The sequence below is a fragment of the Cottoperca gobio genome, chromosome 2 (assembly GCF_900634415.1).
Source record: "Cottoperca gobio chromosome 2, fCotGob3.1, whole genome shotgun sequence".
NCBI lineage: Eukaryota > Metazoa > Chordata > Actinopteri > Perciformes > Bovichtidae > Cottoperca > Cottoperca gobio.
This window is the reverse complement of record NC_041356.1, coordinates 6,693,619-6,837,797: the sequence shown is the minus strand read 5'-3', so window position 1 is coordinate 6,837,797 and position 144,179 is coordinate 6,693,619. Positions and strand designations below refer to the sequence as shown.

At 40.7% G+C, this 144,179-nt stretch overlaps 3 protein-coding genes and 1 long non-coding RNA gene across 7 annotated transcripts in view; 1 reads left to right on the top strand and 3 right to left on the bottom strand.

Moving 5' to 3' along the window:
- atp11a (ATPase phospholipid transporting 11A) overlaps positions 1 to 16,599 on the top strand; it is a 33,786-nt gene extending 17,187 nt beyond the window's left edge. Inside the window, 26 exon segments of the mRNA XM_029450713.1 lie at positions 248 to 351; positions 449 to 496; positions 692 to 756; positions 1,039 to 1,067; positions 1,069 to 1,121; positions 1,531 to 1,681; positions 1,762 to 1,959; positions 2,044 to 2,157; positions 2,375 to 2,434; positions 2,526 to 2,692; positions 2,887 to 2,958; positions 3,041 to 3,114; positions 3,246 to 3,349; positions 4,140 to 4,321; positions 4,714 to 4,965; positions 5,042 to 5,219; positions 5,345 to 5,447; positions 5,597 to 5,742; positions 5,869 to 5,928; positions 6,009 to 6,136; positions 6,779 to 6,914; positions 9,304 to 9,369; positions 9,538 to 9,641; positions 10,412 to 10,577; positions 12,813 to 13,037; positions 13,039 to 16,599. Of these exon segments, the coding sequence (XP_029306573.1) occupies positions 248 to 351; positions 449 to 496; positions 692 to 756; positions 1,039 to 1,067; positions 1,069 to 1,121; positions 1,531 to 1,681; positions 1,762 to 1,959; positions 2,044 to 2,157; positions 2,375 to 2,434; positions 2,526 to 2,692; positions 2,887 to 2,958; positions 3,041 to 3,114; positions 3,246 to 3,349; positions 4,140 to 4,321; positions 4,714 to 4,965; positions 5,042 to 5,219; positions 5,345 to 5,447; positions 5,597 to 5,742; positions 5,869 to 5,928; positions 6,009 to 6,136; positions 6,779 to 6,914; positions 9,304 to 9,369; positions 9,538 to 9,641; positions 10,412 to 10,577; positions 12,813 to 13,037; positions 13,039 to 13,095 (3,042 nt within the window). The 3' untranslated portion in view covers positions 13,096 to 16,599.
- Positions 16,600 to 46,582: 29,983 nt separating this feature from the next.
- Positions 46,583 to 48,819, bottom strand: sox1b (SRY-box transcription factor 1b). Its single transcript, XM_029446259.1, has one exon. It carries the CDS (start codon positions 48,189 to 48,191, stop codon positions 47,130 to 47,132), a length of 1,062 nt encoding a protein of 353 aa, XP_029302119.1. The 5' UTR covers positions 48,192 to 48,819; the 3' UTR covers positions 46,583 to 47,129.
- Positions 48,820 to 49,606: 787 nt separating this feature from the next.
- Positions 49,607 to 120,722, bottom strand: LOC115017632 (uncharacterized). Its single transcript, XR_003833266.1, has 5 exons — positions 120,566 to 120,722; positions 71,527 to 71,571; positions 56,789 to 56,831; positions 56,537 to 56,708; positions 49,607 to 51,339 (listed from the first exon to the last, which is right to left on the bottom strand). It is a non-coding gene; the product is annotated as an uncharacterized LOC115017632 (long non-coding RNA).
- Positions 120,723 to 122,314: 1,592 nt separating this feature from the next.
- LOC115020393 (rho guanine nucleotide exchange factor 7-like) lies at positions 122,315 to 141,487 on the bottom strand. 4 transcript variants are annotated; one of them, XR_003833569.1, is made up of 23 exons: positions 141,111 to 141,275; positions 139,401 to 139,484; positions 136,018 to 136,102; positions 135,684 to 135,808; positions 135,296 to 135,500; positions 133,584 to 133,675; positions 131,933 to 132,027; positions 130,606 to 130,701; positions 129,076 to 129,198; positions 128,826 to 128,964; positions 128,557 to 128,616; positions 127,975 to 128,121; positions 127,785 to 127,871; positions 127,604 to 127,682; positions 127,009 to 127,145; positions 126,704 to 126,928; positions 126,482 to 126,575; positions 126,104 to 126,193; positions 125,527 to 125,685; positions 125,167 to 125,263; positions 124,740 to 124,794; positions 124,171 to 124,495; positions 122,315 to 122,854 (listed from the first exon to the last, which is right to left on the bottom strand). XR_003833569.1 is itself a non-coding variant. In XM_029450385.1 (22 exons), the coding sequence occupies exons 1-22, from the start codon at positions 141,273 to 141,275 to the stop codon at positions 124,373 to 124,375; spliced, it is 2,562 nt and encodes an 853-aa protein (XP_029306245.1). In that variant the 5' UTR covers positions 141,276 to 141,487; the 3' UTR covers positions 122,315 to 124,372. The 4 variants fall into 4 exon arrangements, 2 of the variants coding, with proteins under 2 accessions (XP_029306245.1, XP_029306257.1); XM_029450385.1 differs by having other exon boundaries at positions 122,315 to 124,495; positions 141,111 to 141,487; XR_003833571.1 differs by lacking the exon at positions 122,315 to 122,854 and having other exon boundaries at positions 124,427 to 124,495; positions 125,147 to 125,263.
- Between the last annotated feature and the right edge of the window lie 2,692 nt (positions 141,488 to 144,179).

The window sequence follows — 144,179 nt, the reverse complement described above, 5'->3', positions numbered from 1 at the left end:
GTGTGTGTGTGTGTGTGTGTGTGTGTGTGTGTGTGTGTGTGTGTGTGTGTGTGTGTGTGTGTGTGTGTGTGTGTGTGTGTGTGTGTGTGTGTGTGTGTGTGTGTGTGTGTGTGTGTGTGTGTGTCCCTTTAATACAGCTCACTTTATCCAACCTGAAAGAAATCTCATTTAAGTTGAGGCTGCCAGTTTTGCTTGCAAATGTCTTATTTGGTTTCTTTTCATCCACCATCCCTTCCCTAAACTCCAGACATACTATGCAGTTCAGGACACCAAAGCCTTCAACACGGAGGAGGAGGTGGACTCCATCCACGCGACTATAGAATGTGAACAACCACAGCCGGACCTGTACAAGTCAGTACAGCACACAAACATGCGCACAGTTGAAAAAACACTGTCAAATAAAACATGAAACATGTCTTTTCTTTCTGTTCCATCTGTCCCAGCACAGATTTGTGGGCCGTATCAACATCTACATGGACAACGAGCCCGTGGCCAGGTAACCCGAAGCCCTAATGTGTCACAGGAATATGATCAATTCTCACCAGTAAAGATCAATTAATCAGATCAAGCTTTCAGTTTTAAAATAAGTTGTTATTAGGTGGTTTACGTGTATGAGGATAAAAGAATACAGCAACAACACTTTGACAGTAAGAGCGATGAAAGTGAAAATGATGTGTTTGTCTGTTTGCAGGCCGCTAGGGTCCGAGAACCTGCTGCTACGAGGAGCCACACTCAAGAACACTGAGCACATCTACGGTAATATCACCCACGCTAATATGCCAGAAAGTATTCGCTTAATACTTATTAAGATTAAGATTTCTTTTGTCAAACAAAGTCTGGCTACTAGCTTTTCCCACAGCCTTCAATCGCATCTTGATTCAAGTATGGAACTAACTTCCATCCACTGATGAAGCACGCAAGATGCGATTGAAAGCTCTGGGACAAGCTATGAAATGGACCTTGAGTTAAGAAGCTGTTTTGTCAAACTATTGGTCAAGAATAAACTTAAGTTCATCTCCGCCTCCCTTTTTTTTTTAGCGGTTGCCATCTACACTGGCATGGAAACCTAAGATGGCTCTCAACTACCAGTCCAAGACTCAGAAGCGGTCCGCTGTGGAAAAGTAGGCTCTCTCTCTTTCATTGCCATATACATAACATAAATAGTTACACTGGCAGAGACGATCCTTTATATGTTTTACCCGTCCATCTATTCACTGACTGAGTCTCTCTGCTCTGATCACGTCCCTTCCTTCTGCCATTGACACGTCCTGTATCCAGATGGCGTGTTTATGACCGACTGTACGTGGATTACATTTATACTTGGTAACAGTTTGGGCCTGGTTAACTCGTTGGAAATTCATTTGTCTTTCTTTTGCCAAAATGGACTTGGCTCAGAGTAAACCCCTTGTGTCAGCTGTTCCCTTTGTATACAAGTATCTATTCTGACAAGTGCAGTGTGTTAGGCTGTGTCTGTGTGTTAACGTGGCCAAATGTCCAGATATAAAACGTTTCCCGTTGTCTCCCCTGCAGGTCAATGAACGCCTACCTGGTGGTCTACCTGTGCATTCTCATCAGCAAGGCCATCATCAACACGGCGCTGAAATACGTGTGGCAGGCTGACTCCAACAGAGACGAGCCCTGGTACAACGACAGGACAGACACGGAGAGACAGAGACACATCGTGAGTCTGTCGATCACATTCAGTCTGGAAGGAAAGCGTATTTCTTCATCCCCTCTTTACCTCCTCCTCTTCTTCCTCAGGTGATCCGGGCGTTCACGGACTTCTTGGCCTTCATGGTTCTTTTCAACTACATCATTCCTGTCTCCATGTACGTCACCGTGGAGATGCAGAAGTTCCTGGGCTCCTATTTCATCATGTGGGACGATGAGATGTTTGACGAGGAGCTGGGAGAGAGAGCCGTGGTCAACACGTCGGACCTGAACGAGGAGCTGGGACAGGTAGCGAAGAACACGAACGGAAAAGCAAAAGTTACTAAACTGTTCTGAGACGTCCTGCAGAGACTTGTACTGCTCTCTTCCCAGGTGGAGTACGTGTTTACAGACAAGACAGGGACTCTGACAGAAAACAACATGGAGTTCATCGAGTGCTGTGTGGACGGACACGTTTATGTACCTGATGTGATCTGTAACGGACAGGTAACACCCCCACAAATGACCACTGTCTAACCCTAACCCTAACCCTAACGGGCACCAACTACCATTCTGTCATAGAGGCTCATTTTGCATATAGTCTCAATTATCCCCATGATTTCTAATTTGAATGTTCTTAACTCTGGTGTTGTATATTGTAGACCTCCCCATGTCCTCTCTTTATGTTATATCCTCATATTTATTTCATTTGTGTTGTCGCCAGGTGATGCCTGGTGCAACAAGTATGGACATGATCGACACATCGCCAGGTCCCGGTGCCAGGGTGAGAACCACCTCCGTTTGAGTGTATTGGTGTACGTGTGTGTTGTCGTGTTTGTGTGTTAGGGTAACACAGTGTTGGCCGTCCACCACAGGAGCACGAGGAGCTGTTTTTCCGGGCGCTGTGTTTGTGCCACACGGTGCAGGTGAAGGAGGAGGAGACGGTGGACGGCATCAAGCACGGCATCCACCAGGGCAAGTCCACTTCCTTCTACATCTCCTCATCTCCAGACGAGGTGGCGCTGGTGGAGGGCATGAAGAGGTGAAGCGCACACACACACACACACACACACAATGCCAGTTCTAAACGGTCTGTTTGAATTGAAGATGAAACCGTCTGGACACACAGCATTTAGACACATTTAGTTTTTCCTGTCTTCTTCTTTTTTCACTCACTTACACACATTCAGTTCAGCCAATCTGTTTCCAGTAATGGTGCTTTGCTCTGCGCCGCAGGCTCGGTTTCACCTACCTGAGACTAAAGGACAGTCACATGGAGATCTTGAACAGGGAGGATGAGATTGAGAGGTGAGGTACATTTTGTATCGGCAGACACCCAATAATAAAGGGCTTAGATCAATGTTGTTTGTGTTTTGTTTTGTCTAATCAGGTTTGAGCTGTTGGAGGTTTTGACATTCGACTCAGTCAGACGGAGGATGAGCGTCATTGTCAGATCCACCACTGGTAATACACTTCACACTGTTACTATGCATGTTTATGTTTATGTGTTGGCTTCTTTCTTACACACTTTTTCCTCTTCTTTTGTTGTCGTGTGTGTGTGTGTGTGTGTGTGCGTGTGGTGTGTGTGTGAGCAGGTGAGCGTTATCTGTTCTGTAAAGGTGCAGACTCCTCCATCTTCCCCAGGGTTGTATCAGGCAAGGTGGAGCAGGTCAGAGCTCGAGTGGAGCACAACGCAGTGGTGAGAGCACACACACACACACACACACACACACACACACACACATCATGATTCACCTTGTGAGAGTTTCAAACATTGTGTGACTTCAGTGGTTTCCACAGCGTTATAGAGCATGACCACAGTTGTTTCCATGGTTACCACAGGAAGCATGGCCCACTTCCATCAAACAGTTGTTTTGTATTTATCCATCGAAGGCCCAGTGTGGCTTCTAATAAACAGCTTTTAGACGATGCAGTTGATTAACATGTACGTCATAATCTCATTGCTGAAGCATAAAACACACTGAACACAAAGCCATGCAGCCGAGATGTGTTTCATTATAACATATTATTCTCTTTATACTCCAACATGATGGTCCAAAATCCTCGGAAAGAAGGATATGACCGACTAACGTACAAGTGGGCATGTGGAGGGGAAGTGTACTTAATACTTCTGACATAATAACTCTCAAAACGCAGAACTAAATATCACAGTGTCAGAATATCTGAGTGTGAGGTTGAACCTGTAGTGGAAACCAGGTCAGTCAGTAAGACCTTCGCTCGTCGTGGTTGCAGCTGCAGATATAGGGTAGCTTTGAGTGCAAACAGAAAGATCTATGGTGGGCGTTGGACTGGTGAGGAGCCAATAGAAAGGCCAGTTGCTTCCCACACACTCACATCTAGAGCAACTCAAGCAGATATCGTTATTTTGCTGTCTGTTTAGAATCTTGTGCAAAAACGGAACATGTACAAAGGAAAATTAGAAACATATATTTCTCTCTATATGTCTCACCCTGTCTCCTCTCCTCCAGGAGGGTCTGAGGACACTTTGTGTTGCTTATCGGCCCCTGAGTCCCGAACAGTACCAGGAGGTTTGCCATCTGCTGAACGGGGCCAAGTTGGCACTACACGACCGAGACAAACGACTCGCCGAGGCTTACGACGTCATCGAGAAAGACCTGATATTGCTGGGAGCCACTGCTGTGGAGGACAGGTGGAGGATCTCTTTTAAAGTGAAATGTTGCTTCTAATTATATAGAAAACCAGTCTTTTGGTCTATTAGAAACATTTTGTTATGCTTGCACTTTTTGGACCCTGAAGCACTGACTCTTTATTCTGTGCGTGCTGCCACCATGACAAGTGCTGCTCCACTTCTGAGTGATTTAACTGAGTTCAACCCCCCGATCGCACACTCGCTACTAAAGCAATTATAGCGAAGGCTTAAAGGGGATTGTTAACCCAGAGGGCATTGCAAGTCAACTCATCCTGTGCAGAAAGCGGCAGAATGAAAATGAACCGAGTATTATTTTACTGTATGGCTCCGTTGTTGCTCGGCTACACACTTACTCTGTTTCTTTGTGTTTTTCCTACTTTCCTCCGCGACAGGCTCCAGGAAAAAGCGGCCGACACCATTGAGTCTCTCCACAAGGCGGGCATGAAGGTGTGGGTGCTGACCGGTGATAAGATGGAGACGGCGGCTGCAACCTGCTACGCAAGCAAACTGTTTCACCGCAACACCCAGATCCTGGAGCTGACCACCAAACGCACCGAGGAGCAGAGCCTGCACGACGTCCTGTTTGACCTGAGCAGGACCGTCCTGAGGCAGCATGGAGGCATGGCCAGGGACACCTTCTCTGGGTGTGTGTGTGTGTGTGTGTCTGTGTGTGTGTTAAGTTTATGCGGACTGGTATTTGACAGGTCTTGTGTTTGTCAGTCTGTCAGGTGACTGCACTGACTACGGTCTGATCATCGATGGAGCCACCCTCTCTGCGGTGATGAGACCCTCCCAGGAGGACTCGAACTCAGGCAACTACAAAGAGATCTTCCTCGAAATCTGCCGCAACTGCAGCGCCGTGCTCTGCTGCCGGATGGCGCCGCTCCAGAAAGCACAGGTAACGATGTGTTTCACATCATATCGTCATATCTCAGTCCGCACCCTGGAGTGGTGCTCTGTGTTGATCCGTTAAGCTGCTGTCGGGAGTTAAAGGTGTGATTTCACTTGTTCTGGTTTTTCTAGATTGTGAAGCTGATCAAAGCCTCCGAGGAGCATCCGATCACGCTGGCCATCGGAGACGGAGCTAACGATGTCAGCATGATCCTCGAGGCCCACGTTGGCATCGGTTAGCGGCAGCTTTGTACATCGTGCACTATGGTTTAGTTAAAGCATAAACCTCAGAGTCAGAACTTTAACTTTACTCAGTGATGTAAAACTTTCTGCCGTACATGTGTGAAAGGATCTCTTTTTAATGACCTTTACCTGCCTCTCCAGGTATCATGGGTAAGGAGGGTCGTCAGGCAGTGAGGAACAGTGACTACGCCATCCCAAAGTTCAAACACCTGAAGAAGATTCTGCTTGTCCATGGACACTACTACTACATACGCATCTCTGAACTTGTGCAATACTTCTTCTACAAGGTAGCCTGTCTGATCTTTTGGTTTGCTTAAGACTAGCAGTTCACGAATTTGCACTTTCAATCACTTGTACAACTACTAACCTGCTGCCTGCTTTTGTTTTCTCATTTGTTTCCTTTCTCTTCGCAGAACGTCTGTTTCATCTTCCCCCAGTTCCTCTACCAGTTCTTCTGTGGCTTCTCACAACAGGTATGTACACGAAATAAACAAACACTCATAAGAAATAAACATAACTTGAATGCTTAACTGCTCTCTGCCTGTCTCCCCAGCCGCTGTACGACACAGCCTACCTGACTCTGTACAACATCAGCTTCACCTCGCTGCCCATTCTGCTCTACAGCCTCATCGAGCAGCACATCAACATGGACATCCTGAAGAAGGACCCGTCCCTCTACAGGTCAGTACGGACAACACCTGCTGCCCTCTTCTTACACAACTGGAGCAAAATACAGAAACTCCTTCAAATCATTTCACTTTTACCTTTTGGACATTTTAGGAAATTTGATCTTAAATCTCCCAACTTCTACTTGTTGTTTTACATTTTTATCTCTTTGTCAAATTATCCATCCTTGTTGCAAAGATCAAGTACCTTCTAAAGCAAAATGGTACCCTAACTGAATTTGACTCTAATAGACTGCAAGCATAAACATTTTCTATTGATCTTACATCCGTGCAAAGGAGACGTTTGCTCAGGACAGATCAGGCCTCCGTGGGCAGAAGCCTCCCACTTTAATTCGGTTTGATTGGCTTCACTTTGGTCAGAGCTCAAAGATTTCCAGACTGAAAACTCGAGGTTCCACATGACTTTAGTTACAAGCGATGAAGCACATACATGATCTCAAGTCATTCAGTATTTTAGTCTCTATAAGGCTCCGTTGTCCGTAATGTATTTAATAATTGGTGCATATGAATGCAAAATCAAATTAGAATATCTCATTACAGTAATCCCTGGTTAAGGTCGTCCCAAAGGCAGCTCATGTAATATTGATCGTTAATATGAGAGGTCAACATGAGTCATTCCTGCTGTTTGTCTTCACAGAGATATTGCTAAGAACTCTTTGCTGCGGTGGCGCATCTTCATATATTGGACTATCCTGGGTGTGTATGACGCCATCGTGATGTTCTTCGGTGCTTACTTCCTGTTTGACAACACCACCTTCACCAGCAACGGACAGGTAACACCCACGTGTCACAGACAGCTCCTGTAATACAGACAAAGTGTATGGTACGTCTTTCAAAGTGAAACCATCCACTTAATGACGACATAATCTTTCCAAGTTTGTCTGTTTCTTTGTACAGTAAGATCAGACTTAGAAAACTGATCATCAGCGTTTTCTTATCTCACTTGCCCTTCAAGGCTTCCGTAAGAAGCCCATGAATGTTGGACGTTTTTCAAATTGTAGGCTGCACATTTCTTAGAATTTGTCTTTTTTGGATGTTTTAAGTCTATTAATGCGCATAAACCAAGGATATTTGTTTAAATCTCCATTTATTCTCACTCAGATCCAATGTGTTTTACCTGCAGCCTTTATTGAAAGACACGCTTTGATCGTGGATTTCTTAATATGAAGCGTCTGAGAGATTCAATTTTGACTTTTTATTTGAATTGTAGCTCAAAACTGAAAGTGGTCTTAAGATAAGGTACTCATAAGATAGTAAATCAAAATGAACAGTGAAAAAAACCAAACTTTAACTCCAGTTAATCAACATAAAAAGATCAAATCCTGTTGTACTTTTAAAAGCTGATAGACGTGACAGCATGGCGGGTTTCCACCATCTTCCTCTGTGTTTCTCTATTTGTTTCCTTTCATTTTCAAGCAGCTCCCAGAAACCTTTCGGACTGCTTTGAGTTGCTTGATTCCACTTTTTCTTTTATGCATTGAATTTTTATTCTTCTCCAGCCATAAAACAGTTGTTTATTTTCATTATGATTTCTCTTCTTCTGGCCTTCTCCTCTTCTTCTTCCTCTCCTCTTACCTTTGTGTTGCTTTTTCTTTTTGCTTCTCTTTCCTCCTCCCAGCTAATGACAACCAACACACAGATGGTAAGCCTGTCCCTGTCTCTCTGTCATCTCTCCCTAGTTTCAGTTTCCAATTTCCTGTTCGGTCCCGTCACACAGCCTGATACCGAAGCACTCATCATCCATTCATCTCATGTTCAGCCCTTACTGCTTGCTGTAGTCACATCTACTGTAGGCTTCTGTGTAATGACCCATGCTCATGTGTCCAGGTGTTAACGTAGCCATCGAGCACCTTAACTTTACGCTCTCTGTGTGTATGTGTGTGTGTGTGTGTGTGCAAGGGATAAATGAATATAAAAAAATAACTGCACTCCTACTTCCATTACACAACATTTAGCCGTTTTCCTAATCTAATCCTCCTCCAGCTGATGGAGCTCCTTTCAGAGCAGAAGAACATTGTCACATTTGCGGTTCCTCTCTGAGCCATCAGGACTATTTATAGGCTTATTTGTGAAGAAATAAAAGAGGTGGTGCGCCCTCTGAACTCAACTAGATGCAAAGAAGTCGATGATGATCTGAATCTGAAGCTTCTTCCGTGCTTACAGGAAGTGAACAATGAACTAACAGTCTTTCGACGGTTAAAGACCCAGAAACACAGACATGTGTCCGGGTGAATGTAGCTGTGCAATGTATATTATATGTTAGAGACACTGGGTACACATTGTCTTTGGAAGGGTCCTGTCGATCAACAAACTCTATTATCAGTGTCACTATTCATTCAGAGACGCTTTGGGAATTCATCCTCTAGTAGTTTCTTTGTTTTAAGCCTCTTTCCATTAGTCTTTATCATGTGATGAATCATTTATATATATATCTGAAGATATTACCAGAGTACCCAACATGTGTAAATAGACACAATCAACTGGTCCTGTCTTATTTCTTATTTTAACAAACACTCTATATCAGTTTCTCTGACTTTGACTGACTAGCTAATAATAAAAATAATGGTTAGTTGCATCCTTACTGTTATCACATCATAAACATTTTGAGGCTTTATCTTTGCACTTTGTGAAGCTCATTACTGTCATCATTTCATTTCAACATTACAACCTTGGAGAGGCTTAATTCTGTCGTTTCATGCGTGTCTTCATGTTCTTTTCCACTTAATTTATTCATATATCACATCTTTTAATTCTCTCTTGGATTCAACACATTTACGGAAACAATGAAAGTGTTATAAGCTAACATGCTAACATGTTAGCAGCCAAAGAGTGCAAAGTAAAATAAATGCCTAATGACACTCTCTTTACGTTCAGTTCACTTCTTCTGGTAATATTTAAGTCACCACATCCCCCCCGTTTCCCCCCATCAGTCATCTGATGATCTATTCTTCACCTGAATGCCGTCAGCTCCCTGCCATCTGTATGATTGATTGATTCCTTATTGCGTATGTGCACTTTACCTCTGTGTACCATATAGTATTAACACCAGGCCTCTGCAGTGATCTCAAAGGACCTGAGTGCATTCAAATATATTTTATTTGACAAAAGACTCTTTCCATCTGAAATGTGTCACTAACAGCATCTGTCACTTCTTCTCTGCAGATGTTTGGAAACTGGACATTTGGGACGCTGGTCTTCACTGTGCTGGTCTTCACTGTTACATTCAAGGTACACACACACACGCACACACACACTCACACACACTCACACACTGTCTGCACAGTGTCTGCACTCACAGAAGCACCCGAGCGAGGCCGGATTAAGCCTCGCTGGCATCATTAAAGTGAGCTATGACGTTTGACAGGTTTCCCCTCATCTCTCACCCCTCTCTTGTAGTTGGCTCTGGATACTCATTACTGGACTTGGATCAACCATTTTGTCATCTGGGGCTCTCTGATTTTCTTTGTGGTCTTCTCTCTGCTGTGGGGAGGAATCATCTGGTAAGCTTTGAAAAAACAACAACACTTTTTCAGTTGAACTCTTAAGATATTTTTTTGTGTTTCATTTATTTTAAGCCTGTCTATTCAGATCATTGTTTTGTGTCAAATGTTTACCTATTCCTCTGCATGGAAAATCTAAATAAAGTTTCCTCCCTCCCTTCCTTTTCCTTCCATTCCTCTCCTCCCCTCCCTTCCTCTCCTCTCCTCCCCTCCCTTCCCTTCCCTTCCTCTCCTCTCCTCCTCTCTCATCTCCTCACCTCTCCCTCTCCCTTCCTCTCCTCTCTCCTCCTCCTCCTCATCTCTCCCTCTCCTCTCCCTTCCTCTCCTCCTCTCCCTTCCTCTCCTCTTCTCCTCTCCTCCTCTCTTCTTCTCCCTTCCTCTCCTCCTCTCCTCTCTCCCTTCCTCTCCTCCTCTCCTCTCCCTTCCTCTCCTCTCTTCTCCCTTCCTCTCCTCCTCTCCTCTCCTCCTCTCCTCTCCCTTCCTCTCCTCCTCCTCTCCCTTCCTCTCCTCCTCTCTTCTCCCTTCCTCTCCTCCTCTCTCCTCTCTTCTCCCTTCCTCTCCTCCTCTCCTCTCCCTTCCTCTCCTCCTCCTCTCCTCTCCTTCCTCTCCTCCTCTCCTCTCCCTTCCTCTCCTCCTCTCTTCTCCCTTCCTCTCCTCCTCTCTTCTCCTCTCCTCTCTTCTCCCTTCCTCTCCTCCTCTCCTCCTCTCTTCTCCCTTCCTCTCCTCCTCTCCTCTCCCTTCCTATCCTCCTGTCCTCTCCTCTCCTCCAGGCCCTTCCTCAACTACCAGAGGATGTACTATGTCTTCATGCAGATGTTGTCCAGCGGTCCGGCCTGGTTCAGCATAATCCTTCTGATAACAGCCAGTCTGCTGCCAGATGTGTTGAAGAAGGTGATCTGTAGAGCGCTTTGGCCGACCACCACTGAACGCATACAGGTGGGTCCACACACCTACATACTGATTAGTATGTATTTAGCACTAACGCTGAGAAAGCATCCATGAGGTATAAAAGTGCTCCGTGTTACGACAGGTAGAACAGCGTCCTCTGCTTCTTGTGTTTCAAATCAATTTATCAGATTTGCCTCCAACTACTTTGTGAAGAGTCTAAATCATGTTCAATATATGTTCAAAGCTTTATAGCTATCATATAATAGGCCGACTGTTTATTGTGTGAAAAGTGATATTAAAAGTGTGTGAAATGTCTAACTGGTGACTGTGGGTCAGCAGATGTATGCTGGCTTTGGTTACATCCCCACCCTGTTGGATGTAAGTCAGTAAGCCTCTCTGTGTGCCGTGCGCCTTTATTTCTAAATCTGAACACCAATTTTTTGTTGTAGTGACATCAACCTTTTTATAGTACAATTATCTGTCTGTGTGTTTGTTTTCAAACTGTTTGCAGTGAGGTTTGAACTTTGACCTGAACAACCTTCTATATTCTTCCTACATGTTCTTTCCCTTAACCTACTTTATAACTGTTTTTTGTGGAGAGCTAAAATAACCAACCTCCTGAAATCTGTCGGGATATGTCAGATCCTCTGAGATAGGCTTTTTGTTCTCATGTCTGTAAATGTGAACTTTTGCATAATTTGATCATGTGGCATTTTGAAAGATGTGACTGATCTTCAGCTTTAACTCTCTCCCTTTGACCTCCTGGTTCCTCTTTTCCTCCTCCCTCCGGTTCTCCCCCGTGGCAGACTAAGCGTCGGTGCCTTGCCTCCGAGCCCTCCACCATCTTTATGCTGTCTCAGACTTCCAGCAGAATGAGTTTCTAACCTTAGGTGACCCTCTGCCTTTCCTGCTGTCTCTAACTTTGTAGAATCCTCTTTCTATCTTTCTCCCTGCCTCTGTTTTGCATGAAGTGACTCTTTTTATCAGTCTGTTTGCATGCCAGTGCATCTACATGTGGATTTACACAGGCAAAGTAAAAATACACACATCAAAAATCTAATTGTGTTCCTCTGCCTGTAGTGTAAATGCAGCGTGTATTTAATTTTTTTGTTGCACTGAGGTTAGACTGTGTATGTGGTAGACCCTTAACGTGTTTGTCTTTGAACTTATGAGTGTGTTTGCGTGTCCACAGCGTGTGAGGGATAATAAAGGGTCTGTGAAGACCCTGACCTACCGGAGTTCTGACTCCTTAATAGATGGAATAGCTGACACAGAACCCTAGGGGGCTTCACCATGGTAAAACTCACACCCTGCCACCGTGTGTGTGTGTGTAATGGTAGGACTGGGTAACGGTGGGTGATGTTAACATCCTGCAGTGATGGGGTTTACTTACCCGTGGTGTGGTTTCACAGATTTGAGAGCTGACTAACACATGGGTATAGTGCATGTGCGTGTGTGAGTGTGTGTGAGTGTGTGTGTGAGTGTGTGTGTGTGTGTGTGTGTGTGTGTGTGAGAGCTTCTCCAGGTATGTATAAAGCACTTACATCCTGTTGGGTGATTCTTCATGTGGCGCTCTGGCGCCCTCTAGTGACACACTTGAGCCTCGCCGCAGAGCCAAAGCACAGTTCATGCATGTTTATTATGAGTCATGTTTCCATTTGCATGTTTTTGGTTCTTTGTATGGTTATTTACATATTTGTGTATATGCACTTCACTTGCTTGTGTTGCATCTCTTGTGTCTGAACAGCATGGACAGGATATTATCATCTCAGCTGGACGATTAGATTAAAGGCAATGCAATACTTTATTAATTAAATTATATCTAAATAATTTAATTGTCTGGGGACACAGAATTGTGTCCAGGTTCAGGTTACTGACAGACGAAAGAGTCTTTTTGCTGTAGCTGATCTGGCCTTTGTCCCTTCAACTGTAATCTCCAGTAAAATTAAGATAATAATCTTAAGAAGAGTCTCCTGAAATAAATTATGTTTTGGCTTTGTTAGCTTGTAAAGCAGCCAGAAAAGTGACAGTTGTTATATCATAGTTATAGTATATCATACTATATCGCCTAAGATATCAAGATCATTGGTTCTAAGGCCTAGTTAAAAGCATGACAAACTATAAGACTAAAAGTCCACAATTATATCCACAGCTTTCATTGTGGCCAGCTGGGATGTCTTGTCTCCTCCATGCATCTCCTCAACAGTACACTAAACATGTTTCTGCTCTGTATCTCCTCTCTCCCCCTCTGTCTCCTTTTCCTATCTCTTTACACTCTTGCAGAATGCTGATAAACTCTACAAGGGCCATCTGTCCGAGTTCACCCCCCTGGCATCTCTCCACGCCCCGCCCAAGGCTGGCGGCCACCGGCGAGGCTCGGGCAACCAAAGGAACGCTCCGAACCCTCGAAGGTCTGAACCCTTTAGCAAGAAAATCATGTTCACACGCTGGCAAAGAACGCCAGACTACAGCACTTTCACCCCCCTCCTCCGATTCGCCGATGGCTCCCCGCTTCTCAAAGCAGGGACACGCCTACAGCGGGGCGGGGCCAGAGACCTCAGTCTAATTCATTTCTGTCTGTTTTTCCATTCTTATATCCTGATACAATAGCCAAGGAGTAATTTAATAAATTACTCCAGAAGCTGACCTGGAACGTAAAGTTACCCTCAAGTAACTGAAACTAATTTATTTATGTGACTGGAGTCAAATATCTGACTGTGATGCTAATAGCAGGTATCTGTAATCCATCTGTAAGAGATTACAATGAAAGTGACCGTCACAAATGTTCCCAAGTCAGCAGGCCAAGTATGGCGCAAAGCACTATGGGACGGCTCTAAAGGACTCCACGCACAGGGCCTCGCTCGCTGCCACACGTTGCAAAGGGCTCAGCGTATCGATGTCACAACAAACAGACTCATTGATTTGTTAAATCACTGGAAATATGTGCACTGGCCCTTTAAGTCTGCCTGCCTTTGATAGCTGGCAGCTGAAGTGTACTTTACTCCAATTTAAAGGATTTATATGACTTTTTTAAAAACAATTATGTGATTGTGCTGCTGCTGCTGCTGCTGCTGCTGCTGATGAAGCCAGCTCAAGCTGTCTCTGACCAAACATTTTATTTTCTTCACTCCTTCTATCTTTCTTTCTCTCTGTCTGTCTGTTCTGCCTCTTTTCAGGACTAACTGGTGTTGCCTGTGTGCAAACATATTGTCCCGAAATACTCCGTAGGACTCTCTGCGACATTGTAAGGACGAGTGTAGCGGAGCGGTAAAGCCGAAGTGTTGGAGCAGTGGATCTGAGTTGGTCTTTTTTTTCATCATTATTCAGAAAAGAAGACTTTAACTGCACATCCAACACTTCAGCTTTCACCTGTAGGTCGACTAGAGTAGAGTAGAGTATTTGTGGAACAGATGTGTGTCTGTGTGCTGGTAGCTAATAGTTAGTGTGTTAGTGTGTGTTGCATTCATCTCTGCAGGATCCTCTTTGGTCTTTAAAGCACTTTAACTCTAGACCTTCTTATATATATAGATATGTATCTATAATGCGATATACAGAGGCTAATCTACGTTTTTGTATGGCTTAGAAATAGAAATAGTAGAAATGGCTATATGACGGTTTCCCAGCTGGTTCTCAATGCCTTAATGTCACCTTGTAAATATCACATTATCTTCCACAGAGAGCTTTTACCAAAGAAACAGATATGTGGACTGTAGTGCGAGGTAAAAAAAAAGTACAGCTCCCTAAATTCGATGTTTAAAACATGGGGTGCATGTCAGTAGTCGAGCTTTGAGAGCTTTGCATACTATTTAACTTTACTTGCGCACCTTTAAAATGTTGCGATAATCAAAACGCAACAAAAGGATTCTATCGAGTGCCCCAAACTGCTTGATGCCTTAAACAAAAATGCAGTTTTTCTGAGATTTGCCATTTATTGATGAGAACACTGTATGAAGCTGGAGACGGCAGCCGCTTAGCTTAGCTTAGCATGAAGCTAGCTCCACCAGAAGACATCCGACCTATCCATTTAGTATTTTTGTTATGATGGTGTTACAAGGAGGTTATCTACCTTGAAAAGGGCCTTCGCAGTTCTGTCTCACACTTTCCTGCTTCAACATTTATCCTTTTTTTTTTTTCTAGCTGTCTCTCTCTTTCTGTCGTTCTCTCCTTCTCCCTGTGGTGAAGTGATGCTGATGTGGAAGTTTTCCTACCTCTGTGAGCGCCGCCTCCACCCATCTGATCATCATCCTCCTCTCCTGCATCTTCTGGGCCATCCATCCATGCATCTATCATTGTGAGACAGAATACAAATGATGTTTTCTACTTTTATTTTAATAGAATAATATGAACCAAAGCCTTGTTGCTGCTCGAGATACGTTTAGCTGCTTTACATTAGGTGCCTTGTGGTAGTTTCTCTGTCTTCGCTTGCATTATGGTACATTTCCGACTGATGATAGGCATTTGGATCGTACGAAAGCGCCGCAGATGATGGATGTGTGGATGCATGTCTGAGAGTATGGATACGCGAGTGAAAAGGTGAATGTAAAAACAGTTTTACGCAGGTCACACTGTCCAAGGAGACTTATTTGGAACAAACACGTCACTGAAATGTTAGTGATACACGATGAATGAACTTCCTTACTTCTTGCACCAAACTATTCAATGACTTACATCTAATATCTGTTTTTTATTGTTTTTATTCCAAATGTTTTATATATCCGGGAGAGCATCTGTCTCTGAAAGTTTTTTTTTTATTGTTTTCTATTATGTGTAAAATTCCCCTTTACCTCATTAAGAGTGAGTGAAGGTGTCACACTGGAAAGATATCAGTCTGATGTGATGTTATCTTTATTCTTTGTTTAATGAGATAGAAAACTTGAAGAGCGTTGTTCGATCAATCAACGTTAAAAACTGGGATTAAAAAAATATCTGTATTTTCCCTTTCAATTTAGCTTCTCTGACTACTCAAAATTCTGGTTTTCTATTTCAAAATGTATATAAAATTAACGGTAAAGGGGTTCTCATACTGTTAAATGATGTGGTAAACTTGTCTGTGAACTTAATTTGCATAATAAAGGGTCACTTCCACTAGATTACCAAAACATAAAAACCTGTTTTTACCTGTAGTGGTGTCTGGCCATGCAGATTGGAACTACTTTCTACGTAAGAAATAGTGTACAGGGAAGTCTGGGCAGAAAAGAAACAAAATACCTTGCATGGCTAGATACCTCAAATTGAAATATTGCCTTGCATGTAAATGACCCATTGCGACACACGTGGCCTCAGAGCTCTCGCCATGTGGTAGTAAATAGTCTTGCATTCAGAAGTCATGTATAAATCCCTCCATCACAATCGAAAATCAGATATTAGAAATGAAAGTTTCTCTTGCACAATCCACCAAATCCTTTATTATGGGGTACAACAAAATCAGTTCATTCTGATTTGAGTAAATAAATAACTTTATTCTTACTTCTCTGTGTGAGGTAATCTGCCCAAGAGATAGTCAGGTACTTCCTGTATCTGTCGTTGGAGAGTCGTTGGAAAACTGTGGAATCCACATAAAATATTGAATGAATTACAAAGAAATCCCCTCAGTTACTGTAGTGCTTTTTAACTGTGTTAAAGATGGTACCTTTTTTTTTTTTTTTTTTTTTTACGTTCTGGAGACAATATTTGATGTGTGTCTTATTTATGCAGAAGAGTATTTGAACAACCAAACTGAGTTGTGACAAAACAACACTGGACATGTATGTATGTATGTATGTATGTATGTATGTATGTATGTATGTATGTATAGCTTCATGCTTCAAAGCAAAAAGAAGAGATGTCTGTGGCAATGCACTGAACCGTCTTGTCTGATGATTGACACTTTGCTGTAGATGTTTCAAAGCCATTATTGGTGGATTTAAAGTCTTACTGTACCAATCGCTCTAGTCCTAACTCTTTCAACTACACCTAAACTGACAGCCTTCCAACAGAATGTTAACTTTCTCTTTTACAATGTATTATTAGTGTTATATTTCTCATAACCAACCGTATCTATAAATCACTGAACACTCAAATACAGTGTGTGTGTGTGTGTCTATATATATATATATATATATATATAGAGGAGAGAGGAGAGAGAGAGATATAGAGAGATAGAGAGGAGAGAGAGAGAGGGAGGAGAGAGAGAGAGAGAGAGAGAGAGAGAGGGAGAGAGAGAGAGAGAGAGAGAGAGAGAGGGAGGAGAGAGAGAGAGAGAGGAGAGAGAGAAGAGGAGAGAGAGAGAGAGAGAGGAGAGAGAGGAGAGAGAGAGAGAGAGAGAGAGAGAGAGAGAGAGAGAGAATAGGAGAGGGAGAGGAGAGAGAGAGAGATGAGAGATAGGAGAGAGAGGGAGAGAGAGAGGGAGAGAGAGAGAGAGGGAGGAGAGAGGGAGAGGAGATAGAGAGGTAGAGAGGGAGATAGATTATATATATATATATAGTTATATATAGATATAATATATATATATATATATATATATATATATATATAATAGTATAGATATATATTATATATATATATATATATATATAATATATATATATATATATATATATAGATATATATACTATATATACTATATATATATATATATATATATATATAGTTATATATATATATATATAGTATATATATATATATATAGTTATGTTAATTGATGTACAGTTTTGGGGTCTTTTTATATACAGTTTTTAACAAAGTCATATCAAGATTTACTTGGCTATTAATGGCAAACAACTGTACATTTGCTTGAAAATAAAAGCCACAAGTGGAAATATAAAAACCTGAAATAATGTGATTATTTTTCCTCCACTTCCTGCATCAGCCACAGGGATGCAGTAGAGTATTTCTAATGTGTTAAACCTTACTGAGGCCTTTTTAAATCTCTGTTGAAAAATCAAACACACCTAAAAATTTTATAAATATCCGAACTTGCTGAGATACAATCCAAATGATATTTCATGAGTAGAGTTTAAAACATCCAACCGACCTGTGCTGCCGCTCAAACTAGACTGCCAGTTGTGTTTTTTAAATGCCACTTAAGAAATGATTAAAAAACTGTTTTTTTTTTTTTAGTTTCAATGTGTTCCCCAAAGTTGCTCCAGGGCTGCTGTTTGCACCATCTGAGGACGTCAACAAGATTATGATGCAGGTTTTTGGATTGATTGGATTCTCTTCATCCTTTTCACTTCTCATCTGCGCTGATCTCCACGTCTTCTCCTCCATCGTTGGCAGCCGATGAGACCTGCAAGTGTGTCTGACAAGGATGGAGAAATATCTAGGGCAAGACTGTCAGAGGTGTAATCTGGGGAAGAAGAAGAAATATGAAAAGTAGATGGTGAAAAGTGGCTGTGTGCATTTTCATTGTGCGACCTCTTTTTTTTTTCTGTAGCTAAATTGCAATGACTCATTGAATCATTTTTAAACTGAGAGCAGAACGACCTAAGTCTTAATGTTTTACCACCTATTTCATCAAACATCATAAACAACTTAAACTATAAATATGCAATGTTTTTACCTTTTAATTTCATGTTTATGGTGTATTACTTAGTATAGAATCTAGAGAGGTGGGAGGTTTAATTCAAGGTGTAACCAAGTCCTTTACAACCTCTTCACCACCAATTTAGGCTTCCTTCATCCTAAACTGCTTGAAGTTAGATTGCTTGAAGCATAACACATGATAACACACTTTTTTTATTATTAAAGTAGGTGTTAATGTTTGTTTGTGAGTGCTGTAACAAAGTATGTTAAATTTAGATGAATTCACACCCCCAATCATATGAAAATACTCAACATGCAGAAGACATAATACAACGGTAGAGACAGAAATGGGACTGGCAGTGAAATCAAAGGCACCTTGTAGACATCGGTTTCATTTTCCATCATGTTCAGACTTATCTGTCTACAATAAGCAACAGGTGACTGTTAAAAATACAAGATTCAATAGTAATCCTGTAAAGTGCCATGCGCAAAATCCCCTTGCGTTGTGAGATGATTGTTAAAGGAAAAGTTCGACATTGTTGGAAATATGCAGTCGCTTTCTGGCCAAGAGTTAGATGAGAAGATTTATACCACTCACATGACTTTAGGCTTGATATGAAGCAACAGACAGTCCATCAGCTGGCTAACTCGAGTCTGAACCATGCTCCCTGGTAACAGGGGTTCCACAGGGCTCCATACTGGGCCCACTCCTCTTCTTCCTCTACTCTGCAGCTAGTGCAGAATACTGCGTCACTAATTCCCTCGACGTATCATATTCACTTAATGCCTGAAGACCCCCTTAAAAATAAGATAGTGCATCTCAAGGGGTTTATCCCTTGAAATGACATAAAATAAACATCAGAGACCAAGAGCAGGATGAAAAACACTCACAAAGACCGTGTGGAAGGTCTCCTTTGTCATCTTCCGCAGCAACTTTCAGATTCTACTGAAGTCTAAATCAAATCAAATAAAATGTAATTATATAGCCCGATATCACAAATTATATATTTGTCTCAGTGTGCTTTACAGACTGTACAGGTTACGACACCTTCTGTCCTTAGACCCTCGCATCGCACAAGGAAAAACTCCTAAAAGAAACCCCATAATTAAAGGGGAAAAATGGAAGAAACCTCAGGGAGAGCAACTGAGGAGGGATCCCTCTCCCAGGACGGACAGACGTGCAATAGATGTCGTATGTACAGGATAAACAACATAGTACAAATACAACATTTGACAGAAATTATGTTGTGTTGAAAAAGAGAAAGTTTGGATGAATCCAGGATAATGTCAAAAAGGCTTCCCGGTGTCCAGCAGGACCAGGTCAGCAGGCGCAGCCACGATTCATGATCCTGACGTAAACTTTATCAGTGGCAACCTGCCACATGAGACACAGACACTCCGGGGATGATACCCCGGATGATGAGTTAGTAACATACATTTACATCAATGCTTACAGATAGAGAGGGAGAATAAGAGAGGGAGGAGAGGAGAGAGGAAGAGAAGGAAGAGAGCAGGGAGGTGTTCCCCGGCAGTCTAAGCCTATAGCAACATAACTAGGGGCTGATCCAGGGCAAACCTGAGCCAGCCCTAACTATAAGCTTTATCAAAAAGGAAAGTCTTTAGCCTACTCTTAAATGTGGAGAGTGTGTCTGCCTCCCGAACACAAACTGGAAGCTGGTTCCACTGGAGAGGAGCTTGATAGCTGAAGGCTCTGGCTCCCATTGTACTCTTAGAGACTCTAGGAACCACAAGTAACCCTGCAGTCTGGGAACGCAATGCTCTAGTTGGTTTATAAGGTACTATGAGATCTTTAAGATATGCTGGAGCCTGACCATTAATTGCTAAATCTAATCTTGTTCACTGACCTGGAGTATCCACCTCTACTCAAAATGTTCTGTGTAGGAAATGGAAAAGCTGAAGTGTTGCTTCACATTATGAATGTTTATAGATTTTCAAGTTATTTGTGGTCTTACCAGACAGAAAAAAGGGGAACATTTATATTGTAAATTCAAATTTAAACCTTTTTATGTTCCTTCTATCGGTCTGTCTGGGATGAAAAATGAAGCCTCAAAAATGTTGTTTTCGGGGAATATAGAATTATTTCAAATGAGCTGTATTATATAATGATTCTAAAGAATCGAAGGGAACTGATTTAAGTGGATTTTATTTGATTACCAATTAACATTCAGCTCTCAACTACGGTCATTTTGACACGTGTAGTAACAACAGTGTGCGTGTGTTTCTGCACATGTCTGTGCCTAGCAGTAGGTCTGACACTCAAACTAGACTTAAATCATTAGACCTAAGACCTCCACACACACACACACGCACACACACACACACACACACACGCACACACACACACACACACACACACACACACACACACACTGTATCTGTCTTGTGGTTGTAATGTCAGCATGTGTCTCTATTCACAGCCTTAAATGGAGGGAGGTGATGGAGGCATCCACACGTGAAATCTTCGAATTAGCTGTGAAATTGCTGTTATTTACCACAAATTGTTTATGACTCAGTACACATTGTTGTTGTTTTTTTTTTTGGGCTCCTCTTTTGTCTGTACAAAGGGTTGTCTCATTATTATGGCCTGGCTTTTAAAGGGTAATGTTTTGAGGGTGGATGCGCAGGAAGGCTTATGTATGTATCTGATCGTGTTTATGACACAAACATGTAAAATTCTAAGGAACATTTTCAATATATTTTCTGTTATAAGAGCTCCTTCTATCTTCGTCTCATCTTCTTCTCTTCACCTCTATCTTCTCTAAACGAGGGAAATTGTGCAGAAACTTTACTCCATCTGTCCTCCAGCAGTCTTGTCACTTCTTTGTCACTCTCATCAATGTCTTGACACACAATAGAATCAAATACAACACAATACAAGACAATCTGAGCCCTAAAGATTTCTAGTTAACTGAAAACTTAAGGGGCTGTAGGCGTCTCCTGGAGTACACATGAACATTATACTCTGTGCACACACATTTTCTCTGTTCACTCAAGGCCATCGCTGAATTCTCCATTTCACATGGGTGATAAAAAGGATTTCATATTCTATACATTTTGAGAATAAGGAATATACGACAGTAAATACTGGAAAAATCTAATTTTAAGTAACACTGCAGAAAGGCATAGACATATTTGAATACTGTATGCTGTAATTTACCATTCCGTGTATTTCATTAATGGGAATAACACATATTTTTATGTGTGGCTATTACCAACACCAACTGTGTTAATGTTTCTTGATGTTAATAAAGAATGTTTGAATAGGACAGCAGAAGTAGTCGTTCAATTTCTCCCTAAATGCTATAAATCCTAAAAATGTTGTCTCAGGAACTAAGGCAAGCTAGGACTCTCTCATTCACTGTAATCTTAAATATATATAATGATTTTCTTAGTAAAACAACTATATTAGACACTTATTTCATTTTTGTGAAACAGCGCCCCCTGGGTAATAAGACTTACATGTGGTGAAAAAGGGTATTGCAGCATTACTGAGGTCTGCTGAGCCAAATCTGGCAGGTGGAAGTTGGCGTCCCTTGATTAAGAAGTTGAGTATCACAATCAAAAGCGGTTCTGTAAGGCCACTACGACACTGAACAGACACGTCGATGGTAAAGAAACTCTGAATTAAATTGTTAAGCCTGTCTCACTCTGACTACAAACAACAAAACGTTTACAACGTGGTTTAAATGAAACAACCGTTAGTTTCAGTTACAGTAACGCTAGCGAGTGTTGCTAATGACGTTAGCTAACGTGCTAAGCTAGCAGGGACGGAGAGGAAATGAAGACTGTCAACAAATAAACAAAAGGACTGTGAGAGGAAGAAGACTTCTGTCAACAAACAAACTAAATGACTGAGAGGAGGAAGACTTCTGTCAACAAACAAACTAAATGACTGTCAAAGAGGAAGACTTCTGTCAACAAACAAACTAAATGACTGTGAGAGGAGGAAGACTTCTGTCAACAAACACACTAAATGACTGTGAGAGGAGGAAGACTTCTGTCAACAAACACACTAAATGACTGTGAGAGGAGGAAGACTTCTGTCAACAAACAAACAAAATGACTGTGAGAGGAGGAAGACTTCTGTCAACAAACACACTAAATGACTGTGAGAGGAGGAAGACTTCTGTCAACAAACAAACAAAATGACTGTCAAAGAGGAAGACTTCTGTCAACAAACAAACAACATGACTGAAAACAGCAAGTGCAGTTGGACATCCCTGTGAATCAAAGGAGAATTGACTTCGACAACAAATGTAAGTTAAACACACTTTCTGTCTGTGTGTCTACATGTTGCTAGTATTACTGTATAATGAGTATTAAATAACTCTATATTCAGTACGGATCTGTACCTGTATTAAGGTATACGAGTTGGCCAGAGCTGCCACTGGACAGACAGAGGCGATAGCCTGTTTTATGTTGGTGGAGGCTAAATATGGGACGCAGACTGCATAACACTGCTGACTGTCTCCTCTTACAAGTGCAGAAACAAACTAATCTGATTAGCGTGTATCCCCCTTCTCAATGCTGAGTGGAGTCCAAGTGCCAGTGGCAGAAAGCTGACGTTTTTCTGCACTTCTTCCAAGCAGTGTGTTCGCTTTAAACTCATTACCATTTTCCTACAATTAGTCATTCAGACACTGAATTATTTTTTGTTTTTAGACTACCACAGAGAAACAGTCTCTCAATTTTCTGATCAATCTGATAAATATATTTACTCATACTTACAAATACTTGACAAAAATACTGAAAGTCAAGATTTGATAGATTTGTGTATCAGAACTTAGTTTTTCTTCATTCCTGCTAACTGTATACAAAGTATTGAAAAGTAGCTCCACCTCGAGCAGCTACAACAGTATTAATAATGTAATTTATTTTATCAGTTACAAGGGCAAAATGAGTACTTTAACTTTTAATCATTAAAGTAAATTTAGCTGATAATACTTCTGTACTTACATGCAGGACTTTTACTTTGTAATAGAGTATTTGTACATGGTGATATTGGTACTTTTACTTAAGCAGAGGATTTGAGTACTTCTTCCACTGTATTTCTTATATTTAGCTTTCTTTTTGTGCCTTCTCTGCAGCCCTCTGTACTCTCATCCTCCCTCCTTCTTGTCTACCAATCAGGTTGATTGATTTTATGTCTCTTCTTATCGAGCGGAGCAGCCCTTGTCAATAAATGTCGGCTGTCCCTGCCCAGACACACACAAACACACACACACACACGGCAGGGCGAGCAGTAGAATTCCGTCTTTTTGCTTTTCAAACTTTACATTAGGAGTCCACATGGGTTCCTTTTGATATCATTGCTTTTGTCACTTTACTAATCCTGATTTTTATCTGCTAAACACAAGAGACTTGGTATCTTTCAATCAGGAGATCAGTCACATATTTTGGTATTATATAATAACTTCTGAAGAACCATTAATCTCACCTTTTGTGTCGCTTGTCAAGTTTTCATGCTAGGAAAGGGCTCATTGTTGGCCCTTGTGGCCGTTGCGGGGAAAAACACCCACCAGGAATGACGGTTATCACTAGCCATCAAGTTGGGTTTTATCTCCCTCAGGGGGCAGTAATGAGCCTATTACGGCTGGGGCACCAGAATTAGGTGAAGAAGATGCTGTTACAGAAAGTAAACCATATGTGGTATATATATGGATATGCTATCCTTCATGTAATTGTAAGTTTCTGTGTTTCTCTGTTTTCCAGACGATTTAGAATGGCACTATATTTCTTGGAAATCAAGGCTAATTAGGAAGTGATTTGTTAAAGCTACTTACATCATGTTTCATATGATGTGCACATGTGTATATTGTTAGTTTAGGTGTACAGCCTTTGTTTAAATCAAGCAATACTCCCTCCTTCATCCGCTGCAGGCGCCTTTTATTGTCGCTACACTATTTGGCCAGCAGAGGGCACATGTGACCACAGAGCTAAGTATTCTTTAGCTGATAATATACCCTTTTTCTGTGTAACTGAAAGTTTGTATTTAAGTTAATATGTATATTGCCTATTGGAATATTTTGCATACAACTGAATGCTATTCTTATGTTTTGCAGAAGCACACACATACACACTGCTGGGTTTTCCGTGCCCACTAAGTAATCGTTAAAGATTTTGGCTATAACCCCTTTTGTCTAACATTACATCATCTCACAATCTGTATGTCGGACAGATATATGTGCCTATAAACATGGTGGCTTTATGTCATAAATGAGCAAATACTCATCATCCATGTTACACTGACTTTAATCAAGTCAGAAACTCGGAACGATTGACGTGACGCTCAGAAAGCCTACGCCTATTTGAGTATTTCCTTGTGTCTTCTGGTGAACATCGTCAATAGCCAGTGACTCCTGCTGGTTAAAACTGATACAGTTAAAACTATTGTGCTACTAAGTCTTATACAGCTAAGACCTTGTTGATTTGTCGGTAAAGGATATAAACATACTGAGATAATATTTTAAATCACCAAATAAATCCAGTTGCTGAATTTCACCTGAAGCTCTGCACATCTTTAGAAAAACCAGTTAAGGCCATTTTATTTGCTCTGTTTCCGCTTCACTGTCATTTAAATGAGTTCAGATGTTTTACCATTTGACAATGTGCCAGAATGATTCTCCTGTCACAGTGTCTTTCCCTCAATTTCACACAACTACAGACTGGAAAAAAGCATCGTTCAGTTTTTGTGAAATGTTTTCCTGGTGGTAGCTTTTCAAAAGGCAAAACAGCATTTTAAAAACATTTGACAAAGAAAAAGAATAGCGCGCTGAGAGTAACGGAAGGAGAAGACACTTGTTGTGATTTGACTTACTAAATTGCCCATTGTCTATATAAGGAAGCTGGTTATTTTCCTAAATGTAAGACATAATTTTACAAAAGTTTCAACCTGAAGCTGCTTAACAAACTGGATTTTCTAACCTGAGCTGCAGTGTCTCTACACAGCTACTGCACCAACACCAATGATAAATAGACACTAGAGCGAGACGCATGAGATACACTGTCTCTCTCCGTGAGCGTTCTGTCAGTCTCTCTCTGATTTCTCTATCTGTGTGTGTGTGTGTGTGTGTGTGTGTGTGTGTGTGTTTAAGTGTAGCCGCTATCGATCTCATGTAATTGCTCTGACCTGCCTCGCTGTTCAAATGCCTAAGCTGTCAAAGGCCTGCTGATGAATGTGTGTGTTCTGTAGTAAATAAAACTGTACTTGAGCTACTGTGCCAAATGTAACACAATGCACTTTTTATTCCTCTTTTTTCTGTCTTTTTAATGAATTGGTTCAAGATCCAAATGTGTGGCAACACTTCAACTCTTGCGCACAATCCAGATGTGAAAATCAGATCCATGAGTTTGAAGGCTTATGAAAAACACTATGCAGGGTTTTATAATATTGCGAGGAAGGTAGGGCTGCAACTAACTGACGATTATCTTCTATATTAATTATTTGGTTTAAGGTAGTCTTTAAATGTCTTGTTTTTTTCAGTCCAAAACCCAAATATATTTAGTTTAATATGATATTGAAAAGAGAAACAAAGCACATTTCCATATTTGAGAGGCTTAAAATCTTCAAATTTCTTGGTGATCTATGGGATTTAGACTATTGCTAAATGGTGACATGGTGACATATTTGCTCAGCACTAAAGATTTTAGCGGATATCAAAACCCCCTCTGCTAAAAAATCTTTCAATCCGTGCATCGAAGCAGCCAAAGTATTAAACGTTTGTGCATCGTATCTCACAAGGTTGTGATGCTGGCTTCAATGTACCCCCCCATTTATCCGTCTGTTCTGGATTTACTGGAGTAGAATCATGAGCTCCTTTTTTGGACAGACTGTTCTCATGGCCGGGTTGGTTCCACGCTGTGAATAAGAGGCAGGGTCGAGTCTAATTAGCGGGTGAAATTCGTTCCCTGCCGTCACTTCTTTCAGCAAGAGGCTTTTTGGTTTTCTATGGGAACGGGGAGGCCTAATATATTTGTGTGTGTGTGTGTGTGTGTGTGTGTGTGTGTGTGTGTGTGTGAGACAGAGGGAGATCTCCTTTCCCCCCAGGGTTATATCATTACATGGATAATTAGGCCAGGTCAACCAGAGAAAGAAGAAAGCAGGAAGGCAATTCCAATGAATTCAAGAGGACCTCTGTCTGAATCATACTGGTTTTGAAAAATGTATATTGTGCACACCCAAAAACACTTCAGAAAGAAAATGTCCTCTTTGGATAAAGTGCAGAATACAGTTAGAGTATTGAAGTCATTGTGACGAGCTCAGGCAGGCTCACCGAATATCCTTTACCACAAAAACCTGACAAATTATTTTTGTGAAAAATGCCCATCTTCAGTCTAGCAACACAAAAGACACACATTTTACAATAGTGTAAAACCTCCTATTTAAAAAGCTGGAACCAACAAATGTTTTTTATACTAAAAAAAGTTCAATCCTGCCTTGTTTACTTCCATCGTTGCTAGTTTTTGGGCCTTCTTCTTTCTTAACTTTGTTGTTTGCTACGCTTCTTGCCGTATCTCCGCCTCCTGCTGTTACGTTGCCTGGGTGCTTCTGCGCATGCATGAACTCTTAAAGTTATTGCTCCATTGTGTTACCAGTGGCTAAAAACTGAGAAACTGAACTCAATAACTTTAAGGAGCAACTTATTATTGATATTTCAATTGAAAGGTCACGAGTGTGGTTAAAGCCACTTAGCTTTTGGGAAAGTTCTGTGATTCTTGAGATAATGTGTTGTGATACTTCACTTCAACAAAAGGTTGGCAACCAGTACGCAGTGATTTATGTTGTCGATCTTCTCATTTAACTCTATGCAAGAAAACAAGTTCCTGTATTTCCCCAGTAAAAGTGCAGAAAGGCCTCTGGTTTTTGATCGACCTGAACATTTAGATATTGTAAAGGATTGGTCTCCTCCAATGTTGAAAAGAAGAACATTTTTCTTTGCCACATTTGAAAGATCTTGAGAATGAGCCTGTTATACCATAGTGTACGTGACCTTGACATGTGCTCTTTGAAGGAAAATAATCTTTAAATGGAACACATCAACTAAAGTCAGAAGTAGGCTGTTTTAGCCACGTCCTGAATGTAAAGATTAGTATTTAACTGTGCTTACAGAGGTAATTGTGTCTCTAGTGTTTTGGCGAAAGCCTCAGGGTCAAGTCAAGGTCTAAAAAGTCAAGTTTCTAAACTGTTCTATACCAAACAAAACACCTTATTGATTGAAAAATTAGGTTTTATGTATTATTTTACGAATGTGTGAATTCAATGGAATTTCTTGACTTCTTTACAATGATCCATGACCGCGAAATAAAAGAGAATACTGTGCAAAAGATAGAAAGGACGGAAAGGAGCAAGGACGCACGGCGAGAGAATAGAGGGTCTTGATATCATTGTTTGTCTTGCCCATCTGTCTGCCTATCTTCGGTAAGGTTTTACCGTTACAGTAGCTAACCTTGTATGTAAACAATGGATTTGGACCAAGGATTCATATTTCTCCTCGTCCTTCCATTTAACTGGGTTTACTTGGAGACAAATACCTCACTGACTGAATTCAAACTCCTACACTCTCACATAGAACTAAACTCCATCCACACACACACACACACACACACACACACACACACACACACACACACACACGCACACACGCATACACACACACCATCTAACATGTTTACCTCTCTTCACAGTCCTCAGTCACTGCTGAATTGATCCAATCTGAGCAGCCTTGTAAAACTGTATTCACTTTTGTTGGCATTCATTCTGGTCTTTCTTCCTCATCTCTCTCTTTTTCTCCGCTCACTGCCTCTTCAGCTCTGTTTTTTTCTTCTCCTCCAACCTTGGATGCTTCTGTGAGCTGCTATTCGCTTGACAATAGGCCACGTCTGGGATTGAAGCTGCAGTACTTGATGAAGTTTTCTAACCTCTGGGTGTTTTCAAGGATTGTGGCGATGAAAACAGTATGAATACAGGCTGGGTCGATACGTAGAGCCAATCGGTGTCATTCACTTTGTTATTGCTAAACATTTTTAACATAATGTACAGCAAAAGAATCTATGTGATGAAGTGTTTAGTGCAATAAGTTTCTTGTTAATGTTATCAAACCTCTTTCCCGCTACCAAAGTGGTTCCTTCCTGCTCCACTGCTGAACCATCTGTGTTGCTGCTGTTGTGAATAATATGCTACGGCACATGCAATTGCAACGTAGATGGGTTGCAATTAAAGTTTCAACCCATAGCAGAGCAGCGGCAGTTTTCTTGTTTGTGGCTTAGTATAAAGTCACTCTAGAGATGCTAACACATGTCAAAAAATGTATGGAGAATTTGTGTCCTCAAATGCCCAAAATAATGAGCCAGCTGAATAAAGTGCACTAATCAAACGAGATATTGTGTCAAGTGGCACCAAGATTTGTTATGTTTTTATTCCACTTCCAATCTGGAGAGAAAACTAAATGTACAAAGTAGAACACTAAATGATGTCCCTCCTCCCTCTTCCAGTCACCTGATAGAAGTTGAAAGTTGCCTCTTTGATTCGGCTTTAAGTCGGGTTCTCTGTCAAAGACACAAAAACACACACAGTCAGGTTCTGATTGATGGGCTTTTATCACAGGGACAATAAAGGTAAATAATTACAGCGTTAAACTCAGGACATTGATACGGTCCCACACCCTACACACACACACACACACACACACGCACAAAGAAGAGGAAAAAGTGTGTAAGAAAGAAGCCAACACATAAACATAAACATGCATAGTAACAGTGTGAAGTGCATTACCAGTGGTGGATCTGACAATGACGCTCATCCTCCGTCTGACTGAGTCGACACGCACACACGCACACGCCCACACTGTAAGATGAAGTTAAGACCCTCCCTTGAACCTTTCTTCTGGTTGACATTGTCTTGTTTTTGGCATCAATCCAATGATAATCACATTTGGTGTATAACAAATGCAATTGAAATGTTAAAGTTCCAGATAGGACTCATCATTATATCAATCGGCATTAAAGCTGAGGTAGACAACATATCTGTGGCTACATTGGGCAAATATAATAACACAATAACATCTCAGCATATTGTAATTCAAGTGTCTGACAGAAAACTCATGGCTCTGTGTTCAGGCTTCTTTAGAGCATTTAGCCCACGACAGAAGACTTTGTCATGTGTGAGATGGATGACTCCCGCAGCTTCATCGAGTAACATTACTAACTTCACAAAATGAAGAAAACTCAACAAAAACAGACGCTAAATGTAGACGGACAGACCTCTTGTGTATGTGTTTTATGTGTTCTTTCTCGATGGTAGTTAAAGGATTAGCGGTGTCCATGTGTTCCCATGGTCTGTCTTCAGACAACAATCCTATATCACACACACACACACACACACACACACACACACACACACACACACACACACACACACACACACACACACACACTTGAGGGTTTTATCAGCCCATCGACTTCTAGTTAACCTGAGCTGCTTGAAGTCAGAGCTTAGTAGTGTCGCTGGTTGATTCCACACACACACACACATTGACTCTCACACACACACACACACAGATCCCCAAGAGACTGAACTCGATCCCTGGCTCTCCTGGCTTGTCAATCGCTTGTGGGATTGGTTTACGGATAATTGACAGTTGTTGGAGCCGATCCCAGCGGCAGGTAAAGAACGCTGGAAGAGCGCGACAGGTGAGAGCTTGAGTGGATGTATTTGTGAGGCCTGGGTACAGTGCAGGGCTGCGTTATCTGATGACAATCCATCTTTGAGGTTAAGAGTGTTTTTATGAACAAGTAGGAAGTGCCCTTTAATCTATGGTACGGTAATTTTGCATCTGAAGTGTTTACTAAAAGCACCTTTTTCAAGAGCATCTTTTCAGAAACCACCCCGAGAGTTAGATGAGATAACTGATACCACTTTCATGTTTGTACGCTAAATATGAAACTAGAGCCTTATGTTGAGCAGCAGTATGGAGTGTGTGTGCAGAAACCATTTTTATAACAATTTGGAGGCTGAAGTAGAAAAGAGTGCATTTTTATAATTTTCTGATTACTGTGCGTGGAATTACACTTGAAGTGAATGAGGAGTAAACAAACTAAGTAGCAAAGAAATACTTTGAATGCACTGAATACAGCAAATTCAAGTCGAGACAAACATTTCTACATTACACTAAGCTGGGCTGGCATCTCAAAAATCGTCTCTACTCTCCAGGTTCAACTCATAACGTTGACAGATAAGCATTATCAATCGAACACATCTTCCGCACAGATCTTTTTATTAACAGTGTAAGTGTGGAGGCTCTCACGGTCATTTGAACATGAAGTTCTCTGACTTTTGAATAAGTTGCTGTATGTTTGGACAAATAAATCTAGCACTTTCAAAGCAGTGTGTTCCTTTTCAGAAATTATTATTATTTTCTTTTTCTAAAACCTACAAACGTTTGGAGATTTTCAAACCCTGTATTGCTTACCATTTGTGATGTAGGATCTTTTATGCTCAGTTTTGAAGGTCAGTACAAAATGTACAAATGCTATCTTTATCTCTTGAAAGCACAGCTTTTTATTTTCTGGTATTTTCTTCCTCTTTTTCTTTTTCAATTTATACTGACCAATTCCCCTGTCGTCACCTTTTCCTCACCTTTGACCTATTGCGATGTACTGTAGACGGAGTGCAGGCCTCAAAACGTTTGTGTTGGGCGGTATATTTGTCGTTCTTGGAAAAAAGTAGGAGAAGGCCTCGTTGAAACGGGTAGAGTTCAGAGAGGATTAGTTAGTCAGAAGAGTCACGTTGCATCAGAGCTCTGTGCTATATTCAGAATCATGTTTTTCCAGTGTGATAGGATGGGCGTTCAGCACAGGTCATAAACTGAACTCGGCCAGTACCTGCATCCTTAAGACCCCACTTGGCTGAACTTGACCGGTACTACCAAATTTGAGACTCAAACAATATCCGAGACGCAAAGCTTTATTGTTGCTTTATTTTATTCATTATAGACCTTCGGTTCACCAGGCTACTGCAGCGCCGTGACACACCATTGTTGCGTCACCATGTGTGCATTTAAAACAAGGTAAAGATTAACATCAGTTCAACACATTTTACAGAGTAAATACAAGATTCTTAAGTTATTTTTAACTGAGAAGCTAAACACAAATGTCAGAACACATGTCTCCTTCTTGTTATTGATTGCTAGAAAGCACAGTAAGACCCTCACCAAGTTCCTTTCTTTTCCTGTCTCTCCCTCCTCCTTCCAGCTTTATTGCTCAGCTATCTTCAAAGCAGCAGCATACATTAGTGTCAGTGTGTGAATGTTCCCAACAGCGTCGGGAAGACACACTCGAGGTGTGTGTGTGTGTGTGTGTGTGTGTGTGTGTGTGTGTGTGTGTGTGTGTGTGTGTGTGTGTGTGTGTGTGAGATGCAGCATAGAGACATTTTCTTTAAAACGTTGGTACACAAATTATCTAATTCCAGATACAGAACTGGAAATGTGCTCATCACCAAATCAGTAGTGTTGTTTTGTTTTTGCTTCTCTCTCTGCAGTCTTGAATGAAGAAGGCACAATATTTGATGTGTCACTTCATGGACAAATTCAGTAAGTAAGCAATTAACACGCAGACAATATGTGCGCTCATGTAACGCCAGTTTCTCACTAGTTACACGGCTGAACAATGGACGGTGTTGAGGAAACACCCCATGAAACACATCGTAAAGTGCTTTGCTTCCACCATGTCCATTATTTTTCTTAAATTGTTGCTGTGCATTATCTATTAGGTGCTTCATTTGAACTGGGTCTACTTCTACTTTTTCATTTCTTGTTTGATTTGTGGTTGGCGGATTGTTTTAGTACAAAGAAAGTCAGCTGGATTAGCAAAGAGGTGCAGTTAGGGTGAACCGGGTAAACCGGAAAACCTCAAAGCGATTAAAGTAAGCAAGGCTTTATGCAACTCCTATCAACACATCATGGCTTCTAGCAATGTCCGCTCACATGTGTGTCTCTCAATGAAATGGACATTTGACAGTAAATCTCACAGCAGTGGGTCTTTAAGTGAGGTTTACTGTAGCTATTGAATAGTCGGGTTAAATGGTTTTGATTTTGTTTGGTAATGGCTCTTTATAGAACCCTTAAAGAATCTGATATCCCTTTTTTAACAAGCCAGTTGCTCGTTCATGTTAAGTGCAAAGAACTTGTTAACCTGCTGATCTCAGCTGAAGAACCAGCGATGGGGAAGACAGGACAAGAGTCAGAGAGAGAAGTGGTGTGTTGCTAAAAAAATAGGGAAGCTCAAAAACAATAGACTTTAAAGGAAGTGGTCGTCTGGGCTACCTTGCCTGATGAGCAACTTTCACTGAAACAAATGAAGAGGCCTCTTGGAACATGGTATCCAGTCTTTTTAATCCATCTGTGGAACATCTTCCAATGTTAGCAAGTGTTAGCCTACACTTACACTGTTGAAACCTAAGGTAAGTAATATACCATAGAGGTGTCAACTCAAAGCTTGTTCAAAAACTCCTTTGTGTCTGATGTGGCGACGTTACATAAAGGTTTTGTGTTGCTGTACGGTGGATGCTACAGTATAGAAGGATTCTGTGAGCGTAAAGAATAAAGTCACTGTATAGAACCTGTGCAGTCCGTCTTTTCCCTAAACGTTGCCCTTTTTATTCTCCCTAATTTTCCCTCTTTCCCTCTCGTTGTCCAAATACCTCGGTCTCACCCCCCCCCCGCCACCCCCCTCGCTCTTTTTCTCCTTCAGTGACAGTAAACAGCCCTCCTGCTGCGTGTCTCCTGTTACAGCCTCCATCCTGATTCCCTTCTTTCTTCCGTCCTTTCTCCTCTTTTTATCCCCTTTTCTCTCTAACCATCAGCCGCTCGGCCTAAAAGCTAAAGGCCCTCTCCAGACACGGGCTAAAAAGAGACAAGAGGTCGAGAACAATCAAAGGCCCTGAAGAGGAAAGTGATGACGAGGTCAGGATGATGAAGGGGCAGACAACCACAGTGATGATGATGTGGATGACAATAAAGGTGCTGGTGATCACGACGAAGGCAGAGGTGATGACGGCAGAAAAGAACCTCTGATGACGAAGTTTAACATGACAAATACAGCAATAATGTGAAGATTAGTGACGAAGATGACGACAATTTAGGGATCCAGTTGTGACTGACTACGATCTTTGTTATATACTGAATAAAGCACTTACTGCATGTTCCTGAAAAACTAAACAAAAAGAAAAAACTGGAAAATAAATCACAAATCTGTTTTTTCCAAATTTTGAATCTGCTGCATCTGAAACAGATTTCGTGACTCTTTGAACGGTAACAGTTACTGTTCAGTTTTGCTTGATTTTGCAGAGAGAAAAGGTCAAATGGCGTTTCATCTCACCTCAACTAGCGAAAGAAAATGGCAAACGAGGCCACATACCAGTTTGCAAGACCCGGTAATGCATCCTCACAAAACAGTCCTTCTTGGATTAGCCCACAAAATGTAAAGAATTGGGAAGCGGCTACGTCTGCCACTCTGGCAAACATTTAAACGGATACCGTGCTCGTCCGTGCAGTTTGGTTCGGTAGCTGTATGCCAACATCACCTGGCTGTAACATTTAGATTAGGGGGCTGTTATTGGTACTCCCTCAAATTTTATTACGCCAAAGCCAGTCCTTTACAGAGTTACTACATCATTCTTCGTGACATCTGAATCAGTGCTCTGTGTAACTGCTCACCTCAGATTATGGCACCATGATTTCCATGTCAAATTCTGTGTATTAGAAAATGATTGATGGCTAACTCTCCCCGTTAATTTGCACCGACTGGGGTTTATACTGGTATTGAAACTGGAATTTTGGCAAAGGAAGTATACTTCTCCGTAGAGCTGCAGTCTGCACGAGCCAACACAAAGATAACCTGACCTGCATGAACCTCCCATGCTTTTTACTGCAGTACTGTACTACTCTTTTTCAATCACAGCTCTCTAATACAGCCTCCGCATACTATCTTTACCTTACTTTCAGCACTGTCATCATCACACAAGTGACATATGTTTGGCTCAGGATCAAGTGTCATGTGCACCCAGCAGTTAAAACATGAAGCTGGTTTTATAACGAACTGGACAAAAGTATAAAGTCAAAAAACGATGTCCTGAAAGTGGCTTCTAAGGTCGTGAGGCAGCCATTCATAGAAACCTGATGCATAACCCTTGCTAGACCAATAAATCCCTATCTCAGCTATTTAGGGAAAGCTTCAGAGCTATGAAGAGCTGGTAGCGAGACATGGAACAGAGCTACACATGGATCCCACATGGATGGAAGAACCAACGTATGTGTGTGTGCATATCAAAGTGTATCCAGTAGAAATGTAAAATGTGTGACATCGCTCCTCCGTGGGGAAAAAAAGTCAGGACTCTGTGAGGAGAAATTACTCTTAATTCTCCTCATCTCACACTCTGTGGGGCGGGAAGACATCCTGCAGGGCTTATGTATACAAACGCACGCACACACACACGGCCAGGTCAAAGCCCCAAAGCTTCTGTAGCAACTCGGAGGGCCAGAGAGAGAGAGAGAGAGAGCAACTCGGAGGGCCAGAGAGAGAGAGAGAGAGAGAGAGAGAGAGAGAGAGAGAGAGAGAGAAGAGAGAGAGAGAGAGAGAGAGATGAGAAGAGAATCCCTTTCCATGCGAGATGAGATCTCTCTCTGCTCGCTCTACGCGATGCTCCTCTCATCTCTCGTCTATCCGAGAGAGAGAGAGAGAGAGAGCTCTTTTCTTGGCTGGAGGAGTCCTAATGTTGCTCGCCCTGCGGGAGCTTTTAGTCCTCTGCTCCAACTTATTGGCTGTCCATCCATGTGGGGTGGGTCGCTGAGAGGGCACAGGAGCGGGGGGGGGCAATTGATACAGTAAAAGCCCTGACCGTGGAGGGCTCTGAGGCTTTTTTTTTTTTTTGGAGGGAGGGGGGCTTTGTGTGCGCTGAGAGGTCAAAGCTACAGTCGATCGGCCTCCCTCCCTCTTTCTCCCGTTCTTTTCATCGCTTTTTTTCTCCGTCTCCCATCGGCGCGATTGATCTATTTTTCAGTTCTCTAGCTGTCGTGTGTTTACTTCGGTTCAATATGTGATTTTTATTTTTATTTAATTTCCTTTTTTTGAAGCCTTGAATATAATGCAGAGTCATAAAAGATGTTTTCAAATGAGCCTTTCAATGCAAGGCCAACACACAGCTGAAATACATCTTCATTACTGTATGTGGTACCTGTGTTCATCACGTTGTGGGGACATTAATCTGCTCACACTGTCATATTGTGGAGAAGCTGTAAACAGTAAGACTGTTGGGGTCTATTTTCCGTGGCAAATGAATACACATTTGGTGCTGTAGTATTTAGCAGGACAGTGAGCGTGACAGTGGGCTGGCATGAAATGAATGAACAAATATTCTCTAATGCGCCTGAAATGTCTCGGTTGTACTTTGCTTCCCCCTCTCGTGTCCATTCTGCTTCCAAAAAAACAAGATGGCTACGGCCAAAATGCCGAACGAGAGGATTCAAAACTGTAGTCTGACCCGGAGTCAATGCAAAAGTTAAACAAATGTATGCGAGTTTGTATTAGCATCCTATTAAGCGTTTGGAAAAGCGCTATACAAATCTAATGTATTATTATTATTATTATTATTATTATTATTATCTGCATGCCTGGTTGTGCTCTGTGCGCGCACACACACACACACACACAGTTAAGATCCTCCACAGTAGTAATGTATATTAGTGTGTGTGCGTGCACGCCTGATTAGATGATTATTTCTAGACGAGATAAGTGGGTGAAATAGAGACTCTGTTGACTGTTGTTCAGGTAATCAACACACACACAAAGTCGTGCCACGCCATGCCAGATTGCATTACCTGTCCCTTTTCATAGACACATAATGAGATCATGGAAACCCTAAACGGATGGATGGAGGGAGAAAGAAAGAGAGAGAGAGACATAGTGAGAAAGAGAGAGCGAGAGGGAGAAGTGAGAAATTACAGAACTATTAGAAACGTTTATATTCCTGTATCAAAAAGAAAAAGTATAAACAACCACTATTCCTGTGAAGCCAAACCACCATTAAAAAACATGTTTCCATCATTTATTATGTCCTCATTTCTACGTAAGAATATTTCTATTTCAATGATATTTAAATGCATCATCAGATAGAGAGAAAGTGAGTGGTAGGTAAACAGAAAAAGAGAGAGATGGAGATAAACAGAGAGGGAAATCTGGCTGCCTGTCAGCTCGGTTCACTGTGTCAATTTGTCCAAACAGAGGAGGCTCAGGTTGCAGTGGAGGGCCAGGTAACAGGACATCTAACAGACCACACCTATGCAACAAGTATTAGCCTTATCCCCCTGCTTCACATGCACACACTAAGACACACTGGATGGACACTGGCTCTCTAAAAGTAAAGCAGAAAACTGTTGTGTGTTCATTTAAAAAGTCAAATGAATAAAAGTGAGTTTGATCGATCTATATTTGATCTAGTGCATCTATCATTTTGTACATTCCAGACACGGCAAGATGTATCAGACTCTCGTTTATGCAACTCTGGATGTATTGAAGCCGGATGACACACTTCCATCAGGTTTCTCTTTATCACACAGCAGATCCTGAAAAGGTTTTAATCGAGATAGAAAGGCATTTGCTTTCTAAACAATGATCTCAGTTTTATTCTCTCTCTTCGGACGGCAGGTGAAGTGTTTTTTCTCTTACTTCTCAGGCACTTGTTACAGTTGTACAGGTAGTTGGTTGGGATTAGGGACTGATTGTTAACGTTAGAAGACAGTGATTTGTAACGAAGGCACCGACAAATGATGTGATGGAGTTAGAACTAGCAGTGATAGCTATCACGGCCTCCACAAAAACGTCACAGCGCCGCCCACACCCTTATGATTGACAGGTGATCTCAAGGAAGTGCAGTGCAAAAACATCACACCAAAAATAAACCAGGATCGTGAAGATTAGCCGTCTTTAATCTCCAGTGTCGTGTGAACCAGGATGCCAAAACCTGCCAGACTGCTGCTCTGACGGATTTTCAAACATCACAGCAGAGGAGACAAGGTGGCTTCCTGGACACATTTCTACGGCTGCCTCCACGCTTCATTATGCAGCTTATTCTCATCATATTGCCCTCGGTTAACAGGCTGATGCAACAGTCAGCAAGCTCACTCCTTTACTCCACTCCTCTTCCTTCCTTCTTTCTTCCTCCTCCATTTCCTCCTTCTTTTTCCTCCCCCCTTCTTCCCCTGTATCCTTACCTCCTTCACCCCTCCCTCCTTCGTCTCTCTACCGTACTGTGAATCATTATTACTCTTTTCTCTACTTTCTTGTGTCATTTAACCCTTCGTCACTGTTCTCCTTCGTTCTCCCTTTTCTTTATCTCTCTTCATTTCTTTCCTACAAATCAATTCCTTGCTCTTCTTTCTATTATTCAGTCCTTTCTTTTTATGTAAGCCGTCTTTCCCTGTTGTCTTCTTTCCTTCCTCCACTTTGCCTCGTCTGTGCTTCTTTTTTCTTCTTTCCTTTCTTCATTTATTTCTCTCTTTTCCTGTTTTTCCTTATTTGTTTTTATCAGTCTGTCCCTCCTTCTTTCCTTTTTTCTTGCTTTCTTCCATTTTTTATTTTCTTCCTGTCTTTCACTTCATTTCTTTTTCATCACTCTTTCCTCCCTCCCTTCCTCTTTCTTGCTTTCTTCCTTTAATTCTCTCTCTCTCTCTCTCTCTCTCTCTCTCTCTCTCTCTCTCTCTCTCTCTCTCTCTCTCTCTCTTTCTCTCCGTACTTTTTCTTTCTGTTATGGAATGTGTGATGAGCCTCCAGCTAATCCCATCCCTAAAGCACCTTAGCAACGCTCGCTAAGGGAATTTGGAGGGAGCTAGAAAAAGAAAAAAATTCATACACGCACACACACATATGAGACATGCACAAAGCCCAGCAAACAGCCCCCTATTGGCAGCAAGTGGATTCAGGGATGCACTAATACATCTTCAAATGTGCTTTTTAAAGCGTTTGGAAAGGCTCTGTCGTCGGGCGATAACTCCCCACCGGTTAAAGGATGGATGCTCCCGTTGTGTTTCAGCGCCGCTCTACCCTCCCTCAGTTTTTTTCTCATCCTTCCACATCCCTCGCACATCGCTCCCTCCTTCCCTTTCTCCTCTCCACGGACCAAGTTGTCTACTTTAAAAAAAAACAAGAAAAAGTTTGTGTCAAAACAGCAGCTGCATTGTGTAATGTTTCCTCCTGAGGATGTTTGACATGAGTGCAGAGCCTGCAAGCTGGGTTTCATCTGCTGCTTCTGCTCTGTGGCTCAGAGGCTGTTTTTATTACTATATTTACTCTGGCATTTGATTAGTGCTCCTTTTTATAACACACAGCTGATCAAATCCTCAGAAGGTTACATCGATTCTGACTTAGAAAACTGATAAGTGTATGTATTTTATGCTGCTGTCTATCTTTCAGTTTAAACATTTACATGTTAAATATTATGTTATAATCAGTATTGACTAAAGACTCTTCTATGTTCATTTTACTGTAATTGCTGAGATTGAACGTGGTGGCATCGCTTAAAAGAAGTCAGATGGGGCGAGAAACACAAACACATTTTTGATCAAATTGAAGCTGTATTTAGCGGTAACATACTTAGCTGCATTCACTCCGGCTGAATCATCCCGTAAATATAATGAGCCACGTCGACACTGCAGCAAGTTACTTTATTGTTAATGCTGACGCATGATATAAATGAGGTTCATGGACAAGCTTTATTAGATTTTCCTCAAAACCGTCCTCCACTATTGTTGTGGTTGGTTAAGAGTCTGCTGCTGACCTGTCACAATGAAAGTGCCAATGGAAAAACACCGTATGCATTCCTTTTCATACTACGTCGTATACTACAGGTAGATGACGAATGTACGTCACTCAGACCCTCGCAGCTATGTGGACAGGGAAAATATAATTTGAGTTTAAGAGTGAAGTGAAAGAGGAAGGAAAATTAACTGTGATTGAAAGAAAATAATATGAATTTAAGTGCGTAATTCATCTTTTCTAATTGAATTACAATTATTACTCAAATAATTGTATTAAATTAGAAAAATGAAGGTGGACACATTTAGAAAGTTCAACATGTATGAGTTGAGGCCAGATGTCAAAGACATCACCTCGGACCTGGAGGAACTGGGATGGACATGTTCCACTACTTTCTCACATTTTATAGACCAAATGATAAATCGATGAATCTAGAAAACAATCGGCAGATTATTCGATAATGAAAATAATCATTAGTTGCAGCCCTACCCAGCATGCACTGCACCAACCCAGCTATTACCTTCATGATTATGTTTTTACCTTCTGCATTTAGTGTTATGTACATTCAACCTCCAGTGAAGAGACCAGGTTGAAAAAGTAAAAAATATATATATTTTACATTCAAATTTGGGCTAATCACAGTAAACAGATTAAGCTATATAGGTGATAAGATTAGTGTGTGTGTGTGTGTGTGTGTGCGCGCTCATATTCTGAGGCTATAATGAGAATCTGTAAATACCCTCAGACTGAATCCCTCTCCATGTTTAATCTGAGTCCACAACCACTGGCTGCCAACACAGATCATCCTCCTGTACACACACACACTACACACACACACACACACACACACACACACACACACACACACACACATATCTACACACACACACACACACACACACACACACACACATATCTACATGCACATGCACACACCTAACACATAGATATCATTATTTAATATGCATCCGCAAATGACACAGAAACAGGAAGTTTATAGATGAAACCATATCATGCTCAACACACACACACACACACACTCACACACACACACACACACACTCACACTCACACTCACACTCACACTCACACTCACTCACACTAGAAGGCCTGTGGAATTGGATCATGGAGGTGGGTGTGTGTAGGAATCTTCAGCCAGGCTATCGCTAACAAGCATGCTCCTCTCTCTCCTTTATACAGCAAATCCCTCTACTCCACGCCGGAGATTAGCATATTGTTTTATCCAAACACACACACACACACACACACACACACACACACACACACACACACACACACACACACACACTGCTTTATATGAACACTTAATGGTGCATTGCCCAATTGAAAAGGCGGAGTCACAATGGTCACTGGTGGGTTCTCAGAAAATTATGAATTTAAATTAAGGAGAAAAAAAGCCTCTTTATCAGCAGCGAGTGAGCTCTCACCTGCGTTCCATCTTCTCCTCTGTTGTCTTTTTGGTAAACTTCATGTCTTTCCTTTAAGTAAATTTAGAAATGTAAGTTTACTTCATTTAAAATAGCAGAAAATGGAAATACTACAGATTACAAACTATTGTAAAACAAATGCAACATAGCTGTATGTGAAGTTTCACCCCTGCAGGGATTTTCTAAACGTTGAGATGCCATTTGACAACAACATAACATTTTCAATCTTTAATTTTAAAAACATAATTCAAAGGCACTAAAGTTTCAGCCCAGAATATGTCTGTATTAGCTGTTAAAAACCCATATCTATAAAATATGAAAACATGCACACACAGGTCTCTCCATGTCAAACATCACTAAATAATTATGGCAGCATTCCTGGTGATTGGCACTAATTGACCAGTGTTTTTGGCGGCCAGACTGGTGGGAGGTTGTAGAGACGTGAACCAGATCTCACCTGCAATCTGCAAATGACAGAGTTGCCCTCCGCAGAGGTGAAAGGGAGAGAGTGGTTCATTAGCCTCTGCGCTGGCAGGAGACCTTTTAACTCCAGTGATTACCTGAGCCTGAGCTACAGTTGTAATCATGTTAGTGTTTCCTGTTCTCCTCCATTCCTTCCTCTTCTCTCTCCCCCTATTTTCTTTCTTTCTTCTCAGAAGTGCCTTAACCCTCCATGAAAAGTACCCGTTGTGTTTGAGGTAATTGGCTTGAGGAGACCTCACTTTTGCTCCTGCATTTATAATTGGTTTAAAAGTAGAAACACTAAAGCTCTAATGTTAGCTTTTGTTGCTGGAAGAACACTAGCTGCTACATTTATGATGTGAAAAGTAGGCTAAGCGTTGCCATTTTCTTTGGAAGAAGACATTAATAAGTTTTAAATGATATACAGGTAAATACTTAATAGTTCTTCACGTATCCAGCAGGGGATATTAAAGCTCTCTAATGTGCTGGATTTTGTATTGTAATGTGAAGGACCTCTTTATTACAGGAAATTCTAGAGCATTTTAAAGATGTGGGACAATGTAAAGGAAATTCTTGAAACATTATAGTTAATGGCGTTCTGTGAGGTCCATGAGAACATGAAGTAGTCCAATTATTACCTTTTGGCTTATTACTGCTTGTTCATTCAGCACCTGGACAGCTCCAGTGAACTACATACATTCATTTTAAACATGTAGGATTCTCAAAAATATGTAATTTCCAGCTTCACTAATGACAAACAACAAACAACAGCAGCAAAGCAGAGCTAAAAACTTATTTTTCCTGCACTAACGATTATTGGATTGATGACATTTATTATGCTGAATGTATAAGTGTTGTATTATATTATTGGATTATTATCTCTAATGCATTTACTTTATGTGTGAATATAGGCAGATTAGAAAAAGAATGATCAAAATGGAAGCAGCAGACGCCGAGATATCTAGACATTTAGTCCCGAGTACGGACGGATCTTTCCCATAATGCAACCATCATCTTTTCATTATACATTTGCAGTCCGCAAGCCCCACATCATCAGGGTTTGGTCAGACTTGACAAAGCTCTTCCAGTGTCACGGAAAACATTATGTCACAGTTTTACAGGCTGAGCAGTACGCTCCATCACAAGTGAACTGACCTTTATATGTTGAATGGTTGGAGGTCGGCTCTAATGTTGTAGATAAATAGCAGCAAATGAACATAATCAAGTATGTTTTTTCCACAGGTAGTACAAGTACCTCAAAATTGTTGATTGAGTATTCAGTTATTACCTGCCACTGAGGGACATAATGTATGTCTAATTTTGTATGAAACCTACAGTAAAGGGATTATTATACCTAAATATTCCAGTAAATACTCTACTGATCAGTGGTTTTAGTCAGCAACACTTTAGAAAATAAAGCTCTGGATGTGACTAACAACTATCACAAACCCAAAGCAAAGCAAAACCTTTTATATGCAGGAAAATGGTGCAGAGGAGCACAATTTAAAGGGGGGGAAAATCTACATTCAACACGCAGCCAATAGGGGAAGAAAAACATAATCTCAAGTCAAACGCCTTGAAATAAAGCACAAACTGTCTCCTCATGGCTCCCAGTGGCCCTGTTACGTTGCACTGAGGCGTCCTTGCGTCTGGTGGGCGGGGCTCCCCAGTGCCCGTCTGAGCAGACGGTGTGTGATGATTATAGGCCCCCGGGGAGATCCAGGGGGTACTCCCTAATTGATTGTCATGAAAGGCCCTAATTGAATTGAGCAGCATGGTAGAAAAACACACCATGCAGTTCGTTTGATGCCTGATGTTTAAAAAGCACAAGGCAGCCGCTGCGGAGTAAAGTTTACATCGAGATTTAAGAGGGGAAAGTTTTTACATCAGCTGCAAGTATGCAGAACGGATGTAGCTGCTGTAAGAGACGGAGGTGTTGCAAAGATACACGTCATAATGACAAATACTGCGTTATCATTTATTTAAGCAGTTAACAATGAGAGTAGGTGATCTATATGTATAGGTATCTATAACAGATGGAACATATTAGTAATCATTAACAAACACTATTCTAAGATCTTTAAGTAGAGTTCCAGTACATTTATTAATTTAGTTATCAATGTTCCTCAATGACATTGTAACTCTAAGCCGGAGTAAACTTTCAATATTATTGTCCTAATTCAGCTTTAAAGTTTTTGAAGTAGAGATAGACAGACACAAACTGTGAGCAACGCTTTGGTTATGTTTTCCCTTTTTAAATGTTTTGAAATATTAACAGTGGCTGATAAAGAGAGAAAATGACTTTTCAGACAGCAGCAGAGTGATGGAGAGGCAGAGCAGCGAGGCTCCCTCAGCACCAATAGGTCTGCTTTTGGAGAGAGAAGGGGGAGGGAAGGGGAGGAGGGGGCCCTCGGATTAAGAGACTGAAAAATGGTTAAAACGTGTCAACGTGTAATTGCACGATAAGGCCCCCTCGCGAGGAATCCGTTGGCCCCGTTGCTATTTTCTATGGCGTCCCGGCTAATCTCCTCGCGCCACATTCGGTCTTGTGCAATCGGTCCCCCGTAATCTCCCATGACAGAACCGGGTCCAACGTCGGAGGTGAGGGTTTTTATAGGAGGAGAGGGAGGGAAATATGCGAAGGCGTGATAAACTGATGCCGATTAGCCACGTTTAGGACACCGGGAGCACGCGGGACGGGGAGGGGGGGGGTACACAGGGTTATGGAGTGGGAAGTGCCAGAGCAGCGGTGTCCAAGCATGTGCCAATCTGAACATGAGGAGAGGATGAAAACTTCCAGAAACATGGCTGTGGATGAGCCCCAGCCTCAGTGATGGGCCTGTATGGGAGCATCCTGCGTAACAGTGGCCCAGACTGAGCTTTAGTTGTGACTAATATCTTATTACAAACACTGATTCGTGTCTTACAGTGCTGTAGATATTCCTCATCTGTATATTTCTTCCTACCTGAGCTCCAGTGAGGCCTGATGTGATGTGATAATTTGATTCATCACACTTCTCAGAAGATTATATTATTTGTCATGGATTTGTTATATTTGAAGGAAAATGTCTTGACATACCTCGAGGTTTAGTGATGCTCCTCATAATAGTTGTACAGTATACGACTTCCAGTGTTGTATCATCTTACTGAAGAAATGATGGATGAAGAAGTCTAACGAGAGCAGAACTCAGGCAATAATTGCAGCTTTATTACACTTGTAATGTTATAATTAAAGGGTCAAATACCTTTATTTTCCCTCTAATGTAAATCTTTTCTTTGCTCTCTTCTTTTAAAATGTCTTCATTTTCAAATTCCTTTTGATCCCTCAAAAAACAAGTTCTCCAAAAACCTTAAAAAATGAAGCGATGATCTCTTTGCCACACATTTTAGAATGCACAAGCATTTCCTCACATAGATAATTGACAACCGTTTTAATTGTATTTTCATCAATATTGCCTGAATCTCTTTAGTGTCAGTTTATGTATCATGAAGTCTTCACAACAAATCTTTTACAGCCTTTCAGTCTTGCCGTTCATTTCCTTCATATCAATCCACCACATAGCGATCACTGTAAATGTGGAATTGATCTACGGGCTTAATAAACAGCCATAATGTAAAGTTGCTCTTTAAATGATCCCCAACAAGTTAGCTGAGATATGTTAGGATGGAAAACGATGAGAAAATAATTCACATGTATTAATTGTCATCAGTCATGTAGTGGTACAGAGGTGGTTAAATGTGTCTTCCCCAAATGAGAAAAAAACATATTTATGCATTATTCTTTTACAATTAGCCTATGCTCATATTTGTTTGTTGGCTTTAATGTAAATATGTTATAATGTTTGTGTATTAAGGTAGTGAAACACATTTAATTTCTGAAGTTAAACCCCTCGCATATTAATAGCAAAGACAATCCCAATAAATTTAAAGCAATTTGAATTTAACTGAATTAAATGGATCATTCAGGGCTAATAAATACCTTCAGTTTAAGCAGCTGACATCCATGGAAACGGCTTTATTATATGTGATTTGCATCCACGTTGCCCTCTTGTTTTTAAGTCCAGACCCGAGTGGGAATTAGTCAGATAAAACCAGGGGTGTTGTTTGCCGGGCTTTTTGTTGGTGGTGACCCCCGAGCTGCCCCAGCTTACACCAGGACTAATCCCCATTCTCCTCCAACACAAAAACCTCCTCTGCTCGCCTTCTCCCCTCTCCTCCTCCTCTCCCTCATTCATTCCTCCCTCCCTACCCCATCCTACTCCATCCGTTCCCGGGCCCTCTAGTGATTCAGCCATCAAATGTAAAGAAGGAAATAATTTAACAACCAGGAGAATTGCACACACACGTTTGATGCTGGGGGTGAGGAATGGGGTAAGATTTGAGGACCTGTGAGGGACCCGGGGGGAGGCGGGGTTGAAGTGGGCCCAACTGAAGAATTAGTAGTTCACTGACCAGCGGATACTCATGTTGTCGGATTTAGATTACTGAGGTCACGACCCTGAGGCAGGTAAAACAATAACGTTGCCTATGAGTGTAATATTAAACTAACATGTCAGCATGTGGAAGTGGGCTGAAAGAAAAGTTAATTGGGAGAAGACGTCTTTAGATGCAGGTGATCCCATAATAGAGTACAGTAAGGCTCGCTCAGGGGAAAAGGGATTTATCTTCTGAAAGAAATCTGTCATGCATTTTCACAACTTGAAAACATTTTAGAAATAAAAAGAAAAAATAAGAAAACATATAAAACAACATAAATGATAAAAATAGACTATATCTCTATTTTGTTTCTATGTTGCATGTGCTATGTAAGTTCTGCCATTGATAAATAACATGAAAATGTACTTTAGTTTAGAGCGTGAAAGAAATTGTGGCCGCTTTTTGAAATGATAGACAAATGGAAAATTAGGACATTAATATTTCCTCTCTAAGGAGAGAAAATCCTCAACCAACAAGTGTTTAGTGAAACCTTTGAGTCACATGCTGTCAGATAAACTATCCACATACCAAAGATGTGAATCCTAAATGTTATCAGGTCTTGGAGATATATAGTGTAGGCATAAAAAACTATATTAAACATCATTTTATAATTACAGATATCATAATCTTAGGACAGAAAATTCCAATGTAAAAAACAAAAATGTAATTTCAGGAAGAAATGTAGGTCTATTATATGCCATATCTTCTTCTTTTTTTCATATCATATTTCCAAATTAAAATACCATATCTTCACATATCTCCCATCACCTAAATATGACACATTGCTCATAATGATGTCCAACATGAATTTATATTGATTAAATGCATATTCTGATGATTAATGCCAGCTAAATAATAGGGTAAAAAAAGGTTTAACATATATTTCCATTGTCTCAGGAAGAAAAAGCAAAATATGATAATGTTTTCATTAGTTTTAATCCTAGGAGAAATACTCAATTAAGGACCCGACTGATGAATACAAATCTTTTGCAGTGCATCACTGAGAAAACATGCCTGTAATGTTGGAATTATTCTTTTTGGTTGTCATTTGCATTTTAACCCAGATTTTTACTGTTTGCCGCGAATTCATTAAACTCGTGTTCAGTTCAACGATACAATAGGCTTGTCAGCATTTGTAAATATATTTTAGAAATGGATCAATGTAAGGAAACATTAAATATTGGAGGTACAGTTTACTTGAGCCTTTTTAAATCTCCTGCAAAAAGAAACACCCCACCAACAAATCTTTTGGAAAACGTGTTAAACTCAGCGCAGAATCCTTTCGTGTTCACTCGAAAATGATGCTTGGTATTTTGTAAATTATATACAATTGCATAAAAGTGTTTTTAGTAGGCCTATTTATTCACAATTTACAAGATTTTACAACAACAAAAACAAATTCAAATTACACCGACTGACTCACATGTTTACAAGCATTAAAACTGGAAATCAATTTAAATTGCAGCCTAGAAACTTTTTTAAAACACATCTTCCACACCGCCCTCCATTTATTACACGGTTCCCTCTTTAAACAGGTTTTTCGGGATCCCTCAAACACACAGCTGGTGCCTTTAATTCCACAGAAAATTAGGAAAGAAATAACCTTCAAAATGCACCAGCCTTCACGGATTATAATTTAAATCGTGTCAAAACTTGGCATGCTCTGTTCCAGAGAGCAAAAGTAAATCGGATGCGCTTTCCTTTAGCTCGGACAGACAAAAATCCATCACTGAAAGAAAATAAAAATAACAATAAAAAAGGTTTGTTCAAAGTGATTGCATTTTTATGGCTATAACCGCCTATAATTTACAATTCATCAGCAGCCTGCGCCCACATCTAAGTTTTTAAATATTTGGTTGTGGTTTGTAGTGCTTATACATTTAGAGATTTAAATATGAGTCAGAGGAACCGTCCCGTTTACCGGAGTGGAGCCGCTGCTCTGGTAGTGCTGCGGGTGGAGCACGTGCAGTCTGCTATGAACGGAGGAGTCCCCCGCCGCCTCGCCGGTCGGCAGATACATGCTGATCATGTCCCGCAGGTCTCCCGTAGGGCACGGCGGTGCACGCGCCGTGGAAACTGGAGGGCTCACACTAGGCTCAGATTTCACAAGGGACCCCAAAGGCCCCCCAATCGTCCCGGACACCGGGGAGACACCGGAGCTTTGGTGCTGGTGAGTGTAGCCGGTGATCCCGCCGTAGCCCGGCGGAGAGGCGCTCATGTAGCTCTGAGAGTTTGAGATGGGGCTGTAAGATAAGGCGCTCATGTCGTACCTGTGCACGGGCTGCGGGTTGTGCGGGTGGTGATGCGGGTGATGGTGCGGATGCGGGTGGTGCGGGTGAGCTCCGGTGCCCGGGTGTTGCGTGTATGCCAGCTGCGCCTCCTGCATCATTGCGTGAGCTGCCGCCGCTGCTGCCGCCACCTGGCCAGAGTATGTGCCGTTTGCCCAGCCGTTCACGTGCGTGGCGTAGCCCGCATTTGCACCTGCGTGCCCCCCTCCAGGGCTCTCCAGTCGCTGCCCGCCGCCCATCCCTATACCCACATGTGAGCCGAGGAGCCCGCCGGCCAGCGAGTATTTGTCCTTCTTTAGAAGCGTCTTGGTCTTCCTCCGCGGCCGGTACTTGTAGTCCGGGTGTTCCTTCATGTGCATGGCCCGGAGCCGCTTCGCCTCGTCGATGAACGGCCGCTTCTCCGCCTCGGTCATCACTTTCCACTCTGCACCCAGCCGCTTGCTGATCTCAGAGTTGTGCATCTTGGGGTTCTCCTGTGCCATTTTCCTCCGCTGGCCCCGGGACCACACCATGAAGGCATTCATGGGTCTCTTGATTCTGTCCTGCGGGACTTTGCCGCCGGGGCCCCCGCCTCCTCCTCCCGCGTGTCCCCCCGGGTTGGATGGGTTGGTCTGGGGGACCACGGGGGAATGTAAGTCCGTTTCCATCATGATGCTGTACATTCACCTGGTCTTGGTAGAACAACACTTCTCAGTCAAACACACAGAAACATTCAGGCTGGCCCGCGCAGCTAAACCTCCGAGGATGAGAGATAAAGAGTGAAAGAAACGGAGAGATGAAAAGCTGCTGTAGTCTCTGGATGAAATCCTCTCAGAGGTAAACTTGCTCCGCACTTCCCCTTTTCGCCTTTTTCCCTGTCATCCGCGAGCGCCGAGAAGTATAGAAACCGGTTGTTTGAGCTTACTTTGGTTGAAGCTGTACTGGGAAAAGTTACCAGAGCGTGCCCGGGCCGCGCGCTTTGACAGCAGCTAAATGAGCGAGAGACGGCCAATGGAGAGGCTCGAGTGGAGACGTGATTTGCATGCAGGGGCTCGAGGTTCTGGTGACGTCGGAGCGCGAGACCTAAAAAATTACTCCCTCTGTCATCTGTTTTGTGTGTGTAACTGGTGTGTGTAGCTAAACACATACACAACATGTAAACAGTTCATATGTAGAATGTATAATTCCTATAATGTTACGGAGGCACTTTGCGTTACACAGACTACAATAGAGTCTGTGCGCTCTAATATTTTCATCATTTTGTAAAATAGTAAAGAATATAAGCACATCAATGTTACAGAAACTGAAGCTTTACTGGTAACAAAGTTAGCTCTGCGCACCGGCAGAAAACAGGCAACTATGTAACAACAAGTAGCCTAAAAGTGAGATGAAAATCAAAATGAATAAATCTAAAATGGCACAATGATTTATCATATCCTTAGCGATCATCGTCACCAACACAGCAACTATAAGCACAAAAGTATCAAACTGGATAAACAATGTAAAAAAAAAAAAAAAGGGTTGCTGCCCATATTCACACTTTTAGAGCTGCTTTTGCAGCTTAATAACTTAATAACACTGAAGTAGCCTATTAAGCTCATTAGCATGTCTTATGCCAAATCAGAAATATGCTTTATGATTTTGAGATTTAATTATCGGGGCTAAATGACTCTTTTACATCATAACCAAAAGCGTATATATAAAAAAAGAAATCCTATATTTGTTAATTTCTCCGTGGCTTTTGTCCAACTAAGGGCTCCACCGCCTCCTATTCAGAGCCACAGGTGCTTTTCTGTTGTGCCTGTTGCTAGGAAACAGGTGACTGACGCCCGGAGCACGTGCCATTCAATGCGCCCCTTTTGTTTGTTTCACCAAAGCTGCAGGAGAGAACGAGAGAGGGACAGATTTAACCCCCAGAGAGAAACTACTGTAATCCTATAACAAATGTTGGAAATATAGATTTTAATGATAACATTTTAATAAACTAATGAACAATGAAGGTGCATTCATAAACCTGCAGCTGCAGGCCCGCTGCAAAAGGCCCGGGATTGCTGCTCCTGCCCTTATAATAAGGATCAAGGACAATTCTGACAAGAAATTCTTCCTGAAAGATATATTTTTATTAGGTCTGTAAAGGAGAGATTGCTGTTTTCAAACAAATAATACCTGGTCAAATTTAATGTTATTGAATTGTTAAAAAAAAAATAATCAAATAATACCATTTCTAATACTGCCAATACAAATAATGATAATAATACACTTAGACCTTATTATACTAGACATGCAACAAACAATCCTAACTTTTTGCTCAAAAAATGTTTCAGAAAATCAATCGATCATCAAAATAGTTCCCGATTTATTATTTTTGTCGACCCACTAATCAACTAATCTATATGTTACATCGTCAATTAAAAGACGCTTGTAGAAATGTGTCCCTCTCTATAGGACGCTTCTAAGCACAGTGAAAAAGGACGGAGTGGATATATATTTCATTTAACATTGCAATTTGTCGTTTGGTATTCCAGTCTCCTCCTGCTTCACTGGCTTCCCGTCATGTGGACGATCTTTTCAGCCCTCTGGGATTACGCTCCCAAGTGGCATCTGTCAGGTGCTGCCCGCCTCTTAGCGAGCTGCTAAACTACATTGGCACGTTGGCATGGCAGGATTTTCCTCTCGCTCCCTTGTACCAGTTGGCTATAGTGCTGTTAAGTGGCTTGTATGATCTGTTTTACGCACACTGTGACAATCTCCTCTCTTTCTGCCTTTTTGCATCCAGTACAGAAACACATGGACACACAGAGACGAGCACATTGTATGTTTGAAACGCAGAATACACAGCATCACGAAAGTCCAGAAGTGAGTCCTTAAGGCGTAAATAAAATCAGAGAATTGACAGAAAAATTCACATTGACCTTATAATAACGTGTCAGTGACCACACTTTGCTTTATTTTCTAATGCAGTGTCTATTCATCTATTGATTTCATGTGCAGGGACTTTGTCGCATTGTAAGGCTTATTGAATTAACTCTCCTTGAGGTATTTTATAGATTACTGAATTGACAGCTAATAAGAAAATGTTTTCAGGGACATTCGGATGGTTTCAATATACAATACTGTCTAGGACATGTTGACCTTTGAGAGTCGATGCCTGTGTGTTGGCTTTGTTTGATAAGTGAACAGAAAGAGGGCCACCACCATCATCATCCGCTCCGTCAGATCATAGCTCTTTGTATTAGATTGTTTCTTGGTTTGTGTGTGATGCACTCTTGAAGTAATGAGGGCCTCTCAAATGCCTCCAAATAGAATCTAGTGTACCTATTTGAGTTTTGACAACCAAGTGGTTTATTAGAAGTAGTATCAATTCAGTGACACATAAGAAAAAAAAAGTAGTTGCACATGTGCTCAGCTTTTTCAATGTTGTGGAGATAATAGGCTGTCTAGTGTTTGTGCAGGAAAAGACATGCGTACAAGTTTGTCAGTTGGATAATAAGGAGACTTAAGCAGCAAAGATAATGTTGTCATTACTGCTTTAACCAGACATGGCTTAAAATAAAGCAATTTGATTGGCTGTCAAAAGAGAAAACAGGACATGTGATTAAAATATATTTTTACAGTAGCAGACAAAAGTTAAGACATTGTTTGTGTTCACAGTTTCTGTGTGTGTGTAGATGGACGGTGAAACATCAGATGACGCTCCATGTGAGCTTCTGTTTCCACTTTGGATCAATGATTGTTCCCAAATATTCCCAAAAACGCTGTGCTGCTGGGGGGGGGGGGGGGGGCGGGGTTTCTTCTTTCCAAATGAAGCTTGTGAAGCAGAGATTTCCCTATCTGCAACAAACAATATTTAAATAGCTACAGGGATAGAAAACACAATAAAAATAACAATAATAGTTTAATTGATACCATTTATCCTGATTAATCAGACCATCATTACGCCCTCTATGTATTTAAAGACACACATCCCAACTAATACAGGTCAATAAATGGCATCATTAAAAACTCTAGTCTGATGATCTGATGATACAAACACTGTGATTGGGTGATGTTTGGGGCTGGTTGGGTTTAGTTGTTCCTACTCTTCACACATTATTTGCTTTTAGAGAGAAAACAACAGTTAAATACCAAATACTTCCACCTCTTCAAACCTCGACAACCCCTTAAAAAAGGTGAAACATGTTCACCTCTTAACTCCATGAGGTAAAATAAGATGACTTCTACTTCTTGTGAAACCCACATTTTGTCGATAGTCACCAGACAGCAGTGTTGAGCCAGCACGGCCTAACTGGAAATACCCAGAGAGCGAACTGTGACAGGTATTGTTTGTAACAGCAAGTGGACCAATGGGACAATGCTGGAAACACCGCCTGCACTTCTGCTGGGCTGGTTTACACTTGGTTTAAAAAGGTGATTCGGCTTTAATTTAACTTTGTGTACTCAAGCAACCTTGTGCTGCTTGAGCTACACTGAAGACCTTCTCAATATTAACTTAGTTATGACTTGCAGATAATAACTCTTTGTTTAAATTAAAGTGTTATCATTTCACTTCAATTAAAACAAAAAACACCACCAATACAGTACGCTTCAGTGGAGAGCTTTAGTGTGTATGATTGTCTGATTTTCATATTGGCTACTACCAAAATCTATCACAATATAAATTAATTCACTTTTTATGTTGCACATAAAGAGTTTTAGAACCTGGAAAATATCAGAACAATTGTGTGAGCTGCTCTATTTAAATGAATAAATGATACAAAAATAAAGAAATATTTATTGTTGTTAAACTAAGCTTCTGTCTTGGGTCAAGTTATTCAGCAATATCCAATCTGTTAGTTGCTTTAAAGTAAACATTTATGGACTTTTAATATATACTAAAAGTCATTTGATGATCATTAATTATGCATAAAATATCATCACTTTCCTTTTCTCAACACACACTCCTGGACAGAGCAGAGGAGCAAAGAGTGCTTAGAGATAAAACACAGCAGTAAGGATGTTCTTCTCATCTTCACGCTGCTATTAGGCCTGAAATCTCTAAGCCTGAAGGCCTGAAGGCCCCCCCCCCCCCCACACACACAGGCCTAATAGAATCAAAGGCATTTCTCCTGTGCAGCAGCCGACCCGGTGGGTTTGTTTAAGGCTCTCTGTCACAGCAAGCTGTCAGCTCTACTGGAGCTCAGCCTTACAGACAGAGCAGGGAGCACACTAACACACACACATGCATGCATACAGTACATATAGCAGGCGGTGACATGTCAAGTTAAGTGCCCTGGATAAGATTGCAGCACTAACATAGTTGATGATGAAAATAGTAATTAACAGTACTACAGTATTTTCTTGCTATTGAAAGTTCGTCTTACTGCAAAGGACAACTTTTCAGCATATCATGTGGGTTCACTTATAATATAAAATAAACTAAACTAACTAATCTCTTGGGAAATGACTGTATATTCTCATTTTTTCCGGCTGTGAAAGAAGAACTGTTTTCATTCTATATTATGATTTATTTTAATAGTATATTTCAATATGACTTTCTGATTACATAATAAATATCTTACCATGACTTTTTCTATGGTTTAATTAAATCTTTTTAACTGAATAATATTTTGACATTTAATAGACTAAAATATTCAGAATATTTAATTTAAATCATTTAAATTCAGTTGGATTTTTGTGATTTTGTTCCTGTTAATTGCACCCAGTTAATTCCATTCGCCTCTAACATGGCCCTCCTCCGCCTCTGTGTTCGCTGCAGGTGGGGAAAACACCGATGGATGAAGCGGCCCACTTTGTGTTCACCACACCCAGCACAGCTCTGACGAAAACACCTGACAGGCTGACATTTAAATGGTATACTGCTCTATGACTAGATGCTTGGTGAAAGTTTCTCGTGCATCACAGATCCAAAACTTGGTTCTGGTGCTTCATTCATCTTCACTGATGCTCTCTGAGCTTTGAAAGAGGAACAAAGTTTGCGAATTCCTGAATTGAGAGTAATTTAACGATGATTACTAGGAGCCAATGCGAATGAATTCCCTTTGCTCCAAACAGCACATGTGGGAATCATCAAGCTTTGGTTTCAAGGTTTTGAAATTCACTTTCTTTAATAACTCCCATGAATAAATTAACCAGTTGCAGCCATCTACATGGAGACTAACATCATCTTTCTTCCATCCATTTTCCCCCACTTTCAAGTGTCAGAGTAAAGTGGCCCGGTGTACCGAACACTGTTAAGCATTTGCACTCATCATTTAATCATCGCACCTCGTCCTTTGATTGATGCCTAATGAATGCCCGGGGTCTCGGTTTACAAGACGATCGCTAACAGAGCCTTGCTAATGGGTTTCGCCTGTCTGCCAGACAGCCCAGGCTTCAGGCAGAGGAGTCTGCGTTTACACCGGAGCTTCTAGAGCATTTATTCTAACATTTCTCACACAGATCTTACCATCTTACAGCAGTCTCAAGAGACACAACCAACCCTAAGCTGTTCTTTCCTTTTTGGACAGCACATATGTTCCATGCGTGCCAAAAAAAGGAAAGTTCAGCATTGAGTTCAGAATGTGAACAAGGCCTAATTTTCAACAGCATCTCTTTTTTCGAGTACTTTCACAATTAGCGGCAACATCTCTCATCACTAATAGGCCCTGCAGCAATGTTCTGAACTAGAGGGAGACAGACACAGTATGACTTCAATAACAGTGCAGAGACGCACCAAACCCGAGCGCTACATATCACACTTTATTCATTTTCCATAAGCTTAATTCTGTCACGCTCAGGAAAAGTGCACACATAAAAACAAAGTATGTTTTCCATCTCACTTCCACATTAAACTGCAGAGTTGTCCACCGAAATCGCTAACTTTAGCTAACTGATGACTGGTGCCACGTGTTGCCATGCAACCAGAGGCTTTCCACAAGTCGTTTCCTAAGCTGACAGACGCTTGTTAGGGGCTCCCAGTTTGATGTAGAAGTTGTGCATTAAATGTTTATATTTTTATGGCATACTATGACTTTTTATGACATAATATATTATGACATGTTGATGGTGTACTGAACGTTTACTATACGATGACGTGACTTTTATATTTCAATGACAGCAGCAGGAGAAGGCAGAGGGAGGCTCATCAGGAGACGAGGTCGAAGACGAGGATGATGGACTCAGAGTAAGTAAGGAAGAGTAAGTATTTATTTATTTTGTATTTTATTATTTGTTTTTTTTTGTCACCGACTGACAGACAGTGAAGGTTTCCATTTAATATTATAATTTTGCGATTTAAAGGGCGTTAAATGTTAATAAATGTAAGTCCATTTTAAGTCCTTGTCACCATGACACCAGGCACATTGTGATCACATGATCAGATGATGAATGTATGACCCAATATATATATATATATATATATATATATATATATATATATATATATATATATATATATATATATATACTTACCTGTGTTTTGGGTTGTGCAAACATATTAAAAATGTTGAAGAGACTTTATATGTTTTGTAAATGTCTTTGTCATAAAGAATGAAAAAATCGAGATTGCCATTAAATAATAAAGTACAATATAGTAGGCCATACAAATATCATGAAAAGCTCAGAAAACAGCTTCATAATATAGTATGCCATTCAAAAAGTCCCATAAAATGTCATTAAAGTCATAGTATAGTATGCCATTAATTACATAATAATATTGTCATAAAAATAATATATTAAAAAACAATATAGTGTCCTAAATGTCATAAAAATGTCATAGTATAGTATAAAAACTTCAAATAAAATGTCATAAACAAATACATATTTAAAAAGTCATAATATGGTACGCCTGCTTCCGTACCTCTACACTTCCTGTCTCATGTGGAACTTTGCTCTTTGCGTATTGACTTCTTCATTTTAGATGTCAGAGCAACCCCAGAGGCCTGTACTACGAAGCAGGATGTGGGGTCAGCGAGGTAACTTCAGGTTCAACCCCACGACGGTGGTTCACTTCTTACCGAGTTAGATCGCCATGGTAACTTATGCTGCACACCTCATCTGCTCCAGAGCGTGTTCGAGATAAGAGATCAACTTGTGTAAAAGCACCGTCTGCTGACCAATCACAGCTCGGTGAGCGGATCTTAAGGTAATATTACTCGTGCAAAGATGCAAGGTAATGAAATCTTTTTTTTGTCTAATCGCCAGCTGTCCTTCCTCCATTTATCACTTGTCACTGTCTTGCTTTTAGCATGGATTCTGTGTTTAACTTCTTTGCATTAATGTCTAATATTGTAGTTCTGCTCTTCATTTGTAAAATATGCCGCTCTGCTAACAGCACACTTGTCCCTGTTTGTGATTGGTCATACGCTACAAACCCCGGCCCATTAATATGTTGAACTTGCTTCCAAGCATTCAGCTGTCAGCTCGACTTCAGATTAGTGTTTCTTTGTGTATTTCATTTTAGATATCAGACAATAAAACTCACTGCACCACATGAGGATCAAATCCACAGACAACCATTCTTCTATCAGCCTGAGCTATAGCTTTGTTATGAGGTTGAGGTTCCAATCCCTACCAGCTGTAGTGAATCTAGAAATCCAAAACCCAAAGTGAAGAGTCAAAGTTCTACCAAACAGAGGTCAGGTGTGTTGGATCAGACAGCTCATGGTGATAACACGCTGGTCAGAAGTCTGGAGGGTGTGAGTTCAAATCTCATGTGGTGAGGTTCTAATCTGAGATAGATGTACTAAATTGATTCTTGTGAGGTGCAGAGATTTTAAGAAGTCCAACTCCCTTCTCTAAGTGTAGCTGAGAAGTTACGTGGTGGTAGAAGCTGTCAGACCCGGGTTCAACTCCTCGCTGTTGTGAGGACATCATGATGAATGAATGGACATGTTGAGCCTTGTGAGGTGCGGTGATTTTAAGAGGTCCGACTCCCACAATGAAGAAGTTAAATATGAGAAAAAAACATCTTAGAGTGCGCGTGACATTGGTGGCGTGGTTGTAAAGATCCCGGTTTAAGGAGGCGCCAGCCCCGGGTTCCAATCCTCACCGTTGTGAGGACATCAGAGCCCGGTGAGGGAGATGAGAGAGGGCTGTCCTCCCCCGCGTTTCCCAGAGATAAACATAAAGGGTTATGACGACATCAATGTCTGGTCTGGAAGAGAAAGAACTATCCTCCCCCGGTGGTAAACTTAACTCCTTCCGTCTCCCTCCGCACTCATCTGGGGGAGAAGAGAATCATTTTTGCATCACATTCAAAGTTTATTAGTACTACACTGCTGCAACTTGATTTGATAGCTACCATGTTTGGTCCATGTGCATCACAGTTCTTGTCTCCTTCAGCACTGTGTAAAGAAACAAAAGTTACATTTTGCATGATTTTGTAAAACATTTGCAAAGACCCGTTTTTAAATCCTGCAATGTTTACTACATCCATGTTAGCTCAATGTGTTAGTCGCCTAAATGTAACCATATATTAACTATAGTTGATTTGCATATATAGTTGACAAATCAGAATTTTTTTGGGGAAAGATTGTTTGAAAAAAAAGACTAATGATATGTTAATGTGCAGCAGAGCTGATCACAACCTGCTTTGACCTTTAATACTTTCAGCTGAGCTCTCCAAATCAAACCTTTGTTTCCCGCCCGTCACTCTCCCATCTGCTACAGGCTGGTCAAACACGCACACACATCAGCACATACATTATATTTAATTAGAGCATGTGCAGCCTCCCTCTCTCTGTCAGCATTGTCAAAGCGCTCGGGAGCAGCCAACACTATCACTGATTGCTTCTAGATAGGAAGAAATATGATTAGACGGCGAGTTTGTGTGTGTCAGGTGGGAAGAAATCTGATTGTGGTTTTGTTAGTGGTGAGAGCAGAGGTAAGCTGAAGGGTTGAAAAGGACAAGGAGATGATTGGACATCAGGATACAAGTGGAGAGGAAGAGATGGAGGAGTGAGCTGATCAATTCTAAAATATGGCTTCAACATATTGGGGAATTCACTTTTCTTTTCAAGAGTGAGATGAGAGGATGTCTTATGTTTGTTGTTAAGAGCTGCCGTCTCGACGTGGTTAGCCTAGCTTAGCGTTAAGACTCGACGGAGGGACACAGCTATTTTTCATTTTTGAAACCTCACCATTTGAACTGTAATTTGCATCTGTAAAATTGCATTGTGGGATTGTTAGCAGAAAATACTTTTTTCATTCCCTTGTAGGAATTTTAAGGGCACCAAAGAGTGCATACAGTTCACTCTCAAATGAAATGGTGGAGGGTAAATTATATATTAATATTATATAGTAAATACGGAATAATCTAATATCCGACAACACGTGCTGTAGCTGTAGGCGCTGCGCAGAAGCACTGGGCGGATGGATATGGGCGTGAAGAAATAGTTACAGCACATAACTTCTCTAAAACCACACACTGTTCCAGAATGGAGCGCTTTAGAGCCGTTGGGAGGCGTATTTTCTTTAACACTGAAGCCTGTAGATGGTACTTTGCCTTTTCGGGTATCTCCACATTGAGAGGAGCTCTAGAGGAAGTAAGTGAGATTTCACCTGGTTACATCCTGACTCCAGCCGACATACAATTGATATCTTCTCATATCACTCTCTGAAAAAAAGCAATAAGCATATTTCCCTAAAGAAGTTTGTATCAGCCTCCATAGCTTCACATTGTCAAATGATCACAAGTGACGTAGAGGAAGGGGTAGATGATGTGAGGAGGACAGAAGGGGAGGAGGAGGAGGAGAGAAGATCCCTAATCTCTCATTATTAGTTTGATTTTCAGATGGACGGGAGGTAAACAAGAAAGCTTTGATTCTCTGTGTAATAACATTAGTGTTATTAAAGGGAGAAGGGCAGCTAGAGAGGCCGGGGAAGGAAGGAAAGACGGAGGGAAACATGGGGAGAATGAAGAAGTGACCTTTGCAAGATGAGGTAAGGAGAAAGGGAGGAACCCCGCTGAGGAGCGGTGAAAAGAAAAAAGGAAGGATGGTGAGGTAGAGAGAGGAGGGAGGCAGGAGTGACCCCGGCAAAAACAGATTAGTCGAGCATGAAGAGGATTACCAGCAATGATAGTCCCCTGAGGGAGCAGCCAGTCCCAGCCAATGCAAACACACACACACACACACTGAACACACACACACACACACTGAACACATCAAAGTGATCAGCATCAGTCCAACCTGTCTGGCTAATGCAAACACACACATAACAAGTACATGTACTCCAGCACAGTACAGCTGTAATGACTTTATACAAGTTACATCAAAATCAACTGTTCGGTTAAAACAACAAAGCACAGCTAAATAAAATAGTTCCTACATGACACTGCTGACAACAAGGTCTGTGGATTATTGAGAGTAACCGCGTGTGTTTTGATACATGGTTAATTTGCCAACTAACTGCTGGGAGGGACAGAAAAGTAAAAGTTCAGAACGAACTGAGATGCAAGCGAAACAATGACTAAGATCCAATTCATTAGAAAACAAGCAACAATACAAAACTGAGTCAGACTCAAGGAAAGAAACACCAACTTCCTGTGCTCTGGTCCTGCTGCACTCTGACAGAACTGACATACAATGAGATGAAGTCATTAAAACTGATAATAATATTCAATCTACTGTTAAGATTCTATTACTTTAAGCAAAACATTCAACACCTTTCTTACGAAAACAACCTTTACGAAAAAGACCAACTGAGGCACAAAGACGACGGCCGCCACTGGAACAGGAAACATCGTGTCATCACGCAGCTGCAATTAAGTTTCATTTTTAATTATTTTGGAACTATTATTATTTTTTTATCTAGCTGGGAGCATTTTCATGTCTCTCAAACACACACACACACACACACACACACAATTCAGCCAATTTTGCACAACAGCAGAGAAAACAGCTGACTGTCAACTAGAGAGGTTCAACATGCCAGGCTACACCTCTGTGTGTGTGTGTGTGTGTGTGTGTGTGTGTGTGTGTGTGTGTGTGTGTGTGTGTGTGTGTGTGTGTGTGTGTGTGTGTGTGTGTGTGTGTGTGTGTGTGTGTGTGTGTGTGTGTGTGTGTGTGTGTGTGTGTGTGTGTGTGTGTGTGTGGGGAACTGCTATTGCCACTCAACCCCCACCAGCACCATCCTGGCTGATTTTAACTGACACCTCTGAAAAAGAGTCTGTCGAGGCAGAAAGTTCTTTGAGCTGAGGCAGAGACTAAACATGAAAACACGATCAGAAAGACTTTTACATGGAAGCCTGTTACCTGAATAATATCTACATTTCTCTTTTCTGATTTAAAAACAAAGATCTCCGTTAGCCTCTGAGCCCATATCCGGGTATTTTGCTGACCAGATCTAAATCTGAACCCAACTCAAGTCTAGTGTCGTCTCTGATTATAGGAAGGTAACACTTTAGAACCAGAGAAATGCACACCATGTGAAAAATACTAATTAAGTAAAAGTACAGACGCATTTTAAGCAAAATGTACAAGAAGTAAAGTACTTATTATGCAGCAAGATGGCCCCTGTCAGAAATATTAATATATATTAATATTGATGCATTAACATGTGTAATATGCAGCATTTTGATTGCACATTTTAGTTTAATCTGTCAACAAGAAATCATATTTTATAAGATGCTCATATGTTTTGGATACAACATCTAAATCTACAAAGTAACTAGTAACCACAGCTGTTTAATAAATACATAAAGTACACATGTTCCTCTGAAATGTGGTGCAGAAGTATAAAGTAGCAGAACATGTAAATACTCAAGCACACTTGAGTTACATTCCACCGCTGTCAAAATGAATCACATTGACTTGAAACTCAGTTTTTTCCCCGTGTCCTCCTTGAGATAAACAAAGAAGTGAATCTTGTCGATCAGTGGAAACAATAGATCGCTCGATTTTGAATTCAACATCGCAAAATGCAGAAAAGGTCAAACAGGTAGATTACAAGCTCTGTACACACAAATCCATCTCCAAATCAAATGATAAAAGACACTAAACCTTTCCTTCTTGCTGACATTTCTCTCCATCCCGCTGAGGGGAAGTTTTAATATCAGGACCCCCCCCCCCCCACCCCAGAGGAGGACGGGGGTCCTCTCTCTCTCCTCCACTCTTCCTAAATGAGGGCTTTTTCCTTAGTTTTCTCTGCTGTTGGTGGGGGGTGTCGGGCTCTGGGAAGAATGAGGACTTCCTGGGGAGGGCCTTTAAGTGCAGGGCTGAGGAGTCTCTCACTCTCTCTCCCTCTCTCACAGTTCTTCTCCTTGTCTCTCGCTCGTCCTAAATGGGGTCAAGCTCCCAGCCACTGGACCTGCTGCTTTCAAAGACCCCAAAGAGCAGCTCTCCTCCACCTGCCCTTTCCTCCCCTCCCTCAACAACCTTTTCTTCTTCCTTTCTTTCCATTCCTGTCCCTTACGTCACCGTCCTCTCTCTCGTTCTGCCTGTGCTGCAGCTGCACTGTTCTCCTCTACCCACCCTCTACCTACTGCGTCCGTCTTCCTGTTCATTTAAAGCTCAAATATTTAGCTTTCCTTCTCTTCACGGCACAATTAATACTTGAGCAACAGTGAGCAACAGTGAGCACTGAGAGCACTGAGAGCAAAAGACATCTAGGTAAAAACTTGGCCGGATAAGGTTGAAAGTTTAGGTATAGGTTACAAATGTTGAAACTGCAGTTCAGACACTATATGTACTATAATATGTACTATAATATGTACTATATTATATGTACTATATTATATGTACTATATCTACTATAATATGTACTATAATATGTACTAATATGTACTATAATATACTATAATATGTACTATAATATACTATAATATGTACTATAATGTACTATAATATGTACTATAATATGTACTATATCTACTATATGTACTATAATATGTACTAATATGTACTATAATATACTATAATATGTACTATAATATGAACTATAATATACTATAATATGTACTATATCTACTATAATATGTACTATATCTACTATAATATGTACTATAATATGTACTAATATGTACTATAATATACTATAATATGTACTATAATATGAACTATAATATACTATAATATGTACTATAATATGTACTATAATATGTACTATATGTACTATAATATGTACTATATGTACTATAATATGTACTATATTTACTATAATATGTACTATATGTACTATAATATGTACTATAATATGTACTATAATATGTACTATATGTACTATAATATGTACTATATGTACTATAATATGTACTATAATATGTACTATATGTACTATAATATGTATATCAAACTGCAGTCAGAAGCTGCTACATGTTGAAATGTCGTCTGAAATACAGTTGAACAACAGTTATATGAAACCTAGATGTATCTGAATTGTTTTAAATATTTATTTATCAGGTTGTCCAACCTGTGGGTCTGGTCCCCCCCAAAAGATCACATGATAAATAGGAGGGGACACAAGATGGGAAAGAAGAGGGAATAACATTTCTGCTACACACAACTGTGTTTACTTTTCTAAAATGCTGGGGAGTTTTATTTTTCAAAAAGAAGAGATCTGACAACTCTACCTGAACTGCTCACAGTTCATAGAAGGCTTCGCTGTAAAGCAACACAAGTCTAGACTGCAAACCACTGAAGCAACTTCTGGAGCATTTAGATCATCATGGGAAGTTAAAATCTCCACTGAAACCAGAATAAAGAGACCAATTGTGATATTAAAACTATTCATGCACTCATGTGAATCCAGTCATGTTGAGAGCTTCCTAAAAGCAACGCACAACTAAACCTGACACGTGATTTTCCAATTCCACCTCCAGCTAATACATCAAAAAACCACAGTCAGCCAGCGGGACTCACAAAAACATTTCTTTAGCTGCAGATTCGAGTTGTACAGTAGCTCTGTGCAGGGCGTTGCTGCTGCTGCATGCGGATTGTGTTATTATTTTCCCACCAATATGCAAATGACGTACAAGCCATTTTATAGTATCTGTGCACAGGTAGTGAAAGTCATTCTTCTGTGTCACAAGAAAAACAAATTGTCAACGCCGATTTTGAGTGACACTTTTCAGCTTCAGGTTAAACGTGAATCTCCCACATGGAGACCTAAAGGAACAGCAACATTTACTAAGAACGCAGCTGATCATTAGCCAATGAACCTCAACCACCTGTGCAACACACACCTTTGTGCCTCAAAGGGCCCTCCCCTCTTTGATAAGTAGCAACATACCTTCCCTCCTTTTACCAGGCATCCATCTATCCATGGGAGAAAGCAGGAGATATATCCATCCAGAGGGAGAAGAGCGCTGCTATTTCCACTCTTGTCTCTCTATTTCCTCAAGAGAAGGGACGAGTATGGAGGAGACAGAAATGGATGCCAAGCGTACAATCTCCAAGTGATGTTCCCCTGACTCTTAGACGTAGCGTCTTTAGTTACATTCCTGCAGAACTCAACGTGTCCATCAACAGCAGAAAGTGAAACCCTCCCTGATAACTTGCTGTAATAAGAACAACTGAACTGTGTCCCTACTCTCAGCAGCCATGTCTTTTACAATCCCTCCACCTGGGCCTGTCTGCCTCCCTTCCTGCCCTCGCCCTTCCCTCCATGGCGTTCCTCCCAGCCCTGACTCTTTCCAACACCACCGCTGACAGCCAGCGTGGCTCTCTGCTCCCCTCCGACCCATACTGGGTTTTTATTTAATTTGTCCCGTATAATAGACGTGAATGAACCCCGGGGTTTAGGGCTACACAGGCAGAGAACGCGACAGACGAGGGAGGGGCAGGCCGCTCAGCAATGTGTGTCAAAAGAGAAACAATAAGTGCCATTATTTTTGATTGGCTTCCCCTTTTTGAAAATTACTTCCAAAGTGTGATGTCCCATTGTGGGAGCAGAATAAGGCTGAACAATGCAGCAGGGGGGGGGGGGGGGGGTAGTCTTATATATCCAGGCTAATATTCAAGGGGGCTTTGGCCAATGCTGGCTGCCCTGCCCTGGATAACCCTGCAGCGCAGCGACTGGGCCCTGGGTTAGGCTCATAATGGGAGGCATTGGGAGGCCTTTAGTTCCCATTGTGGCGGCTGTGTCAACAGAGAGGCCACTGGGAGTTGCCTGGCATGTGGGACGGAGAAAAGGCCCTTTATCCTTTCTTTTTAGAGAGAGAGAGAGAGAGAGACGTTATCACAGCAGCTCGATGCATCATGTCTCTCTCTCGTGCCCCTGTTTACCCCGTTAGACTTTGATAGATTGTCTAAAGAGAACAAAATGTACCAAAAACAGATCATTCGTTTCCCTGCTACATGCTAACACGTTAGCATACCCTGTGAATAATGAGGGTCAACAATGAGTACGTATTCTTCTGAGGATTAGACTACTGTATATACGTTAACCATGGTGCACTGTTGACTCTTTCGATGTCAACTTTAAAAGGAGGATTCCAGTTTAATACAACTTTTTTCATAGTTTTGGCCATGATTTCTATCAGTAAGGAGAACATAGTACTCACCAAGTTAACTGCTAAACTTTGGGAACACAGTAATGTTATGTAATGACTTCCTGCTTCAACATTGAGCTCAGCTTAAAACTGCTAAATGGTTCAAGACAACATCATGTGTTTAGCTTTTCACTAGAGCCAAACACGCTGGTGTTAGTCAACTTATTTACTTTTTTTCATGATTCATTATCTGATTAATAGCTTTAAAATGAGCCAAGACGACCTTTTTTCTGAACAGCAGGCACTGTGGTGACAATTACAGAATAATAATGATAACCCTAAAACAAAGTGGAACAGCAGCATGAGCAGAGAAGTCATTAACTTAGTGGTTATTAATAATAAAAAGTAATTTATAGAAAGTAATCTCTTTCTGAGGCCTGCTAATATTACATAAGCCAATAAGCTACTGGTCACACCAGACCAAGTTAGCGTTTTATTAATTATGATTTTGACATTTAAATAGAAACAAATGAAATACTCTAGTTTCAGCATGGTTCAAAAGGAGAGAGCCATATTGTAAGTCAGGGATTCTCAAAGGGAGCTCCGTGGCCCTCTGTCAGGGGGTCCATGAAATCATTTGCTATAAATCAGGGGTGGGGAACCTTTTTCCTATCAAGGGCCATTCTATTTTTTACAACATCCTTCGAGAGCCATACTAATTATTGAACTCATAACCTTTGCAATTATTTTAAGACACAGCCCATTCATTTCACTTTTCTTTTATGCTGTGCAAAAAAGCAACTTTTTTTATCCTGTATCTTTCTGTTTTATGAGAAATCAGAAATCCTTTATTAGTCCCACAACGGAGAAATGTATCTGGTCACAGCAAAAGAACATATTGTTGGGCTTGTTGGGCCAAACTCCGCCGAAGAGCGTTAACTTTATCCAAACGCACTCGTCCTTTCAGCTCGTGCAGTAATGACGCTCGAGATTATTTGTTGTTATTGTGCGCGTCCGTGCAAACTAGACACACTGAACTTTTACTTCCTCAGAGAAATAATCTGCATCCACCTTTCTCTGTATTACACTCGCCACGCTGCATTCACTGACGTCAACGACAGTCTCGTTTAATATTGAAGTTTTTTACATGACGTGACCACGTGATGACACGTTCCGCTCGTGTTGTGTTCAAGGACCCTGACCTTGGCCAGGAAAAACAGTCAGGCAACCGTTTCATTCTATTGCTATCTAGATTTGTATTTTTTCTTTTTCTAGTGGATTTTTTTGCGTGTGTTTATGAATTACCTCGAGGGACGGATCAAATGGTCCCCCACCGCTGCTATAAATGATAAAGTTTTGCTGCAGCATTAAAAAAGTGCGTATATAAGTGATATTAACCTGATTCAAACTGAACTGTGTTTCTGTTTATCACAATGAAACAGGTCTGAAGTAGGTTTAAGATTGAAAAGTTTTAGTTTCAAAGGCATCTAAGAGCACAAATGGTAGTAAGCATAATGCTTAATCAGTGTTATGATAATCCTGTTCTAAGTGGCAGTATAATAATACAGTATAATAACTGGATAGAATATTTCTCTGTACTTAGTTTAACTGACAACTGCAACTGGGGATGTAATGAACTGTGGGCACAAGCTACTACTCAAACCTCTCACACGCACACACACACACACACACACACACACACACACACACACACACACACACACACACACGAGCAGTGGGTTAGCTTGTCAATATAACTCAGACCATTCATTCATCCAACTCCACCTGGGAAAGAGACGGACATGTGTGTTTACTCTAGATTCTATTCCCCGAGGCAAACACACACACGCACACGCACACGCACACGCACACACACACACACACACACACACACACACACACACCACTATTATGTCTCCTGGCTGTGATGAGGTAACCTTGAGAAAGCAGGCGAAGCTGAACAAATAGTGGCATCCAAACACACATGTGTACACATGTATGTAAATACACACATGCAGAACACCAGCACCTAAACAAACAAGCCCAGCAATGGTAGCAGCACACGCCAAGCAGCTCTCATTACCATCCAGCACAATGAGCTGTAGTCTCTCTCACACACACACACACACACACACACACACACACACACACACACACACACACACACACACACACACACACACACACACACACACACTTCCAGTGCATTTTAACATAAGTTATGTCAATATAGATTTATGTGTTTGGTTAAAATTCATATATATTAACAAGTTTTTATGTCTAACATTGTACACGCTACTGAAGATGAAAGATTTGCAACATTTACGCTGAGAATGATAACATGGGAGGTTGGTGGACAGCTCTGGATGCTGTTTGTTTACTACATCAGCAGTTTCCTATTGTTGGGCTGAATTAGATAAAGCATGAGAGAGAGAGAGGGTGGGAGAGAGACAGAGAGGGGGGAGAGGGGGGAGAGAGACAGAGAGGGGGGAGAGGGGGGAGAGAGACAGAGAGGGGGGAGAGAGGGGAGAGAGAGAGAGAGAGAGAGAGAGAGAGAGGGGGGAGAGAGACAGAGAGGGGAGAGAGAGGGGGGAGAGAGAGACAGAGAGGGGGGAGAGAGAATGAGAGAGACAGAGAGACAGAGAGAGAGAAGAGAGAGAGGGGGGGGAGAGAGAGAGAGAGGGGGGGAGAGAGACAGAGAGGGGGGAGAGTGGGGAGAGAGAGTGAGAGAGAGGGGAGAGAGAGAGAGAGAGGGGGGAGAGGGGAGAGGGGAGAGAGAGACAGAGAGGGGGGGAGAGAGAATGAGAGAGACAGAGAGAGGGGGAGAGAGAGAGGGGGGGGGAGAGAGAGAGAGAGAGGAAGCAACTGGTCAGCATAGAAAGCAACAGAGTGAAAAGCCTCGCTGTGTTACTTCATGTGTCAGGAAAACACACAAACTATAACCGTCTCTATTTACATGACATTTTAAATTGTGTGTATTTTCTTTACTGTTTCTTTTCACTTTTGTTGCTAAATGCTTTCTGCTGTGTTGTTTAATCCGCTGCTATTAAAATGACTTTTTCCTGTCATGTCTTCTACATTGATTTTCTGTGGGTGAAGTTTGATTGTCCTGAAGTTAATTACTTAATTATTAATGTTCAATACTAGATGTAATCTGGATCATGTTTTTGTGGTTATTTTTAAGCAACGTCAAGCACTTAGTTAAGGCCCTGTCACACATATCCGTATGACAGAAACGTATGCGCATACGAAATATCAGCAATAGGTTGATATAAATTAAGGGTAAGTTGTGATCGTTTGAAGGACGCAGACGATACGCCGAACACGGCAGACATACACAGCTCCGTATGGCAGAAACATGCCGGCGTATATGAAAATTAGCTCAAAATGTGTCAGAGTCCAAATACGTCCAACTTTTCCACAGTGGTGTTATAGCTGACGTATACATAACGAATACATAACGAATTATTATACGTATGTCAAACATTGATAGCGTATCACTTACCTATTTAAAACGTATCAGAGCGTCTGGACAACGCAGCTGGAAAAGTGCCATCTGCTTCACGTCATGCTGATGCAGGAGAACGGCTAACATGCTGAACGCTAGCTGTACTGTAGAAACACGTTTAATAAGTTACTCCATCGTCAGGCATCATCTTAACATCGGGTAGGAACAGGTTATCCACTCGTTATCGATACATTGGCTGTAGGATTCACCGTCAGCCGACGTAGCCGATATCTAACGTACCTCTAACGTAGTCACGCAGGTATACACGTACTATATTTACGTAAGTAGGTATTTACGTACTATATTTATGTAGGTAAGTATTCACGTACATATTCCGTATTCACGTATGTCTAACGTCACGTAACGTCTGCATATCTTATGAAGCACACGTCGGGTACGTCCGGTAATTTTGAACATGCTCAAAACATCAGCGTTCAACAACGCGCCCCAGCATAACACCGCCTGCTCTTAACGAATACTGCCTTACCTTATATCAACGTAAAACAGCGTGTTGCCGATATTTTGTATACGCTATATTTTTGTATATCGTATGCATTCGTCTGATACATTTTGTATTAGGAAGTGATGCGCTAGACATGCGTATCTGTATATGTTCACTTTTCCGATCCGATGAAAAGTTGGACGTATTTTCGTTTGCGCCGGCATAAGTTTCTGTCATACGGATACGTGTGACAGGGCCGTTAAGAGTTAGATATAGACTGTAGTCTTGGTTAATAGTGGAAAACAAAGGTCTGCTGTCTCACTTCTATACACTAATGTTTCTACTCTAGATGTAGTTTGACTGCACTTTCACATTGTGGCTTTTGGAGAAAGAGGCTCAACAGGTATAGTCAGTCAGACACACAGACAGATAAAAGTAAGTACAAAGTACAGCAGCCTGAAGTAACTAAATACTCTGAAATTAGCCATCCCAGTTTCAAAGAAGCCAAGGTGATGTCTCTATATGTCTTGTTTTATCAGCTTAATTGGGTATAAAACAGATTAAAGCAGACAATCTCCATATTTGATAGACTGAAAACTCTTACAATTAATTGCATATTTACATTTACTGTAAACATACATACATTTGCCACAGTCTCAAGTCTCACACACATTTGTACATCATTTAATTCCTTTACGTTTTTCTCCTTATACATTCATGTATTTCTACCTGAAATGCTTTGTTCTACTACTTTCCCTCTCTGCTACAATTTCCTCTCAGTGGTCATTAAAGGACCTTATTATCTTGTGTACACACTTCACATGTGTGCACATGTACGTGCACGCTCCCCGCTAATGACAAGCCCTCGCTGACCTGCTGACCCTCATCAGAGCCACAAAGACGCAGATAGCAGCCGCGCGACAATAAGATGGAGAGGTTGCTTAGGGTGACGAGACAGCGATGGAGGGATCAGGAGCATGACAGGAGGACAACGGGAGGAGTAAGGGGGTTCGGGGGGGGGGGGGGGGGGGGTGATGACACTAACCTCAGTTTGGTTTGACTCTATCCAGGTTGAAAGTGAAACGCTAAGAAGACAAGCTAAGGTTAGTTTTTGAAATTAACGGTACTGACTTAAATAACAGTTATTTAGCGTTTATCTTCAGTTTAAAGAATGCTCAAAATCAGGGGAGCAGAGGGTCAAACTTTCATGGCAATCAACCTCTAGTTCATATTTCAGTCCGACACAAAGTGGTGGACCGGCTTCCTGTGTAGTCGTCACAAGATGTGACAAAGATACGCAGCAAATCATCACAAATAAGAAGCTAGTATTTGGCATTATTGCTATAAAAAGTGACTTAAATGATTCATCAATTATCTAAATAGTTGCTGGAAAATGTTCTGGCGATCGACATATTGTATAAGCACGAGATGAATACTTGAAAACTTACTTTTGCTTACAAGCATGTTTTTGAAATCTGAATCTGACATTTGATTTTCAGTGTGTTGCCACAGGGACTCTCTCATCCATCACCCACACACACTTTCCTCCACGTGTGTGTGTGTCAGGTAAGTATTTAGTTCGACTGTGTGAAGCCTACAGAGCGTCCGACTGGACAGATGATCAGGATAAGAGAAAGAAACAGCCGTGTCCATCATTCTGTCTTCAGCCTGAAGAACATACATTATCATCTCATCACTGTGCTGTCAGCAGTCTATTCCTTCTGACACACACACACACACACACACACACACACACACACACACACACACACACACACACACACACACACACACACACACACACACACACACACACACACACGTTCTATGTCGTAGCACATACTGTCACTCCGCACTGATAAGATGTCCATTACGCTTCTTTCAGTCTGACAGACAACATGAGCGTATTTTTATGAACATAAATCCCGAACACACACACACACTGCTAGCACCGCCTGTTGATAACATCTGAAATGGACCTTGGCCCCGACAAATAGCCAACGAGCCGCCGCAGGATGAGGGCAACAATTATAATTCTATTTTATTTGATGGTTGGGTCCTTTAACCCACGTTCAGGAGCAGGACCACGCCTCAAACACTTCCTGTCATACGTCTATTACCACCAACTGCCCTGCCAGTTTGTTCTGGTTCTCTGTGCAGGTTAACACTTCTCTCTTTATATAGCACATTATATATAATATAATAAATATTATGTAATATTTTGCATTATATCATATCCACAACCACACACAAGGCCCCTCACCTCAACTGAAATTGAGGAAGAACTCTCCCTCTTTCATTTTTATGAATATCTAAATTAGTGATTTACAGAGAAAAACTATTTTCCTTATGGATTATTAACAAATGTAAGATTCGAGGTATCTGCCTGTAACACATTCAAACATGAAATGGCTTCGTTAATTAAGAGAAGAAGCGAGCGATTCAACCACCAGCTGTCACATGGATTATAAGATAGGAAGAAAAAAGAGTTCCTGTTGTGTTGTTGAGCTGGAACAATTAGCCGAGTAACTGGCAAAGGTTCTTTAAAATGACAACTACTACAAAAATACCAAATATCTGATTCAATTAAATGTAAGGATGTGATACTGTCCTATGTTATATACGATTGAATATCTATATCTACGACAGCATTTCCATTCATAACATAAACCTGATCAAGTTTCTCAAGTTCAATGTTTAGATCAGAACAACAAAATGTCAACATTTATTGTCAATAAGTCCCATAAAGACCAGAACCCGGTGTGTGTCGTCCGTCTGTGACACTGAGCACGAAACTCACGGGTCACAATTTATACTTTTTTTTTGAAAAGGTCATTTCTTGGTTTCTGAGACAAGTTACTCAAACGGGAGTAAATGCTGCATATGTTGGGGACTATTTGCAGCTGCGGATTTAGCGCTCCAGGGATAATTAAATGCAGCAGGACGGTGATTGTGTGATTCATAATAACCTAAAGTGACATTTTAATAAGGGAACTTTTTAATAGTTTTTAGACAAAGGTATAAAATGGGATTTTTTGACAATAAGAGAAATAGAAAAAAATCACCAGCTTTGTCTTTCAGAGTTTACTTGTCAGTGTTTTCAAAATGATTTAGTTAAAGTGACTTCAGCTGAAGTCCTGTATATTGTTAATCAAAGAAAACAAATGTCATCCGAATCTAAGAGAAGCCCTTTTTCACAGATCTCTAATTATTAGCTGCTGATTTAAGGTGCAGGTGGAGCTGTTGACACTTCACCTCATCCATGCTGCGTGCACACATCCAGCTGCGGGGTTTGATTGGAAACTTTTCTTCACCGAGGGGAGAAAAATACACCTATTGTGTCGGAGCGCACAGGCAGAGAGAGAAACAATCACTCTGACCTTGGTTTTAAACATTATAGATTTCCTTCTGCACATAATCTGTAGCACAAGTGTTTATCTAATTGAAAGCTCCTTAGAGACACACACACACACTCACACTATCAGCCTTGGGATATTTGAAAGAGATGAAAAAAACGTTTGGTAGCGGGAAGGTCGAAGCAACGCATGACCACAGATAGATACTAACTAAACTTGTAAATACAAAAGGCGTCGTATATTAACATTTTAAAGTCAAAGCAGATTTATCATTGACCAGATTACGGGTTTATGTATTTCTTACCTTCGGGTCCGGATGGTCAGCGTCAGCCCTCGTGTGACGTTTGTCCTGGAAGACAGAAAGATGAAAGCATAAGGACGGTTTCTCACTGTGTGATTTCTACAGAAGCAACAAAGCTTTAGAGGAACACCTCGACTGTTTGGGCTCACGGCTTCTTATTAACAGGAAGATGAAAAGGACACATTTAGTTTTGATGAACTTCTTGCAGAGTTTCATGTTATCAATGAAACATGTTTAAAGCGGCAAACAGAGATAGTGCTGTCTGCTTTCCACCTGTTACCATCTCACAGCTGTACAAAGAGGAAGAATGATGTTCTTTATTCGGCCTTTGTCAGAGCAAATCTAAGAATTTTAAAAGAGACATTGATTTTTGCAAAGAAGGTTTTAATTAAGTCTCTTTTCCTTTTATACAAAAAAGTTTATGAAAATTTAAGAAAAAATTAATTCCTTATACTTCTGCTAAGTGTTGCTTATATATGAGTTTTTCTTTACGTCCATGTTTTGAAACACAGAATCACATATAGAGCCAATGTTCCTCTAATTATTAGTCATTATTAGTCAGTGCATTATGAAATGAACTATTTTAATATATTACATGTGTAATTATGACTGAATTAACTTTACTGTAGCTTTTTGTGACTTGGATAAGTTACGGAAAAGATTGTGGTTTGGGTTAAAATAACTGTGTGTGTAAAGTGAAAGTGAAACTTAACATTGTGAACTCAGGGCCTTGTTCAAGGACACCTCAGTTTGTGCCACTCAAAGGATTGAACCGTCAAACTAGTGATCATAAACCAGATATAACCTCTGACTAACCTAAACAGCCTCTAATTTGCACTACATCTACTACCAATACACACACACACACACACACACACACACACACACACACACACACACACACACACACACACAAAGGCTACATTCATAACCTCCCTATCTGCTTCTTCTCCTTCTCCCGCACTAACTAAACGCCGCCGCCGCCGCCCCCCCCCCCCCCGTCTCTACCTACAGCCTCTCGTCTCACCCAAGGTCTGTCAGAATAATAGCAAATAATAGATTAGCATTTGCCTCCTCACGATGTGGTGGGACTCGGTACACACACACACACACACACACACACACACACACATAAGTAAACACACAGGCTGCTGCAAGGCCACTTGCCTAGACCTCAGAGATAATTAAGATGAGCCAATTATTACTGTGGAGCTGTCGAACACGACTTGTGTGACCGTATATAGCATACAACACAAACACCTACGCAAACATTATGTCCCATGCAACACACTCTTTATCTTCTCCGTGCCGTACGATCACTAAAATGTACAGATGAATGTGTCGTAGAGCTGAAACGATTAGTTGATCAACAGGAAAATAATCGGCAACTATTTTGATAATTGATTAATTGTCACGACATTACATTTTGATAACTCTTGTGCAAAACTGGAAGTGTTCATCCGTCAAGATATCCTGATTCTGGGAAGTGTTTGATTGACATATTTACATTGTCATGGCAATATTTATCACATGATGAGAATGGATCAATACCACACTGGCATCTAAAGAGAAGAACAAGAACTGGTCCGATGAATGTTATTAACCTGCGTCTCAGTGGAGAGTTTCAGTGTCTGCACACTATCTCAGAAGTCATTGAACGCCTCCCACAGCTTGTTTGACCTCCTGCCTCCTCCTCTCTGCTCCCTACATCATTCCTTTTTAATATCGCACACATCATTTCACTTATTAAGCAGAAAAGAAAATCAATAGGATGTCAATGCCTGTCCAACAGTTTGTGTGTGTGTGTGTGTTGGGCAACAGAAAGAACTGATGGTATTAGTATTAGTCAGCACACACACACAAATACACACTCATATGAAATCTCCGAGCGCTGTGTGGGAGCGACTAAGAGGCGGATAGAAGACGATGTTTATCAGCTGCTGTAGGAAATTAAAGGAATGGTCCAGCGCTAATATGCAGATACGCAGATAGGTAATAGAGCCCCCCCCCTCACACACACACACACACACACACACACACACACACACACACACACACACACACACACACACACACACCCTAGATGCAGGTACAACATATGGTGTGTATCAGTGTGTAACAGCAGGGGGTGAGCAGGTTGATTAATCTCTGTGACATGAATACCAAATCAGGCTAAAAGATGTGTGTGTGTGAAGGCAGACAGCAATGATTGAGGTGGTGATGATGATGATGGTAGTGTGTGTGTGTGTGTGTGTTTGTGTGTGTATAGTTTGAAACACGCCTCTTTAGCCGTTCGATTAGATCAGACTGAATACATCATCTACTTTCAGAATTTAAAAGACAAACATGAGCTCTACTGGTTCCTGGTGTAACGACCCAACTCCTCTCTTTATTAGATAACCTTTATTGTGTGTATTGTGTCTTGTTAATCCCTGGTGTTTACGTACACAATTTGAATCCTGAACGCCCCCCCTGGACAGAGATTTAGAGAAGCGAAGGCCTTTAACACAGAAATGATTTGTATCTCTGGTCCCATCAAACCGTTAAATGCTCCCGGTGACTCATGTGATGACATAACCATCGGTGGGTGGTTATGATGACTGGGTTGGATGATGGATGTGCTTTCAATTTTACCTCATGCTCACACTTCATATACATAGACTTTCTCATGTGTTGCATTTCAGCATCATTTACATATAATGTGTTTCCCCTGCTGCCACATGAGACAATGAAGTTAATAAAGCAAAACTTCATTGAGTGAACTACACTTGTGTATAATAATGACTCAGTGTTTGGTCAGTGAGATATTTGATCTACAGTTGATCTCCAAACTAATAAACTCTCCATAACACCGAGTGCACCTCTGTGTATGTTTAGATACTTTCCAGTGATTCTTTTCTTGATCTTTACTGCCATTTGTGTGTATGTGGCCCAACGCAAACAGAAAATACCATGAGCGCCATCATGTGCACCATTTCTCCTCACTAAGCCTCACATTATACACACTCTGTGTGCAGCAGCAAAACACACAAGTGCTGACAGAAAGAAAGAATCTCAGCCGTGAGGTTTGATGAATATTTGGCAAAAGAAGTTCCCTGCTAAATATTTTTAGAGTCGTCCGGCAACAAACTGCATTTTGTGTTTCCTGTTCATTTGAAAAGTGAAAATCAAGATGTTTCAAAATTCTAGAAATCTTTTCGTACGCCTCACCACGGATACATTTTGCATATTTATCAGCTGCTTATAGGCAAAGATAATTAGTTCCCCCACTATACATAGATGATCTGGGTGGTCAGTCGCCTCCACCCCCCCGAAAAGGATGGCGAAAAAATAAGACAAGAAAGATGCTGCACAGAATCTGAAGGTTTCTTTCTTGTGAAATATTCGTTTTAGCTCCTCAGGCTTTTAAAAACTATTCAAAGTCAGTCTGGGAAATGAAAATCACTCAGCTGAACTTACAACTGACAGATATGCATTTATTGACCACCTGTAATGTGTTCGTATGAAGGGGTCTCGAGTAGAAAAGGTAGCATTACACCGTTTGTCCCTTCTGGGTATCCATAGCTCTTGACAACTTCTGGAGTGACCTCAACATTGTTGCTGTATTAACATGGTGTTTGAACCTGTACCGACAGCAGAGAATATAAAAATGACAGGTAGTATGGAAACTGTACCTGAGAAAGGCATTTAAACTGTCAAATATAAGGAAGCAACGACAAACTTACTCACACAGGCACAAAAAGAAAATGAAAACCCCTACTTGACACGACTTTTCTTTACCATACGAGACTCCATATGTTTCTTAAAGGCTGAAAGCGTGAAGCAACATGAGCGACACATTTAGACAGAGAGACAAAGAGAGTGAGAGAAGAGGAGCGGCGATAAGGAGAGTTGAAAAGAAAGCGAGTCCGGGCCACGATGTTGTTATTACAGATTGATATACTCTTCAGGTCCCTTTTATTCAAACAGCTCACCTCTCAAAATCAGATGCTCAGAGCTCTTTTGATGACTACTTTGAGCTAAATGCGTGTTATTACAGGTATTACATGAAATTGCCCGTGTTAGGTGAAGGGGATTACGGCGCTTTTGGGTCAATACTTCCTCTGAGCTGTTTGGCTACTGGAGCTGAGGAGCGATTAGGCTTTTGTCTGTCAATCCGACTTCATAGAGGCGGTTATCACACACACGCATGAGCACATACACCTAACCACCACCTACTGTCACACACACTCGTACAGAAACCGCTGTGATTATGGCCTCAGGTATATCGGGCCCTTTCAGCATGAGAGGTGTCAGATGTGGTGCTGTGCTGAGCTGAAATGATTACTATAGGCCAAAATGTCAAAAGGACTATAAGTATTCATCAGTTTACTGGTATTACTTCAGTAGGTTGGATTTTCACAACCTCTCTGACTTTTGCTTTTTTAGATAAAGTGATATATCATGAGCATTAAATTATTTTATAGCACGGTCAACATTTTGGGTGCGAAAGGAAACGCGGGAAGACAGAGCGCACGGGATGTCGACAGAGATCACTGGCCGATTCCGCTGTTACAGGTGGTGTTGTGCATTAGTGTACTCTAATAACGCACAGCTTTAGCACGCTCGTCTTTCTTCCCTCTTAACAAATAATTTTGAGATAACAGCACTTAAGGCGCTGCACTCCTCAGAGGTGCTTTTAATTGGTAAGCCATTAGGCCATTCATTTTGAGATGTTTGTATAATTATTGTAAAAAAAAGACAAGATCACTGTTAAAGACTGAGAGTTTCACTGATGCATTTACCAATTTACATTGTACGTCTGTGGGTTGAATTGGCTGTGAAATCCACTTTATGGCACAACATACATCGGTGCATCGTACGTGTGCTGCTCCATTAGTAGCCGAACCTCTCCAATAACTGTTAGAGCTGCCTTAAACGCCAGGGTGATGGTACAAAGTGAAAGGCCAGTGGGGAAATTATCATGTTTATCTATATCTATCAACAGATTTAGAGTATTGTCCTAGTTATTCCAGCAAATATTTCATATATTTGTATCACTTATTTCTTTAAAGTATCCTTGTGGTTTTTTTTCATGTTTTTTCGTGTGATTTGGCTGCGGTTAAAGTACTCTTATCTATCTACAGGAACATATTAATAATTAATTACCAGTATCACTGACATGATATAGAGGCTATCAGCTTTTCTACCATCTGTTCACAATGATCTTTTTACAAAGGTTTCAGGATTAATGTGATAACGTAAGTATTGCTCTTTTAAAATACGACCAAAGCTTTTTATTTTTCATTTTGGTTTGATTCTATTAATGTACTTTTTTGCAAATATCTCTTGTATTAATCCAGCACGAGCTAGAGCAGAGTGATGTTATTAGGGGGCCTAGTCAGGCTCACAGTAGGGGCTGAGCTGACTGGGTATGGTGATTTCCACTTTACTTTTGTGTGGGTTAATGAAAAAAAAAACCCTGAGCCTAATGGGATTTGGTGATAAGAAATTACCAGCGCTGGGTCCTTCTCTTTTGTCTCTCGCTGGGAGTTCAATGGCTGAGCCAATAAGAGAGCTCAGGGCCTCGGTTACCGTAGAGACAAGAGAACACAAGCCACGGCGCTGTTTGTCAAAGTTCTTTTGACACACACGCACGCACACGCAGGCACACACACACGCACATACACAAGTGTAGTCTGTGTCCAACGCTGCTTTTTCTCAGAAAACAATTACAATTCAAACTGAATAGTTTCATTCAGAGACTAATGCGAGTACATAAAGAGGGAAAAACTGTACGCCATGACAGGAGGGGACTTCCCACAATGCTCCAGGGCAACAGAGAGGAAAATGATACACTGTGCAGAACATGGGAAATGTACCATTCATTAGACGATATCGATGATTGAGCTTGAACCAAACTCAGTTCACTTTTTGGTTGATTAAACGCATGTTCTCTACTTTGGGTGTTCTACATTTTATTTTTTATAAATGAACCTCTGCGTGTGAGGAAGCTGCATCATATGATATGTACAACACTTTAATGATGTGGTCAAAAGGATATTATCATTTTAAAATAGTGTTACACTAGTGGTGCATCCATATTTAGACACTTTATTAAATCATATTTTAATCAATCAGAGAGGCAGTTTCAGGATTTGGTAAATGTTCCAATACACATGTATTAATTATAAGTACTTAGCATTTATATTTAACACTTTAGAAAACCCTGTTCATATATCCCAGGCTAACTGAGAGGCAAATACATGTATTATTAGCAGAAGAAGAGGAAGCAGTTTATACCAAACTCTGTTCATTTCTTTGTAATTCTTCACATGTGGAACATTTGAGCTGGTTATTTGAGCATTTTTAGGAAAATGACAATAAACAAAAAGTGACAGAACATTTAATCACCAGCTGCACTGATACAACATCTTAAGTTGTATTTTAAAATACAGATATTTACATAGTATTTATATGTTACACTCTAAACTTGGCCTGTTCTAAAAAATCCCTGCGTGTGTTTTCTCTCCGAGTGGATTTCATCGCTGTGAGAGATTAGGCTCTGATTTCTGTGGTGGTTGCAGCCTGTGTTTTTCTTTTTAACTCGGAGGCCACAGAGCTGAGCTGAATAACACAATGACAACAATAGGAGAGCATACCAGGAGCAGATGGGCGAGTGAGCAAGAGAAAGAGATAGGGAGAGAGAAAGTGAGAGCGAGAGAGAAATGCTTCTTGGCGTGCCTGCTCCTGCGGTGCGTCAGCTCTATGGCGGAGTGGAAAACAAGCAAATTACAGACTACTGCCACAAACACAGTGGCCTTGTCATCTCAACCTGCCAGTAAGGATTTCCTAAATTACCAGTAGTGCACTGGGAGGACTGCCCTATAGCTTATCTGCCACTCCAGCAAAGAGACAGAGACAGCGCTCTCTCCGTGAAGGTTAGCCGGGACATGGAGCCAACATCAGCTTTTCTTTAAAAAGCCGATATCATCCAGTGTGCTGCTCGTTACTTCCTGAGCTCATCTGGAACAGCGGTTCAAAGCCGATTAAACAGACACTGGACATTTACTCACGTACTGTACCTAAGTACAGTTTCAAGCTATTTGTACATTGTACATTTTATATTGATTTATACTTATTCCACTACATTTTCAGAGGGAAATATTGTACTTTTTATCGAATCTTCACTTTTTACAGTCAATTTAAAATATCCACTCCCAGTTTATAAATGAGTCAGAATTGGCTTCATGCTAATTCTGATTTCACTTGAATGCATAATAATCCAAACACTGTTTTTAGCATGGAAACTTTATGCAAGTTTGATCTTCAAAAAGTGAAAGTGACTTTCCAAACCTCATATCATGCTCGACTATAAAAACAAACAACATGAATGTCACGTCTCAGCGTATCAGAGAATAATGACTCTAATTTCCTGAGTCATTATGCTATGGCCTGTTGCTTAAACAGTAAACAACTGAGGACAGCGAAATGGACAAAAGCTTGAATTTATGTCACTGAACAATAACTATTAAAAACTGAATATTGTCACCGCTGCAGCATCAGAGAGTGAATGCTGGTAATTTCTCATTGTAGGAAAAATGACGAGACATGAATGGGTCTTGTAAATGTAACAATCGCACACACAAACACGCGCACACACACACACACACACACACACACACATCCCTACAGTAATGACATTTAAATGGCTCATTTGAAGATAAAAAGCCTGCTGACATCAAATGGATTCCTGTTATCATAATAGCAAACAACTAACAAGAAATGAAGCAGCATAAAAAGACATGCTTCATATTCGTCTCCGTGAACACAATAAGCAACCAAACAAATGTTGTTAACAAGCAGCGATCTAAACTGTCTATTCACGTGAACATATTATGCGAATGTTTGCCAATTTACGCTTCACCAATAGCTGAAGGAAATTAGCGTGCATTACGACTGACGCTGCAGACATTTTCAATTAATTTCCTTAAACAAGCATGACAAAACACGGTGTTGATATTATAAAGCCTGGATTTTGTCAGCAAACAAAATCCAGATTTGAAAAGGAGATTTACGAAGCTTCATATTTTGTTTAGAATGTAATTCAAATGAACCAAAACATCATGAATGGCCCTTTGCAAGTGTTTAATTAACACTGATGAAGCCTTTATGGGAAATTACATTCATAAAAAAAAAATGTTTTTACCCAACACTTTCAATCAATGGAGCCTCTTTAAGTTGTGTTTATTTAACATTATGGGGACATTAACGCTCATGCGGCTACAAAAATGTCCAAAAAAGTCTAAATATGATTTCCATTGTGGTCCAGGGTTGAATACTTATATCAACATCAATCAAAACATCCAAAAAGTAAATGATAAAATAAAGCTGCATACAAATAACCCCTTGGATGACAGGCTTGGCCCTACAGAACTTAAAGGAACAGATGCTGATAAAATAAACCTCTGAACTCCAGAGTTCACCAGTACTACACTCCTCACTGTATGGCCCTGCAACTCTACAAGGATAGACAGTATGGATAGTGAATGGACGGTAACGTAAAACTCTATGCCAACTGTTCATTTCTATCTAATTGAGTCAAGATCTGTACATTGCTATTGTACAATGGCAACAGCCCAATGAAATAACATCAACCTTAACCTTCAGCCTCTTTTATTTGCCCGGCAACAAGTATTACATTAAAACTCTAAAAGAACAAATGTCTGTTCCAAAATATATATATTTTTTAAACCACTACAGATACGCCAGTAAGATGACAAAACGATAGTTAGATAAATTAACAAACGTTGTGTTTCGCAGTATTGTTGGCTAAACGCTGACCTTGCATTGGGACAGTTCTTGAGTGATCCTCGATGAAGTTGCAGAAGAAAACTCAATGTCTTTCAAAGGCTTTCAAAACAACGTGCGTGAAGGATGATAAAGAGAAAACAGACATGCCCTTGTGTATTATGCAATATTTTGTGCATGGGTATTCCATTCATCCGTATTTCAAGACCATTAAATTGCCTCCATTAGAATTTGCACAAAAGTTGCCCCGCACACAAAAGAAACTTTTCTTTTTCTGCTGCTTCCCAGCTTTCCTTTCATCTTCCTCATCAATCTCATCATCCTCCCTTTTTTTCATTCACGTCTCCCACTCCCTTTTTCCTCCTCCTCCTCCTCCTCCTCCTCTCGGAGGGTCTTACCTGTAATAGGCAAGTCATTTCCCCCCCTATTACAAGACAGTACATTAGTCTCTGCCTGCACTATTTACACAAGTTAGCAGTCCAACCAAGCCATTTACAGAGGATCATTATAGCATGTGATGTCCCAATACGCTTGGGAATTCTGAGATGAAGTGATGGCTTGAATGCATTATCCCCCGTGTGTGTGTGTGTGTGTGTGTGTGAGTGTGTGTGTGGGAGAGAGAGATCAAGGGAAGATCTCACAATAGATCCTTTTAAAAGCCCAGCTCAAGATATATGATACTATTAAGATTTTTTGAGTACCAATTACAGCACCACTACCTTAAGTGGCATTCCAGCCATTCAATTTTGATGCATTATGAAGATGGCTTCATATATTATACCGGGATCTTCTTTAAGATGTTCGGCATGACGGCGAGACCTCAAAGTGCTACAGGCAATTTGACAAAATTATCAATCCTCCTGCATTTGGCTGCTGCCCCTTTTTCTGGGAGTGATATCATCTTAAATGAGAGCATTCCCCCTTCCCACCTGACACTATCTTAACACCGTTTACTGGTAACTGTAATATCCAGCTATCTAATATGATATGGGGCGACATCTGCCTGACATGGTGTCCCCAGCATGTGAAGTGCACATCGAGCCTGACCTGTCAATACTCCTGTTTATAGTATATGCTATATACATTTTTTTTTTAAACCACATCTCACGGATGATAAAGTCAGTGAGACTTAACTCAAGAATTATCTTTATTTCTGTAGATTTGATTATTTGTATCACGCTTGTGTGATTGTCTGGACAACTCTGTTTCCTGTAAATCCAGACAAAACAAGTATTTTCGACAAAGGTCTTAAACAATGCAAAGAAGTTGTGAAGAAATACATCTTTTAGGACATAGTAGTGAAGCTACCACACTAATTAAAGCTCCCGACGAATTTTATAAATCAAAACTGAAAAACAAAAGAAAGTGAAACGATCAAATCAAAAGTTAGTTCATTTGTTTTAGAGGATTACAGATGTTTCGCTTGATAGTTTGCAGCTGTTCAGAATGAAAAAAGGGCAGTGTAAATAATATATCCATCAATTGTGATGGCAAAGATGTTAATACACAGAGACAGGATTTAAGTAATATACCAGCAATTAACAGTCGTTATGAAATCATTAAAAATGATTTTATAAAAGGTTAGTGATGATTGGACACAATTCTATCCTTCTTACAAATGCTGCAGGTTGTGGATTATCGGGACAAAGTGGTTGTAAGACAAATCTTTTATCTTGTTACAATGTCTGGAGGCTCTGTGATCATGTGTGTGTGCATTAGTTTAGTGTGCATGGTATGGTGGGATGGTAAATGTCCTCCTGTAATAATGACTTCTCTGAGGGCTTCCCTGTCTTAAAGGGGTGGGATAGACCCAACAAACACACACACATGCACACACACACTGTCTCACACAGTGAATGGTCTACCATGGCAGTATCAGTGGGACATTGTCAGGCCAAACAAAAGGTCTTATCTTCCTTTCCCTTTTCAGTCTGGGTGATTGGCCAAGAGAAATGAGGAGAAAAGGCCATGTCCTCACCCGAGGCACCACAAATGTCAGCCACCTTCCTATCTGCATAGAGCCAGTCTCTGTGTGTGTGTGTGTGTGTGTGTGTGTGTGTGTGTGTGTGTGTGTGTGTGTGTGTGCATGATGGGAGATCTACAACATTTATCTGTCTGACAAGGCTGCAGAGGCCAGGGAAATCTTCCTGTCACTGTGGGACCTACACACACATGCACACACCATCTTATACACACGTACATGGATGCACTGAAACTGCATGTAAGTACAATGTCTCTGTTAGCTGAAACATGTCAAGAGTGCTTTTGGGGTGTAGTGAAGTTGTAGAATAAGCTGTAGGTGTTTTTCCCAATTTAGCAATAAATTCATGCTAAATCTCTCGTGCACAAACTCTGGTGTTCTGCCGTTTAATGTCCACAATGTTCCTGGGAGACGTTGAAAATACAGAGCACCTACCAGAACCCAGTAAAACGTCTGAGCAACAAGTGGTTTCACATCGCTGTGGGGTATATGTAGAGTAATAAAAACATGTCTTGCACAAATAGAGTAAAATCCATAATTCTGAATAGAGGCCAAATTGAAAATGACGCAACCGTTCTCTGCTTCAGTCCCGCAATTTCGAACAAAATGAAAAAAATAAGATTTATTTTCCTGAACAGATCTCCAAATGGGTCCGTATTTTCTTGGGCATGAATAGAAAATACACATATATATTGCATTTTGTTAGTGAAACTAACTATATGCCTTGATTTAACTCACTTTTAAAATTGTATTCCTCTATTCAGTGGGAGAGGAAACTTTGACATGCATGAACATTGGAGAATAGCTCACATAACACTGTGGTTCAGTGGCCCAGATAAATATTAGACGTTCCTTCCCAATCCATCGCTGGGTCCAGACCAATTGAATCGGTTTGATGAGCTCTGCTCTTGTTGTAGCTCATCAGAAACCACATAGAATCCCTTTAAGGGTGCCTAACAAATCCAAACCAGCAACCCTCTGGCCCAATGTTCACTAAATTAAAGTATCTCTCAGAACTTTCTTTTCTTTTCTCTAATTAAGTCCTGTCTGCTGTCCATCATGTGACCTCTCAACCACCAACGCTCTCTCTTCATGAGCTTTCCATCTCTAATTGAAGGATCATTTTAGCCACAGGATATGGCTGAAGACACTAATCATGGCCTCATTGAGGATCGTTAAGGGAAAATTGTCCATAATTCCTCTAATCCACTAGATATTTAATTCATTAACCAGCAATTACAGACCAGCAACTGTACAGCTGGCATGTTCAAACCAGACACCCCATTTCAGATTGGTTCTGCTGTGCCATTAATTAGTATTTAAAGTAATTTTCAATTATAAATCTGTCAGAGTGATGAATCCTGCTGTGGCCAGTCGGACGCTTATTTAAGTTCCACTATATTCAAAGTTTAACCCAGTTCACTGCTGACGGTTCTAAGCATGTCCTATCTGAATGTGCAGGTGTCTCATCGACAACTGTTGCATACGCACACAAACAGGTCTGCTTTTAGTTTCAGTCTTGTTGAACACAAAAAACAACATTTGTGTTTCAAGGACAAATCACCAATATCAGCCCTACTTATAAAACTATGTGACACTAATGAAATATGATGAAATAGGAATAATAAAAGTTAGGAGTGACACCTCGGTTGTATTTTTAATATGCAGCCTGGCTGAGAACCAGAGGGGGGGGATCAGTACACCTGGGTCTCTGGCTGAAAGGACCGGCGGTGAACAATGAACAGACGACAGCATGGAGAGAGCGAGAGGCAAACAAGTCATTTGAGTGTGTTACTAATGTGTCTCTGCAGCAGGTGGGAAATCTATTACTTCTGTTTTTTAGACGCCTCTCAGCACAAACAATTAGAAGCAGAGAGGGGAAGAAAAAACAGAGAGTGTGTGAGGGGAAGACGGGGAAGGATAAAGAAAGGCTACAGAATCAATTAGTCTTGTTAGGAGTAAGTTCAGCTCTCTCACAAACACACACACACACACACACACACACACACACACACACACACACACACACACACACACACACACACACACACACACACACACACACACACACACACACACACACACACACACCACACACACACACACACACACACACCTGCCCTCTACAACGTCCCTCCCATGCAGAGAGGGCCACCCACAAACCGTACGCCATCACAAAAGAGCGAGGAGGGGTGCCGGTTTATCTCCCCTCTTTCTCTCTGCCCCACTCTCCCTCTACCTCTCTCGCCCACTCGCTCTCTCTCGCTCTGTCTGCTTCTTGAAAGTATGGGCTTCATCAGCCCCCCTGTAGAGATCATTCATACACACACACACGCACGCACACGCACGCACAGTGGGCTTCTTTTTTTTTCCCCGCTAATTAGTGCTCAAGACCGCCTGCCCAATTATTACCAGCCGTGCTCTAATTAGGACTTATTTAAAGTGCTCGTCAATTAGTCTTTAACATCATTGTCTGCCGGAGGGAGCTGGACCGGTTAACTGAACCAGAGGCAGAGCAGAGAGGTTCAGACGCATCAACAGTTGGTGTCAGGGTGCTTTTAATGGCATATACTTTATCTATTGCAAAACATCATGAGAAGCAGACACACTGAAAGTGTAACTCAACTGGAAGACTTCATTCATTCCCTACATGTTTTATCATTTGACTAAACAACCTCCCCTCAAAGTACATTTATTAAATAATAGATGTTCAGATTTCCATTTTTTCTGAATCTTCTGGTCCATGTCGGCTTACAAGTTGAGATGGAAAGATGGGGGCTCCGAACTCTTTCAGAAAACATATTACATTAGTTATCAAAAGAAGATCACATGGAATAGCCTAAATGTGGTGTCAAACAACAATATTAGCTGATCTTAGCTCAATTAATGAGTGTTTATGGAATCAGATAACAGAATCATGATCCAAAGGCATCCAGGAATTGAGGGGAAACTAAGCAAGTTAACTACGTGGAGTGAGCAGGCACCTTTTCCAAAGCTTTGTCTGAGGGGAGGCTCACAGTCTCTCACTTTGAAAGCCCCTGATCTCGAACAAGGGATGCATCATATGAGGTAGAAGTGGGATTGATTCCCATGTTTACGACCAGCAAGCAAAGAAAAGTCTTTTCAGAAAAGTCGTGGTCTCCAGCGAGTCCCCTAACTTTATTGTATAAGTTTTGTTTTCAGCATTGACAACATTTGTTTCCTGAAAACAAAACCTTTTAAAGTCCGTAGTGAATATAATCCAAACTTCTCCTGTTTGTCCTTAACACGCTTTTGGTTTTTCACAGGACAACAATGATACAGAAGAGACAGAAAGACTGCTGCATTTGAGTGGAGGTAGGAAATCACTCACAGACGCTGACATGTGGTCGCTCTTGATGAAGTCTTTCACTACCATAACTTGTCATTATTGATGTGTCTGTTGTTTGTCTATAATAATATACAGTCTGTCTTTTTCCTCTATGCCTTTTTTTGTTTGACACATCCCTGAGAGGCTGGGGGGGGGAATCGTACACTGACATCTGTTCAGTTTCCAGCTGTCTCACAGATTAATCAACTGTATTAACACCCTCCCATATTGTCAACTTCCAAAACAACTACCTCAACTAACTCATACCACTGTTTGTTACTTCTGTGTGTGGAGGACAACAAGCAAACCTGAAGGAACTAAATGCACGTACTTCTGTTTCACCCAGAGTCCTCCTTGAGGATTGATAACAGGGTGGGAAAACTCCCAATATATAGCTGCTCATACGAGCTAGTTCAACATTAAACTATAAAGCCAAAAGGAAAAGTTGTGACAGCATGTGTACTGTGTGAATCATATAAGGTTCATTTTAGTGTGGAAATCAAACAAATGTATTGATATATTCAACTTCTTTGTGTTCTTTTATCAAGAAAAACTGGGAAATGTAAATAAATGTCTTTCATTAAATGTGTTGTTTGAGGTTTATATTATAGCAACGTATAATTGCACGCTAAGCAGTTTAATACCCAGAGTCTGGCCGAGGGACGCAGGCGAAATATCAAAAGATGTGATGTCACCTAAACATATTTAAAAAAATTAATAAAAACACAACTGTATAATCATCCATTTATGCAAATGTTCTTTCTGCCTTGTTTAGTTAAATCAGGACCTGGATATATTTCTGGAATCATTAAAAACATGTCTGTCAAAGCTCACTGAGGAGAAGGCCACTCGCACACCTGCCTATGATGGAGGCTGCTGCTGTTTAACTGAGACTGCAGAAAACTACAACAATAACAAGGCTACGGTTGCTATAATCCATGACATGTAGGGTCGCAGGGAGTGCATCAGATAGTTGTAAACTCCCCCCCCCCTCCCCCCCCCCTCCCTTCACAGAGCAGTAATCTGTCTGTCAGTGTGTTGCCCGTGGCTCCCTGTGGGCGGCTGTCTGTTTGAGGCTGTTTTAATTAATTTCCAATCAGAGCAAAGTAAATTCATTAAGCACTCACAGCTCTGTTTGAAGACACACACACACACATTCACACACGCATGTTCTGTACGCAGCAGTGAGCATTCACGTGAACCTATGAATGTGATATGCACTAACACTGTGGCACTTTTTTTTATAGATGTGTGTGTACTCGGTGGCATGGCTGCACTATTAGTAAATAAAATAAAGCGTGTGAAGAAGCACAACAAATGTCCTTGTATAGAAAAGCACACCATAAAAATGTGACACCACTGGCGCCCAACTTTGAACAGGATGCAAAGAGGAATAGCAGAAGAGAGAATCCAAATAGAAAAAAGATATATTGGCAATGACATACTTCATATAGAAAGTACTGTAAAATATTATGTGAAACAAGAGCAATTATATAGAGACGGGGAGAATTACCATTTATGTAGAAGACGTTATTATTCAAGTCCTGCTGCTGTACAATGTCTAAATTCTACCAGAGGAAGGTATTTTTGTTTGCTTCATATCATATTTGTTTCTAAATTTGGCATATATTTATATATATTTTTAATTCTGGTCTGAGTTCGTTCCAGAAATTGAGCAAACTGTTTGGAAATGTGTCGTTGAGGCTTAATTTAGTATCGTACAAAATTAAATTGCAATTAAAAAGGGTATCCCTGATGGCCAAGGGGTTTAAGGCGGTGACCATTAAACACAACGCTCGCTGGCCGCACACAAACAGGGGATGTTGTGGTTAACGGTCAGCTCTCCTCTCCTCGAATCCTGTCATCTACCAACTGTTGGCTATTAAAATAAACATACGCAAATTCAATTGCATGTAAAAACGCTTTGAAACGGCCTCAGCGTCTGAATTGTGCCACACAAACAAAAGGGTCAGGAGGTCAACACATATCCATGTAGAAATATCTTACGCTCGGTCTCAAATATTTGGACAGACATCCTAATATTTCAACAACAACAAAAACAAGCCGATCAGCTATGAGATGTTTTGGTCTAAAAATTGGTTTCACCCTTCAGAACTGGAAAAGCTTGAGCTGAAACGTTAACGTGTGATGGGAATCATTGTGCAAACCTGAAGGAATGTGCACACACAGATGGAGTGTAGGTGGGAGGAGGCTGAGGAGGGAGGTTGGTTTGGTTGAAAAGGAGGATTTATCAGGTCTTATCTCTCAGCAAACCAAGCAGATCAATCTACTCCTGACACACACACACACACACACACACACACACACACACACACACACACACACACACACACACACACACACACAGTATGTATATATAGCTCAGACACACTCTCTCTTTAGCCTTGTCCTTGTCAGTAAAAGTAGGAGAAGGAGAGAGCGGAAAACAATGTTGTCAAGTGAAAGAGAAGAATAAAGAGAAAGGCAGAGTCAAAGAAGAAGAATGATTGAGGAAGCGAGCCTGGAAGAGAAAGAGAGAAGAGGAGGAGGAGAGTCTTCTTAGAAGGCTAAAAGGATTAGTCCTCTCATCTCTCCTGGATCACAATGTTTCCTGGGCTATGTTTGATCAGCGATTGTGTGTGTGTTTCTGTGTTTCTGTGTGTGTGTGTGTGTGTGTGTGTGTGTGTGTGTGTGTGTGTGTGTGTGTGTGTGTGTGTGTGTGTGTGAGATGTTTGCTCTGATATTGACGCTGAATCATCCTGATCCTATTACACGGCAATAAACATCAGCTACCAACATGGGGATTACTGAGTGTGTGAGTGTGTGAGTGTGTGTGGAGATGTGTGCAACACTCATGGTTTTTGGCTGGACCTTTTATCCTCCTTTACAGAACGACGGTCTCCCTCTGTCGCTCTCTCTTTCGCGCACACGCGCACACACACACACACACACGCACACACACACACACACACACACACACACACACACACACACACACACAGTATATATATTTATATACAAATCCTTTGGTTCGTATTACTATCCATGTGAGGACTGGAGATGCTGTACCACAAAAACATCTTAAGGAAAAGCGAATGTTGAAAAACTAAAACACACACAAAAATCATAAGTGAGATATTCTTTTCATCATTGATATTAATTAATAGATATCAGCTGATATACATAATGTACAACCTGAGCTTAAGTATGGCCTGGTACCAATATTTTTCAATTGCTTTTTTTATGCCAAATCATTATAACATTTTATATTTCACTTTTCATGCTAAAGTATTACAGGTTAATCAGATTATGTCGATTAAAGAGACATGACATTTACTACGAGCAGCGACGCTGGTGTTGTTTTCTTCTGTGTGTGTGTGTGTGTGTGTGTGTGTGTGTGTGTGTGTGTGTGTGTGTGTCAAGGCAAAATGTGCTCCTGTAGACACCGACTGTAGCGAGGACTACCAGAGAAGCAGTTGACTGTGATAGTGTGATAGTGTCTCACTGTCATGTATGTCAAGTTAGAATTAGAACATTTGTTACATTTTGTTCAATGCAGATACAAAAAAGACGGCCCCTTCCCCACTTCCTACCCCCCCTACTTCCTGCGCTCTTGCTAGGGCCACTCGGACATTTGTGAAGTAAAGTTTGGTTAGGTTTAGCATTAAAACTATTTTGTTCACGAGGTCACTAGTCATTAAAACGTATGTGGTTTGAAGCATTTCAAACTAAATGACTGTTGCTGCTGCTGTGAGTACAGTCTTTTATTTCAATCACCAAAACTGAGCAGAAAGAAGCTCTATAAAGTGGCTGAAATTGAAAATGACAGTTCCAGTGTGGATGAGAACAATACGCTCTTCCAACATGATGACATTTGATAGTCATGTAATACCAGATAGCTCATTGTCCAGTGATCAAGGATGGAGGATCTTCTTCACATTTGCTCTAAACAACAAACAAAATCCAAACAAAAAGCACAAAAGCCACTTAGTGGAAGTGACGTGAAGCTGTCGGCTGCAGCTGAACATACATTTACCACCAACATCTAACGTTTGTCAGGGAGGAGAGAGAAACAGCATTTAGACCATAAAACACACTGAAAGCCAGAATAACGAACAATTATCAATCTCCACTGGAATGAGTTCTCTGGTCACACGTGATAAAAAAAATAAAAAGACATGGCTGAAATGGCATGAGATCATATTTTTAAGAAAAGACCAATATTGGCTCCAGCATATTTTTTAAGCAGTTGGTATAATGCTTTTCTACTTTTATTAAAAGAGAAATGGGTCCTTAAATCAATCCATCCATCGTCACGCTCGCTCCTATGCCTCCCTCCTTCCTTTCTTTCTCTCCTCCTTTCTATTCCTTCACACCATCCCTCCCTCCCTCACTCTCCCTGTCCACCCCCCATCCCTCCTATCGCCTTTCTTTCTTACAGAAAATCTAAAAGGCTGACATACAAATGGGGCTTATTAAATCCTATTAGGCCGTCTGTCACAAGCCAGCAGAGAGAGGGAGAGAGAAAAGGGGGGAGGGAGGGAGGGAGAGACATTATGATTTGAGGAATGGAGAAACAGAGGGAGATAAACTGAAAAAAGGATGTTTGGAGGAATGAAAGTGGTGCAAAAGATGTTCTTTTTACTTAACCATTAAATATAATGGAGGAAGTGCTAATTAGTAATGAAACACAAAGCGGGTGCACCTGATACACGGGAAAGCACAGGTAGAAGGCCGCTGTGAGGTCATTACGCAGTTGTGCCTTGAAAGTTTGAATAATTCCAATTCCAACAATATTCTCTGTTAATATATAAAACGTACTCTTGAAACTTGCTTGAGTTGCGTACTTAACATTTTCGTTTAAATGTGGGGGGGGGAATACAAATTGAAACTATTATGACCTGTTCAAATTGTAAAACAAATCCACGAGCGCAACACATTGTTTTGAAGCAGTTTTCCTTGTGGTCCAGCAGAGGGCGCTCTTAAAATATCACTATCAGCTTGACCTATTGACCGATCAGTAAACTAAGCAAAACAAATAAAAATGGAGGGGGGACACGAACAAGCTAAGCAGTGTTGATCGGATAATCATAGCGCCGAAGCATCTCATATTTCATATATATATATAGATATTTCAGTCTGGTACCAAAGTCATGGACTGAGCAACAATGTGTCACGCGTAAAGTATGTTAATCATTTGTGGTTCAGAGCTACAACTTGCCAACACACTGATATATGGCCGTAAGGAGAAGGAAAAGAAGATAATAAGTGGCTCATTTGCTACATTTAGAAGCTCAGACCACATCATTACAAGGAGGCAGATTTCTGATTTCATAATAATGTGCTGTAGATCATTTTTCAGAAAGGCAGTAGGAAGTATGTAACAATTTAGGTTGCATTAGTCTTAATTAGATACATTTTCAAGTAATTACCACGAGTAGACCTGTGCAAAGGTTAATGATGGAGGATGAAGATACTGGAACGACCGCTTGGCCTACTTTTCACAAACATTAAATCAACCAATATTAGGCGACATCAGGGCTTTGCTCTTAATCATGGCTCTCATTGTCTTTTCTTGGCCCTGTTGGTGCTGGTGGGCCAAAGTCGTGTGCGTGAGCTAAACGCGTCATGTAATCTGAGTTAGCTCTGGGCAACATATTACAGGCCATTACTGCTCTCCTCCTTGTTCTCCCTCTCATCCCTCACTTCTCCTCCTCTCTTCTGCCTTTTCCCTTTGATTTTCGTTTTCAATGATGAGGCAGAGAGGAAGAAGGCTGCCTTTCTCCTGCCTGTCAATTATCCCCCTGTCCGTCTCTCCGTCCGGCTTAATTGGCGTTTGGGAGACGCTAGCGTCGTCCCAGCGGGCTCAGCCAGAACAATGGAGGCCCATATAGCTGACCGGCCCTCGGCTCAGCCCAAATTGAATTGGAAATCTTCCATCTTCTCTTTAGCATAACAAAAGGGGGGCAGCGTTTTTAGACAAAGGGCCCGTTTTAATGGAGAAAATCAATCTCGGGAAGGAAGCGGCGGCATTGTCTCCCATCAGCTGTACAGGTGTGTCTCGCCCACGGCGGCCTTAATCAGAGGTGGCAGGGGAGAGATCTGGAAGCTACATCTCTGTCACTGAGAGGAAGACGAGCAGTCAAGACTGAGGAAGAAGCGCATGAGCATATGTATTGTATATCCTGTGGTTCTGGCATGGACACTGCTAAGGTTAAAGGTTTATGTCCCCTAAGGACTGGACTGAACCTCAGTACAAAGAACTCTTCTTCATGGTGTCAGGAAGTCCAGAGGGCTCCTAAACTGTTGTACATGATGACAATGCAGGTTGTAAATGAGATTATTAGATTAATACAATATAAGATTACTCCCAACAGTACCTTCCCTCCCTAGTCTTGAGGAAAGTACATTTTATGCTTGAATCCAGGAACTTGTAGGTTGTGTATGCAGCCATGTTGTTAACAAAGCTGAGGACAAAAAGACTTGAAAAGACTGGCGCTGAAAGTCTTTGATGACTTGAGACTGGACGTAAACTTGTTTGAAAGTTGTGAACCAAAGGACTTTACTCACTTGCAAGGAAAGACCTGACTTGAACTTGTCCTAAAAGACTTGTGACTTGACCTGACGAAATGAATGAAAATGAAGACAAGCACTGAATGACTTGAAACTGGATAAAATGCCTGCGACTTTAAATAGAACTGAACCGATGGACTTGGGACTTGGACGGGCAAACTTGAGAAGAACTGTGACTTGAAAGACTTGAGACGTGACTTGGAGTCGGCCCTTAAAAACAGCTCAAGTTGTAAATACAATCGCTGATGACAATAGACTCTTTCAGGGCATTTTTGTGACAGTAAAATACAGAAATACTGCTTGCTATAATCATCAGTGTCAAATTCTACATGTACGGGCTTTACTGCGCCTTTATCAGAATATGATGGCTGAAAGAATCTTGGAGTCTTGCTCTCTCTGTGATATGCTGTTACACTGTGATGTTCAAAGAGGAAGAGTCTATTGAAAAGAGGGATATAAAAATCCTCAGAGCTCAGCTAATTCCCCGTCTTCTCTTGAAGGAGCCAAAAAACGAACCTGACGCCAAGAGAGAAGATTTGGAGAGACGTGGATTTGGTGGCTGAGATTGTTGTCTGACTACAATGTTGAGAAGGTACAAGTGAACACAGTGGATCGCCTGGAGCAGAGAGGATACTGCGGATTACTGTGGCAGAGAGCTTACGGTCCTGCGTCTTTCACATTGCAGGATTATCACTTGAGATGAGAAATCAATCAGTCAATCAAAAAAAGCTTTCGTCAGATTGTTAAATTAAAAACATACTGACAAAAAAAATGCCATGAAAAGTAATAAATGAGCACATTTTGCATGAGGCAGCGCGGTGGATCAGCAGGTCAGGTTAATTGGAAATCATACATTTCACATAGGTGTGTGAATGGTTAACCCAAACTCAAATATATTCAGCCGACTATCTTAGTACGACTAAGGAAAGCTTCAAATCTTCACATTTGAGATGTTGAAACTGAGAAAGTTTCAGCTCCAATTGAGTCCAAACATGTAACATCAATCATCTTGTGCGTCAGTGGTCTCAATTTATATGTTCATATAAATTAGGATTTAATGTATATGATAGATATTATATTAAGTTTAATAGCTCAGGATGCAGTATCCACTTGTAGGTCATCCTGTGAAATAATGTTTCATTCATCGGTCAAGGCAACAGGAAACAAATCTCATCCAGTTACTTAAAGATGGAAAAAGTGCCAAAAATGTCAAACTCCCCTTTCAATTTCCTATTAAAGTCATTGAGCTACAGCAGGTCGTCTGATGTTCAAATTTTCCGAATTCAATCTCATGCACAAGAGGGATTATTAATGTTCTATATGGATTACTAAAATAACAAAAATGAGCACTTCTTTAAATGTCCAGTTTTGTCTTTCCCAACCGAGGTCCATGTGAGTTGTTGTTTTGTTTTTTTTGCATTAACCTGGACAATGGCGTCACACCTTTGGTGCACCCTTGAATGATTTCATTGTCCAAACATTATTTGCCATAATCTGCCACAGCTAACTGACATCTTTCTCCCTCTCCGTCTGTTTCCTGTGGTCTGTCAGTGTCTCTCAGCCAGTCTGTCGTTGCTGTTAAGGAGTAGTCTTTTCAGGTCTGGGTGTTTTGATAAGGTGAGTGTTTGTGTTTATCTGCGCGCTCCCAGCTCCGTGCATTACCATGAGAATGGTTTAAGCCCTCTGCTAATCCTCTGTGTCTCTGTTGTAATAAATGTCTTCATTCACACACACTCTGCGGCAGAGAGGGGACAGGAATACACGGCAAAGGCAAACATATCGCCTTCCCAAGGATGATGCAGTCGAACATGTCACCTTGTACTGACCTGAAAATTCGAACCAATGGACACCTTCTCTACGAAATACTCACGTTTTTCATCTGATGAAAAAATGATGACAAGTTTTCACTTTGTCTCAATATAAATTAAATTGTTGTCACATCTGTTTAGTTAAGTTTTGATAAAGTGAAATATTTTTGATTAACATCTGTCTGGATAAAACTTGTTTTGTATAATAACAATCAGCAATCAACAATCAGCGATGGAGAATTAGACACAGATGGCCACCGGTGACATATTTTTAAACACATTTTTATGATCAATCTGTATATGAAGGATCATTCAAAGGTTTCTGTGGACATGCATGTCCAAAATCGTCACAGCGTATATTAATGATATCCGTACTTAAAGTTACCACAAGGTGTTTTTAATTGGTTATAAACAGTCTTAATGTAATACTGATCCTTCTATATGACCTACATAAGCAAACGACACCATCATTATTCATAAAAGACGCGGTTTTACATCAATATATGAGTTTACGTTGGTGGCTTAAACAAAGTTGACTTCATATTCCATTTATTGATCTTACACAGCTACAAATAAATACATTTCCTTGTCGCTATGCATCCTGCAAACCGCAGTGTTTTAAAGGAAAAAGGTATTAAAAGAAGTTGCGTCTTTCTTTTACTCGCTTCCAAAACAAAAGCACGCGCTCGCCAGATCAAAATCTTTACTACTTTTGTCCACAGGGGCCACCAACATCAACACACAATGAAAGTTACTTGTAGTTTCTTAAACGCTGTAGATACAATTGATAAGCAGAGTATGTTATCAGTACATTACATTATAAATGCAATACATTGCTTCTCATTTAATTTAACATGATCCAACACACGCCTTCCAAAAAGGGCATTCCTTGTGTGTGTGTGTGTGTGTGTGTGTGTGTGTGTGGGTGCATTTCCGAGCAGCTATTTCAAATCTCTCTAAAGCTTAAATGATGTATAATCTCTGACGAGTGAAAACAGAATTGAAACAAAATGAAGATTTGGTGTAAATAGTTTTTCAGTGACAGTCAAAGACATACGGGACACCAGATAAGCAGCAAATGGCGACGCTTTTATGGCTATTAGTGTGTGAGGGGTCATTTGTTTTTTATCTATACTTTAAAATGTATATCTGTGTACATTGTTGTAGGATCTTTCATGCACACGGTTATTAAATGTGTGTGCTATGTCAGTCATAACAGAATGCAGGACAGCTAAGGCATTTATTCTAATGAAATATCACAGACGTAATTGTGATTTATTGGATTCAAATAAGGTGTTTAAGGATCAGTAGTTCAGCAAACATTTTTTTTCCTTTGCTCTGTTAGTTTTTCAATGAGCCATTCTCATTCTGCCCCCACCCCCCCATGTCTCCCTTGGGCTTTACCCTGGTCACCCAGAGTTTTCCCCACACAAAGCAGTCTATTAAAAAGCCTTTAGCGAGGCCATTCACTCAGAGTCCGCTTTCGCAGAGATGAGGAATGGGTTTAGGGTAAAGGTTGGAGAGTGTGTGTGTGTGTGTGTGTGTGTGTGTGTGTGTGTGTGTGTGTGTGTGTGTGTGTGTGTGTGTGTGTGTGTGTGTGTGTATGTGTGTGTGTGTGTAGGGGGGGTTTTGTTGAGGTTTAGCATGTAAGGTCTAGGCCTCTGGGCCCTCTGGAACATCATACCCAAGGGGTTCAGCATGGCCAAATGTCCTATAATTCCATATAATCCTATACAAATACATATATAAACGTACTAATGAGGCTTATACTACAAACTGTATCGATTCAATTCCTCATGATTACAATTGTAATTCATATCTGACATATAATAAAGAGGTAGCAGAAAGACGAGGTATCGATCACAAATTAAAAGTAAAAACCGACACTGTACCACCCACACTGTTTGATTGACAGCTGACCAGATGGAGATTAAATAGAAAAAACTGAGGATCTAAAGGATTTCCACTTTACCTTTCAGCACAATGATAAAAGTGTTTGTCCGCGTCTGTGCAGGCAGGTGCTCATACTGTACAGTCAGCAAACACACAGGACCGCTCTGTCCATTGTGTGTGTGTGTGTGTGTGTGTGTGTGTGTGTGTGTGTGTGTGTGTGTGTGTGTGTGTGTGTTTAAACAGTGGAGAGCAGCTGCTAGGATCACTGGCTTGTCACCCACTCACACACACTTACAGATGGAAAATTATTAATTTCAGTACAGCGAACTGCATCCCAAAGCAAAGACGGACGAAAACCGGACAATATGTGAAATGTCAGGAATTTGTGTTCTAAAAATGTTCGTATGTACTTTGTATACTAAAGAAATGTAATAACAACATGGAGTATTATTATGCTTATGCTTTGGGAAATAGTTGTTATTATGCACCTTTTTTTTTTAAATCAGTTTTGCCAAATTGGGTAGTTTTCTGTCCACTTTTCATTCGACTGAAAATGTTTCTGTGCTAAATCAGACTCATTGAGAGTTTTCCTTAATTGAAAACGTATAGTACTTAAGAAGAAGACGAAGATCCACATCGAAAGAGTCAACTTATTTCGCACTTCTCACTCTCGCAAAACACAAATTGAGCCTCTGTAGACCTGAGCGCCAAGGTCATGTAAATCTCAATCTGAAGGTCAACCAGTTCTACACCCAGAGAGCATTTCTGTCGTGGTACTTTACTAATAGCAAAGGCCAGGGCAGAGGAGCGAGAGCGATAGAATAGAAGATGTCTGAAACCCACAGTTAGCCTTTGCACTTCCCTGTTTGAAGAAGATGAAGGGGTCTGTGGGGAGGAAGGTGAGATCGCAAACCTCTTCAAAAACCTTTGATGCTCAAACAGCAGCAGGAGATCAGAGACGGGTAGACCCAGAAAGGGAATGGAGGGAAGTCAAACAACATATTGCAAAGAGACGGAGAGAAAGGAAACGTAGGTGGAACAATGAGAGTACGTTTTGCAGCAATAGAAAGACAGCGATGGAGATCCATGACAGCAATAACATCTATGTCAAAGATATCTCTCCGTTCCTGAGTTAAGTGTACTGCTAGTGGGGGATGTCAAAGCAGTGCATTTAGTCTGGTGTGCGATGTGCTCAGACAAACACATGAAAGCTGCATCATAGGCGTGTGTGTGTGTGTGTGTTTATCCCAATAAGTAGATTGTCTAACAGCAGCCAAATGGAGACTGTGGCACTGTGGCATTTGCTCTGCGCTGCACACACACACATACACACACATCCTTGTATTGCTATGAGGACCCCTCAGTGAAGAAATTAATTACTTAAACCCTGACCCAAAAAGAGCTTTTGATCATAACTCTTAAATGTACCGCGCGTTCAGACATTGGCTCTAATTGTCAACAAATATAATGAAAAACCAAAACTATCACTTTCCAAGCTTCCCTTCCTCGTCTGTGGAACCAGAACTAGAAATACCACCTCGAATGAATCCACCAACCAGTGAAGTTGCAGTTCTTTCCATGTCAGTAAATAATTGTCATTACTTTTACATTACTCATTTTATCCTATTAGAAATTGTTGAGTTATGGCCAAAAACATGTTTCATGAGGCCATAGTGACCTTGACCTTTGACCTTTGACCAACACATTCTAATCAATTCATTCTTAAATCCAAGTGGACTTTTGTGACACATTTTAAGTAATTCCCTCGAGGCGTTCCTGAGATATCTTGTTCACGAGAATGGGACGGACAGACGGACGGACAACCCCCAACATTTATTTAAAACATTTTAAAGTCTTAATTTGCTTAATTTGATCTTTGCTTTTGCACAAGAAACTGGCAAATATTAAATGTGTTCAAATTATACTCAACAAAATACAAAACAACCCCACACACACACACACACACACACACACACACACACACACACATACAGTTTACCACAAGCACACACACTCATGGTTTGCAGTGGGATGAGAGATGGATGGGCAAATATTAAGTTGTGACAGAGTAAACAATGCTCTGGTAACCAGATGGCTGGACTGACACACACACACACACACACACACACACACACACACACACACACACACACACACACACACACACACACGTCTATCAAATCTCAATAGCTTGTGGCTCAAAAGAAAAATATTGTACAGAGAGACAGAATGAGAGGCTTGTTATAAAGCTGCGATATCCTCAACAGATTTATCATCGTCTCTTTCCAGATCTGGACATCCGTCTCTACCTCCACCTATTCAACACTGTCTTCTTCCTTCCCTCCATCTCTTTTTCTGTTTATCTCTCCCTACCCGCCTCCTGCTCTTCCTGACAGTCACGGAGGTGACACAGAGCCTCGCGCCTCGAGATGAATCCTGTTTCAGAACTGTGGACAGCTCCTTCACTGCTGACTGTCTGAGCTTCAGCACCAAGGTCAGCAACACTTCTGCTTTCTGCCCAGATTCAGGGAGCCTCTGAAGATGCACTGGTGCAAGTATCACAGCTTTTGATATTGTGACATGTACATGAATTTGGCAGAGAAGACCCTGACTCACTTTGCTTTGTAGCATCCCGAATAAATCAGTATCCCTCTGGCACCACTGTAAGGTAACATTTGTGAGATAAATGCAAGCTTTATCCGGCTTGATGCACTTTCCTCAGACGCTACTTGCATCCACAGATGGGGGAAAGAAAAACGACATAACGTGTCTTCGTGAGGTGTTAAGCCACCACAAACCTCGAGAACAGCTTCAATGCTAAAAGTAATCAGGGTTTTCCACAGAAACTGTAAAGACCTCCTAATATACACCTTGATATGTTTCTATTTAAACACAGACTAATGATAATAAAATAACATTTATGCTTGAATGTGCAGAACCAAATCCAAGTGTCAAATTGTATTTAAGAGTAGCACTGTTCAATTCAATTCAAATAAATATGTGAATCATATCCAACACCTCCGAGGTGGATTAAACTAACTGAACCAGACCTGATTTTTTATTAAAAGTGCAATGTCGGCCTGTTTATTGATCCAAAAGTACATTTACAACAGTTTCAAAAAGTAGTAGGTTTCAAAACAATATGGCTTGTGGTTCCTGTAACGCTCTGCCACACACAGACACTCCACACATCAACAACCCCAGCAACAAACACACACACACTCACACACACACACCTGTCAGCTGTTAAATATGCCGAGCATCTGTCTTCCATAGAGCTGTGCTCCAGCCCCGTCACAGCCATATAGGGAGCAGGCTAATAGAGCCATGATTACAGAGCACATCACCCCTCGCTCTTTATCAGTCTTAAACCTCTTTACCTCTCCTCTAAGAATCACATGCTGCGTTACTGTTCAGTACTGTATGGTTCAGACTGAAGCTATAGATGTTGAAACCATCAAGTTCTCACAGTTGTGTCCTTTATTTCCCTTAGTAGCACAGTTTGTTTCAATCAGAGATCCAAGATGAAATGATCTCGTTGAGAGAGAGTTGGACTGACAAGGAGACATCTTAAAAGGAATAGTTTGACATTTTTGGAAATGCGCTTAATCGCTTTCCTGTAGAGAGTCAGATGAGAAGACTGATGCCGGTCTCATGTCTGTGAACGGAATATGGGACTGGAGGCAGCAGCTGGTTAGCTTAGCATACAGACTGGAAACAGGGGACACAGCTAGCCTGGCCAAAAGTAACAATTTGCCTACCAGCACCTGTAAAGCCCACTTATTAAAACAATATATCTTGTTTGCTTAATTCATACAAAAACGGAAGTAAAATAAACATATATCAATTCATGGTTTTACGATTTTCTTTAATTTAATTACATTTTTCAATATTATCATGACACTAAAGTCATGATATGCTATTGCGTTTTTAAGCATTTTGTGATATGAGTACAACGATAACATATATTGGAATTTATTGCCTGTTTTCAAATGCAAATTATGCAGTTTGACAACATTACTTTTATCTAATAAGATAAAGTTCTGATTTCTTTCTTTGTTTTGACCAACTTCTTGCAAAAAAGGTCATGATACAATGCTGTATCGATTTTTTCCTCTACCCATAATGTTAAAATATTGACACAAAGCTCACATGTTGTATGTTGATACTTTCAAACCTGCATAACCAGTCCTATTCAGGTACAGCATGATACTTTATGGCGACCATATAAGACTCTATGAGTAATAGGTTACCAAAATGAAACACAGCAAGCTGTGGTTAACGAAGTACAAAAGCTACTCAGTCAAAGTAGATCCTTTGATGCCAATGTATTTACCACACACACTTGCCCATGCACGTGCACACTTACAATTACCATATGCTGTTGTGGCGTCTTTCTATTTGAGGCCTAACCTGTATAATAGGTGTCACATTAGCGAGACAACAAAATCAAACCATCCTTCATTTCCCGGGCCTCTCCTCTGCTCCACAGCTGTAGGCCTCTCTTTGTTGTCAGGGGACTTTCTAATTAATATGATAAATAAGACGGCGGGTTCAACTCCCTGATGCTTTTTAATTGGAGGAAGCCTTGAATGGCACGCGGGCTGAGGCAGAGATTAGCGGGTTATTTGTGAGTGTTTTGTATGAGGAGAGGAGAGAGAGAATTTTTATCCTCGCAGAGATTTCCTGTCTCATTGTGATACTCGACTCAAGGCTCGTAACACACACACACACACACACACACACACACACACACACACACACACACACACACACACACACACACACACACACACACACACACACACACAGCGGGGTTTGAGAGACAGCTGACAGTCTGGTTTCATGAGCCGCCATGTTAGCGCTTCCTGACGATCAAAACCGCATTCACGTAGTTCCGTTCCCCGATCTGCTTCAATAACCCGCATGCCATTTACTCTTTTACAGTTTTAGACCATCTGCAAGCTCGCTGACGCCACCAAATGTGCATATTTACAAGAATATCATGCAGAGTAAAGCCATAAATTCTCACTTTGACTGATTTGTCTTGTTTTTGAAGAAGTTGAACTAGAAATTTCAGTCGATTTTGATGTTTGCAACTTTATATTTTGCCGTGTTTTGCAGTTCTCGATGTAGTGTGTGTGTGTGTGTGTGTGTGTGTGTGTGTGTGTGTGTGTGTGTGTGTGTGTGTGTGTGTGTGTGTGTGTACAACCTTCATGGTGTACTATGCACCACCTACGGAACACAACAAGAAAATCGGTCGAATATCTGACAGCTTTGCCTCAAGCGTCTACGTTATCACCAGCCCACTTCTCTTCAACACACACACTATACTGACACACACACACTACTCTGATCTCCTCATCCTCAGCTAATCCTGCTCCATCTAAATCAGAGCAAACAGCCTGGGGGGGGACAAACCGCCGTTGTTTTGGGCCCCATCTAATCCTTCTCTCCATCATTCTCCTCTCATTCTTATGTCTGACAAGGCTCCTCAACATCAGTGGAGATCAACAAAACCACAAATGTGTGTGTGTGTGTGAGGAGAGAGAGGATGGTGAAACAACCACAGCCATCTAAAGGGGATTTAACTCCAGCTTCTCCAGGCCTATTTTAGTGTCGTGTGTCAAGACTCAACAACTAAGAAAATCCTGTCTGGCTGGACAGTCAAAACCTCTCTCTGTCTCTTCCTGAGAAATTAGAGCGTGGATCTGCAGAATAAATTCCCTTTGCTGGCACTGCTGATGGTGTCAGAAAAGGAGGAAGGAGGAGAAGGGAAAGAGACAAAGAGCGGGAAGGAGGAGATAGGAGATGAAGAGAGATTAGTGGATGAGAGAGGAGATGTACGAGACGAGAGGCAAAGAAACAGAAGAGTGGAGAGAGCAGGTCAGGGGAACGGGAGATTATTTGTTGAAGGAGCAGACGTGAGAGAGGAGGTGAAGGGAAGACTGGATCAGAGGGAAGGAGAGATGAGGAGAAGAAGAAAAAAGAATTACGATTATTGGTTGAAGGAGAAAGAGAGGAGGTGAAGGAAAGAATACATCAAGGAGACACGATGAGATATAAAGGAAGGAGAAGAGGGAGAGTGAAGTCAAAGAAAAGGAAACTAAAAGAGAAACTAAAAGACGAAAGGAGAAGATTGGAAGAACAAGGAAGACTGAAGAGGAGACCTTTAACCAATCCTTTAATTGCAATATTTATTAATTAAATGATCTTAAGAAGTGATTCTTAAACTTTGCTCCACAGTTTATAATCTAATTCCCTCATCTGACGGTGTCATTGTGTTCCTTCTCGTGAGCCGGAAGCTCAGTTCTGCCATTATATAATAAATAGATACCAAAAATAAAAAACCCTGTCATCTAATACTTCACCTAAACAAGTGAGACGATGCTGCAACAGAGAGTCTCCTCAAACACACAGTGTACAGAGCTTTGACACTTTAGAAAAGTCTTTTAAGTTTTTATGTACGAAAGGAAATATAAGAGAAGACGAGAGAAGAGGAACAAACTAGGATAGACAGCTGAGAAGACAAGAGATTATTGGGGGATAATAAAGGAGGTGATTGGAAGAGAAGATGCAATGCAAGAATGAGAGGACGGGAGAGACAATAGCGTTGAGGAAAAAGAAGAGATGAAGAGATTATTGGAGCAAGGAGAAAATTAAGCTAATGAAAATAGGCTAGGTAAGGAGGAGAGGAGACAAGACAGGAGGAGATATAAAGGGAGAAGAGGAAAGGAAAGAAGAAAGGAGTTAATGAAAAGAGATATAAAGAGGAGAGGAGATACTGTATATAGAGGAGAGGAGATATAAAAGAGGAAAGAGGATGAAAAGACGAGAGGAAAAACAAGAGAAGAAAATGTATAAATGTACTGTATAAAGAGGAGAAATAAGAAGATATAGAAAGTGGAAGAGAGGAGATAAAAAGAGGAGAGGAGAGGAAAACACACACACACACACACAGAGAGAGACACACACACAGTTGCCACTTTGCTACAGCAGCATTTAAAGCTGTAATGACAGGCCAGAGAGTGATAAGAGACTCTGAGTGGAGAGGCCACTATAGCTGCTCTCCTCTCCCTGCTAACAACTGTAATTATCCAAACTCCACACTCACTACTATTGATCTCTCCCTCTCCCTCCCCCGGCCCTGTGTCTATATGTCTCTCTCTCTCTCTCTCTCTCGCTCTCTGACAGGGTGGCAGTAGAGTGCGTCCCTCTCAGCACAAGAGTTGTTCACACCTGCTGCCGGTAGATGTGGAGAGCAGAAACAAGGACTTGGACAAATACGTGACAGCCGCAAAACACAAATATTGGTGCAGTTTCGATGTTCCCCTCTCGGTGTGTGTTAAGTGTGTGTGTGTGTGTGTGTGTGTGTGTGTGTGTGTGTGTGTGCGTGTGTGTGTGTGTGTGTGTGTGTGCTCTCATGTCTCTCACACCTGGTTTGAAGAACACAGCTACAGCTTAGCAACACCAGTGTTATGTGCGTTAATGTGTGTAGTTTTTTTTTATATCTTTAATGTCCCCACAAGGATAGAAGGATGAAGAAAATGTAATCCAAAGTAGCTTGTTCTTGCTTCTTAATTAAAATGTAATAATTAAGTGAAAGTAGTAAGTAGTATATAAAGGTTATAGAGATGAAAAACGCTACACTTTGACACGGAAGACATTCAAGTGTCATTTCTTGTTGGTTTCTTTTAACCATGTTGTTTCCTAACACGCCCGAGAAGTTATTACTTAAATAATGACAATAAACCTCAACAAAGTCGTCATTTTACAATGTTTTCCTTCATAGTGTTATCACATGAAACAAACAACAAGTGTGTCATGATCAGTGAGGTAAAAAAAAACTGTTTCTGTGAATGGAGTCAGGTGGCTTTGAGGAGAGCATATTAATTATATGTTTTGTATTTTGATCAATTATAATAATTGTCCAAATCCCTAGTTGATTTCATGAACAATTGCCAATATAGCCTTGCTGCTTTGAATCTGTTTGAATTTGAATATTCCTACTACAAATTACAATGGACTGAATTGTTCTAAATAAAGTGCAAAGGTCACACAGTTCGATCGACAGTTAGAGTATGAGAGCACACACACACACACACACACACACACACACACACACACACACACACACACACAGTATCAGCCTTGGGATATTTGAAAGAGATGAAGAAAACGTTTGGTAGCAGGAAGGTCGAAGCAACGAATGACCACAGATAGATACCCTCCCAAGGTAAAGACGTCTGGTATATATGAAAAGCAGCCTTCATCTTAACTTAACTTTGTTTGAGGGTCTTTCAAAGGGTTTCCTGAGTCCAAATCTCTCAGCCAATAGAAAACGTGAACACATTTCACCTGACAGAGGCAATAACCTTGTGCAGGTGTAATAAGAGACATTGAATGTGTCCTTTCAGAAATCCCAGTTTCTTGATGTTATTCAATCATTAAAATAACAAGATCCCTCCCTGTCACTGACCAAAGACAGACACTTCTTCTTATTAGCACTCAAGGGATAACATTAAGGGAAACTAACCTTGTCAAATTCTTCACACAAGCTAAAATATAATCTGTGTCCCAGATTTGTTACATTTGACCACCTACTGTGTCTCTTTGTGTTTTCTCATTAAAAAGACTCTTTACAATTTAATTAAACATACATTTCACCTTTTGATACATTTTCTAAGTTCAGGATTACTCATTAAAGTTTACATATGGAAACTTTGCTACTCCTCACTTGACCAAAACAAAAGGTAAAAACAACACAGCTTTAATGTCGGTTTTTAATGAGGCGCGCCTAACAACACTAATAAGTCATTATTAGAGAAGATAAAGGGGTACAGAATGTATTTCATACTGTGAACAGGACCAGAAGAAGAAAAACACCAGAGTAAAATTGAAAATGTCAGGGCTTTAAGTGTTGAAACTAATCAGGCGAGCTGTCATTATAAAGGCAAGGTTAATAGCTGCTGACAGAATCACCTTCAGCAGACACCAAGATAAGAAAAGCTCTTTTTATTAGCACTGCCGGGGCAGAGACACTCACACACACTCACACACACACACACACACACACACACACACACATTTGTGGTTGTGTATCTGCGCACGTATAAATACTCCACACATTCACAGAGGATCGATGTACGAGATCCAGTTGCCGTGCATCTCCTGTTGTAGCCATATGTGGACCATCAGATAGCGCCATTCAGCGGGGGGAAGGATTTACAAGTCGCGCCGTGGCCTCGACACCCACACAAAACACCTCTTTTGTTCCCCCATCACCTGTTCCAGATTTATGACGCCCAATTACAAACGCGGATGCTAACAGTATTCCCCATTAGCCTATCAAATGCTTTAGTGGTTGTCCCCTCAAAGGGTTATCTGGCCTTTCAGCAGGGGCGTAACCAATTTATGGCCCCCCCAAGAAGATGTGAACAAAGACCTCCCTGGCTCTGCTTTTTGTTTTCCTGCACCGCTCCCCAAGACAGGTAATTAACAGGGAAGGAGTTTGTGGTTAATTTGCGAGATAATTATCTAAATTAAACTGCCTTTCGTCACATGGGGGCTCTCTCTCTCTCTCTCTCTCTCTCTCTCTCTCTCTCTCTCTCTCTCTCTCTCTCTCTCTCTCTCTCTCTCTCTCTCTCTCTCTCTCTCTCTCTCTCTCTCTCTCCTGCATGCACACAATCTCTCTCTATCATTTGATGAGGGTGGTCAGGGTATTGTGCCGCTGTAGAAACAAAACCAGTAATGACATGTTCTTCTTGCTTTCCTTTTGTTTTCTTCTGCTTTGTTTTGCTTTCTCTTTGTTTTTTAGTCAGGGAAGAAGTAAATGAAGAGGGTAAAGGAGCAGAGAGGGAGAGAGATTGAGGAACACAGAAAGAGAGGGAGATAAAGATGAGAATCAGTTTACTTAGACTTTATCAGATGACAAAAGAGAACAGTGCCATTAACACACACTATAATCTGATCTGCAGCGGCTGTTATTTATCAGGTAGCTCTGAATAGCAGCGCTGATCTGCGAGGCGCTGTTTGCTTCTCAGGAGGAGCTGGCTCAGCAGATCGGATTACTGAGGCAGGATCTGGAGTGGAAATCCAAATGTAGTCTGCAGGAGTAACTTTGATTCAAGTCCAGTTCTTGAAGTCCTACAGATTCCTAGCAACTGATTACAGGTCCTTAAAAAGCCTTAAGACCATCATTTGCACGTACATATAACATATCGACCTCTTTGTCCCATATATCATATCCCTGAATATAATCGTATGTGATGGGTAAACAGATGCTTCACAAAACATGGAGTTTGGTGGCATCATGAAGTAGCGAGGGGTCATGGGAGTTGTTGTCTTCAGGAGCTGTCTTTGCAATCAGCTTCTCCTGGTTAAGATTCCTTAATTGTTCATTGTTCAGGAGGTTTCTACCACGTAATTAAAACCAGTAAAAACACTGAATAACGTTACAAATCAGGGTTTCTCCGACACGGCTCGGGAGATAACGGACGTCTCGGACGGGGTTTTACATTTACTTTATGATTTAGAACTTAAATAACTAATAGTACTGTGTTTCATAACTTGTATCTAACGACTGGACAGTCTCCAAGTTTACATGGAGAAAAAGCTTCCCCTATCAATAACCCCGCACCAGCATCAGAAACCGCTTCAACCACAACCATAACACACACACACACACACACACACACACACACACACACACACACACACACTCTCTCTCTCTCTAAAGGTCAAACCAAGCCTTCAGTAGAAGAGTAAGTAAGAAGCTACTTCCAAAAAGGGAAAACATTTGTTTTAGCAAAGCGGTGGGCTTAATAATGTATCGGTTGTGGTGGGGAATTTGCAGTAAGCATGTTAATAAACAAGTTTTGGCTTGGAGATGTGGCATTTGAAGTATCATATGCCCACTACAAACACTTCTCACACACACACTACACACCAGCAATAATAATTGCAGTTAAAAAAAAATAAAAGCACTCTGATAGGACTGGTAGGTTGTGAGTGCAGACTCAGAACAACCAAATAACAAGAACCTGTAGAGCTTGTAGGATATTCCTACAAGAAGAGGAAACATCTTTAGTGACAACCCCTCTCTGGCTGCAGAGTGACTAACACTCGGGGAGATGAACGACATCTCACATGATTTCTGAACATAAGTTGCTGCTGAGTTCTTCAAATATAACTCATATTATCAAATCAAGCTCCCAGCCTTTAGTGTAAAAACTTTGTGGGAAATTTCACCAGAATTAGCCATCTCCGTGATGCTTTTCAAATTCGATACATCGTAATTTGCATAAAGAAATGCCTGAATGGAAACCCAGCCAGTGTCTGTCTTACTCTCTCCGTCCTCCCCGTCCCTCCTCGCTTCCTCTCTCTCCCTCTCTCTGTACAGTATGAAGGAGGGATGATCGCTCCCTGTCACATCTGTTGGCACGTTGCCATCAAGCCTTGACAGGAAAATAACACTCTTCAGGGAAAATAATACACTCGTTCTGCCGTCGGCGCACCCAGACACATGCCTCAGTGTATGTGTGTGTGAGTGTGAGTGTGCGTCTAAAAGCCCTCGTCGCTGCTGTCAACCTGAGCACAAAGGATCACTTTATATGATTAGTATGCATCTCTGAAAAACATATTGAACAAAAAGCCCTGCCCCGAATGCTGCTCCACGGCAATTAATGGATTAAGAAATTATTTTGAGGCGAGGCTTGTTGTGAGACAGCTATGATACGTGGCTGGAGAGGCATTTCTGTTGTGGTTATTGCCAGCTATAAGGCCCAAATGCATTTTGATCATACAACAGCAATGTATACACAACCAGATATTTGTCGTTACTGAGTGACAAGGTCTATAAAACCTCCACTGCTCCTTTAAAAGCAATGAAAAATAACTTTGTTCCTCTGAAATGTTGATGTAAAACACCCTCCGGCAGCCACGTCGCAGGCTCTTGAGCATACTCGGTCCAATTACAGGGTAGATTCGAACCAGCAACCGTCTGTCTGCCACGCACCGTCATCCCTGCGCTTTTCAGAGGACAAAAAGCCACTTTGACACGGCAGTTAACCCAAGCCCTGCAGGCCCCCTTTAACCCTCTGCTCACCCAGCTCGCAGGCCTGTGTTAAGAGCTGCGTTTATAGATTTTGGAAAAAGCTGAAAATAGAGATTGAAATCGACTTGGCCTCAAGAATGACATTTGATTTCTTACTTAAAGGCTCTTCGCTTTAGGTGTGCATGTGAGTGTGTGTGCCTGTGTGTAGGGTGTTGCCTCAGAGAGAGATCTAACCGTGTAAGTGGTGGCTGGCTGTACAATGAGATGTATTGTCTATTATTTTACAGAAGCTAACTGTTCAAAGGAAGACCTATAAACCAAAAGAAGTCCCTGTTTTGCACCAGGGTTGTCAAAAAATATTTTCATTAACCATAAAAAGCCAGAAAATAGTGGAAAACGCCGCTCACGATTTCCCAGATCTCAAGGTGACGTCTACTAATTATTTCTTTTGTCCAGACAACAGACCCAAATAAAAAAATATTCAATTTACAATTATATAAAACACCACGAATGAGCAAAGAAAAGCTGGAACAAGACAATATTTGGTCATTTTGCTCCGAGAAACAGTTAAAACCAGATTTTAAGTTCTTGAAATTGCTGGTTGAATTGTTATTGATGTTGCCAAGAATACGATAAATGATAATCAACGAGTGTTTAGAGCAGATACAAGTCCATGACCGTGCCGTCATCTGGGGACTTTGGTGCGGCGAGAACAGACGAGCTGTGTTTCTACGGCAAATATCAGATCAGACTAGAAAATACATTTCTATTCAGAAAGAACCTGTAAGACGATAAAAGCCACAAGACTTCTTACACTACCTCAAAGAAAGCCTGTATAATGATGTGTCTCAATATAAGAACAATAGGTATATCTATAAACTTACACTCTATATGCAGTTTGTACAGATTTTTAATGCTGGAATATTACATAAAACTAAAAACTGACTCTGAAATCTACATTTTGAAACGGGGGATTCTCTTCAAGAAAGAGCAGGGTGATAAAGCTCCATTGTGTCAGTTGATCGTGTGCTTTAGTGCTGCATATTACCAAACAAATGTTTAATTAAATCAGCACAATTAGTCTGTCCGCCCTGAAAGACGGATCTCTCCTCTTAGCTCTTTACGCTTTCTCCCATTGTTGTTCTGATGAAGAGTTCATTTCTTATTTGAATCAAGTGTGAGCACTCTGTACAGAATTTTGGTTTAACTGTCAACAAGTTTAACGTTATTAATACTGGTGGAGGCTAAACTGTGGAACCAGATCCAACACTTCCCTGCAGCCCAGTACACTTTATTTATTTTCTCATATAATTAGAAATGCATTGAGAAGACTTTCTAATGGAGTAAGTGCATGATGTGATACGTGGTCGGAGAGAGTGTAGCGTGTAGATTGGTATTCTATCCATTATACATCCTGAAAAGAGCTCAATTCTCAATTTCCACCCAACAACATGAAAATGGCAGTCCATTTTCCTGCGCTAATGCAAACAACATAGCTCCTCTAAAATCAATGTAATTGGCCGGACCATTTAGTCTGACTGAATATCTTGTGTAATGCTTGTAGTGGTGCGATGATGGCAGCGTAGTTCCTTCATAGTGAGGGGGTCTGGGTAATGGGAGGAGCACTGACATGTGAATGGTGGGGGAATCTATTTAAATATATACTGAGGCAGATTTGCATTCATGATGCTCGTCAACCAGGCAGCCGAGAGGTGACGTGTCAGTTAGCGGATCGCCCTGAAGCAAGCGCTGCCATTTCATTCTAAGTTGGGTGTTTTATAGTAACTTTCTTTTAATGGCCACAGTTTACGCACAATACTGACATCATTTGCTCTGTATTGGGACGGTGTTACAAAATATTCAAAATAGATATAAAGAATACACATTTTCACAAACAAACTCCAGTTCCATTTCTTTAAATTAGGAGTTTTTAAAAGTTTTTAAATTCACCAGCTGAGGAAATAAGCCTTTCTAACAGAAAACATGGAGTTTGCAAGATGTGGACATTAACTGGGCAGGGGAAGCCTCATGAAAGACGCTATCGAGTTGTATTATGGGAAATGTAGGATCAAGTACAAGTTTATAATCTACAATTACACACAGTTTTTATCCCACTTTATATTCTGCCATTGCAAACAAGCATACCTTAAACATCCAATAAAACACAACAAATGCATCTTAAAGTTATATATGAATTCACAGCCTTGGATTTCAAAGAAACGACTGTACAGTACTACAAAACAAATCCTGTATTTCTCCAATAAACGGTGTAATTGTGAGTCATGTGGCTTCATTACGAGCTCAGATTGGCTTGTGATGAGACGCTGTGACCAAAAACAAATGTGACCTTTTCCACAAACAACACAAGCATGGTCACACTGATTGTCGTCCGCACACAGAATACCAGAAAGAGCTGCTTACACTTAGGGAAATGCAAAAATTGGGTTAAGGAAAAGTGAGTCTATTTGTGTGAGTTTTACATAAAATGTACTTGAACCCAGGCTATATTTGTCGATGCATTAGAGGCAGAGAGCGCCTGAGCGGCGGCTCTGTGCTGGAGGCCCTTTCACCAGGATCTGTTTGTCAGCTCCCACATTTACTGCGTGGAGAATGAATACAGAATGCCGGATATCCATCACATTAATGCGGTTTGATGGCAGCCTGGCACTTTGAGGCAATTCAGTTCACAGGAAGGCTCTCGTATCCCACTGGTCTCTGCTTTTTCAGAAAATGGTTCGGAACGCTGCACGCCACTTAAAAACAATTCCAGTGTAGTCGTGCTGGTGCTAGATTTTGCTGTTTTATTGAATTTTACAGTAAAGTTTGTTTGGCTTTTAGTGAAATATCTACTTGGGCTGAGAGAGCGGCGTTGACCAATGTTTAAAAAGTCTAAAATAAAATGGATGCTGGTAAGGCTCATTAATAATATTTCTTTCCGCTGCAAATCCCTAAAGGTAATTCAAGATGCACAAAATGATGATATTCTGCAGTATGGACATCATTGGGATCATGAACAGATTGACATGGTCTTCAGTGTGTCTAATGCTGTATCAAAAACCACTACAGTAATAAAAAGAATAACCTTATTTCTATTGTGTTCTCCACAATGTAACAAAGTGTTTTACAAGAAAAGAAAACAAGTTAAAAAAGCAAATGCAAAGAAAAAAAAAAAAAAAAGAAGTATTGACGTATTGAATTTTCATCAAGACTTTCTTATAAAACGATGTCTTAAGAGAAGATGTCAAAGAAGTTAAAATCTCGGGGCTTTAACTGCAAATGCACCATTTGTCACCTGCCGAGACTTAAAATGAGCAGCAGAGCCCCATCAACCAGGAACATTAAGGGTCAACAAACAGGTGATTTATGTTGGTGAACGGCCATTTAAAGCCTTGAAAGTCAGCAGTAAGGATACACCGAGGGAAGCACAGCACACACTGGGGAGCAGCGTTAATAACCTCCCACCTGTAGAGGAACATAGACTTAAGAGTGCAGAATCTTAGCAGTGTTCAGTGGATGTTAGTTGACACATTTTGACTATTATTTGGGGAGGATTATGGTGCAAAACTACACACATTTGTTGGCTGGCTGCAGAAAGATCCCACATTATTCCACATATTTGGACAGAAAGTGAAAACTCATAGTCATTGGCTATTAAAGGTGCACTATAAGTATATAAATAAATAAGTAAACCTTAAGGCTCAACACGTCTGCAACAGTTACTAAAGGACTAAACGTCTTTATGTTTGTTTACGACGACATAAGAGTGTGTCATTAAGAATGTACTGCTTTAAATTTCTAAACGGGGGTGTTAAAGTAAGGACTTAAGATTTTGCATCATCTTTCAATTGATTTCAAATACCTATAATAATAATACTAACATAAATAATAATTTGCTAATAATTACCTTCATGTTTGGATGTTTTTGTTGCTAATCTGCTATAAATTAATGGAGAAATACATGAAAATAAATAATAATAATTGATTGATGCATTGCTTCTATAAGGTATAAGTCTTTTTCTTTTCTTGTCAGCTAATCTAACATGTTCTAAAAGCAAAATCTTACTAATTCAAAAAGTATTGAGTTACTTCCACGTAAAAGGAGCCACAGCTCAGACACTCAAATCTACAATCTTACTTTTCTCCTCCTGTCTTTACACCCAGTTAACCTTAGTCTGTGCAAGGAGTGAAAACCGCAGAGACGTGAAGCTAATATCACATCAACAGGTCGAGACTCTGAGCTCACATAATGGCTCTTTATTCCACTCAAGCTTGTTTGGCCATTATGGAACAGTTAGTCTAAATAACAGCTGAAGAAACGGCATAATGCTCGCATAGTGTGATGAAGTGATATCTGCCTACTCATATTGAAATCTCTCCACCTGGAAAACTATACAGTCTGTTTTGGAGGATATTTCTGCATTTGCAGTGCAGTGTAGTTTAGTTACTGCAAACTGCAGAATTAAAAACTTAGCACTACCCTGAGGTGTCCCATTGAGTGTAATAAGAGCAGGAACGTATCGTGTCTGCAGGCCCTGCAAAAAAGGTTTGTGGACATGTTGAAATTCAGGCTACACTAATGGCAAAATGAGTAATATTAATCATCCTAGCGTTGTGAATTTGGTGTGGATATTTTATTTCCTGCATGTTCATTTAGAAAATGTAAATATCGTGTACTTTCTAATTCTCTGCAAACATTTAATTATGAAATAAAATCAGCTGTCTCTCCCGCAATATGAATTTTCTTTATGCATTTTAACAAACTTGAACTACAGCAAGTAAAAGTAGGACAGACAACAACATGAGCTAAATCAATAGGATTAGATTTTTCTGCACATGGTCAGTGTCTGGAAAACAGCTGTTTGCAGGCGTTACACACACTAGAGTTTCTACTCACAGGGGACTAATAGTTGTCAAGCCTTCAGTGGCCTCTGAGCTTTAAATTGAGCAGTTTTAAGGTGGATATCAAGCTCCCTCTGGTGGACAAACTATTCGCAGCCGTTGGAAAGAAAAGATGAGTCCAAAGACTTTTACAGGACGAAGTCCTGCCCTTCATGTCGTGTACGTCACTTTCTCAAGGTTTTTGCTTCTCAATTATCAATAAGTAGAACATGGTTAACAAGAAGATATATTTGGACTTCTAAGAAACTGCAGCCTGACTTGTTTTAGTGGCTACTCAACCTTTTCTTTGGGAAGGATTATTGACCATAGTATAAAACTTTTTTTGTTAATCTAAATGTATCAGATTAATTGAAACAAATAATATCTTAAAGTTAGGGCCCAAATCTGCATTCACTGAAGATGAAATGTGGCGTCAATATTGCTGAGTTTCTGTTTGTAAGACTGTGCTGCCCTCTAGTGGTCAAATCAGGACTTACAGTATTTATTTTTTATTCATCTTTACTTTACTGCTTCCAACAGTAATATGTAAATCCGGAATATATCTGTTTGTTTTCATCTAGGATTGTATTTACCATTATTACTAAACTTTAAATCAGTGGTCCCCAAACTAAGGCCCGCGGGCCGGATACGGCCCGCCTCCACATTTGGCCCGGCCCCCTGAACAATACCAGAGACGCATTATGATTTTTTTTTCAGTCTGGCCACGCGAATCCTAGACTAGCCCCTGTCAAATAGAACGGAATAATGGCGAAAAGGTTAGGTAAGAGAAACATTGATTCAGAATGCAAGGGTATTTAACCTGCAGTGGTCAAACGATTCTTTGTTTGTTCAATGCAAAGAAAAGGCTGTTTGTCTCATCTGTTATTTCCTGACTCTTTTTTCTGTGAAGATCCCGGAAAGGGTTATTAATATTTGGTTATGTGTGGCTTTTTGGAAAACAATAAATGTTTACGTTTAGGCACCCCTGCGATCGTCACACTTTTTCTGTTACAAACTGACCCCGGCCCCCATCAGAGAAGGGAACAATTATGTGGCCCTCACAGGAAAAAGTTTGAGGACCCCTGCTTTAAATGATCTGATGAGTCTATATGCATCAGCAGAATGTTTGGAAGGCTTCAACCAGACAGCCCTTTTAGTCTTCTTGTAATTTCTGTCTCACATTTTAGTAACAGATGATGTCCAATCACTCAAAAGCATTCAAGACTCAAAACTGTCTGACACTGAGGACCTACGTTAAGTTGTTTGATGAATGAGTTGAGCTTTAAAATCATCAGACACCGGTTTATCCTTGAGAATTTGTGAAGCATGTCTGTCATCAACATCTGTCCCGGACTAAAGGAAGTATTAGTCGACTAACACTCTTAGGATTTTATCGGCTAACTGATCGGTAATCAAAAAAGAATCATGCAAAATCTCCACTTTAAATCTTCTGTTTACCAGAGATGTGCTCATAAATTACTTGGAATTAAGTCATTCGCCGTGAAAGAAGCGGACAATCGACTAATCGATGGATTACTGAAACCAAAACAACTAATTAGTCGACTAATCGACTGAGAGGGGGCAGCTAGAGTCACAACACTCAATTGAACTTCAGAAAATCTGTGACAATATTTGTTTAATATTTGTGTAAGAGTCTGGTGTGTCTGAAATAAAAAGAAGAAGAACATGGCTAAACAAAGAAGACCTCCAGCAACAGAACTCAAAGTTGGTCCTCAAGGAAATGAATTACACATCCGATCTCTACTTGTATTATTAAAACAAGTCTAAAACAGAATTACTTAATTGCAGCATCATAAATAAGAAGGCGATTTAGGAGCGAAGACGAAGCCTGTGTGTTGCACAGACTAACATCAGACTGGCACTTTAAAGATGATTGCAGACTGATCGCACTGGACATCAAGAAAAGAGGCAGTGATCAGAAGATTTAAGGTTTCACATAAGAGGTTGCTGTCGTGCCATTTCCTAGAAATACATTTCCTTCTCTTGTCTCTCTCAAATGAATGTGTCATGTTCCTAAATGGGGCTAGAATAAGAAATGGGTGATTGTTGGATCAAAACTCACTACAATAATAATAGAATAACCTTATTATTACTTTTTCAAAGTGTTTTACAAGAAAAGAAAAGAAACGAAATGTTGTAGAGCAGCTGAACAAGCCATTAAACATGTTTGAATAAACAGTTAATTTAATAATAAACACCAAACTACAGCCATTTAAACACTGAGCCAGTTCTCAGCTGACTTTCTTTTATCATGACGCAGATGAATGTAACTCATGCAAATGTTAGAGCAGTCAAACAAACAGTTTTATTCTCACAACGCAGCAGCGAAACATAAAGAAAGTTCACGTCCACCTCACTCCGCCTCGGATCATCAGTCTTCTCAAGTCACAAGGTTCAGAAAGAGCAACTGACGGCAACAGAAAGCTTTTTTTAATTTGTCAGGCACAAAACAAACACAAAACCTGTTGTTGTACGTAAAGATGACGAGGAGTGCACACCTTGTCGCATCGTTACAGTAAAAACAGCAGCCATATTTATAATTAAGCTCAAAGTCATATGCTTTTGTTATATTAGTGATGGTAATTAAGTTGTTTTTATATTGGCTTAGTTTAGTTTCTACCCTTCATAAATTAAACTGTCTAAATCATATACTTTATTCCTTATTTATTGACTCAGAGTTTAATTAAATATTCTCTTAAATAATTGTCTGTGTGGACTAAGGTTATAAATAAATCATATAGCCAGCTGAAACTGAAGAAGTGGGAAATACGGAAAAGGATCCAACTGCCCCAACTGCATCATTTAAAGACACGCCCACATAGCACCATATGTCACATGACTGAAGAGTGGCTGGTGAGGAAGCAAATAGCTGCACATAGATCTGCTGGAACTCATTTGCAACTGTTAATTTTAAAAGTATCTGCAAAACAGTGTTTTACAACAATAACAATAAAACATGTGGCATGATTAACATTTGTATGGTTATGTTTAGGCAACTCACCACACTTCTAACTCTAACAACACTTCTTGTTTTGGCACGGAAATGGTTGAAATAAAATAAATGAATGCAACGCAACCCTATTATTAGTGACCACCTCATCGTACGGTGAACGTAAAGACATCTCAGTTTCAATAGTGGACAACTGGAGAAATAAGAGTTTCTGTTTCGCTCTCTCTGGTGACTAAAGACTGAAAGCAAAGGGAAGAATTGCTCTAATGAAATCCTGTTTAAAGTATCCAGTGTGAAATATGCAAAATGCTGCACTTACATCATATTGGCTCAATCCAAATCCATATTTATGTAAATATCCATATCCCTTTGCATGTAAATGTGCACAGTTCTCACCGCAAAGTTCATTTGGTCCAGAGGGTGCAAAGTATGACAAGACAAGTGATGTGTTCAATGTCTTCTTCCACTGAATGGAGCCTGAGGAAGGTTGTGTCCTCACATTCACCAAGATGATTCTCAGACAGCACGGGAAGATGTTGTTGTGTGGAGTAATATTCCATTTTTTAAAGTGGTAAATGTACTGCAAATTGCCCCTTTGGATGACACAGACCTCCGTAAGGTCGAGTAATATCAGCAAATGTCCTTTTATCCTGTGCAAAACATCCACGTTGTTGTCCTCTCTCTGGGTTAAAGGAAGTGTTGCTTCACTGAAGTTAGAAGAGGACAATTTGGTGTCGTCCCATCATGCTGCTAATGTTGCAGGTTTGCTGTCACCTCAGGACAGCAACACTTGTCTTCTTATTCTTTGATCCTTTCACATAATCCATCGAATGAAAGAGGAATCCTTTCCTTGGAAAAAATAAAACAAAGTGATCCATACACACCTGTTGGTAAAGTTTGACTTCTGCAGGGGAAATAAGACTAAGAGGTGTGAGAGGAACGAGGGTGTCAGTCACACCAGAGAGGTAGAGGTTGATGGAGAGAACAGAGAAAGAGAGGTGAAGGATGGAGAGTTGAGGAGTCGAGCATCCTGCCGTCTCTCAGCCAAGAGGATGAATGGAAAGCCTGCCTCTCTGCCTCCTTTTATATTCTCTCTTCCCCTGCTGCCTCGCTTTGGCTTTTACCCTGGCTTCAATGTGTGTGTGTGTGTGCGTGTGTGTATGTGTGTGTGAGTGCGGAGACAGACCTCTTTCAGAGCAGCAGGAATATATTATAACCCAAACAAAAGGAGTCGGCTTATTGTTTATGAATTACTAGCCTTCCAAAGCCAACAAAGGGCCCTATTTTCATAGAAAACTCCATTTTCATTTCAGCTCCATTTGATTACCAGAGCAAAGACAATAAAAAGGCCTCTTTGGGCGCAGCGTCCCAAAGGGATTCATTCCTCCTTCGCTCGCTCATTCAACGCCACTGAAAAGGTTTCTTTATTGCTTTCTTTTCAGGGCCGACGTCAAATGGGCTTTTAGGAGTAAACCAATGACAAAAAAACTATTGCTTGGCTATTTTGTACAATAACAGGGCCGGGGAAGAGAGGAGTCCTGTGTTGTCTTTGTCATCTTTTCTTTCTCTTTTCTTTTGCTCCTTTCTGCTACTGGAGAAGAAAATTGCAGAGGCTGAAAATTCATGGCAAGGCTTTGAAGGGAAAAGAGAGAGAGCTTTCTCTCTCTCTTTTCCCTTCAAAGCCTTGCCATGAGGGAGCCACAATGCAACAATACAAGTCAAATATAAATTATCACTAGCTATTGAGCACAGTGAAGAGACTGTACGGCTCCTGAGGAGTTTGGATGTGTGTGTTGCGGGAGTACCTTTCACAAAACAGACACCTGTTGGTTTCATGGCCAAAAAACAATACAAGCCCAGTCATTTCATCTACAATGGGGCTGTCAATAGTGTTTGCAGTCCATTTCACCGTGTTGCAGACATCTCGGTGTGTAGAGATGCTGGCAGAATTAATGATTGCTCCTCAGATTCTGATCTTCACGTAGCATTTTATAGGTGTCATTTAAAAATATGTGCTGAAATGAATCTGTGGATGATGGGACCAGTGACTCAGCTGTTGATCAACTGCAGAGATTTCAGTTTTTGTACTTTCCTTTAGGTCAAACATTCTGCACCTTTGGCTTCAACTTTACTCGCGTTTCCCACACGCACAAGTTTATCTTTCAAGATTTACTTGGTTTTGGGGGGTTGAAGAGGTAACCTCCATTCCTGCAGGCCAGGTGATAAATTCCACAACGCTTTCCCACTCTTTAGTCTGAGCACACATGTATTGAAAAAAGAAATGCATCCTTACAAATGAAATGTTTAATTTTCAGGCAATACAACAGACCCTTACTCAATTCAATACACTCTTTGTGCTTTGGTGCTATAGTAGCTTAAAACACACTCTACCTTCACCCAATTATAATGTGCAGGTCAATTCATACGTGGTATTAACATGCGATCCAAATCTTGATATTGTGCTTAAAAGAGAAAAGATGAATACCGTCAGAACACACTGACTGTAGAAGATGCTCTTTCATCTTTTTGCTTTGCCTCCTGTTTTTGTCCTGCTGGATGAATATTTGGCTCGAGACAAAAGGTGAACCAATCAATTATTCCTCTTGCAGGGCCCTGGTACTGTTGTGAAAAGCGTTGACATTTGAGCTTTCCAGACGACATCTGCAAATTTATATGCCTTCCATTGTGTGAGGCAGCCAGCCCTGTATCAAAGGCTGTAAAAGGCCTTGTCAATTTAGTAATGACAACTCTACAAAGACTCTTTTCTCCTCTGTTGTTATGGGAATAATGCTTTTCATTGGTGCCCTGCCAAAACCTGTTGGCAATTTAGCCATGTGATGTTATTGATTGCATTGATAACAGACGTCTAACATGAAAGCCATCAAACTGTCAGTGACGCATTGTGAAACATCACAAATGTCTTCATAGAGACTTTTACAATGAATGTGTGTACAAAAGGTGCGTCACCTCCAACATCATGTAGCTGAAAGCTCTGTGATGTCAGATGTAAATATATAAAATGGTAACTTGTCTCTAATCCTGTCCCTAAATGTCGCATAAATCCTTGGCTCGCCAGTTTTATAGATTCCTGTGTATATTTTCTTCTCAAAACAGACAGAAGCCTCACTTCGGTAAACGGTATGAAGAAGAATTATTATAGATGCATCAAAATGTACTTCACTTTACTTAACACATACAATGATAACTTAGGATACTGCACATACTACTATAGTCAGTGGCGGGCCGTCAGGGCCAGCAAGGCCTTCTCTGCTGGCCTAAACATCATCATCACAAATATGTATTAAATTATTCCCCATAGTCTATTCTCTTCATTTCATAGCTTTCCTCTTGGTTGAGCTGCTTCCAGCCTCAGATGGAGATTTGGAGGTCTGGCCTTTATGTTAGAGCTTTTATCCAATCCTATTTCAGCCATCATGTGTTGCCAGGGTGCAAGAGATCTGCCCTTAGGCCTTCAGAATCAACAGTGCGGGCGCCTGTCGCTTAAAGTAAACGGAGACAAAACTGTGGCGTTAACCAATCAGATTTCGAGTTGGGAACACCGGGGCCAGCTAGCAGGCGTACGAGAACGTCAGAACGTACACGTCTTTTGATTGGATACGCACTATTGAGAGGCAGGTACCCCGGCTCACAGCATCCGAGAGGCACTGCACATTGTACTGCTGGGAATGCCTGCTATTTACAACTGATCGATTTGGTGTTTGAAGCCACACAGGGTTTGGAAACTTGAGTTGTCTAACCAAGGCAGCAACGAGACACCAAAGCCCGACTGGGCACTTACAAGCAACGGTGCTTTTGAAAACCTTTGGGACACCCGAGTGGATCTACAGCTCAACGAACAAGTGCGCAGGGAAACGGAGCTCCACAACGAAAGGGTGAACAAAAATAGGGAAATGCGGATTTATTGATTATAAATGCTTCGGAAATATTAATATAACTCTGTTGTACTTGACTATGTTAAGGTGATTGCAACGCCCGGTTATACTGCGTTTCTGTCTAAATGTATAGTTTCTAGAGCCATGGCGTCATAATGATGGTATTAAGAGGTGGAATAATTCAGGTAGGACTGTGTAGGACATCACTGAAGGCCTAGGTGGGAAATGCACGGCCCGCCACTGATTATAGCAAACTATGAGTCCTTACTACAGTTAATTGTTCAGGTGTGTATAGGTTGTCATAATGTATTATATGCCCCATTAGTCAACCTCCAGTTTATAAGTTGTCAAGAGCATCCATAAGACACAATGAATGCCCTCATAATGCACTATAGATGGGTTTTTCACACAGTGTTACCAAACTCTCATACAACAGGTGGTATAAAATAATGCACATATCATAGATATATGACTTACTCACGTTTCTTTCTCAGCAGACACAACATATACACAGTACTACAAAGCTTGTACTCTGATACAGGAACAAATCAGTACTGAATACTGAGAAACATTCACAGATCTAAAACTTTTTGTTCACTTCAGAAAGTATCAATGCATGTATCAGATACATGACTTACACACGCTCTGCACATAATATAACCTTTAAAACATCAACAAGTAGGCGACACTGCAAAGAGTTCAATACACACAGGCAGTCACAGAGGGACAGTTAAACATCAAGCAAAGAATTACCAGACAGACAGACAGCTACACAGACAGACAGACAGACAGACAACACAGACAGACAGCTACACAAACAGACAGACAGACAGAAAGTGTGTTTAACTTACATTTGTTGTCAAAGTCAATTCTCCTTTCTTTCACAGGGATGTCCAACTGCACTTGCTGTTTTCAGTCATTTAGTTTGTTTGTTGACAGAAGTCTTCCTCTCAGTCATTTAGTTTGTTTGTTGACAGAAGTCTTCCTCTCAGTCATTTAGTTTGTTTGTTGACAGAAGTCTTCCTCTTTGACAGTCATTTAGTTTGTTTGTTGACAGAAGTCTTCCTCTCAGTCATTTAGTTTGTTTGTTGACAGAAGTCTTCCTCTCAGTCATTTAGTTTGTTTGTTGACAGAAGTCTTCCTCTTTGACAGTCATTTAGTTTGTTTGTTGACAGAAGTCTTCCTCTTTGACAGTCATTTAGTTTGTTTGTTGACAGAAGTCTTCCTCTTTGACAGTCATTTAGTTTGTTTGTTGACAGAAGTCTTCCTCTCAGTCATTTAGTTTGTTTGTTGACAGAAGTCTTCCTCTCAGTCATTTAGTTTGTTTGTTGACAGAAGTCTTCCTCCTCTCACAGTCATTTAGTTTGTTTGTTGACAGAAGTCTTCTTCCTCTCACAGTCATTTAGTTTGTTTGTTGACAGAAGTCTTCCTCTCAGTCATTTAGTTTGTTTGTTGACAGAAGTCTTCCTCTTTGACAGTCATTTAGTTTGTTTGTTGACAGAAGTCTTCCTCTCAGTCATTTAGTTTGTTTGTTGACAGAAGTCTTCCTCTTTGACAGTCATTTAGTTTGTTTGTTGACAGAAGTCTTCCTCTCAGTCATTTAGTTTGTTTGTTGACAGAAGTCTTCCTCTCAGTCATTTAGTTTGTTTGTTGACAGAAGTCTTCCTCCTCTCACAGTCATTTAGTTTGTTTGTTGACAGAAGTCTTCCTCCTCTCACAGTCATTTAGTTTGTTTGTTGACAGAAGTCTTCCTCTTTGACAGTCATTTAGTTTGTTTGTTGACAGAAGTCTTCCTCTTTGACAGTCATTTAGTTTGTTTGTTGACAGAAGTCTTCCTCTTTGACAGTCATTTAGTTTGTTGACAGAAGTCTTCCTCTTTGACAGTCATTTAGTTTGTTTGTTGACAGAAGTCTTCCTCCTCTCACAGTCATTTAGTTTGTTTATTGACAGAAGTCTTCCTCTCACAGTCATTTAGTTTGTTTGTTGACAGAAGTCTTCTTCCTCTCACAGTCCTTTTGTTTATTTGTTGACAGTCTTCATTTCCTCTCCGTCCCTGCTAGCTTAGCACGTTAGCTAACGTCATTAGCAACACTCGCTAGCGTTACTGTAACTGAAACTAACGGTTGTTTCATTTAAACCACGTTGTAAACGTTTTGTTGTTTGTAGTCAGAGTGAGACAGGCTTAACAATTTAATTCAGAGTTTCTTTACCATCGACGTGTCTGTTCAGTGTCGTAGTGGCCTTACAGAACCGCTTTTGATTGTGATACTTAACTTCTTAATCAAGGGACGCCAACTTCCACCTGGCGTGAATTTCGGCAAGGGTGCAGTGTATCATCCTGACCACAGGGGGCGCTGTTTCGCTCATTCAAGGGAAGAGAACGGTGTAAAAGACAGATTTCCATAAAGGTTAATTATGTTATTTAAATAACGTAAAGCAATATTTTCGACACATTTGTCACCATGGTGACATCCCATACACACAGCTGGATGTTGTGCTAGAGTAAATAGTATAACTACAAGCCATATGTGTCACTGATGTTTGGTGTAACTATATTGCTGCAAGCTGGGAGATATATAGAACTTCTAGAGAAGCATTCAATCATTTTATTCAACATTTTATTCACAGACAAACGGGCAAAATAAATAGAGGGAAGATGATTCTTGTAATCACCATGACATTTGAACACACAATACATTTACATCAGTCATTTTCAGTTAAATACATAAGTTAAGAGTCAATAATTGACACACTGTATTACATAGCTTGCATTAGTGTGGTTTCTATTTCAGTAGCATTTTCAGTTGTAGGTGAAGTTTTAAGTCCTAATAACTTTAGCAAAGGAAAAGTTCTTCTCCCCAAGGCACGTCTCCTGACGTTCATGAGAAATATGCTGCTTTTCTGCATAAATCATCTTTAGTGTGATCAACAAGGTCCAGTAGAAAATAAGTAGTGTTACAAATCAAAACCAGTTGATAAGAGTAAAAACACAATCACAAATATAAAAATAAGAAATCATTGTACAGTAAGTTGCATATCGTAAAAAAAAAAAAACATTTTCCAGTGTTGTATTGCTTGGACTTTGGTCTTGAAACAGAACGAGCAGCGAGCTGACTCCCCGTGGATATTTAGCTTCGCTCCTGGAGTTAAGACGAAACAAAAAATGAACTTTGATGGTATCTGTGTGACATAAATAAATGCCTCAGTATCACTTCAGTGCAGTATTTGATTGTACCTCATGAAACTCTTTTAGTTTATCCTTCAGACCATCACAATATTAACAGCTGGAGCAAAGAAAAGTGACAGTAGGTCCACAAGTTTAGAAAAAGTGAAACATATAAAACTCAACGCGGGGCGTGACGTGTTGAACAATGCAAAAGAAGGATATTTGTGAAATTTCAACATTTTCAAACGTAAAGTTTAGGCCTCTGAACGTCCATACTACCCTGGTGAAATGCTTTGCACGGTACATCACATGTATAACTAAACGTTTGAAAATCACACAATTCTGAATCAAGTTTCCTAAACCTTTAAATATGGCTTAGAGTCTATCTGCAATATTGAAATGGAAATTAATCTGGAGCTCAAAACTGAAACTCCCCGTTGGACGAGTTAATTCCTGAGAAAGTCTCCCTACAGCTTCTCTTTGACAATAACAAGATGATTCTCTACACATCTTTGAGATGTGTTGCTTTTGATCTGATGAGCTTCAGTTAATTAAAGCTGATCATTTATCTTTAGGCTTTAAACTCCTAACAATCATGTGTACGCAGAAGTGGAAGAACAGTCACAGCAGAACCAAGAACGATTCATTGTTTGTGTCCATTTCTCTGGTGAAACTCACTTGTAATTAGTTAAATACAAAAAAATATTTTATTCTTAAAAATAATCACACCACAAGTTTGCATAACCAATGAAGCGATGCAGTGGATCCATAAAATAATAAGGTGGTCTGTTGATGTTTTCATCATAACTGCAATAATCTTTACGTCACACACCTTTAGTCTCTTCCTGTCACTCATAAGTGCTGGTAAATGTACGTTTATTTTAAAATGTAGTGATTGAATACTCTTTTTATTTGATGTAACAAATAAACCAGATGTATAGTTTGTTAGAATCAATAGCATACATTATATCTTAAAATAGAAATGTCTTCTATACGATGATTTAACATTGACATTGAAATAAAATTGCTGCCAATGAAATGAGTGTGGGATCATGTTTCAATCTCTAAAATGTAAAAACCCGCGTAGCGTTCTTGTTCATGCGCTCGGCCAGTATATAAAACACAGTTCTGGCAACGGTGAAATATCATACTTAATGCAAATAAGCGCAACGAGGAATGAAAGATAAATACAGAAGTAGATGAGAAAAAGGATTCGTTTGTGAGTGCTCCAAAGAAGGCGGTTTGGAAAAAGTAGAGGAGCGTGACAGGAAGTGATGTCATCGTGCCTACCAGCTAATTTGGCTTCACAGCTTTACGGTCAGTTGGGATGGCGTCGCTGATGGCTGGCAGGCATTTTCTCTTGGTCCACAGTTTGACACACAGGTCACTGTGAAGGTCAAAGCTCGTGAGACATGTTGAATGAAGGATTGGCAGCTTCAGGTCATTTGGTCATTTAAAAGTCTCAGCCACGATGATCAGATACATATTGATCTCAGAGGTTAGTCTCGTCCCAGGTCGGATCATTCATGTTCTTCAGAACTCTCCTGACAATCCTCTCCAGCTCTTTCCTCGCTCGCTGCTCCTCCTCCAGCGTCCTCTTCATCCTCTTGTTGTCCTGCGAGACAAAGAAAGACACGAAATGTGAGGAGAGAAGAAGGAAGGAGACAACAAGTGGAGGGGTGTTATGAGATATGTGGACTAAATTAAAAGTATTTAGCTTGAGTAGTGGCAGCGGTTCACTGTTTGGTAGGATGAGCTTCATAAGGCTGCTTAAAACATGATGAAGATGAGACCAGGAGTTGACTGTTGACTGATGGTAATGAGGGTTAGTAATACATGTTTATTTTTTTTAAACTCACCTGTTTGAGTCCCTGGACCTCATCTTTCAGACTGTACACAGTGTCCACCAGACTCCTGCAGGAGCAGAACAGCGTTACTTTAACAAAGACTCAGTAATATACACATATTCATAAAGTGGTTTATGTCTCTGTGACTTGAAATGTCATATATTCTATGTTTTTATTTTCTTTAGCTCATATTTGTGTTTATTTTCTATGCTCCACTTTCCCCTGAACACATGCTGTGAATGCCAACAGGTTTCTACTTACTTCGTGCTGTTTTGTTTTTTCTATATTTGTATTGTATCTTTTGATGCTGCATCCTTTTATTCGCGGCTGCAGCAATTCTTTGTGCCCACAGGGACCGCTATCAAAGCCTAACGTATCTGCGTTAGCACACATTAAGTTTACTGTCCATACAAACACACCTTCATCTTTCCTCTCTCACCTCTCCTCCACCACAGTTTGTCCGTTGCTCCTGGTCTCCTCCACTATAATCTTCTCCTCCTCTGGGAACAACATGTGTACATCCTTCCTGCTGGAGCCTGATTTAACAGTGAAAGTGTAAGTTATTCACTGACATACAAGTACACACAAACATACAGTTTAACTTCAAAACACACACATATACTGTTCTATGGGATTACTTATAAACTACGATGTACTCATGGGGATGCACACAGGTTCATACACAACGACACACAGCAGGTCAAAGGTTCGGGAAGATATAGAGATATACACGTCTAGCACTAGTTTTAAGCTAGCTGGTTTGCTAGCTGGTCAGTGGTTTGCGACACCGATATCTTACGAGAAAATGAGGCAGTCCTGTAACTATGGGCGGTCCAGAGACTGTCATAATCCGAGTCCTCTGATTGGTCAGAACAAGGTGGGTTGCCAGGGAAACCAGCGACGGTGAGGCTGTTGTCAGCGAGCACATGGTTGTGCATGAGGTCAGTCCCTTGCCAGGCTGTACCATAAGGTAACCAGCAATAGATGGGGTTTGAACAAACCAAATTGAATGTTGGGGGAAGAAGGGAGGAGTATAAACCATATCGGATGAAGGATGGGGGTTTGGGACAAACCATGTTGTAGTTGTAAACAATAGTTTAAAAAAAACAACATAAAACATGAGATTTGAACCAAATGCAACCAGAAATAAAAGGAAAACGGTTTGTGTTGGATAAATCATGTTAACATTTAAAAACAAGAGTAAGAAACCATTCAGAACAAATGAAGCAGTTAATGAAAGAAACGAAGTTTGGAGGAAGGGAAGACATAAACAGAGAGGAGAGAGAAAAACATTGTTAGAGCTGAAACAGTGGTTAGAAATAAGACAGCTATCAGTGTGTGAGAATGCCGATGTGTGTGTGTGTGTGTGTACTCACTGGAGTTGAGAGTCTGTCGTGTCTTGGCGCTGGTACAGTAAGCCTCAATCACTTTCAGTATCTGAGCGTCCTCCTCTAGCGCTGCTGTACCTGAGACAAGAAGAAAAGAAAGCGTTCAACTCTCCATAAATACAGCGACACACCTGCAACTGTGACTACAACTCAGCAGGAAAGAATAAAAGAAGGAAGTTTTTCTGGAAGTGAAGTTCATATATTCTTAAAGCCTGGGTTTTTAAATGTGTGAATGTGTAGTGGCAATAGAGGAAACTGTGTATCATGTTGCACCAAGGAATTTAAAGAACATAACCAACAGCGTTGTTTAACAGTTGAAGGGCACAGTTTTCCTTCATCTTCAGAGGGTGTATTTCACTTCCTTACTTTTTCTGACAGTGAAGTCCTCTTCTGAAGGTTTCCTCTCTGGCTTCCTCTTTGGGAGCAGCTTCTTCATGTTCTTAGGACTCTTACTCATATCCTACAAACAAAGAGAGACGTATGTAAAGTAATTCAACAGGACTCAGAAGAATATAAATCTTTGGGAAACCTGGAGGTTTCCAGCTCCCGCTTAAGCGAAACACATTTTAATACGTCGATGGACAGCACCTCCTTGGAGCAGAGAGCAACTGAGGGCCGGAGTGGAGGCGCAGGGCGAAGGCAGCTCAGGCTCCAGGGGTTGGGGGTACTCGGTGGCTCCAGGGCCCCCCACATTTGGCTGCTGCTGAGGGCCGTCCCAAATGAAGAAGGATGAGGAAGAGTGTGGTAGGTGTGTCCAATGCTTCCGCTACGGGTCTCAGAGTGTCTGGAGGGAGTGGCGGGTAGAGAGGGCAACTGGGAGAAGCAGAAGAGAGGTTATAGAAAACAGGAAAGAGTCAGATACTGCATGACGGCAGATGAGTTTAGAGACGTACTGTGTGACAGACGGACTGATGCTTGAGCGAGTTTGTGTGCGCGGCCGAAGTGTGCGTGTGTTTGGTGAGAAGGTCCAGCCAGTCCTGTAGATCGTGCTGACTGTTACATGCCACCTGCATCCGATCACCTTGGCATCCTGAACAACAATAACGCACAAAACCAAATGTATAAGAACACAGACAAACACACACGGCAAGCTTTTAAACTATAAGGTTTAACTATTTAACTCCATTCGTGGCTTTGTGTGAAATGTCCTGATGTTGTGTTGTCTTTTTACAGTTTTCTTACTTGAGTGATACTTTTAAAAGCACTGCATGTATGTGCATATCTTTCATATTCAACGTGTTGATAGTTGATTGATACCAAATAATCGATTGTAGTTTGTGAGATACAGACATTTTCTTATCATGCTTTATTTAGTTTTTGTGCACATAGGACTAATGTTTTTTCCTAAAATAAAAAGGAACATAAAGAAGAAAACAGTAGGCCCAGGTGCCCGAAGAAAGAAAAAGGGAAACAACTTCTTGAGGTCATAAATGGGTTAAACAATAAGGATGAGAAAAGTCTACTCGCTAAATGACAGAAAGGACTGACCAGATATTTCAAAAGCATTCCTCAGGTTTTCTCCGTCTTCTATTCTGGAGATTAGCATCCCTGACAGCGGCATCTTTCCCTAAAGAGACACACAAAAACACACAATGTGTAAAGCAGTGGACCAGACGCCACAGTTGCATGCTTCCAAGAATGACTTTAATGTAATGAAGTGTAAACAAACCTGGTAGATGAACCCACTCATTCTCAGGCTGGCAGAGAGCATGAGCAGAGTGTGAGGAAAGAGGACGAGGTAGCGTTCACTTGACTCCTGAAAAACAAAAATAAATACCTTTTACGAGTCTTTTGTGGTCTTATGTGTTCATTTTGGGTCTGAATGCACCCTCAGGGTATGTTGACACCTGCTTAGGTACCTGACAGTTCTGCGTGTGGACTGTGGACTGGGACATGTGGAGAACAGGGCCGAGAGTTCTGATGTCATCCCCCTCCCAGTTTCTGATTGGCTCTGTTAGAATCTGCAACTCAAGGTCCTTCTTCTTCCTCACCTCCTGGCACTTAGCCTGAACACACACACACACACACACACACACACACACACACACACACACACACACACACACACACACACATTGAATGCATATAGATGCACAAAAACTATAATCGATACAGTTGTTGTGTTGCCTGTCAGTTGTTGATTACACATCAGGAAACTGATGAACTTGAACACAAGCTGAATAACAAAGGAAGTCACACCTCACTACATTGGCAGTTACTGGCAAAAGGTTTTGTTTTGGCTGTTTAAAGAGAACTTTGATGCTTTAGACGTGTTATATATATCTGGTGGCAGTTACTGTGAAACTGAAAATACTAAAGCAAAGCACATTTAAAGCAGGTGTAAGTAAAGACACACATTCAAGCCTGTGAGACTAAACAAATCAGTTAGATCCATCTAACTAGTATACTTCATATAATGTCTACGTGTGTTTGTATCTTACTGCAAAGTTTTTAAAGTCCGTTATCGAAGCAATGAGCTCAGCTCTGTCAGGGTGTTGATCCTAAGACAAAGGAAAGAAAACACGGAAACACATTGACATTTCTTTCCCAATATCCACCATTTATAAAGACAAACAGCCAATGTTCACTCAGTTCATTGTTATGTTATTTAATATCTATCTGCATCTATGCAGGTGGAAAACAGAAAGCTTATCGTCTTATTGGTGTACTTGGATAATAAAAACAGACGGAGAGCTTGGTTCAAGCTAACCTCCATGTGTCTGTCCAGTTCTTTCAGCAGCGTTGGGTATCTCTCCAGTCGGGTGAAGGGTTTACTCAGGTTAGTGGTCAGAGTCAGGATCCCGGGAGTGGACGCCCCTTTTGACTCCATGTATTCCCCCAGTTCTTCACTGTGATGCACACACACACACACACACACACACACACACACAAAGCATATTACTTTTGGAACAAACACACAAGAAACAATACATGCTCCCGCCTGCCAGCACTGACTGTACCTGTGTTGTGTGAGCACATTGACTGCAGACGGGTGGTTGGAGCAGTAGGCCACATAGATGATCTTCATCTGGGGCATCAGATTCAGGAAGAACCCTCCGATCCTCTGCTGGTTCTCTGGGAGTCTACACACACGAATGACACGTTAGACTGGATTAGAACTGACACTACTCACTAATCACGTATAAAGATTAAGATTTGAACAGATGATAATCATGGGGCATCAGTTCGTCCTCAGGGATTCAAAATGTGTAATAATGAATGTATAATGTGTACATTTGGAGTTTCTAACTAGGAAACAACATTCACATCAAGGCTGCGTTCAAGACCATAAAGGTGCCTCTACTGCAAAACTGATCATTTGGTCACAAACATCAAAATGTTTCTGTTTGTTGATGAGATTTTAAGATTTGAATCACACATTTAACAAACTTGAAGGATGTCTTTAATAAGACACCTGCTGTATCTCTCGGGCTCAGACGAACACGTCGTTACTTCAGTCTACCACCAGATGTCTCTGTAGCTTTACAGTTTTTTTACGATTGCTAAAACACATGAAAACTTCACCCATTTTCTCAAAACACAAAACACAAAACACAAAACTCAAGCTACATTCACAGAACCACAGACTCCTCTGGCACAAATCAAACAACATTACAGCTAAATGAAAAGCACATTACAGGTAATTTGAGTCGTTGTGTTTAAACGATGACTGTGTTGTAGTTCTGTTCAACGTTTGCTGCCTGTGTTTGGCATTTTGCAACACATGTGCATCACAGTGGGAATTGTGTTTTAAAGTAAAGGAGAATGTGCTTAGAGTTTTGCACATAGTGTCTAACTACTTGAACTTGTTTAGGGTTTTGCTAAAAGAGAGGTTGATTCGGCAAATGGGTTTAAGCAACTGATGATTTGGTTCAGAGAATGAGGTTTAGTGTTTTAGCAATTGTAAAAAACTGTAATAACTGTCACTGCCAAAATCAGGTCTGAGCTTCAGTTTGCTTGGCTGAAGACGGACCTCGGACAGCACCCACACAGCACCCACACGATGTCCATCACAGTGTCGTAGAAACCCAAAGAGTAATCTTTCAATTTCTTGATTTGTCTGACTCAAGAGATATTACATTTTGTGTCACAAGACAAAAAAATAGCTGCAAATACTTACATTTTAACACAGAATGTTTTGTAATTGTGATTGATTGACTGAATAATTTTCTGTATTTATTGATTAATTATTTGAGCTCTACTTTTAACCATAATCTGTACGGAAGGAATTTAGCAATGCCACATACTTTAGTGTAATAAACCTGCTGTAACTGCTTCATGGTGAAAATACATCCGCATCAAAAACTGTATTTGACAGCTTCTAGTGTTTTATATATTTTATACTAAACTGTACGATTGAATATCTCGATATCTGTATGTTTACAGAAATGCAGAAAAGCTTCAGTTATTGACGTTATATCATTTGAGTAGTTAATCAAACTACGTTTCAGTAGCATCTGTAGCAGACAGAAGAGGGTTTGTGCACTGACTTTGTATGTTCCTCCAAGGACTGAACCAACATCTGCTGGAAGGTTGAGATCTCCTCAAGATTTCCCTGAATGTGAGTGATGTCAAAACTGCTGAGTCTGCAAAACAGAGGAGAGGGGAGGGGAGGGGAGGGGAGAGGAGGAGAGGAGAGGGGAGGGGAGAGGAGAGGGGAGGGGAGAGAGAGGAGAGAGGAGGAGAGGAGGAGAGGAGGAGAGGAGAGGGGAGAGGAGAGGGGAGGGGAGGGGAGAGATGAGGAGAGGAGGAGAGGGGAGGGGAGAGGAGATGAGAGGGGAGAGGAGGAGAGGGGAGGGGAGAGGAGAGGAGGAGAGGGGAGAGGAGAGGAGAGGAGAGGAAAGGGGAGGGGAGAGGAGAGGAGGGGAGAGGGGAGGGGAGAGGAGAGGAGAGGGGAGAGGAGAGGAGAGGGGAGAGGAGAGGAGGGGAGAGGGGAGGGGAGAGAGGAGGAGAGGAGGAGAGGGGAGGGGAGAGGAGATGAGAGGGGAGAGGAGGAGAGGGGAGAGGAGAGGAGAGGAGAGGAGAGGGGAGGGGGGGAGAGGAGAGGAGAGGAGAGGAGAGAGGAGGGTAGGGGAGGGGAGTGGAGAGAGGGGAGGAGGAGAGGGGAGGAGAGGAGAGGGGAGAGGAGGGGAGAGGGGAGGGGAGAGAGAGGAGGAGAAGAGGAGAGGGGAGAGGAGGAGAGGGGAGGGGAGAGGAGAGGAGGAGAGGGGAGAGGAGAGGAGAGGAGAGGAGAGGGGAGAGGAGAGGGGAGGAGAGGGGAGGGGAGGGGAGAGAGGAGGAGAGGAGGAGAGGGGAGGGGAGAGGAGATGAGAGGGGAGAGTAGAGGAGAGGGGAGAGGAGGAGAGGGGACGGGAGAGGAGAGGAGGAGAGGGGAAAGGAGAGGAGAGGGGAGAGGAGAGGAGAGGGGAGAGGGTAGAGGAGAGGAGAGGGGAGGGGAGGGGGGGGGAGAGGAGAGGAGAGGAGAGGAGATGAGAGGGGAGAGGGGAGGAGTCATTCATAATTTAATATATAGTATATTGTATAAAAAACAGTGAAACTCAGGCTCATCAATTTAAGAAGATCTCTGGATCGCTGACACTTTAATTAAAAGGCTGGAATAAATAAAATCATTATATTTGCCAAGCTCCAATTCATAGGGATAGTGATTCATGTACAATGCATTCTGTAATATATGTAACGTGTACAATATAGGATGCCATATACTGTATGTGGTACAGTATACAACATATAATAATATTGGTATTGCTAGCTTGTGTATTGATACCTCTTAAATCTGACTCTGTTGAATAAAACAATAAAAAGTGTAAAAATAGCTACTTGTCTGTGGGCTGAAGTGAGCGCAGGTATGAGCCCAGGAGACTCTGCAGCTCTCTCGAGTATTCACTCTCTGCTTCCAGGATGTTTTGTAGAACCTGACCACACACACACACACACACACACACACACACACACACACACTGTTACAATAATTCCCATAACATATATTGTCTAGGTATAAAAAAAGAAATGCAGTAGGTATGCTAGGCTCAAAGCACTTTTGAAGACTCTGATGAACGTTTCTCACTGTTTCCTGACGTTTAATAGACGATTAAATGGAAATGGAGCATTTTGAATAATCGGCTAGTTAAGAAAATAATTGGCCAATGAAAGAACCCATTACAACCCATTTTTCAGCTTTAAAAATGAAAAGGCTTAACAGACTCCTCTTTTACAGCTTTGTTTCATTGAAGCATCCACATTATCTTCCATTCATGTAAGACAAGACTTCCTGCAAAAGCAAAAGCACTCTATACGCTGTTCGCTTATTAGTCGGAGATGTATTTTGTAGTAAGCTAATGGAGAGAGATATCAGACCCTATGGGAGCTGTAACACCGGCTCGAGTAGCCTTCCATGGGTCTGACTCTGCGGCCTAATCTCTCCACAACCTCTCAGGAGTGACGGCGCTGGTAATGAATTGTTGCATTTTAGACACATGTTGCCGTGTCTCGCCTCAGCTCAGGAGGCAGTTAAATTAAATGTTGAAACAGGTCCGAATATTTATATATAATACATTTCTATGAATTAAATGTATGTGTGCAGGCTTTTGCAACTAGAATATGGTGAAAACATTTGTATTTTAAAACCTAGAACATGAGCGACAAAGGAAAAAGCAGCGAAGCATCTTCGACTTATACAAGCGTCTGTTCTGTCCATTAGTAGAAAAAACCCTTTTTATTTATATCTTCTTTTACTGAGTTTCTGTCTGGGAACAGCTCTGACTTCAGGCGGTGTCTGTGAGTGAGTGTGCGAGAGAGAGAGAGAGACTCAGGTACCCCAACCAAAGATGGACTGTGTAGAGAGACTATCGCATTGTTGCATTATTAAAACACACACACACACACACACACCGGCAGAAGCCGACCCTGAGGCATGGCTGTCCCAGAAACCACTGGGATGGAAGAAATAACCTACATTACATCTGCTGCACTCTCACACTCTCACACAGGGGGGGCCATGCGGGCTCCACACATGATCACATCACATGCATATACACGCACAGACACAGCTTCACCATCATTAATTGGATGTGCGGATGAGAAATAATTGATTGTGCAAAAACAGGCACACATGTGAGAACTATCCGTTAATTCAGTTCCCTCCATCAGTCTAACCGGGAGCGTTAGCAAGCGTACACAAAGGGATTATTTATTTATTTTTAGGTAATGAAATCTTTAGAACAACAAGGCATCCTGAACTAAACGATTCAGGATACAAAATCATAATTATAGTCCTAAAATATTTGGTCGTTTTTCTTTTGTGAGAACATTTAGTCATCATAAAAGAATAAGGACAGTTTTAACTCACACCTGCACACACACACACACACACACACACACACACACACACACACACACACACACACACACACACACACACACACACACACACACACACACACACGGAGTCTCATTGAAGTATGATGCTCACCACGTTGTAGTAGGTCTTACTGATGATGGTGCTGTCAAAACCTTTGGGGGGGCTTTTCAGTGTCCCAGACTTTGGCTTTTCTAATGTTTTGTCTAAAAAGAGAGGAAGAAGGAGAGAATAAGACCAGATGGACAATATAACAAGGTTTATGCAAGTTAGACTTAAAGTGCAGGACATTTTAAATAAGTACATGTTTTACTCCTCTCTATTAGTGACTCTTATGTTTCTGTTTGGTTTGGAATAGAAAAAGTCAGCAAGCAACATACCTGAACAGGCAAAGATAGGTTTGCCACCTATACAACATATTAATTTTAAAAAAGAAAATACAAAAACAGAGATGTCCCAGTTCTGCCCACAAAGAACATAATGTTCTCGTTAAGCTCTTTCAGGTCATTTCACTGTCAGATACAAAGACATAAAACAATACCATATACAAAAATACAACAGCAGATTAGAATTATAAATATATTTTAGGGTCTGAAAAAATGACCTTTAGATTATTTTAGATTATTAAAATAACTGCGTTAACACTTCCACTGTGGTGCTTCAAACTGAACCGAACTAACCCCATTCAATAAAATGACATGGGAAAATGTAATGTTGTGGACATACAACTAAAGATTGAATGCTTTGATCTACTGACTCCACACTGTCCTTTTGTTTCAACAATAATAGCGCATGCTGTCATATCCTTCAGTTCACTATTTTGCAGACATTGCCATGTAAAGACTAATAAGCATTTTCTAGATAACAGGCAGCTTAATGTATTTTTTTTGTACATTAAGCTTAATATTGATCTTGGAGCTGAAACAAAGGAAGGTCCTAAGACTTTTATATAACCTCTAATTCACCGCTGCTTACTTGACAAACAGCCGTCATAAGTTTGTGTCCCTACCGGTGCGAGCTCGCTATCTCACATATAAAGCAACTCCAACTGGCCATATGCGCTGTTATCATGGTCCTTGTTTTCTGCTGTAAGCTTTAAGTCAGGAAGTCCCTTTCCACACAGCAGCTCGGGCACTTCCTGTCTTTGTGTGCTTGTGGAGCTTCCTTCCTTCGTTCCTGCCTTTCCTCCTCAGAAAGCAACACAACCGACACAATCAAACATAGAGGATACGTCTCTTAGGGGCACAGGAGGCAGAGGGATTAAATAAGCTTAAAATGCTTGAATGTTCTCTAAATGTATCCACACACTCCTCAATATAAACTCTCGGAATATAATGCCTTCGAATTTTATTAAAATCCTTCGTCCCTCATTTCTATGCAGGACTTCACTTCCATCTTTTGAGAGATACACGAGGGAGAGATTTCTGATCTAATGAACCAAAATAAAAGCTAATCAGGAAAGTATGTTTCTCGGAGAATTAGGTCAGCCTACTTCCTTAAGAAATCATGCTATAACTAAGAGGCATTGCCAGTAAAAACAGACCTGAAGTCAGTTTTCACATTCATATTGGAAAGTTTAGCTTTAATATAATGTTTGATAACTAGACTGAACTTTGACTCAAATGCGTATTTCACTGTAACTTCAATTAAAACTGCAATATAATATTTGAAAGTGTGTGTACTGCATGTTTTGGTGACAGCACACGCTACTTATTGTACAAACAAGCTTGTATTCTGAATCAGCTGCTGAAGGTAAAGAGCAGAGCAGACGACAGCGTTAGAGATGTCAACATAAGACTTTAAGAAGCATTAAGAGCTGCACCCACCGCTTCCCTTCAGCTCCCGTACATAGTTACTGGGGAACCACCCAGAATTGCCGTTGCAGGAGCCTTCCCACCAGCCGCCATCCTCCTGCCGGCTAACACTGACGATGTCGCCCTTGGAGAAAGAGAGTTCGTCCTCATTGGTCTGCTCGAAAGGATAGCGCGCCTTGAACAGCACGTGGCCACACCCACTGCCCTCCGACATGTCCTGAGGAAGAGAACAGAGAAGCTGAGCATGAAAACACATGAGACGTTTATCAGAGGGACCGACACTGTGCGAGAGCAGAGGATGAATATCTGCCTTTTCATAACAGACTTATTTATCGGTGTTGTACATCTAACCCCAGTCGGTGTCTACTGATGTGTTGTGGCCGTTGTCGTGGTAACTCACCAGGCTGCGGTACTGAGGCTGCAGCGCTTTAGACGAGCGACTCTGAGTGTTCAGAGAGTCGAACGACTTGATCCTCAAGTGTGAGGAGTGCGGCACACACACGCTGTCTTCAGAAACACTTAAATCTGTAAACAGGGGCTCAATGAATAGTCAAGTTGAACACTTAGAAGATCTTAAACTCTGTGAAGATAATGACACTAACAATAAACCTGAAAATATTGTTATTTATACGGCATAAAGTAACGTGACTGTATCGCTCTTTAAAAACTTAAAGAGCACTTATACAAACATGCCTTAAAAGCACACAATATGCACATTAACACAATAATCTTACCTTCAGTAGCTTTGTTGAGGGCAACCAAGGAGTTAAGGACCTTAGAGAGGTTCTGTCCCTGCAGGAGGTCATTGACCTCGAAAGGCTATAAGAATACAAAATACATTTTAAAACAGCAATAAAGCAAAAGAGGAGTTTGAGACAGAAAAAACACTTGAATGTACAATAAATGTATAAAGCATGACAAGGACACACAGCTGCCTTCCTTCCTGACATTTCCACGTGTTCATCTTACAGAGATGTGAAACTCACTACAACAACAATAAAGATTGTTTTCTAAAACACATAGTAACAAAACAAAATGCATTCAACAATATAATTTTTTTGAAAGTGTGGTTTTGTTCCTCCTTTTGTTTGTATCCTCATTTAGCGTGCGTCAGTTCTCATTAGCAATTACATAATGAAAACACACGTCATCCTAAAAATGAAGAAATGCTGTTTAGTGGGGGTTTGCATCTCTGCTCCAACTGCAGTCTGGAGCAGGATTACTCAAAGTCTGAGCTTCCCCTTGTAATCTCCCCCATCACACACACACACACACACACACACACACCCACACACATAATCACAATACCTCTGAAGCCCCTAATCTTGTGTATACCACACATTGACTCAAGGCGTGAAGGTGGAGCGACGTGTGGCGTAACTGTCAGAGCTGAATCATCCTGATTTAAAGACTTCATTTAAAACTATTTCAAATGAAATGTCCAAGAGAAAATGCTGAAAGCAGACAGAAGTAATTATGTATTATGTCCTAATTCCACTTTTGTTTACAGATTGGGTCTGTTTAATCGAATGCTTCACTGTTCTTTAATGTAGTTCCCTTTTTAAAGCTCTGATTCATACACACAGGCTGATTAGTAGTCAGAGCAGTATGGACCCAGCAGCTAATACACACTTTCATCTCTCCCACTGGCATTGGGCCAAGAAACAATATGAGGCTTTTTATGCACTGCTGCAGTAGAAATGCACCAGCGCTAAGGTTGCATTTGTACAATCTTTAGGTATGTTGCTGCAGCTCTTCCAGTAATGTTATGTATCAATACTGAAATCTGACACTAACAACCACATGTAGAGTGTCAGCGACAAAGAAAGACACTCGCGGAAAGATCTTAAGTCTCATGAATGGAGAGAGTATTACACTTTATGCATCCCTAAGAAATGGTAGATCATTAAGACAGAGGACATCTCATCCTGTACATGAACTGCTGCTTATGTCCGATCAGAGTCCAGTATTATGAGTTAGATTCCTCTAATTCTAAATAATATGTTATTTATCATCAAGATTATTTCTTTATCTTTAAGAAGAAAAAAAAAGTTTGACATCGCACTTGCAATAAATACATCTTTAAATCTAAATGAATAGTTTTCATGAAATAAAGGTCAAATATAAATACAGTTTCACACGATATAAATAGCAGTAAAGCAGCTACAATTAGCAATTACCAAATCAAATATATTAATAATAGTCATTGCAGTTATGTTCATCTTGCAGATTGTTGTGAATACACTCTCGCTGTGAGAAGCACATAATCACAGCATGCTTAAAACAAACGCCTGTGATTGGTCAAACAGCTTACCTGATAACAGGGAGCGCTTGATTTAATGCGGCAGAGACGGCACACCAAAGGCACAGAATCAATATCCCACCTGATTAAGTTTAATTAGTAGCAGAAGCCAAATTAATGATCTGATTAAATGTGTCGCTCTGGTTAATCATGGAGTCAGATCTCAACCACACGGACACTTATCGTCCACTCTGTAATCCCGCTCTATTGGACCGACTGTCTGGCTCGTCCTCTGCTTGTCCGGTGAGTGTCTGGGAGAATTACTACGCTGATGTCAGCCAGGCTGCTGGTAATGGACGCCTTGGCTTCCAGCAACAAGACATGTCTCTAATCAACCTGATTGGAAAATCCACTGACTGCCTGACATGTTGCATTAAGTCAGCCCCCCTTTCTCTCCTCAATTTCATTTTCTCACACTAATGTATTTAAAGTCATCTCCCTCATACTGACTGGGCTTTTAGGGACGTCAAAGTAGTTTTACAAGTCTGGAGCCCACGACTCCTGTGTTGCATAATCTGCTCTTTTCCATAATGATTACATGGCTTTTTCCATGGCTGAGATCAATAGTGTGTGAGCGAGAGAGAGTGTGTGGTGTCATTTTCTACCACACTAGCCCTATCTACACACCCACTGTGGGGGCAGGATATAACCCGGCTTGACCCACTGTTGTGCAAACACACAGACACATGCACACACCCTACTGTTTTGGAGCTCTGAGAACAACACAGATATATTTTTGGATAAACATGCCAGCAGCCAATAAAAATAGTATCATCAACTCTAATAAATGAGTCAACATTTTTGACCAAAGGTTAGCTCTCTCCTACTTATCATCATAATCATGCCACTACCAAATTGTAAAAAGTGAACCAAGTGGATGGAAGATAATACACGGAAGATTGAGGATTCAAGTCCCTTTGTGGCTGAAAGCTCCAGCCTGATTTAAAGAATCATGATGGAAGCATGTTTGCCAGAAGGTTGAGCGCAATGCAAACAGTACGTACTGCCACATTGATGTAATGCTTTGATGTGTTGGGTATTGATGCAAAGTTTGAGATAAGAGAAAGGACTTTGCTCTGCAGTCTACGGTTTCAGATAATTCCCAAAATAAACATCCAAAATCTATCTAACATTTTTGATTCATTCTGAAATAAGTTTTTGTAAAAAATTGAAATTGTGAAAAGCTTGACCCACTGTTGTACAAACACGCAGACACATGCACACACCATACTTAAGTGTTTTTGAGCTCTGATAACACACAGATATGTTTTTAGATTACGGGGCAATCAGGAATAATTAAATAAATAATTTATAAACCCTCTATAAAGGGTGACTTATGAGAAGGAAGGCTTTTGTAACACTTGCTTACATTAGTGTGTATTTGTCTTATGAATCATGCATTGGAGGTCACCATTGTATTCACTATATCCATGTGGTTACATGTATGAATGGCTAAAATATAAACATGTATTTTTATTTATTTTTATCAAATAACTATACCGAGAGACAGTATTTGCTTTTTGATAGCTCACTTTCAAGGGATATCTGTTAAAAACAATTCCCCCACAGCCATATTTACTCATAAATGACACCTTTCCAGGTTGCTCGTGCGCACAATACCTGTTGCTCGTGCCTTTCCACGAGTAACGGCTACAGACGCTACTATAAAAGACGTCACTGGTAAACAGCAGGAGACATAAGTTTTAAAAGGTGGTAATAACAAAACAGTTTGTGTGGGTATGGAGTCATCTGTTTTCTAGGCTTCATATTGTGTAAGAGGGCATTAATAAATACATTATTGATATTTTAACTCACCTCCACACCGAAAGCCCCGCAGCCTTTAATAAACTCGCTAATGTTCCTCTCACACTCGCTGTCGCCCCTCGGTTCCTGGAAAAACTACACACAAAGTAACTAAATTAGCTTCAAAGACTCACATGAAATATTAATAAACAGTCAATGATGATGTTAAATGTTTTTTTCAGCATGAAAACAATCTTATTCCAGGCGTTGCTAGTGCACTTGCCACTTGCTGCTTACCAGTATCAAGCTAGCTAAAATAAATACGCTAAACTTCCGGTTTTTAACTTTCAAACTAAATCATTAATTGAGAGACGTTTTGATTTTGTATTTAAAATTGGACTTTCGGTAGAATTAACATAAACCATTATTGTATTGCAGTTATTAGTGATATACCTAGTTATTGTGGTGAGAGTTTATTTATTGTTTCAGTTACTTCTGATGGATCATTAAATGATTAATTTCAGAATGTGTCTTATCTGCTAAAAGCAAATTAAGAAAAGCCTCAGCTAGAAAATATAAATTATATAACTTGAAATTAAATCTGATGCCGTCAAAAAAGTAGACAATGCTGCTCCAGATGAGGCAAAGTAAATAGAGTAGGGGATGCCCCAGAGCTGCTGATACGCTTTGTGCCTTTATTTTGAAAAAAGGAGTGCCTCACTGTTGTGGGTTGTAGCTAACAGAGGCTACTTTGATACAGATCCACAATCTCACAGGGAAGTTGGATAAGCCAAAGGAGGATATGACGTTTACAGGTTCACGGTCCATTGTGTGTGTGTGTGTGTGTGTGTGTGTGTGTGTGTGTGTGTGTGTGTGTGTGTGTGTGTGTGTGTGTGTGTGTGTGTGTGTGTGTGCGATAGAGAGAGAGAGAGAGAGAGTCAAAATTAAATTGGCATGTTAAGAAGCCTATAACAGTTTCAGCAGTAATTACCAATGGTAGTCATAGGCATACTGTAAATTAGGAGGCTATATTACTAATACTGTAGTACTGTAGACCAATTGACCAATTAGAAGTAGAATATGCTACATTCAATAAGTAGTTGTATTACAGTATTTATATTTGCATTATTAGTATTACAGCAATATATTTTAGAACTTAATTTATGCAGGAATCAAAATCTTCGTCTCAGATTTACAATCACATTCCCTCTTCCCTGAAATATATAGAAATAACACAAATAAATAAATAAGTACAATTTTAAATAGATAACCTTAAAATAGTAGTAAGAGATAAACAAAGGGTACAAAAACAGAGCACATAAAAGCGATGATAACAATGTACAGTAAAGCCTGCTTATTAAATCAGTGCATGGTGGGTTTATAAGTAATGGTACAATAATTAAATATTTACAAGTGCCTAAATAGTGCTCACTCCCTTTAACTTTAAATGCATTTATTTTAAAAACAAACTGGGGGGAACATTATACTGTCAAAGTGAAAACAAATTATTGTGAATAATGTAAGGTATTTGGGATGTTTTTATTTCATATTTTATAGCAGTGATTTGAAAATACTACTCTAAAACTCAAAAAACATTTGACTGTTTTTCCGCAGGATGTTCATGATAATTGGGTTTATTAATTTATTATGTAGATATAGGCTGACGTTTCAATGTTAATTATGTTTTTTTTCCATGTTTTTATGTAGGCTACCACATGTATGCTATTCAATAATGTATTTGTTTGTTTTCTTCAATAGTCCTTTCTCCCTCCATCCACTTACTTTGTCCACCGTCCCGGGTCTGAGTCGCTCCAGCAGCCTGCAGAGCACCGCTCCATCCTGCAGAGACGTCTGGAGAAAAGCCTCTGGATCCGAGATGCTTTTCTTGGGAGACTCCAGGACCCCCAGTGTTATGAGCCACGTTACCGTCTGTTCGGCCGAATTCATGCCTGAATCTCCAATGTCATAAAACAGCAGCTACTCTTCAGTATCCGCGCGCTATCCTACTTGTGGTCCGTCCGAAATGAGACAGGAGGGTCAGCCAGCCCCGCCTTGTTTCAACATTACGGTCAACGCGCACTGGTTGGATCACACAGGCTGTTGTTCCAAAATAGAAAAAAATAGATGTGGAAATGAGAAAGGTTGTTTCTTCCTCTAACAGCTTTGTATTGTCCCGCACTGCTCTCTCTCTCTCTCTCTCTCTCTCTCTCTCTCTCTCTCTCTCTCTCTCTCTCTCTCTCTCAGCGGATGCAGGCATCACCTGCCTGCGTGCACAACTGTAGCAGCAGCACCAGTGTCAAGAGCGACACTGTGAAACACGACTTCCTTTGACCATTTTCAAATTAAAAGCTTAAACTTTCACCGTTAACAAACATTTTGAATCACTACCACTGCCATTTTTTTTTTTTTGGTCCGCTATTTTTATTTGATATGTTTTGGCAACACACGTGTCTTTACATGAAATGCTACAGTCTATGTGTCATGCCAGTAAAGCAAATTGAAATTACAGAAATATAATTCAAATAAAGTCACCTGGAATAACAATACAATATCACCAAAGCATTGGTGACTGTCCACTTATGTATGTCCAGTAGTAGACTACAATACAAGTATATTTTTTTATTACAAAAGGCATAAAAAGGCTAAACAAATTACATTTAGTGGGAATTATCTTACCATCTACAAAATCATTGCATCATTCATGGTCAAATATTGTATGCTACATGTTTATATTGTTTCAATCACAATGTTTTAAGTGACTTATCTTTTCATAACTTTAGTGCTTTTATTTTTTGTCAGTAATGCTGCTTTTACTTTGAAGCCAAAACCGTCTAACTTCCGCTTTAACACTTACTGTCATTGATGAGTTTGACGCAGAACATCACAGGACCGTCCCATTGATGACTAACAGGCTACTTAAACCACACAGCCAAGAGAGACGACAGTATTGTATCTGATAAAGTCAGAGATTAAAATACACGATAACATTTCCAAATGGATGTAAATGAAATGCGTTTCTATATCCATCAAGTTCCTCCAGTTCCAGCAGTGTGTTGGACAGATACATGGGCTACGCCGAACTCCATTAAAAAATATACACATTTAAAATATGTGCCTGGTTTATCCACACGGTATGTAACACTTACACTTACACGTCTTAGTGTGTTGTACATTAAGTCTTAACTTTAATGCTGCTTAGTTGTGATGCAAAAACATTGTAGGAAGAATCATATCAGTTAAAATATTTTTAGTTAAAATAACAATCGTTGCCAAATTTAGCTAATGCACTCATTTATTCAATGAACCACAACATGCGCGTTTAGTCGATTTCTTCCTTTGACTGCAGGGCTATGACATCATTAATTCAATGACTGAATGAATTTGATCAACTGCGTCAAACAAGGCTGTGTCGCCCTCTGTCGGAAAGTTATAGGTTTTGCTGGTAGCAAAGTTTCCACTTTACATTAGTTTGTTAACTCATAAATAACCATATGCCAATATATCCGACAACATTTTACTAAAGTAAAATTCCTTACAGGGACTTTGGAAATTAACTTCTTACAAGAAAAGCATGAAAAACCTACTTTTGTGTCACATCATATACCCAACTTATATTTTTGAAAATGTTAGCTGTTCAATATTGTGTACATACATTATAGTTTATATCATATATATCTTCATTTTATGACAAGAAACAATACTGAAGAGAAGGAAAAATCCCCCCAAAATGTCATAGATCCAACCTCAAAACAGGGTTAGAAGGTACCATCAGACTATTGATGTGTGCTTTTAATTTATTTCTAGGGAAGTAACTAACACAGCTACTAATTTATTGGTTCTAATCCACACACACACACACACACACACACACACACACACACATACACACACACACACACACACACACACACAATATGTCAGTAATCCGCATCATGCACCAGGTTGTCCGGGCTTTGTGCTTCATAAATACAAGATCGTGCTGTGTTCAGAAGCATTCTGGGTGGGTCGTGTACATAACAGGATGTTACACTTGAACATTAATATGAAGAGCAGTGTCACTTTAATGTGTGAAGACTGTCAGTAACACAGGAATTAAGAGCATTTGTCTGTCTTGCTGTCATTGATCGTTCTGTTATTACAAGCTTGTAAATTGAATTATTATTCATAATTTATACTGAAAGATCTGAGAATAAAGAAATGAGGAAACTGTCCAATCAGGCCTTAGCTAGAATACATTTTACCTACAGACCAATCATACAAATAATAACTTATAATAATATAATAGTATCAGTTACACAATAAAGAGTTTCAAACTGGTTTGAATTTGAACTATAGAAATAAACCTCTGTTTCTGAAGCCTCACTTTTCGAGTCAGTGGTTACTGTTGTCACACGTACGTATTCTTTCTACATCCGTGACCCAAATCTCACATTCATGCTCAAAGAGAGGCGTCGAACTCTACTTCAGAGTCAACCAAACCACTGAGGTCGAATCTGAAAGAAGAGAAATCATTTTCCATCCACAGCCATTTTACTCAAAACCAAAACATTAACCTCATAGTGACAGTAGAGACAAAGTAATTGGATTACAAGTCAGTGGCATTCACCCTCTGAGGACCACGAATATACCAAATGTACATAGCAAGGTTAAAAACCTGTAAATCATCAGCTCTGTTTTACTTGAAGGAGTTGATAAAGATTATTGTATCTTCAGCGCCAAAATCCCCAGTTTTCACCTGTTGTGTGCTTTTGCTCATCAACACTTTTAGAAGAGGAAGTACTGTAGGCCGTGCCCCTTTTGCACAGTTTGGGATGTGGTTTGATGCTGGACTGTGCCATTGCATGTGAGACG

Bases quoted from the DNA above. Each gene is read 5' to 3' on its own strand.
- LOC115020393 (XM_029450385.1), bottom strand. From the start codon at position 141,275: ATGAATTCGGCCGAACAGACGGTAACGTGGCTCATAACACTGGGGGTC. The intron at 136,103-139,400 runs GTGAGTTAAAAT...GTATTCTTATAG, and splicing joins GCGGGGCTTTCGGTGTGGAG to CCTTTCGAGGTCAATGACCT. The intron at 126,576-126,703 runs GTGCTGTCCATC...CTTTGTTTGTAG, and splicing joins TTGCTCTCTGCTCCAAGGAG to GATATGAGTAAGAGTCCTAA.
- sox1b (XM_029446259.1), bottom strand. From the start codon at position 48,191: ATGTACAGCATCATGATGGAAACGGACTTACATTCCCCCGTGGTCCCC.